The sequence below is a fragment of the Aulonocara sp. 'chitande type north' Nkhata Bay genome, linkage group LG8 (assembly GCF_057382095.1).
Source record: "Aulonocara sp. 'chitande type north' Nkhata Bay isolate Kocher_YH1m ecotype deep benthic linkage group LG8, A_spYH_male_GT1.1, whole genome shotgun sequence".
Taxonomy (NCBI): domain Eukaryota; kingdom Metazoa; phylum Chordata; class Actinopteri; order Cichliformes; family Cichlidae; genus Aulonocara; species Aulonocara sp. 'chitande type north' Nkhata Bay.
Window position 1 is genome coordinate 11,605,278 of NC_141351.1, and position 136,937 is coordinate 11,742,214.

Here is a 136,937-nt window from a genome sequence, read left to right on the forward strand (position 1 = left end):
ATAGAAAAAGCTGTGAGTAACTTCTTTACAACAGTTAACATTTATTTACACATTAAAATTATTTACAGTTAAAAACAAGTTGGGGAAAAAGCGACACAAACCCTCTAAATTAACTAAATTGGAAGTATTTGTAAGGATGGACGAGATGACCGTCACAGAGTAGAGCATGCGCACAACGGTGATACGTTAATAGTAATCCACATGCAGATTACATTTGGTCTGGGAGCTCTTTGATTTGGCAAAGAAATGATTAAGGAGGGTTTACTGCTTCACTATGTTTACTTATGTTTAAAAATGCTGAAATTTCTACCCTAAAAGATGTTCATATAGATATGAAGATATAGATACTTTTAAGTATACGCAACTAACTTTAAATAATGTAATAGTGCCTCTCACACAAACATATCTATGCTACATACTCACTTCCCTTTAAGTAATGGTATCACTTAAACTACTCAGCTGGAATATAATATTTGTGGTATGGGAAATCAGGCAAAAAGCATTCAAATAATGGACTACCTCAGCAGACTTCAAGCAGACATGTTTATGACAAGAAACCCATTTAACTGGTGTGAAAATCACAACACTGAAGTCACCTCGGGTTTCCCATGTATCTTTGTCAACTATAACTCCAGGAAAACAAGAACTGCTGTCCTCGTTCATAATACAATTACAGTCACTCACAACAGTACAATCGCAGACACAGATGGATGTTTTGTAATGTCAATACTTATTCCCCCCTGACAATAGTGAATTTCACATAAATTCTTCTCTATACTTAATAACCTACCTGGCTCAGAACACATAATAGGAGGTGACTTTAATGCTGTGCTCATAAATATGGACATTAAGATTATAAGCAAAACTCTAAACAAGAAATAAGTGACTGTACCTGGCAAATGTACAACATAAGAAAAAAAAAGTATTGTACAGTTGATAAAAATAGCCTAACCAGATTCAAAGAAATGTGCAACTGAGTAGGTTGATTTTTTTTTTTAATGTACCAAAAGTGCTGCATACTTATGCTTTAAAAACAACCACAGACTATTTACAGAAAATGAAAAAAGTGTACCAATAACAGCAGGGATTTAAATAATTTATTGTGGAGCAGTGAAGGTTAAAGTCTAAAGTGTAACAGCTGCTGGGAGGAAGGACCTGCGATAACACTCCTTTGTGCACCTAGGACGCAACAGTCTGTCATTAAAGGAGCTCTGCAGTTCTGCAACAGCTTCATGCATTTGGTGGGAGACATTGTCCAAAAATTGTGTTATTTTTGCCAAAGTTCTTCTATTTTCTACCACCTGCACTGGGTCGAGGGGGCAACCTAGAACAGAGCTGTTCTTCCTGACGACCAAACGCTTCTAAACTGCTGTAGATAAGCGTCTGTTCTAACAGACAACTTGGAAAGCAAGCTAATAAATGTGTTGGAGGAGAATGGGTAGGATACACACCTTTGGCAGGTCTTCATTATAAACCACGCTTAGTAAATTAATACAGATTAAACAGTCATTAACCAATGGCCACCTGATAAATACGCTCTCTCTTTAGGGTATGGGGGTTATTTTGTGTTGTTTGGCGATGATATGTTCTGGAGAGCTCTCTCCGATCAGGTCAGGGAGCGATTCAGAACCTGAGAAGTCAAAATAATAACCTGCTATACCAAGAATCATCCATGCTCTCATTAGATATGCTTGATTACTCTTCCCCCCTTTCATTTATCAATTTTTAGATGCGTGTGTATATATATATATATATTATATAGTCATTTTCTTCCTTTTCTTATGTGCATCTATATTTGCTATAATTGTATCACTGTAAGTGTGTTGATATAATTATTGCTGCTGTTGTCACCTATTTTATCTTTCACCCGATCCATGAGGGATTTGGTTAGAAACACTTCCCATGTGGAGGTTCCTTGCACATTATCCGCACTCCACTCGCCCCGTGTTTCGATTATTGTATCGTCTGTGTTTGTAAGTTGACCATGTCCTTGTCCTGGATCTGTCTCCAAGTTGCTGTCTTGTTTTGTTCGTAAATAAAAAAAAAAAAAAAAAAAAAAAAGATATATTCCCCTGGTGTAGATGAAGTATAATAAAGACTTAATAAAGAATCAACCTTTAGAACAGTTAAATGGAAGAAAATTTAAAGTCTAACAAATATTTTCATATCCATTAACATAAACATAGTTTATCTTGTCTTTTGTTTCTCATGCCCTTTACCCTATTACCTTGTGCCCTCTCCTATTCCCAGTTTGATAGCTATTGCTGGTAATATTTAAATACTTTCACCCTCTGCTGCCTTTACTCTTTAACAACACTTCACATATCTGTTTCAAATTAAAAGCCCTCCAGAATTTCAGTGCACAGAAACCTCTTTTAGGAAAAGACTTTTATTGTGAAACATTTACAGGAACATGTTTAAAAAACAAAACTTGCAACTTTTCTGTGATGAAATGCATTGTCTAAGATAATCTCCGGGTACAAGTATCTCCCTCTGCCAACCAGTTAGCCCATTACACCAGAGAATAAATAGAATATGACCAGAAAGAAATGAGACTGACAGATGAGTTTATAATCTGTTCATTCTTAAGAAAAGGAAAATTCTAATAAGATTTGTCTATACATGCATTTATCATGTTTGAAATTAAAAGTCACCTCCCAATTCATTTAGAGCCTTTAAAATAACCGCCCAAGCAACTAAGAGTACTATTGTATACCGAAGCAGATACAGAAAAACGACTGAGAGACAGTACAGCTCAGATTCTCGCTTTATTGGTCAACTTGATGAAAGACTACAAAACGAATTCACAAAAAATCTTTCAAGTAATCAAATCTGTACAAACCTAAACTGGACTGTTTTTTTTATTTGTAGTTTTTTTTTTGTGGGGGGTTTTTTCCTTCTTTTTTTTTTTTTTTTTTTTTTTAAAACAGTTCTGGCTCATATGAATCTGACGAGTCATATGCACGTGTGTGGGCATGTGTGCAAATGTGCGCTCGCTCTGATAAGGTGACAAACTCCTCCCTGTTCAAGCATATTGTGATCATACTCCAACAGGCAAGACACAGCATGCACACACACGCACACACCTGTGTTTTCGATTTTACAGTACAGAGGACAGGGGAAAAAATAATAATAATATATATTTAAAAAAAAAAAAAAAAAATCCCCCTTCCACAAGTATGTACGTACACACCATCTGCTAACAAGAGCTTGCTGCCAAATTCATTACATCAGCAATCTCCCACCTTCTCCCAAACCCTGTCGTTTCAGTCAAGTTACTGTACAGACAATGTGGTTTCAGCCTTTCAGTGGGAAGAGTGGTCAGAGAAAGGGGGGGGGGAGAGCAGGGATTATAAATCTCTAATATTCTCACACAGAATATACACGTGCACACATGATTTTAATGCTCACCTGCAGACGTTTGTAAGCCTGCACACGCGCACACTCACTCAGACCATCTGTAACATTAAATGTTTTAAGAAGTACAGATAAAAAAGGAAATAAAAGCCCTGGGTATAGGTTTGATTTCTGGCTGTTTGGTGAAAGAAAGGAGAAGAAGAGGTAGAGAGGGCAGGACAAGGGTCAAGGGCAAACTACTGGTGTCATTTCTTAGCTTTCCTAGGTGGAGTGACTGGGCGACCGGAGCCCATGCCCCCGCCCCCACCATAGAACAGCTTCTTATCTGCAGGTTTGAGGATCTGCACAAGGAAAATAAAGAAGAAGAAAAACCATGAGTTAAAAATGACAACAACCTTTAAGATTAGCAAGTTCAATCAGTTTCTAGTTTACCTGGAATGAACACATGAGGGTCTCATCTACACTCATCATAGCGCCGGCATTGTCGAACTCCCCGCAGTAGTTTGGGGCGGAGAACAGAGTCACAAGCTGCCTCTTTGCAAAGAATTCATATCCATCCTCAACCACCTGAAAAACAAACAGGTTAGCAAACTCTCACACAGGATCAAGCACACAGCAGAACAATAGACTCTGCTACGGATGATAACACATGACATTATAAATGCCCCGTTACTAGCACAGCTTGACAAATAAGAAAATTACGCTAACACATCTAACTGCTGAACACAAACTAAGCGATAACTGCAGCCATGTAAGGTCAGCGTCAGTACTGCTGGAAACTACTCTAAATATCAACACATTGAAGATATTCTTAAGACTAAAATCAAAATTTAGCTGCTGAAGCTGGCCTGAAATCCAATTGTGCTTAAATGGTTAAAAGGTTTTTAGCTGCTGTGTCACTGCCACTATCTAAACACTTCCCCCTGCAGCACTTCCACATGACATTTCTTAAAATACACAACAGCATCGGTAAAATTATTGTTTGATAAATGTTGCAGCCTTCTTGTAGCTTGAAGGAAGAGCCGCTTCAATGCTAATAGCTCCTTTACCCACATGACATAGAACAGCTCGCACCTCGTCAGATCAAAACAATACCTGGTACCCTGCTGCAACTTCTAATAAAGACCAGACAACCCTCCAGCATCTTTAAAGGCAACCAAGGGTGGAAAAAAAATCCCCAATCAACTCCAAGCAGTTAAACACTTAACTATGAGGCTCAACCAAATCCTGTAAGTTATCAAACCCTTTCACTTGTGTTACTCATTTTTACTACCATGAAACTGAACCATTCAATTACATTTTTTGGTACTGACCTGATGGGCTCGACAAATGAGGTCCATGTCATGTTTGTGGAGGAACTTTGTCACCACATCTGCACCAAAAGTGAAAGAGACACCGCGGTCGTTCTCACCCCAGCCCAGCACATCTTTATCGGGGTCTGCCCACAGCAGGTCGCACAGTAGGCCCTGGTCAGGAACATCAGTGGGACGCATGACCCTTCTCACCTGCTCCATGGACTGGAGGTCTGGAGACAGACCTGGAAAATATAAATGTCCAAGAATTAAACTTCAGTAGTGAAGGAAAAAAAAAAATAAAAATCAGCATCTGATTTTAGAATTTGTTTTTGTAAAAAATGTTTGCATCCTGAAAAGATTCAAAGAGCAACCATAAAAAGAAAATGAATATCACATGCCGCAAAAACCCTGTGATATTTCTGGCGATGTTTAAAGGTAAATTTAGTGCTCAACTTTTAAATCAGAAGGTACAGAAAACGGAGAGGCCGGTCATCCGATGTTAACTTCACCCATATCCCAGCTAATAAGATAGCGCCATCATGCAAGTAGACTGGATTGCTTCCTTTTAAGAAAAGCCCATCACTGGAATTACAATCCAAAGCCACGACACTCCATGGTAGTTTTGCTCACACCGACTGTTTCAACGCACAAACACCACCTGAAACATCCTCACAAGATAAAGAACTTAGGTTTCTGAAGAAGAAATTTTTAAATGAGTACTTTCTATTGAATAATGTAGGATGTTTTTAATGAATGTAACCGTGGATATCTGACAGAGTGCCAACAGGACATGACTGCCTCTGCTGCAATAATTAGCCTAATTTCTCTTGTGAATAGAGCACAGCTGGCACATCAGTGTCTCCCTACAGGCCCTTTAATACAGAAAGCAGCACACGCTCTGAAAGCCATTCTTTTCTACGGCTTTTGCGGTGGAAAAAAATTGTTTGCTGCTGTGTCGACTAAGAGCACTGACTGGGGAGAGCTTGCATGTGCCACGATGAAACGTACACTGGGGGTATAGAAATGCAGAATGACAGGGAGCGGGGAAATGCAGAACCTATGAAGACCTTGAGTGGCCACAAAAGATTACGCAGTACAAGCAGACTGCAGCGGTTTTTCGCTGGCTGCTCAACTTGGGTGTTAGCGCAGCACACGGCGCTTCGTTACCACTGACTTTGAGGACCTATTGACAGGTCCTGACAGATTAAGAATTATTTAGTGTCTAAGATGTCTGGATGTTTAAGAAAATAAACTGCAGTAATAACTAAGAACTGTATCACATCATGATAATCATCCATAAGAAAATGTTTCATACGAAGTTTTAAGAAAATGTCTAGTGTCAGAATGTGTTTAACTTTTTTTTTTTCACATTTTGAACATAAATATGACAGCAAACAGATTACAAAGAAGTGCTTGAATTAATCAATAACATTTGGTAAATGATTAAAAAAAAAACAAAAACATCTACCACAGAGAGTGGTAGAAATAAAGTTTTAAAAGACACTGCACACCATCCCAAGATGTACAAAGTTTTTTCCAAAAGCTCTTTGGGAATCATCTTTTTGGTGCAAAAATACTTTGATTAATCCCTTGAGTTAGGTTCTTATTCTTAATGCTTGAATTATAAATAGGTTTGTTAAATAAATAATAGTGTTAATAAATAATAATAATTCTGACATTGATCAGGTACAATGACTGGACTGAAAATGAGTGAAGCAGCAGCAAGTGTCCAAAGAAAAACTTTGAAAGACTGTCAAAGCCTGGAGAACTGTTTCTCAAGACCACTTTATAAAGCACAGGACATCCTGGCTCCTTTAATGCAAAATATAAAGAAATGACAGGTGGCTCAAGACCTTTGCACAGTACACGCTTATTACAAAAGGGATTGATGTATTAAATGACAGTCTGTTAAAGCTGTACCCGTTTTTAGCTATATCTGTGTACTGATCCAGAAGGAATTACAAACACCGTCACCCCAACCGGTGGCAGCAGATGGCCGCCCCTCCCTGAGCCTGGTTCTGTTGGAGGTTTCTTCCTGTTAAAAAGGAGTTTTTCCATCCCACTGTCGCCAAAGTGCTTGCTCATAGGGGGTCATATGATTGTTGGGTTTTTCTCTGTGTCTATTATTGTATGATCTACTGTGCAATATAATGCGCCTTGAGGCGACTGTTGTTGTGATTTGGTGCTATATAAATAAAATTGAATTAGTCTAACAAATTAAGATGGTCCCTGCTAGACCATGACCATTATATGTTGACAGATACAACAGAGCAGAGTCTAGTCTTTGTGTGTTCGCTCTGGATAGAAACCAAATTAACTGTTTGAAGAGGATACCTCCATGGCAACAGAAGATCTTCTCATCAACAATGGCTGCTACAGGCAAACAGTTGAAGCAGTCAGTGAAGGTCTTCCACAGTTTTATGTTGTATCGCCTTTTACCTGTGGGAGGAAATTACAATTACTCTGTCACAATCTCATCATAAGAGCTATAAAATCAGCAGCGCCACTTGTTTCAAGCTGAAAACACATTTTACATAAGCTGAGCTCTAAATAGAACAAAAAGCATGTGACTGAATCACTGTTCCCACTGCCCGATCATGCTCCTTAGCCTGAAGCCCGGAGTACTGAGTGTTGCCCATGTTTCTCCATCAATTTAAAGGAACTCACAAGGGAATAGATATCTTGTGTACACTGTTAATCTAAGAATACTTAATTAGTTAATAATCTACAGACAGATTTCAAAGTGTCAGGCATATTTTCTTAATCGCAATTAAAAAAATAATAAAAAGAAACTGTAACCACCACACCTGTTGCAAGTGCTGATAAACATTACTTCACTAATTACTTGGTGTTTCTTTTGTTTTTCCTCCTTATGTGTAAATCTGCCCTGTACAGTCTCTTCCTTCTTGTTTTTAATGTGTAAATCTGCATCTGCCTGTCACTTTGCTGCTGAAACACTTTCCTATTTTTCATTTCTATTCTATTTAGCTTTTGATGTATTAAGATATAGACACATATACATCCATTTCTCTCACCCTACATCTATTTATCTATATTTTATATATTTCTATATATGATAAGTTTGATGTTGTGTACACGTGTTTCCTCTTTTTACAGTTTCGGTATCAACAAACAAAAAAGAAAAACCAAGGTGTCCTCTTGACCACACCGAGGTCTGCTGTGTTGGCCTACACTTTTCTATTCAACTGGTAACCACAGAGAGCAGTCGCACAACTTTCCAAATTACTGTCTGTATCTGTGTGCATATATCATGACTTACACTCATCGTAGAAGCCGTATATTCTGTTAATAGAGGCGCACTCGTGGTTTCCTCTCAGCAGAAAGAAGTTTTCTGGGTATTTGATCTTGTAAGCCAGCAACAGACAGATGGTCTCCAGGGACTGCTTGCCTCTGTCTACGTAGTCGCCCAAGAACAGGTAGTTGCTCTCTGGTGGAAAGCCTCCATATTCAAACAGCCTGAGCAGATCATAGTACTGCCCGTGAACATCACCTAGAGAAACAAGCAGTGTTAGAGTGGAAACAGCAATGTTGTTCAAAGGTGTGATTATCGTGCTCAGTATATGTGCACAACAAAGGCTGAGGGAGTTGGATGGAGGTACAACATGACTAGAGACCTTGAAGATTAGCACTTTATACCATGACTGACAAAGTGTTATTTTAAATAAACACTTATTACAGAGTTACCTTATGTGTGTGTTTTGTTATGAGGTTGCATTTAGTACAAGGATGCTTATGATTTCTACTGCAGTACAGACTGTTCCAGTTCCTGAAACCTGTTCCTTAAACTAACATTCAACGGAAAACTCCAGGGAAACTTAAAGTACAAAACAGAATTGAACCAGCAAGTCAGTACCACTTTATCCCGTGAGTTGTTTATGTGGCAAGATTACAGCCATGAAGAATTAAACACTTTCTTTTTTTTTTTAGAGCCAGTCTGTTTTTAATTAACTATAATAACTTAGCATTGGTCATGTGAATACTAGAGCATAGTATGCACATAAGCTGACTCATAATGGTCCAGCACTCTAAGCTTCAACAGCTTGCTATGTTGTTTGACCACCCTCGAGAATTCCCTCGACTCCAAAGAACGCCACTTAAGCCTCACCACAAATCTTGAGGGGCGCCTCAAGTTCAAGCAGGATTGGCTGGCTGAGGAAGATCTCCCGGGATTTGAGGCAAAGACCACGGATTTCATTCTCTGTCAGCTGAACATTTTTGCCAGGTCTGGAGCCTTTCACTGTAAGGGGAAAAAATGAGTCAGAAAACAACAGCAAATTCTTACACTGTTTTTAATAAGAAAGGGGTAAATTATTACAAGTGGCTATTGGGTGATTATTCTCATTTCTCTCTGCATAAATGCAGCTTAAAGTGTAATTTGTAGGGCATACTGCCATGGACAGTTGGCTCATTTCATTTTGTGCACACTGTAGCAGTGAATCTGCTATGTTCTTGATTAGAAGCAACATAATTAGAATAAGATATCTCAAAATAAAGGAGAACAAATCTGTGGATTACACATTTTACAGTGGTAATCAGAGCACTCATTTATAATCATAATCTGCAAATGTCACACTTTTTCGTGAAGAATCTTGTATGGCTCCAAATACAGCCAAACCAAACATAAAGACAAAGACATTTTCAGAGGCATCCAGAGGTCGACCTATATATAGTGAACAGTGATAGTTAACAAATCAAGACTCAGTAGCACCCTGGATGATTTTACTGGTGTTATGGAGCATTTGCTCTCTGTCCTACAAAACAATAAAAATGTGATTACAAGTAACAAAATAAAATGACCTCACCCTGCTAGCATACAGGAGTGACCTTTTAAATTTAACCGTATAACCACTTCAGTGTGTACCCAAACGATGTCTGCACAAGTATAAAATAATGCATATTTCTGCATCATAGTATATTTCAATGCAAGTTTAACGAGACCAACTCTCACAATACAAATGGTGCGAATATATAACTGTGTTCAAAAATATATATTCAACCCGTCTCTCTTTTGTATTCAATTTCCGAAGACAACATTCAAACAAATTAAATTTACTGAGCGTTTAAGTGCTATGCTTTCTTTGCAAGAAGCGCCGGATGAACTGAACTTGTTTTTACGGCGTTGGCGGCTACCGTTCCCTAGCCGCAGTTGGCTAAAATGGCTACCTCTTTGAATAAATATCGAGCGAAATACTTGGTCTTACCTTCGAGGAGACGCTGTATAATGGAGTCGATGTTCAACTTGTCGGCTTCTGCCATGTTCTGCCCCTGTTCCGGCCGACTTCTAATAACTTCTACGAATTCAAGAGGTACTGGGTATTAACTGGTTGCCGAATTATAGTTACCTGAACTAGTTTAGTGTTAATCGGCTATCGTTAGCCCGCTAGCTAGCTAACCTTGGGGAAGAATCGGCTACCTCAATATTGGAGGCGAGATTTTGAAATGTTAACGATGTGATGGCTGATGTACTTCGGAAATCACATTAATCGACTAATTCCATTTAGGCATCCGAATTTCGTTTAGTCTATTCGTATTTTCTCGACTACGTTATTGTGCGGAAGCTACTAGCACCATGCCATCGACAAAAAAAGCTGCTGGACGAGCGTTAGCTCAAAGCGGTGTTGAACGGAAGTGGGCTGACCGCTGTCGTGCCCCCATTGGTTAGCTTTAAAAATAGGCGGCGTTTGTGACATCCTATCTACTCCTTGATTGGTTGTTTTCCGTGTCTATCAGCATTTACTTATCTCAAACTAATTTGTAAAAAAAGGGCACTGTTTCTTGATTATGTTACGCTTAGGCTACTGTAAATTAAAGACTTTATGAGTGAAGACAAGAAAAAAAGCAAATTTTTCGCATTTACTCAAACAGTGTGTTTGTATTCGTTTCGTATTTGTTGCGCAGCAAAAGCTACTCCCACGGAAGTGACCATGATTGGAAGAACAGGCGACGTATTTGGGCGCTGACGCAATGTCCCAGCGCCTGGCAACACGCAGCGAGTGATTCATTGTAAAGTTGGGAGATGGCTTGGCTAATTTGTTATTTCACTAAGAGATAAACATGTCCCTTAGCCGGACAGCTGCTAACTTATATATTTTACACTAATAATTCGGTTTGTATCATACAATCATCCAACCATGAAGTTGCTCCATAAAGATATTGAGAAAGATAATGCCGGGTGAGTGAGCGCTGATGGCTAATGCTAGTAGGCTAACCAGCTTGCTGTGTTGTAGCTGACTATACATGTGTCAGTGTAGTGAGTTGCATTCCCGTGTACACTCAGAGAACGGGAGAGGTGTGGGTTTTGTAATAATAAGCCAACCGACCATTTTGTCTTAATATGTGTTAAAACTGAACCTTTACTAACATGTTACAACTTCTGGTTTAGCTTTAGCTTTACAGACTGAATTGACAAACCACACCTTAGGGAGTAAACCAAACAAACTTGTGTAAATAAATATAGTAATACACACTGTGTACTTTGGGAATTCCTGTGCCATTTTACCACCTTCGCATCTTAAATTGGGAGCATATCTATTTTTAAAAAAAATTGTATACCAAAACCACACGAGTGCAGATCCTGGCTTATTGATCACCAACGCTTAATTCAGTCAGGTGACTCTGGTGCCCGAGGAGGCGGAGGATATGTGGCATACCTACAACCTGCTCCAAGTGGGGGACAGCTTAAGAGCCTCGACTATCAGGTAATAATCAATATATTACACAAAGACACAGGTGAAGCCCTGTAATAATGCAGATTTCTTCATTTTTTTCTTCATTTCATGGGTTTGTAAAATATGCTGGCAAAAGAAGTTAAAGATTAGACACTCACTGTAACAATTAAGTTGCAAAAGAAAGGTTGTGTGTGCAAGACTGCTTTGTAGAAATACTTTAGAAATATATGGTATTCATGTATCCTGATTATTGTATGAATTTTGATATTATCTAATTAAGGTAGATATTAATTAGACCACACGTCCTCCATTATGATAGTAAGTCACTCGGTCAGACTAAGTTAACATTGTCTCAGGATGGTGGTGCATGGGATCAGGCCTCTTGTTTGTAGTATTCCTAGAGTATCGGAATTTATTCAATAAAATATCATATTTAGTCTTCGTGTAACAATACAATATCACCACGTCAATTTTTCCCCTCCACCTATAATCTTTAATAAAAGTTCTAGTTATATCTGCAGTGCAAGTTTCCATTTTTGAGTATTTGTATCGGTATTCCATTCAGTGTTGGTGGGATCATTGTAGTTGATATACCAGAATGTTCAAGCAAACAAACAAACAAACAAAAAAACACCCACATCCCTCGGGCAGCATTGATGTAGCTGTAACTCAAGTTTATGCCTCTTTGTGACTCAGTGTGTGGAGCGATGCTCTGACACCGGCGTGAAGTTGTGTTTATTATAGTCATTCTGTGTTATTCAAGGATTGTTATAGCTTTCAGCATTACTCTTCTACCTTAGTGTTTTGTTCTGAAAAATACACAGCTCATCATCAGTGCAGCAATTAAAGCTTCGGCTTCTGTCCTTTTCCCACAGAAAGGTGCAGACCGAGTCCCCTACAGGAAGCGTGGGCAGCTCGAGAGTCCGAACTACTCTGACGTTGTGTGTGGAGACTATCGACTTCGACACCCAGGCCTGCCAGCTGAGAGTAAAGGGAACTAACATAGAGGAGAACCAATATGTCAAGGTCTGAGTTTTATAAACACTCTTGTAAATGGGCTGGGTGAAATATTTACTATTTTTATTTTCTGTTTCCTATATGAACCTGTCTTAAATTAAAAAAAAAATGCACTTGCCCTCCATCTGTGGACAATACAACGACATCATTGGCACCTTTTACATATTCTGCACGCTGTAGTGAAGAACAGTAGGATCAGCTGGCTAGCAATAGCAGGAGTCAATGCAGCCTTTGGAAAATGGTTTAGACCACACTCCATACTTATTTTCCAGCATCTGAGTGAAGACTGGTTGTTCCACTGTGTCAGTGTGGTTATGTCAGGACTGACATAAAAAGCATCGTCTGTCTTTTATTATAAGTGACACCAAAATGTCTGGAGATGTCTGGAGCCTTGAGCTCCTCCATACCTGTTTCATGCCCTGGAGGTCGGGGCTGTGGCTCCCCACACCCTCTAGCACATACAGTGGGGCAAAAAAGTATTTAGTCAGCCACCGATTGTGCAAGTTCCCCCACCTAAAATGATGACAGAGGTCAGTAATTTGCACCAGAGGTACACTTCAACTGTGAGAGACAGAATGTGGAAAAAAAAATCCATGAATCCACATGGTAGGATTTGTAAAGAATTTATTCGTAAATCAGGGTGGAAAATAAGTATTTGGTCAATAACAAAAATACAACTCAATACTTTGTAACATAACCTTTGTTGGCAATAACAGAGGTCAAACGTTTACTATAGGTCTTTACCAGGTTTGCACACACAGTAGCTGGTATTTTGGCCCATTCCTCCATGCAGATCTTCTCGAGAGCAGTGATGTTTTGGGGCTGTCGCCGAGCAACACGGACTTTCAACTCCCGCCACAGATTTTCTATGGGGTTGAGGTCTGGAGACTGGCTAGGCCACTCCAGGACTTTCAAATGCTTCTTACGGAGCCACTCCTTTGTTGCCCGGGCGGTGTGTTTTGGATCATTGTCATGTTGGAAGACCCAGCCTCGTTTCATCTTCAAAGTTCTCACTGATGGAAGGAGGTTTTGGCTCAAAATCTCACGATACATGGCCCCATTCATTCTGTCCTTAACACGGATCAGTCGTCCTGTCCCCTTGGCAGAAAAACAGCCCCATAGCATGATGTTTCCACCCCCATGCTTCACAGTAGGTATGGTGTTCTTGGGATGCAACTCAGTATTCTTCTTCCTCCAAACACAACGAGTTGAGTTTATACCAAAAAGTTCTACTTTGGTTTCATCTGACCACATGACATTCTCCCAATCCTCTGCTGTATCATCCATGTGCTCTCTGGCAAACTTCAGACGGGCCTGGACATGCACTGGCTTCAGCAGCGGAACACGTCTGGCACTGCGGGATTTGATTCCCTGCCGTTGTAGTGTGTTACTGATGGTGACCTTTGTTACTTTGGTCCCAGCTCTCTGCAGGTCATTCACCAGGTCCCCCCGTGTGGTTCTGGGATCTTTGCTCACCGTTCTCATGATCATTTTGACCCCACGGGATGAGATCTTGCGTGGAGCCCCAGATCGAGGGAGATTATCAGTGGTCTTGTATGTCTTCCATTTTCTGATGATTGCTCCCACAGTTGATTTTTTCACACCAAGCTGCTTGCCTATTGTAGATTCACTCTTCTCAGTCTGGTGCAGGTCTACAATACTTTTCCTGGTGTCCTTCGAAAGCTCTTTGGTCTTGGCCATGGCGGAGTTTGGAGTCTGACTGTTTGAGACTGTGGACAGGTGTCTTTTATACAGATGATGAGTTCAAACAGGTGCCATTCATACAGGTAACGAGTGGGGGACAGAAAAGCTTCTTACAGAAGACGTTACAGGTCTGTGAGAGCCAGAGATTTTCCATGTTTGAGGTGACCAAATACTTATTTTCCACCCTGATTTACGAATAAATTCTTTACAAATCCTACCATGTGAATTCATGGATTTTTTTTTTCACATTCTGTCTCTCACAGTTGAAGTGTACCTCTGGTGCAAATTACTGACCTCTGTCATCATTTTAAGTGGGGGAACTTGCACAATCGGTGGCTGACTAAATACTTTTTTGCCCCACTGTAGGTGTCAAACTCTGGCCCGCGGGCCAAGCCATACCAAATTACTATTAGAGCTGGCTTACTGGTATTATACAGCTAATATATATATTGTTTAGTATTAAGCTTTGCTTGTTCCATATTCAGTTTTTCAGCAAAACGTGTTTGAGTCTATAAGAAAAGATTCATTCTTATATCTGGAGGAATAAATATATTTCAATAAATATTAGCGTTAGCCCGCGACTTTGTTCCAGTTTTGAATTTTGGCCCACTGTGTATTTGAGTTTGACACCCCTGCTCTAGCAGATCATTACATGAAGGAACCTTTTAAATACAAGCGCGCTCATGCTCACAGGTGTACACACAGGTGCTCACAGACACAAAATACACCCTTTTTGGCTCCGATCTCAAAGAACACTGTGTGCTGTAAATCTTATGTGCTGCATAATAATGATATATTATTATGATATATTATTTAGATGATATATATATAGAGATATGTATTTTTTTTGCCCCCCCCCCCTTTCTTTTCTCCTTTCTTTGCCCTTCATCACTATTCCTCTTCCCCGCTGTCTTTGTTTCCCTCCCTCCCCCCGGTCATGTCTGTCCTGTCTGTAACAACTGAAAATAAAATAAAATAAATAAATAATAACAACAAAGGTCAATCAAATGGACCAATACGGCAAGGCAGGGATGGTCCACTTGGTAAAGTAATTCTGTTGGGCTTCTCTTTTTGCCTTCAGACAATAATTCTGATGGCAAAAGAGCCAAACGGGACAGGCAAAAAAATTATAAAAAATAAGTGACACCAAAACGAAGCAACTAATGTCAGCTGCTTTTCTGCTGTGGTTTTCTTCTTGACACCAGATCCATTATCTGATTTTTAGGTTGAACATTGTTTGTTTTTTTTACTTTTATAGAGCATCGTAGGTTTGTCTGTTTACTTTTCACCAAGAAAGCTCCCCCATCAACAGCTGTCTCAAGAACCAATGTTTCTGTCTTTTACGGTCTCTGATTTTATGACTTTGTCATGTTGCACAAAAGCAGAAATTAACCGATTTAATCTCACGTACCACCCAACCCTGGGATGCAGGCTAACTTGTGTTTGAAATGAAAAGTAGTTGTGATTGTGTTGTATTTTTTTGCTCTTCAGATGGGGGCTTATCACACTATTGAGCTTGAGCTCAACAGGAAGTTCACTCTGGCTAAAAAGAACTGGGACAGCGTCGTGCTGGATAGAATTGGTAAGCAGATGCTACCTCAGTACTCCGACCACCAAAACAACTATAAACTGTTTACTGCTATGTCTGACTGTCAATTATTTTAAAGCATGTACTTCCTACCACAACTAGTCACAAAGACTCTTTTTCTGATGAAGATGGCTGCCCCTCATTGAGCCTGGTTCTGCTGCAGATTTCTTCCTGTTAAAAGGGAGTTTTTCCTTCCAACTGTCACCAAGTCCTTGCTCATAGGGGGTTATCTGATTTTGGGGGGTTTTCTCTCTGATATTGAAGGGTCTTAACCTTACAACATAAAGGTGACAGTTGTTGTGATTTGACACTAAATAAATAAAATTGAACTGATTATAGCAGATAGAAATTTCTTGGCTTTGGTAACTGTTCTCAAAATTTCTGCAGCTGTTTGGCTAGTTTTCTCATTTTATTCAGATTTGTTCAAATTCAACAGGCTGTCAACAGTTCTCTTATAAGATATACTTTGAGTTAATCGTTAATAGTGTAGGGGTTTACACATTCACGCAAAAAGGGTCCACAGTTCGATCTCAGCAGGCGAATAAAAGATCAGCTCAAAGTAGCTTTTACTATTTTTATATCAACCTTTTTTATTCTTGAAATAAACAGTCATAAACAAAACAAAGACCTTTTCTTTCTAAAATTCTGGTCAAGCAGTGAAAGCTTTTTCCAGATGGCAAAAATTGTAAGTCGAGTGAATAAAATCACCGAACACTTTATTAGGAAAACCACCGTAGAAGATGTTGGAAATTTTGTCAATTACGTTTTAAATATAACTTCTTCTTTTTGTTTCCATTATATCATTGTCTACGTTTTAGATCAGGCATGTGACCCGACCCAGAGGGCAGATGTGGCTGCTGTGGTAATGCAGGAAGGCCTGGCCAACCTGGTGCTCGTGACACCTGCCATGACGCTGCTTCGTGCAAAAGTGGAAGTCACCATTCCCCGTAAGAGAAAAGGAAGCTGCACACAGCACGACAAGGTAAAAATGATTTATAGGCAACTGATCAGCTGTTAGCGAATCGGGAGCTCTAAAAGCAAGCAAACGGGAATGAAGTGACGTTTTGAAAAGGGCACAGTGTCAAATCTGAATATGAAGATACAGCTAAAATGTACACAGTGTGCCAACCCAATTATAATTTTCATATTGCGTGAGTGTTTTGGTGTAGATGTCATGGGAGTTAAGAGCTTACTGACTAAAACAAAGTAGGCAGATATACACATTCAAATATATTTAAATGTTTTTAAATGGGATTGAGTGGAGTTCAAGTGGATTACATTTCTCTTTAGCCTCAGGAAGTCAACCTCAGTTTTTTTGTTTGTTTTCTGTGATATTTCTGTGATAGTGTAACAAAAAATTTGGTTGTCCCCTTTCTTTGGGGATGTAACACTGAGAGAGTTTTTCATCCTGTGTGCTTACTGTCAAAGTGTCTGTTTGCAGGGACTGGAGAGGTTTTATGAAGCTGTGATGCAAGCCATTCTCCGTCACATCAATTTTGATGGTAAGGCTGTTGTGTGCGCGTAGACACTTCTGCCTTTTTTTTTTAACTTATTGTAACAGTTCCAGTTTAATGTTTGCTGTGAAGCTTTCATTCATGGTGATGTGCACCATTGTGTTTTGTTCCTGAAACTGTTTATTAATGTTATAACTTAAGAAGACTTTTCACTCTCACTGGATATTTTTCAGTGGGATCATACATGTTTTAGAGTAGTAACCTCTATTTTCCTGTAAACATAATACCTTTTATTAAATTGCTTCTGTGTTTTACTACATATATAAATCTAGACAGATGTGGATGTAAACTGCTGGTTCAGGTAGTTTCTCTTTACAGAAGATATCATTTAAAAAGAGTTGAGATTTAGATTTTTTTTCTTTCTTACTTTCTGCCAGTTGTGAAGTGCATCCTGGTGGCCAGCCCAGGCTATGTGAAGGACCAGTTTACGACCTACCTCTTTAATGAGGCGGTACGGCAGGACAACAAGATCCTGCAGGAGAATCGGCCCAAATTCATGCTGGTCCACTCATCGTCAGGTCATAAGTACTCACTCAAAGGTAGGAGCTGCTGCCACTTGACAGCGAAGTTAAATTGATCTCATCATAAGGTGAAAACTCACTGAGACAACTGTTGTTTTGCAGAAGTCCTTTCTGACCCCACTGTGACAAATAGGCTGTCTGATACGAAGGTGACTATGCATCCTGTGATTTAAGAGTTTGTGCATATTTGTGCATATGATTGCTAAACTGTGCACACAGCTTTTTAAACTCTGAGCAAAAAACTTTTTTTTTTTATTATAAATTGTATTAATCTGTGTGGAATTATGAATTATTTTCACTGGAGACATAAATAATTTTGACCTGTTGTTTTGTGTCTTCCTCCTCAGGCAGCCGGAGAGGTGAAAGCCCTGGAGGACTTCTATAAAATGCTGCAGCATGAGCCTGACCGAGCCTTCTACGGGTGCGTGCTTGATGATGGAATGTAACAGTTAACTTATATTGTTAACACTGATTATAAACAACCTGCATATCTTTGCATCCTCACAGCCTCGCTCATGTGGAGAAAGCTGCTGAGGCCCTCGCTGTCGACACCTTGTTGGTAAGCGACAAGTTGTTCAGGTAGGTGTGCATGAGGGATGCTTTTGACAGGCAGTGTTATTCTGCCTCGTTGCTGCTGTTGTTTATGTGTAACATGTTCACTAACATACTGATGAGTACGTTCAAAGAACTTTTCCTTTCTGTGTTTTTATTTTTGTCATATCAGTATAACGTTACTAGGGTGGATGCACATACTGAACACAGCCAAGATCAAATAATGACGTCAGCATATGTACATGTATACGCTCCGAGCAGTCAGTCTTTAGACTGCTCTTCTTTAAACACTTGATTTATGACAGCTTTCTGGGACTTCTATGTTATAAAAAAAAAGAGGATATCCTTAAAATCGTCATTACGGGCCCACAGTTCTCCCAATTTCAATGCTTAATTTGTTTTGTCAGGCATCAGGATATCCCCACCAGGAGTCGCTACGTTCGCTTGGTGGACAATGTGAGAGACAATGGTGGCACTGTCAGGTAACTTTGTAAATACTATGTTTGTAGACTTAAAAACTGAATTTTTGTTATGTACTATATGTGACAATTTTGTTAAAAGTAGAAATGCAGGCTCCTGTAGATTTACATGCTGGCTAGAACATGTTTAAAGTACTTTGGAAAACATCAGGCTAATGACTTTTTCTCGCTTTTCCATGCAGAATATTCTCAAGCCTTCACGTTTCGGGTGAACGTAAGTTATTGCTCCCTTCATGTAGTTGAAGTTAACTCTTTAGCTCTCTCAGGCTCTAAGGAGCTGTCGTTTTTCAACTTGATGTCCTGTCACGTTTGTTTTCAATGCGTAAAAAAATCCCCCATAGATTCCCATTACTATCACTACAGCCACAGTACTGATACCAACAGTGCCATCCTTACTTCCTCAGTTTGACAAGTAACTTCTCACAGTCCTGTCCCTCGCTAAAAGCTGAAGTAGTTGAAGTTCATGAACCTGAACAAGACTTTAGGAAAACTGCAACAGCACTAAAGTATTGAACTGCTGTCATTACGTTAACATTAGTCGGTTAACTGTTAGCAATTACTTGCGCCTAGGGGTGACAATCTGGTCTTCTTCTATTGCTGGTCCCAGATCTGGATATATTGGAGGGTTGGGCCACAACCTAAAAATGCTCTTGTTGTTCATATGTGAACCTTACAGTTGATGTTAATATACAGTTTTTGAACTACATCAGGCAACTTCTAAAAAAATGCCTCTTAACTTTTTTAGCATTTTCGTCTGGATTTGATTTCACATGAACATTTGCAGTGGATTGCATAGGATTTTTTTTTAATCTGATACCATCATGGTTTAAATCCATGTCTGCTAATTTGTTCTCCTCTTCTGCACTGGTTTTGTTGATGTATAGCTACATCACTTAAGCCTCAAAAAACTGTATCTGGCCTGTATGGTCATCCCTGGCGGAGCACCACTGAAACAAATGGGAGCATTTCTGTGCACCTTTTTTTCTGCAGGGTTTGTTACTTAACATGAAATCACTAATAAGAGTAAAATAATGAAAAATAAAGCGTAGGATTAATTTACCGCTGTCATTTGGACTCAGTGAATTGATGACGCCACACACATAAAGTGATAATCTCACTCTTTATTGATGTCTTACTCAAATAAGAAGTCAAGAATTTGTGCTACAACTGCACCGATTGGATTTTTATAATTAAATATAAAGCCAGTCCGCAGTACAGGATGTGTCACCTTTTGATTTATTCTGGACTGTCTCACCAGAACTGACTCAGCTGAGCGGGGTGGCTGCCATATTGCGGTTTCCCATCGCCGACCTTTCAGACGCCGAGGACAACAGTAGCTCAGATGAAGACTGATCCACACAAACACCCCAGACTTCTCCCGATACCCGCCCTCAGTTTTGCAGATAAACATGGGAATGTTCAATGTGTTATGAAACAACGAGTCGTGAGAAATTCCACCCCTGTAACAGCCACATCTTTTACAAATCAAATGAACATGCCTGATTTTCTAAAGTGGCCATAAATTCACTTAATTTTGATGCAGTTTTGATGGTTTTTAAGCTAAAGACAGAAAATCCTCAATTCACAAGAAGGGCAGTAAGATGAATCTAACATTTTTTTTTTTTTGCCAAGTCACAAAAACCCATTCATTTTAAATGATAGCAATAGCAAAATAAGTGACTTCTTGAGTCAAGTGTACATACAATATATCTTTCTTGCAATTAAACAGCAGAAGCATGCAACTACTCCTGTTATTTCTCTCGTTTATCACCATTCATGGGTTAAATACAGATTGGACCAAGATATAAAAATAGATATTTTCTTTCTCACAGTTATTTTTTTTCTTTCATTTAAAAAACTATTTAAGGGCATTACACCCCCAAACTACTGCATATCGACCTCTATAAATCAAGTATGTTCAGGATTTTCAATTAGATACAATGATGTGATTTACAGTTAGAACACTGTAGGTTCCTCTTATTCTTCTTTGGCAAAATGTCAAATTATGAACTTCCCCTGTGAAGAATTTCAGCAGCTAGGACTAAAGTGCATTTTTTAAATGTAACTTTAAGAAAAAAACACAATTTGCTTCTGTATATTAACTTCATATTTATTGACTTTCCCTTTTAATTTAGCTTTTTATGTAAACGTTACATTTAAGAATAGGGGTTTTTTGTGGGGACTTTTTTCCCCTTTGCATTTTTCAACCTTATTTTATACACATCAGTATTTAATTGTCAGATTTATTGAAGCACTTCTGCTTCATTATCTGAATAAGGGGCTGTGATTAAATAAGTGTGAATGTAACTTCTAACTAAAGCTAGCTACTTTAGATAGGCTAGCTAAGTTAGCTAACATAGTTACGTTACCTAGAGTGGGGTTATCTAAAGCTAGCTAAACTAGTTAGCTAGAAAATTAAATAAATTGATAAGTTAGGTAATTAGAGAAATTATACATTGAAAATTAAATGGGAAGGTAAATAAATGGGGGAATACAAATGTAAATATGGAAATAAATCAAAACATTTATTTTTATATCCGATTTTATAAACGTATTAATGGCTATATTAATTTACAGTAGTTATTTTTGGGCAGTTAATGGCATATTTCTTTAATATTTTAATATATATATCTATAGAGTATTGATTTTGGCAGTTTCGGCCCTCCATATACTCCTCCCTCACTGAATGCTAAATTCAAGTGTAGCCTTGACTGCAAGCATGCGTGAACTAGCTGCACTTGGCATCACTCAGCAGGACACTGGTAGCTCTTAATCCAGGCTAAATCCTCCAGTGTGCCCCAGTGTAGGTAGATAATTGAGCAGATAACCATGACATGCATTATCTGGTGGCTGTTGCCCCAGTTGTCAAACAATCCTGGTTTGAAGCGCTCAGGGATCTGGACAATGTTGACAAGCCCTCCCAATAAAGCTAGACAGTCCATGATGACAAAGAGACGCAGGGAATTTGGGCTTCCTACCCCGCTGCCATAAACCCGAAACAGGAAGAGGCTGAAACGGAACAAGGCCTGCCAGACAAACGATTGCAGGCGCCGGACGTTAGTGCGGGCAGTGGTGGCACAGTAGATCCCGTGGGCTGACAGGAGGATATAGACCAGCAAGGCAGTCTGTTGCACGATTGGGTAGCAGAGGAGGGTGATATGAATGATAGGAATTGCCCCTGGAGAGATAATGCAAGGTTGCTGTTACTGGCATTGTTGTCAGCATGGTTATTTTTAGTCAACACTAAAAATCGTTTGGTATCTTGTTATTTTTGCTGTTGTTTTTCAGAAGCAAATGTTAACCATTAGGTCGAACTAAAGAAAAAAAATCAGGAGTGATCCAGGGTTCCTCTGAAAAACACAAACTTTATGGCAATCAGTCTGATATTTATTGAGGTCTAGCCTTAAAGTTGTGGATAATCCCATGCACTGTTAAATGAGGCTTGACTTTGACTTTTGGTAGGCTTGAACTATCTTTGCAAAAGACTTTACATGAGACTTTTAGGCTTATTGACCGACTTAAGTGATTCTGGGAGGAACTGTTTAATGTTCAATATCTTTAATCTGCCTGAAGACTTAATTGGTTGTTTTTAAGACCACCACAGTATTTTGTCCATTCTTATTCACGTTCACACTCCTGTCAGAGCTTTGAGGTCTGCTAATCAGACAATCCTCAATACTCCGAGATCTAGACTAAAGGGTTAAAAACTCGGTCGTTGGTGGGACTACTGCTAGAGAGAGTTGCTACTCCACATCAAAAGAGGCCAGTTGATTTGGGTCAGGTATTTGACTAGCATGCCTCCTGGGGACCTCCTTGGTGAAGTGATTCAGGTATGTCCCACTGTGAGGAAGCTCTGAGGCTGACCAGAAAAGATTATCTCTTAGTTGGCTTAGGGAATGCCCTGGTGTCTCCCAAGAAGAACTGGAGGAGGTGGGTATCTACTAACACTGCTACCCCTGCAACCTGGACCCGGATAAGAATTAGAAGATAAGAAAGAAATGTGGATGCAGGGGCACCCCTGAATTGTATCAAAACCATAGTATTCAGCATTTCTAAAATTTTGTTGTAACTTATCAGTGCTTGTTAATGGCTTGAATTCCAAAAACTTAAAACTTGAAAACATCTTAGTTATGACCAGTAAGCCCCTCTGGTCCCGGTCTTAGCATCAGGAGCAATCTCTGCGGTTACATTTACTTTCTTTCGTCAACCTACCGAGGGTGTTAACTAGGCAGACGCCGACCATGTCCAGGGAGAGCAGCGTGTCGTACACGTGTTCTCCTCCCACGTGGTTCATGAACAAATGGTAGACCACTGATCCCATGGTGGGACAGAGGCAGGCCAGATAGTGGACAACACATATCCAGATGCTGTCCACCTCCTTCCAGGGGATACTAAAAGGTAGCAGCACCAAGAAAAGGAAGAAAGGAATTCCTGAAATGACAGGAAGATGGAAAAAGAACATCATTATTTTTCTGAAATCTGCAGAATATAAAAATAATTTGTTGAGTATTTTGAGGTATGTGCCACTGCTGTAGGTTAGTGTCAGCTTAATTTGTAGTGGCATTTTAATCACAGTACCTTAGTGCAACACATAGAAGTACCGCCTGTTGCAGAACAATATGAGGAATTCAATGGACCGAAACGGTTCCTCTGTCTAATTGTAATTTTTACTAGAAATGAGTAGTTGGTTACATACATAGAGAAGCTCGAGCAGCACTCTAATGCTAATATGCTTCACTTCCCCTTAGTAAGAGTGTTAGGTTTAATGAACTTATGGAATAGCCATGTTGAAAATGGGGCAAGAAGACGACAAGGCCTACTGAAGTTCAAGGCTATGAAGTTTCTAGTTTGTGCATGGACCAATTTCCCTTTTTTGCAGTTTTTTTCCATGAGCCAGCCTTGAAAAGTTTCACATTAAAACCAGAACTTTTAAAGATTTCTTAACACATATCTTATTCTACAGCAGCTCAGAATCTGTGCAAAGTTGTCTTTGGATGCTTCACTCAAGATCCGTATGGGCATTTACAGATCAGAGGTGTCGGTCACCTTCAACGGCCCAGTTAACCAGTGGACACTGTCAGGGCTCTGATTCCCAGGGCAGATTACAGCTAATACCCCATATCCTCATTACCCATCCTTATCAAGTGTGTTTGTATCTGGCCATAAGTGAGAGTTGACATGCGTGGCTTGTTTAGTTTGCGGGTTAATACGATTCAAGGTGAGAGAAACTTGCTTTGCGTATAAAGTGTAAAAATATATTTCAATGATGATTCAGGTATAGTAAGAACGGCTGCAATGGCATTTTCTAGTTTAGGTATGTATGCACCAGTTGAAAGAAGCATAACTGCTGGACTTACCGTGTGTGTAGATGTTCCCCAGCTCATTGTGCATGTAGAAGAGGCTCCTGACGCACTCTTCAGCTGTGGACACCGGCCGGTAACCCGTCAGGACATATTTGTTGAACTGAAGGTGAGCAGGAGCCTTTGCAAAGTCCAAGAGCCGCGGTCCTTTGTAAAGCACCATCATGACTTCCTGCAGCCAGTGCCCTCACATTTAGCTTCCTCACCATTTAGATCATAAAAGGGCGCACTCGGGACTCCCGGGCTGGTCTTGACCACGACCAGCCGGAAACTCTGGTCCTCAAAACCCATCATTGGACAGGTATAAGTCCATGCAAGCAACCTGTTGAGCTGGCTAAGTGGCATGATCTTGGACCAATCAGCGCACGGCCTTTATTCCTAAGCTGGGTAATCCCCCAGAAAAAGCCATGTGCACTTCTGCAGCTGCTCCTCCCTTGTAACTGACTCACACCTAACCAGCTTCATGGTTTACGTAACGCACTTTAACAAAACAGAAGTACTTCCCTTATGTACAGTAATGCATGTGTGCTTCTGTCACTCACGTTTGCTGCACCAGGCTCAAGGATTACAAATCCTTACTGGGCGGTTGTTTTCTTCGTGACTCTTAACCAGCACTGACGATTCCTTATTGTGTCCACTTATTATTTGAAAACAGGTTTGCAAATTACAGAGCCAGCAGTGTGTGTAAAACATGCACAGGTCAGTAAAGAAACAACTTCCACTTTGAGGTTCTTTTGGTAGTTTTAATAACTCAAATACTGTACAATAACAACACATGATTGCCACAAGTAGTAAAAAAGAATTTCTCATGTAAAATAAATTAGATGGAGTTATTGTTTTTAGAAATATTTCAACTAATTTGAGGGGTTATTAAAAATGCTAAACAAAATTACATTTCAGTTGTAAGGATAACAGTAAACATGGGACAAAAATGTGAAGGACAAAACTAAACAAGACACCAAATTATCACTATTATATTATATCACATACAACAACAATTAAGAGAGATTCAATTTGTTGTCTCAGTAGAGCTAACCTGTGGGAGGGGACAAGAATACAGGAGAAAGGTGAGCAGGCTGGTTAAGATAAATACAGCACATAGGAAAAAACAGGTCTGTTCTCACCTTGATGCCCAGTATCCCCAAAGAAGCCATTCAGTTCATATTTGTTGTCCTTTGCTCCTAAACAGACAGAAATATTCAATTTTATTATTTAATATGTAGTAATTCAACAGCCATGCAGCTGGTACACAGACTGAACTAAATCAATCGAATGCAGAAGGACTACAACTATGACGAAATGTACTTTTACAATTAGCTTCCACACTCCCTTTTTTTGATGACATGGTGACAAAATGTCAACACTTGGGAGAAAGACAAGAGCAGAAATATAGACTGGATGGTCTGTGCAGAAGTGTCTAAAGCCTTCAGGCCTTACCTTGTGGCTGAAAATGCAGTTTGAGATGCTGCTGGATGTGTATCTGACGCGGCAGGTCATCGGGTTGCTCGGACACCTGAGTCGTACCCTCTGATTCTGCAGCGGGTGCTGAGTCGAGCGTGAGGCCGGCTGTCCCTTCTAGATCGGGGAAGTGCCGAACATCACCGGGCATCGCGTCAGCTGTGAATGAAGACTCTGCAGGGAGACGCGAGTGGACAGACGAATAGGCCGGGCTTGGGGTGGGGGCTGCAGGAAACACAGCAATTATGAGACAGTGCCATAAAAGGGGGGGGGGGCAGAAAAGATGCATGAAAACAATATATAAATGTAAACCTAAATATCAGTATTATTATTTATTTTTATTACCTTGTGGTTGCACTCGGCCATTTATGTAGCCCAGGTTTTCTGAAATTGTCAGATGAACAGTGACGTGAGCAGAGTGAAGCCACAGCAGATACCAATGCAGAATAAGCTTTTATGCCCACCGTATCCATCAATGAATCTCCCCACGCCTTCAGCTGCAGGCCCTGGAGTGGGCAGCTCTCCTTTCACTGTGAGTAAAAAAGAAAAGAAAGAGAAGATGAATGAAGCAGGTGATGTTGGGGTCCATATGTTCTGTGAATCTCTCAGAGATCAAATCCTTTTTCTGACGCACCGTAGGATTTTCTAGCTGAATTGGACTCAAGCGGCTGGGGCTCATAAGTTAAACCTGCTGCACCTGTTTAAGCCAAAATGAAGATAAATTATTTGTACACTTCAAGCCTGACTGGTCGGGTAATTAATGACAAGTTATGACCAGTTTTACCTTCAGCTGCAGTTTCAAGAGGCTGTGACTGGTAAGCTCCCTGATTATCTGTTAAGAAATTATCACCAAATCATCAAGTTGATCTTATTTTAAACAGTTAAAACAGAAAGCAAAAGAAAAAAACACATAAAACAGATATTATGTACCATATTTCCCAGAAGATTTAGCTTCACCATCAAAACCAACAGCCTGTGGTAGATAGGGACCCTCAGCGCCACCTTAAACAAAGATGAAAACATGAAGGTGATAATTAAACCAGATAAAAGCTGACAGGTACATGGTGGCACCATGTTTGCTCAGTCTCACCATATTTTCCTTTCACATTATGTCCAAGCCCGAGTGGGTCAGGTTGATATTGTGACACAGCCAGACCTGAAAAGAAAAATCATAAAAAGTGAAATACAATAAAAGAACAAATGCATGGATGCTGTGTACGGTGGTTTCTCTCTGTGCACAGCCTGTCACCCTGTGGTTTTCACAGCTCTGGTTTATTTATTCTTTATTGTAGTCTGCATTTTTGTGGACTCATCATTGAGAGCTACATTTAGAAAACCACTGCTGCTTTCATGTCTAAGCTACAGTCAAACTTCAGCCCAGCTTAGCATAAAGATTTCAAACAGGGGGAACACCTACATTAAAAATACTGTATTATATATTATAATCCTTTTCATTCCTGTATTTTTCCGCTTGTGTTTTACAGGAAGGTTTCATAGGTTTGCACTTGTGTTTGAGAGAAGCCATTTACCTGCTCTCTCTTTAAGACCCCATTCCCTAAAACAACAAAAACTTTCTTCTGATTCGCTGACTTCTGCAAGCTTGCTGAGGGGCACCACCCAGTGTTTGTAAGCTGCACGAGCTCTATGATGTTGGCGTGCCGCGAGTATAGGAGATGACTGCGGTAAGAAAAGCGATGAGGTGATATGAGGTCATTTCAAAAGTAGAGGAAAATGTATCATTAGTATCATATGCAAATGAACACATTATGCCGTTTAGTTAGCTTTTAGTTAGCCATCTGTTTGGCAACTAAATTCACCTTAACGACAAGCCAATCAGCATTTTTAAAAGGCTTTTTTTAAAATTAATTTTATTTGTTTTAATCATATTTACCGGTAGATTTTGTTTCCAGGCCCAGTCCAGCTGGTTGAGCTTCATAAGGCAGCCTTCCATAACCTTCAGCAGAACACAAGAAACAGAAAAACAAAAATGGTTAGAGGATCGTGACTGAGGTTTAGATGTTTACCAGGTAATTCAAACTGAAGAGAACTTAGTGACTGTCATTACTCTCCATATTTACCAGCTGTATTTCCAGCGTTGCCAAGGCCAAGTAGTTGTCCACCATTGGGGAACCCTCCATATCCTGGCATAGATGGAAAGAAAACTTTTTAAAACGACCACAACCTTTTTACGGGAAGCCTTTTCACAGCTAAGTGTAAGTTTTGAATTTATTTTCCTCTCCCCTTGGGTTCCTGGTTCATTTCTGGATAGACTAGAGAGTGTTTCCTGTTGGATTAGAAGAATGATTAGCCAGTCTCCAGGTATAGGATCCATGTGTAAGTTGGCACTAACAGCACCAGTAAGTGTGTTGAATTTATATAATTCAGAGGATGTTCTGAATCGCAGGAATGATGAAGAGAAACTGGAGCCTGAGCTAAATTTCAAGTGTTTTTGCAGAAGGTCCAAATACTTACGAAATCAAATCCTAAAATCTGGTGAGTGTATGTTTTAAAGACTGCTTAAAAGAAATATGTTCTCACCATATTTTCCAAATGGCTTTCCGTCACCTGCAGCACCATAGGGGCTAAATCCATAACCTGGAAAAAATGGGACAAGTGTGGTTATACTTCCTCTTTGTTGAGCACAATTTCAGCCAAGCCACAGCACGGTGACAGACGTACCATATTTTCCTGCACGATTAATTCCCGTACCAACAGGCTGCCCAGAAAACTGCAGCCCACCGATGCCAATACCTGAATCAGAGCAAGCAGAACACGTGATCAGATGGGACATAAGTAATGAGAGACAAATACTGTTGAAGGTTGAAGGTTGTGCATTGCAGAAAGGCACAATGTTATTAGATGTGTGCTTTCTTTTTTCCCCCTTTCCCAGCACCCAGTTTCTGTCCACCAAGGGCAAATTCACTCATTCCTATAACAACAGGAAAAACTCTGCTGTTTATAGGTCTCTAAAATTTATTTATTTTTGTGGATTTTAAACAAAGATTAGTTGTATTTTGTTAAAATAAAATACATGTGAACATGTTAAGTTTTACTAGGCACCATATGTATTGCCTAATTTTCCATTTGGACCAAGACCTGCCGACTGATGCTCAAACTGACTCATCCCTGCACAAATGTATGAAAAATATTTCAATTTCAACCAAAGTTTTACTCCACGGGAGAAAGGAGACTTCTTCTCTGTCTGATATTCTGCTCACACGTGCTTAGATCAGTTTTTCCCATGGCGACATGGTCTTACCATCTACTCCAGCAGCAACCACTGGAGCTCCATTGTATGGAATCTGTCCTGTCCTACCTGTCCAATCAGCATCACTGGAATATATTTACCTTTTGTGTCATATTTACCTAATATACTTCACGATTATCTTATATTTAGCTATAACTATCTACCCACCCTTATCTATTACTCATTACCATACCTGATTTGCCATCAGGAACAGGCACAACTTGTCCAATGCCTGGAAACACAGGGAAATGTTGCCGTTTACACAAAAATTAACTTCTGCAAAACAACATTTCTCAACTAAATGTCATAAAATGCTCTTACTTGCATAGTCAGGCTGTAAACCTGCACCGTAGCCATTTGCATAACCTGCAGCAAAACATAAACTATGTTAGCTGTTAATATCCAACAATGGCAGTCAAAATATGGCCCAACAGTTCCAGAGAGAAACAGCAATTTCAGTAAAATTACAATGGCAGATTTTTAAAGATGCAAACTTCCTTACGCCTAACTACTCATCATCTTACACACTGATACAATGCACTAAATCTAACGCGTTTCCATTTAAAAGTTCACCTCCAAAAGTATGTCCGTTCCTATATTCACCTCCAAGGTAGCCTCCTCGTCCAAAACCTGAGTGAATACAGGAAAAATATCCTCACTTCAGCTGAGAACAAAACCCCCCCAAAACAAATACTCCAAATCCTACACAAATCAGATTGTACTTTAAAAATTACATCAAAATTTTTCTGTTTGTGATCAAGACATTTACTGCTAGCAAATATTACCTGCTCCGTATCCCTTGCCAAGTCCAGGGAACATTTGGCTTCCTGCAATAAAACCTTTTGGAAAAAGAAAATTCAAATTGTGTGTGTGTGTGTGTGTGTGTGTGTGTGTGTGTGTGTGTGTGTGTGTGTGTGTGTGTGTGTGTGTGTGTGTGTGTGTGTGTGTGTGTGTACGCCAAGGAAGAAAACACATTCATGTAAATGAGGAATTATAAAATAAACGCCTTGAAAATAAAGCTACGATTCCTGACATTGTTTTGTGAAACTAAAAACTAAGATCACTGTTAACAGATTTAACCTGTTAAAGCCTGACCCATGCAATAATTGTCAAAAAATGTTGACAGTTAAATTTCCTTTTTGAGCATCTGCTCCTGCTTCATAACCTCAAAGCAACTTCAAGAAATCAATATGAACAACAAGCAAAAATAATGCTATACCTGTGCAAAATGGTCTTATTATTATTATATATTATTAGACATACCTTTGGTGTTTGTGCCCATAGATGCTCCAGCACCTGTGTTATAATCTGAAATGACATCAGAAACCAAAGTTAAGACTTGTTTTCACTCCCTTTAATATTTTGACTTTTTTATTTATGAGTGAAGAGGTTGCTGTAACTATTTAATTTCCTTTTGCCATACGTTTCACATGGAGAAACAGTGGAAATTTTAGCAAACATTTTAGCAAACAGAGAGCTTTAGAGCTTTAAATATAGTGCATGATAATCATATTAAGACACACTGGTACTATAGTAAGAGACTCTCAGTTTACCAGGTCTAGGGATTTTCATCCATTGCCCATTTGGTACTCCTGATGGTCCACAGTCTGTAACAGCATGTAGTATCATAAGCACAACAACCACCACACATATATGAACTTTAGACTTGAGGAATCTACCAAACAGGCAGACTTTGTGTTCGTAAAAGAGGATCAGTAGTAACACCAGCAGCTTAAATGACTGCTAAATGTAATCACGTTGGTGATTATTATTATTATTGATCAGTAACTGATTATGTTATTATTATTATTATTATTACAGTTTACTGATTATTAAACACTGATGTCTTTCAGTGCCTCATTGAACCTCTAACATGAGGAATTAAGGCAGTTCTGACAGAGCTGGAAGCTTTCTTTTTGTTACTCAAAGAAAAGAGAGAAATGTTTACCATGTTTGGTTGGTTTAGCTCCTTGACCCTTGGAGACTGAAGCTCTTCCACTCTCTGAAAAAAGGAAACCAAAAGGTCAGGGTGTGATTGGCATTGCTCCATCTACAGTCGCTCTTTCAGGTGTTGCGGCATCAACAGTTAGCAGTGGAAAAAAAAAATCAGATTAGTGGGTTAAACTTGCAATTCAACTCATGCACTGAATATGCTGTAATTAAATTCGTAACAAAAGTTAAAATGTCACAAAACACCCTTTAATCTAAATGACATATTTTATATTGGTGAACTTTTCAGTCATGTACTTCCAAACAATAAAAGCATATAATTGTATATTTGTATATGTATATTTGCTCCTGTAGCTGTACAGCTAGTTAAAATTAGCTTAGCATAAAGTCCAGAAATATAGCCTAACAGCTAATCAAAGGAACTAAAACCCACTAATCCTCACCAGCATGTCACACCTCAGCAGAAAGCTTTCAGTTGTAGCAAAACAGGTTTTTATTAAAAGTTGAATTAGGCGCAAATTTCCCAAAACATTACTTTAAAACCATTAGATATCAATTTTTAGGTGAGGGGTTTGGCATTAAAAAGAGGAAAAAGTCCAAACAAAAAGGTTGGTAATTTTTTGAAGTCAGCATTGAAGAAAACATGCAACACGACAACAATCATTTTTGAAACAGAACCAGGTCCAGCAGCAACGATTCACTCTCAAACAAACGACTGGCATTTGTGTGTTTGTCACCTTGAGGGGTCTGGATGGTCTGTAAATGTTCATTGAGCCTAGTTTGAATTCAACTACTAACATGGTACAGAGTGAACAGTGCGGTCAACCCTGTGAGATCATAACAGCTATGATATCATCAGAATACTGAGAGTTAGGAAAAAACACAGCATTCATTAAACATCTACGCATGCATTCCACGTCTAGTAATCACACCCACTTAGTTTGAGACTTAGTTTACCCGTTGCCCCAGTTTCCCCTGCAGGGTGACCTTTGACCCCGGGGTTATCAATCTCTGCCTCAGCCTCATGTTTGATGTTGGCTTCTTCTGGTGCGACTTCAGGCACAACAACAGTCGCTGTTTCCCGAGCGGCGGCGGTGGTTTCTGTAATTTGAGCTGCCTCTGTTTCGGGAACAGCTTTGGTGCTTTCAGGGGCAGCGTTCCCCTCACCGGTGCTGTCTACCCCCAAAATAACCTCTGCCTCTGCAGCTTTTTGCTCAGGCACAGCACTCCCAGTCATATAACCTAGAGGTCATAAATGTCATCAGCATTTATGCAGATTAATTGACTAAACCTGCGACAATGAGCTTATCGTTTGTAGTGTAGAAAATGTCGAAAATCTATGTTTTTGTGCATCCACAGTGTGTGTAAACTAATGCAAACCAAACTAAATTATAAAAACTTTTTGTTACTCAGTTTTGTTAACCATAATGAAACTTCCAGTTCCATGAAAAAGGTCACTTGCAGTTCCAGTAATAACAGCGATAGCTTTGATAAGATTTCCCCTGAAGTTAAAGTACTACATTTAAACATCTTCTTTTCTCTCTCTCATTAGGGTCACCACAGCGATATGTAATATGACATATTGGTGCTAGCATTAACCCTGGTAATGGTACTTGCCTTCTGGATAGATAGCTGCTGGGCCTGGTGCTGGTTTACTCTGGGAAACCCCCTGTGGAGGTCTGGCTATGGGGACCTTCTCTCCCTTGATCTGTGGACCTGTGGTTGAAGACTTTGAGTGTTTGGCAGGAAGTGCTGGGGCTGGTTCTGGTGGAACCTGAAGGACCAGCGGTGTCTGCTTGTAGTTTTTTTCTTGTGGCAAAGGGGAAACAAGCTTTTGGTATTTCTCTTTTGACACCTCAGCATGGACACCACCTGTCGGGGAAAAAGGCACTGCGCCACGAGTTATTGCTTGTCGGAGGGAAAGGCCCTCCAGCGGTGCTACACTTGGCTGCTCAGGAGAAAGAACTCCACCTTTGAGGCTCTTTCCACTAAATTCACCTGCACCCTTTCCATCTTGGCCTTTTGTATTCGGCAGCATGTTGTAACCTTAAAAAAAAACAAAAAAATTTAAAACCCTAACAGTCAGATGAGCCCCAGTGATCAAACACTTGGCGACAGTGGGAAGGAAAAACTCCCTTTTAACAGGAAGAAACCTCCAAGACCATAAATTAAAATGTACAAATGTTCAAATGTACACACCCAGCATTTGTCTGCTTAAGTTTACAGAAGCATTTTTGTAGTGCTATCTAATGATATGGGATCTCAACCTTGCACCGAACACATGCATAGGAGCATTTACCTGCATTGGCTGCTTTAGGCAACTGCCCTTTAGTTACACCAGCAGGACCACCATATCCTGTTTAAACAGTGCAGACATTAGAAACACATGAGGGGCCATCAACAGATGCAAAAAGAAAAAAACAATTGATTGTCCACAACTCAGTTGTTTGGTTCCCAAATGCTGTATGTGTTCTGCAGAATTCGTACCACTGTCGAGTGTTTTCACGCCTTCACTTGGTGCTCCAAGTCCTTTAGTAGTTTTCTGAGGTTTTGACCCTCCGTACCCTGTAGACGGCATCAGAATCAGAACAGCATTGAAGCTTGGGCCTAGCTGCTGGAGTTTCAAGTATGAATTTGCCATCTCATAACTCAAACTTACCGTACGGGTTTCCTCTGTATCCACCCAATGCACCATTTCTAACTCCGTGACCTAGTGCGGAATTGAATAATAATTTCTCGAGGCGGATTTTTATGTTTAAAAATGACAATTTTGACGTGAATAGAAATTAGCAAATGATAAACAATAAAGAGTAGCTTGTCACCATTGGGTTTGGCTGTGTATCCTTTGAGTGCATTAACTCCAGGCCCTGCCGCAGCTCCATAACCTTAGTCAAACATGAGGTTATATAAATACACCAATGGCATTAAACCAGAAACATTTACTATAGAGCACCAGAACAGAAAATAGTAATTGGTTACCACTGGGTTTGGGTCCATATCCATTGGCAGCAGGTCCTTTCCCATAACCTTGAGATCAAAAAACTCCTTAAAGAAACTTCAAAACTTAATTTAACCTTGTAAAGCCTGAAACAGGAAATGACTGCCAGGCAATTAAACGTTTTTGAAACTGGGATGTTTACTGAACATTCTGACAAGTTGAAAGTAAAGAAAAGAAACTATATGAGTTTTAATCTTTATGATTTTAAGTAAATCTGACATTTTTGTGTAATTTATTCAGGTTTTTCAGGGTAAAATAATCACAGATTTTTCAGACGCAACAAAAACCCATGTGTAAGGTATGATATACTTATCCTTACAGAGTTAACCACATTTATTTTGTGATGTGCGTACAACACAAGTATTACCTGGTGGTGGTCTTACTGCACCTCCTCTGTAGCCTCCATATCCTGTCAAATGTTCATAAAAGGAATATTAGTAATGTTCAAATCGATATTCAAGATGTGCATCGACGTTTTGAATCGTAAATTGAAATCTGAAAAAGAAGGAATGGTCTCACCGTTGGGTTTGGCACCATACCCGTATGGAACATTTCCGAAGACTAAAGAAATACACAGGAGAAAAATGACAGTTGTTCTGAAACACTATCCATGTTTCACTCATAGATCCTTTCATTCAAGTTAAAGCTAAAGATTTTTTTTTTTGCACCTGGATCAAAATAGTCAGAAACCAATCCCCCTCTCAATAAAGTATTTGGGAAATATGGGGTGGGTAATTTCACATTTTTGATTTGGCAGAAAAAGAGATTAGTACTCCCTGCAAACCAGGGGCCTTCTTTTTGTTAGACGAATGTGTAAACCACTACACAATGCCAGCCTATGCACACATGAGTGTAAAAAAACATAATATTTGAGGAAGAATAGCATCGTTGGCAATTGATAGCTTGATGCTAATGGCATGGAAAAGTTTTCTACCCTGTTTGAAAATCCTGTTGTTGTTTAGCATAAGTCACCTTTAAGAATAAAGCTTGATACTTATCTTGACACTGACTTAGGTTGAAATATAACATTTTATTGTGGATGCACAGTTACCTGGCTTTGCAGACTTGGGAGCTCCACCATTCTGGGATCCATAACCTTAATAGTTTCACAAGCAGAAATTCAATATTTAACTTCCATGTGGCAATAATATTTATTTGTCCATGTTAACCTACCATTTGACATGGCTCCATTGCTGAAAGGTGCTCTGGCCCCAGCATAACCTTTACAATGATGAATAACAATGATGAATAATGAATAATGAATTTTATTTTATAGCTTTTGATTTATACACCAATTATACACCAATATTCACTCTGTGATCTTTACCGTTGGGTTTTGCTCCTTGTCCATTGGAAGCACCAGCTGCTGCACCATAGCCTACAGTTTCAACATTGCAACATGAGTTCATTTATGTTGAGTGTATAGATGAAGACATAAAGTTGAAAAGCAGAGAAGCATGTTGTTATTGTCCTACCTGGCTTCGGTCCCTTCATCCACCCATTCCCATACCGATGCCCCAGACCCAAACCAGCACTGCCATAACCAACATTGTAACCTAAAAACACAGATAACCAGTACATTAGCCAAACACACCTGTAGGACTGAGCGTGTGACATCTATATGACTCACCTGCCATGGGCTGAGCTCCATAACCTTTATAACTTCCAGCAAACTGAGGCATTCCCAGACCTTTGAAGTCTCCCTTACCCGGTCCTTTATTCATGTAGATATACCAATGTTACATCACCGTTTTCACCTTTGTGGACAACAAAGCAACTGAAGTTGCATTACCTGCCCCATAAGGTGGTCGGCCATATCCTTTCATAGGTTTACTTCCAGCTCCTCCTTGGCCTGTTAAATATTTTGAGTATTTAACATATATGTGTGCTTTTAAAAGTCAAAGAGTCCAGCTGCCTGCTCCCAAATGACCCATTTACTTTCTTACCATTTGGTCGTGTCCCATAGCCAGTCAATGGACCAGCTACAGCTCCTTGACCTAAAGAGTGATGATAATATACAAAATTGTAAAACTATTTAATTTCCTTTTTTTAATCTTCATGCATTGAACTTCATGTTTTGCAAAGAATACCTTTGGTGTTAGGCACATTTCCAGTAGAACCAGCACCATAACCTGCAACAGATGTGAGGTTCTTAATTTAATTAACACCTTAATCATGACCCCTCCCAGTTTTAAAACATTGTTATGTTTTTATAATTCGCAACCAGGTTCTTCACTAACACCAAATACACACCAAAAACACTAACCACCGATAAAAACATAAAGAAAATATAGTTATGTTAAAAAAGAAAAATTCACATGATTCTGTACAGTCCTGAAAAACTAAAAACACCCTTTCTGCAGGTTCTGCAGCAAATGTGAGCAGCACTCTAAAACATTTTGACAGTTTGTTGCTCTGGAGCATTCATGTGTGTGTAGACACAACTCAACATCTTCCTGTTCCACCAAATTCACCTCAAAATGAGATCATGCAATGCTCAGAGAATCTGCAGAAAACCCAAGAGCTGCTTGTCAGACTCTGCATCTCTCAGTTAGCATGTTCGATTTTGAAGTTCATGACGTGATGATGATTTAGATTTTGATCCCAGGGACACCAACCAATCTGCAACAGCATGGTCCATACCCCAACCCGATTGAAATGCTCTCATAAGATCTTAAGAGAGCTTTGAATAAACACAAATACCCTCAAATCTCAAAGAACAAAAGTGACATAAGGAGGACCAAAATTCCTCCACAAAGATGTGAGAGACTTCATAGAGTTTATAGCTGCTAGAGGCAGTTCTACAAACTACTGAATCATGGGGTGTTCTGAGTTTTGAGGACTGTGAAGTGAGAGTCCTTTTTCATATAACTGTCTTACCATTGCCTTTTGTTCCATGTGCAGCAGCTGCATTACCTACAAATTAGCAACACAACAGATTCAGAAACCTTTTTAGTCCCAGTATCATCATCTTGCTCGTTATTCTGCCACATAGCCACCACAAGAAGGCTTTAATAATCAAGACAATAGCATAAATGGAAACTATGCTAGTTTTATTAAAGTAGAGCAGTGCTGTTGTATTGGTTTACATGTTCGTTACCATTGCCTTTAGGTCCTTGCCATCCATATCTGCCATCCTGAGCGCCATTACCTGCAAAAAGAACAAAGTTAAAATCGAATGTGATTTAGTGTAGATGTGTGAGGCCTTAGTTATAAAACATGTGTTATAGCACCTTTAGTTTGTTGTCTATTGGTGGGACTGGCTTTAACAGGATATCCTGCAACAAAAAAATTCACACAGTGATTTTTATCGTGCCATTGATCATTAAGTGGATTTTAAAAATGGAGAAATGTCTACCATTGGAGTTATCTCCATTTTGGTGGGATAAAACTGCAGGATATCCCCCTGAATTAGAAACACAGTGCCAACAGAGATCCAATGTTAGAACAAATGACTGATTCTGAGATGTAACATAACCACTGAATGTGCTTCAGTACCGGCATCAGAGAAAAATCTGTTGTAGGAATATGAGTAACCATCAGCAGAAAGATTTGGTAAATGTACACAGTAGGTGTATGGACACAGATTTACTGTTTGTATCTGTAACCTCAGTAACAGCAATGAAACTGTGTTATCACTGACCGACTCCTTTTGTAGGATAGCCAGCATATCCAGTTCTTGGCCCCATTGCCCGGCCCACACCTTACAAAAAGAGTAAAGAGGACATAAATCTCAAAATCAGGCAAACAGTTCACTTCATGGTTTTTGAATCTGTGAAGATAATTTACGTTTTGATGGCATCAGCACTGCTCCTACACCTCCACCATTCTGCGGTGTCCTTCCTAGAAATAAAAAGTGTGAGCCGGTGAACAAAAGCTTGTGACTTACATGGACATAATGCAACAAAGGTGACACAAAATGGACAGGATGTGATGGACTCACCGTTAGGCTGTGGAAGTTGTCCATTATGTACTCCAGCCACAGCACCGTAACCTTAAACACAAGACGCTGAGTGTAAGACTACCAGTTTAATAATAGTAAGAAAAACATTTGGATTAGCAAAAATATCCTCTGAACACACCAAATTTTAACCCACTAATACAAAGCATTGGTCTCAGCCATTTATTTTGCAATGTCGGACTCTGTAGTTTTCTCTGGTCCCCTCCCCAATCAGACCAGGAGTGACATGTTTAGTCGCATGTTCTCCTTAAATTGCTGGCTGTCTGAGTGGTGTCCCAGAAACGATGTGGGCTTCATAGATAATTGGCAAACCTTCTGGAGGAAACCTGGTCTTGGATGGAGCAGCTCTCATTTCTAGAAATATGGACAAATTTATTAAACCCCCCAAAATATGACTATCCAGAGTTGGGACCAGGAAGCAGAGTTGCAGTCTTACACGCCGCTCTGCAGCTTCTCTCCTCCTGCTACCCCCCCAAAAACCCATCTCCATAGAGACTGTGTCAGCTCCCAAACAGACAAAAAACAAACTAAAAACCAGCAACAAACAACTTAAACATAAACAATTACAAAGAAAGAACAATACAGTATCCACATCTGAACCAAAGAGTAAAACAGTGAAATGTGGATTATTAAATATTAGCTCTCTCTCCTCCAAGTCTCTGTTAGTACATGACTTAATAATTGATCAACAAATCGATTTACTCTGCCTTACAGAAACCTGGTTGCAGCAGGATGATTATGTTAGTTTAAATGAATCAACACCCCCGAGTCATTCTAACTACCAGAAACCTCGAAGCCCAGGCCGAGGGGGTGGTGTGGCAGCAATTTTTCACACCAGCCTATTAATTAACGAAAGACCAAGACAGACTTTTAATTCATTTGAAAGCCTGATGCTTAGCATTGTCCACCCCAGCTGTAAAACTCAGAAATCAGTCTTACTTGTTATTATATATCGTCCACCTGGGCCTTACACAGAGTTTCTGTCTGATTTCTCAGACTTTATATCTGATTTAGTGCTCAGCTCAGATAATAAAATAATTATTGTGGGTGATTTTAACATCCATGTAGATGCTAAAATTGACAGCCTCAACATGGCATTTAATCTGTTATTAGACTCAATTGGCTTCTCTCAAAATGTAAAAGAACCCACCCACCACTTTAATCACACTCTAGATCTTGTTTTAACATACGGCATAGAAACTGAACATTTAACAGTGTTTCCTGAAAACCCTCTCCTGTCTGATCATTTCCTGATAACATTTACATTTACAATAATTGATTACTATTTGTCATCCTACAGCTCTTACCCACTATATTTTCTGCCAACATTTGAAGCTGAGTGTTTCTTCTTCACTCACTATGTGTTGATAGACCTCTCTCCGTTTAATCATTAGTTATTATTCATCTCTGGCTCCCAAACCAATCACAGCAGATGGCCCCGCCCCTCCCTGAGCCTGGTTCTGCTGGAGGTTTCTTCCTGTTAAAAGGGAGTTTTTCCTTCCCACTGTCGCCAGAGTGCTTGCTCATAGGGGGTCATATGATTGTTGGACTTTTCTCTGTATCTACTGTACAATATAAAGCGCCTTGAGGCGACTTTTGTTGTGATTTGGCGCTATATAAATAAAATTGAATTGAATTGAATATTTTGCATCCTTAAAGTGTTTCAGATAAAGTTAAGACTACAAATTCAGATGAAGGACACTCCAATTAAAACAAAATAAAACCAGTTTCCATCTTTCATCACTATCATGGTCACCGCGTTGATGATAACTTAAAGAAAGGAATCGAAAACATCACAGAAGATATCTGGCAATGGTGTTATATAAAACAAACATAACTCTGACAAGTGAAGCGGTTAGACAATACATTTTTACCCTGTTATATAATCGGTAAAATCATCTTGGAGTCTATGTAATGTAAGCAACATTAAGAAATTAGTATTTTCCATGTTTTTAAAGAGCGGGTTGTTTTTCCACGCATGACAGATTTTAATTTTTATGACCCTGATGAAGGCCACAAGCCCAAACGCATTGGTCAGTTAATAAAGTTGTTCCTCTTTATTAACTTGCCAGCGCATTTTCGGCTAAGTGTTGCTGGAGTTCCTGCGTTGTAAGTGCCAGAAATCTTTGCTGCAGATTTTAATTTTTAATCAGATCATTTTTCATTTGCTTCAGAAAAGTTCACATTATTCAGTTACATTAGATGTTTTAGTGTTTATAGTAAAAATGTGTAATTCCACTTAGATGCTGTTAGTTAAAAGTATTTTTATGCTTTTAGTTGCTTTTGTTCACATATTAAATTAGCGTCCTCCTTTAATTTGCGTATAAGGATCCAAAATAACAACAAAAATGTTTAGATGTCTTTCCTTGTTCACTTTTATTTGATTTGCAGTTTAGCCCCTCTACAAAAGAACGGAGAACCGACTGTGTCAGAGGTAAAACTATTCTCTTACTTTCTCACAGAGGGATGTTAAATTTAGACCGCTGCTGCCACAGCAGCTTTGATTTCACAAACCGAGTCTGCGAGTAAAGACAAAACTAAATACAGAGCTCCCTCACATCATCACAAGGATACTTGGTAGAGGGTCGACCAGACGAAAGAGATTTACGGCTCATCTTGCTCAGATTTTGGTTTAACACGATTGTTAGAAATTTGGCAGGCAAGCCCGACTAACATAACCGACTTTATGTTATTTCAGGACTCCTCGGAGTCCGGATAACTTGATTCCTGAGGTTTTTGGGAGTGTAGCCAGGATATTTTGAGAGTCTTGCAGAAAACATAACCACATGTACACTTTTATTTATTCTAAAAGAATTGAAAAAATGTCTTTCCTGCATTTCCTTCTCACATCGTTAAAGGAAATCTTAAATTCTCTAACTGATTTTGCATTAAATTGAAGCACATGGCATGGTTTCACTGTCATTTTGAATCCAGCCCTCAAAGGGTTGATGTTTATACAATACAATACAACTTTATTTATATAGCACATTTAAAGACCACAGGTACACCAAAGTGCTTCTCAATAATACAATAATATGAAATAAAATTAAAATGACATAAGGACGTGATAACAAAGTGCAAAATACATTACCAGATAACACAGAGCACTTTAATCTGCAACGCTAAGTTAAATAAATAAGTTAACAAACGTAATTTAAAGGATTGAATAAATTCAGACATGCGAATATCAACTGGAAGCTTATTCCGGTAATACAATAATATAGGTTAAAATTACATATAGGTTCAATTGCAAAGTACAAAGAATATGGTTTCCACTGACCATGGAAACAAACTACACAGTGTATGTAAATAAAGACTTTTAACATGGATGTTTCATTCATTAAGGTGTTCAGTCTATGTTTTACTCATGCAGAGACACGGCAGTTAAGGAACAGATACAGTTACAGGTACGGTTCATCTATAGCAACAGAGCGAGTGCATTTTCCAGTATTGTTCTAAGAGCTGCAGTTTCCTGTTGGTGAAAGGAGACTTGTCTTAAAGCTTTACTGCCATGTCATTGACTGCAATGCCAAATTCTAGATTTAGGAAGAAGTAATTTAATTAAACCAAAATTAGGAATAAATATTCTGATTGTCAGGTTTTTACTTTCAAACTAAATTTCCTTCTTTGATATCAGGAAATATGGACGTCAGGTGCAGGAAAGGAAATGATGGAATACAAACTGAGACATGTCGGATGTACAGACACAGAGCGGCTCCTCTGTGCCAGTTACATCATCCTTGGCCATATACCAGCTCATAACTCAATCCCAGTTTTCCTCACACTAAACTACACCCCTGGAAATTTTCCAGCGACTACACTTACTCTGGCTATTTCCTGCAGCCTATATTCATTTACATTTATCCTAACATGGTTTACCTGTAAAACAATTTGGTGACTGTATTTTGAATTGTTACAACTAACACATGGCAAAAACAGACACACACAAATAAATGTAAATCAAGCGTTAAACATCCAAACGAGATGTTATCAGATAATCTGCGCTTCAGCACACTCACCCCCTGTGTGTGCTGCCTGCACCAGCCAAAGGATCACTGCACTGTGAAGAAGAAGTTGTCCCATCATGCTGGACCTAAAAGACAATGTTTTTGAGACCCAGCGGGAGGATGAAGATGTTCCGAAGTGGGGAACCTAACCTGATTACGAGGGCCTAATATACACTCAGCTCTGAGGCGTCCCTCCTCTCACCAGCTCTGTTTGTGGTGGACCCTCCCCCACTTACTGGCAGATGCACCAGAGGTGTGCACACACTAACTGAATAATTGGCCTCTTAAAGTACATTAACACTTAACAGAGAGAAACAAAGAGAGGGAGATTACCAGATTGGACATTGACTGATGACCTGTGGAGGGTGCATTACACATACAGGCTGGGCCAGCTGATAGTTTGAAAACTATACGTATACACCATTTTTAAAAGTATAAAGTGAAAGAAAAGAATCAGAAATGATGTATGCAGGAAATTTGAGTAAAGAAACCCTCAGTTTCAGGACAGTGTCGTTTATTTAATACAAACTACACCAAAATGGAGAAGCAGTGTGTGAAAAACACTGAAAAAAGTACACTGGGAAACGTTTTTGCCTTCATTTGGTTCTTTTTCAGTTATTCTGATGTAGATTTGCTGCTGTAGTTTGGATTATTGTCCTGTTGCTGATCCAATATGAGCCAAGCTTTCAGGCTAATGGACACATTAAACTCTAGAGTACTTTGGTATAAAGAGGAGTTCATGGTTGACTCAGTGACGACAAGGTGCCCAAATCCTGTGGCTGCAAAACAAGCCCAAACCATCACCCCTCCATCACCGTGTCTGACAGTTAATATGTGCTGTTTGTGTTTTTTTCTTTGCCAAACATGTGCATTATGGCCTCCACTTTCCAAACAAGCCATACTTAATTATTATAATTGTACAGTCAGGAACTTTAACATTTAACATGCTTCCTGAGACATGTGAGCTGTAGCTCTTGGTTTTTTCCAGTTTCCCTGAGTATTGCAAGTCTGACCTTGAAGTTTTGTTTTTGTTTTTTTTTTTGGGGGGGGGGTCCACTCCTGTAAAGATTGGCAGCTGTCTTGAAACTACTTGTTCTAACTATAAAATGATGGACTTCACCAACAATCGCTGCTAATGTCTTTTCACATTTCCACTGTGTTAACACGCACCTGAATGCTCCAGACGAGCAAAATGTCAAAACCTCTGCTTTCACAGAGGTGCCCACACAAACTGATGATCAGTTAATCAAATGCATTTGATTATCAGCACCTGCCTGCAACATGAATTTCTTTAGAAGCAGAGAGGATGTATTTAAATAATAACACAATGTTCATCTGGAGAGTTAAGACCTGCTTAGGACAACATGATATTTAATGTCCTAATATGTGAAATATTAGAATTTACAGAGGTGCACTTTCTTTTTTCCATAATTATATGGATGGATGTTTTTATGAATTATAAATGTATTAGGATTAGAAACTTTTTTCCTACTAACATCAGTGACATTTCCAAAACTACTCTCAACCACATCTAATCCTTTAATAGTGACAAACATTCAGCTGTAGGCTTTAAGTCGCTCTATTTCCACAGTGCCTGCAGTTTTGCGATGTAAACGGGTGAACAGTCGTCAGTGCAGTTACTTATGTGTCTATAGCATGAATGATGTTTCCCTGAAGGTTTGTCAAAATAGCAGGTAGACGACGACACCGGTCACTCTTGGATTACAAAAGCACCGTCGTACAGCATAAAAACAACCATGGACAGGAACTGAGCCTCATCCGTGCAGCCAACTATGAAAGGACTGATTAATGTAAATATAATCCATCATTCAAATTGCTGCACCACAGTGACAGAACACAGCCAAACTAAAGCTATGCATGCAGTGACATGAATAGGCAGCATTATAGCTCTGTATTTAGATTAAAGAAAGAAAATACGGTTACTTCGGTAAATATTTCCACAGACCAAAACTTCTATAAGTCACAAACAGAAAGCTCAACATGCAGCCCCTCTGAATGAAGCCTTATTTTTGAATGGACAATAATGACATCACTTCCATATGCAGAGTAGGCAGCTGGCAGAGATAATGATGATGGAAACTTGAGTGAAGTGAGCTTGGTGCTTTTTTCCACATCTCTTTCAGCCTAGAACGTCTTCACAGTCCTGGCCTCCACACAGAGCGGCTTCATGTGTGTTTAAAGTGACTAAAAAGAGAAAGATCTCTCACCTTTCGCACAGATTCCTCACCTAAAGTCCAAATCCTCTTCCTGTGGGGTCAAGAAGAGGTTAATGTCTCACTTCCCAGCCCACCCAGACCTCTCACATACTTGGCTTCTGGACAAACTGAGCCAGCTTTTCACCACCTGGTAATGAATGTGTCTTTCAGTTCATCACTGATCACTCAGCTACCAAAGCTTCACCTGTAGGTTCTTGTGATAAGTATTAGTAATAACAAGGCCCTTATATGTTCTTATATGATACCTCTTTACATATTGTGTATTAAGACAATTTATAACTGTTATAGTTATCAGCTAATCCACAAGTTTATTTATTTTTTTACATTTATTTACTTTATCCACCATAAGATGTTAATAATTAATTCAATTTCATTCATATAGTGCTGATTCACAAAAAAAAAAAAAGTCACTTCAGGTTAAGTGATTCTGTATGATAAAGCCCTGGGGGACAGTGGGGAGGAAGAACTCCCTTTTAACAGGAAGAAGCATCCACTGGAATCAGGGTCAGGGACCGGCAGCCATCTGGAGTTGTCTCATTAATTATCGGTTTCCCTGATGACTCCTTGTATTCTGATTCCTGGCTCCAGTTTTTGTACTCCTTTTTTGAGTTCAGCAGTAAATCGGGTCTTCTGAATCAATCCCTGTTTCCCCAGTATTGTTGGGGAAACAGGGATTACCAGAGATCATGTTAGAGATTATGGAGACACACCATGTGAGAGTGAAGAGAAACATTAATGATATGCTGAAGAGCTAAATGAACAGCTGAGGAGTGACTAATGATGCAGAAGAAATGCTCAGTGGATGATGGGATGTCCTGCAGCAGTCTGAGCCTGTAGTGGTATAACTACGGGATAGTTCAGGGCCACCGAGCCAGCCAGAATGTTTTTAGCTGCCCGTTTCCTGAATCCCAAACTGGGAGCTGGTTCGACAGGAGACCTGAAAGCTGAAGGACCTGCCTCACATTTTACTTTTACAAACTAACATTTAAGACATTATTTTCACTGATTATTCAAGACTTTAGTTGTAAGGAGAAAGGTTTTTAAATCAGTTCTAGATTTAACTGGGACCCAGTGAAGAGAAGCCAGTATAGGGGAAATACGATCTCTCTCTCTCTTCTCTGGCAGTACCAACGCTGCATCATTTTGGATCAACTGAAGGCTTTTTAGATTATTAGACCCAACGTTTTCTAAAGCTTATTCACAGCTCAGAATCACCCTTATTTACCTTATACAGAGCCACAGTTCATCCACTGTTGGAAACTGTTTCCGCTCCTCTCCATATTAACGCCAACTTTCTTCTCATAGGCTGCCCCTCATAAAGAGAAGGTTTAAACAGAAGATGGCAAAAGCCCTTCTCTGCTCACAACCAGATCTGTGTGCTCAAAATGACCAAATTAAGGAGATCCCTGCACACTGATAACGTACAGAGCAACAAACTTGGGGGGAAAAAAAACTGTCAGAGACTCTTTTAGTAGTTTCTTCAGTCTCCTGATTGATTGCAGTTTCAGCACTTGTACCATCACAGCAAACAAATCCCTCTAAACACAGATGCCGACCCCTAGTTCATTCCTAAACTGCCTTTACTGCACTTCCTGCGGTGGACTTTGGTTTGACACGGCGGTCAGGATGTTGGCGTCTTGCTCTGTGTGCCATTAAAAAAAATAACAACTGTGATCGGGACCACATAGCAGCTTTTGTTCAGCAGGGATTCTCTGACTGCACACACCCATGTCTGCCACATGCATTCCTGTCCAGATGTTGATCCTGCAGCTGGTAGAGGCAGCCTGGCCAGCGAGGATCAACGTCAGCGTTTGGTTAACAGCCAGGGAGGAGGAATCTTTGAACACGAGCATCTGACAGGAGTTGGTGCTGGTAATCCAGCCTCACCCTACATCACTGGCAACAGCTGTGAGAGGTCTGAGCAGGAGTTTAAGGGAAAGATCAAATGTGAAATACTTGAAATACACTCAAGCACTTAAAAAAAAGAAAACAACCAGTTTTTAAAAAGTTTTAGAAGGCTTCTTCAATTAGATCGATGGATATCAAATAAAATAAAATGCGCTCTTAAAAACAAAAATATATGCAACAGTCCACTTCAGGTGTAATTTTAGGGCCAGTCTTAATAGTTTAGCTTTCTCTGTGATCTGCATACTCAAGACTGTAGAGATGGACGGGGCAGTGAGATCCCCAACGATATGCAGAGCCAGCAGAAATGTCTAAAGGCAAGATAAATTAGCTTAGCCTATAAATGCTGTAGTGTGAGTCATCGTTCATGTTTCCTGCCCCCATCCATCCTAGTTAAATTAGAGAAAACCTGTGCTCGGTCAACAGGCCTCCACCTCCAGGAAACTGTGTCTAGCACTTAGCTAGTGCAACCACTTGCAAACAGTATTACCAGGAATAACAGCAAAACGTGTAATGCACATTATAATCACTTAGTTTGCCTGATTGATGCTGACACCACATCTCAATCACTGTGCCTGGGAATCTCCTCCCACTGCTGTTAAATAATTTTTTATTAAAACTTCTTTAGGTGATATATTTGAATTCACTCCATAAATCCGCCGTTTTGCCATATCAGGCTGCTACAAAACAGATTCTTTAAAAGTGTCTTTGATAAAACATGCAGATGTTACAATTACTTTGAATGTGTTAATGTAAAAGTACAGAGGCTGTCCAGAAGACATGACAGGCTGTTAAGCGAGGAACTGTGTGGTATGAGGAAGTCAGGAGTGACAGATGAGGCTGGATTACATCAGGAATCGGCTCCGAGCCCCTTCGTGTATGCATGGTGATGGACAGGCTGACACAGGTCAGGTGGGAATGGCCCTGGGCTGATATTTGCAAACACTGATCTCCAGTGTGAGTATGTAACAGTAAAGCTGCAGGAAGCAGAAGTAGCAAATGTGGGTGACATTCAATACCTGGAACAAACCATCCAAAGCAACAGGCAGTGCACAAGAAAGGTGAAAAGGAGTGCAGGCAGGGTGGAGTGAGTGAAGAGGCGTGCCAGGGGCGATTTCTGACAATGATCGCAGCAAGAGCGAAAGAAGCTTTACAAGAGTGTAACGAAACATGCCGCAATGTATGGTTTGAATACTGTGCCACTGGGAAGAAAAGAAACAAAAAAAGTAAGGCTGAGGTGGTTTGGACATGTCCACAGGAGGGAAAGTGGACATACTGACCCACAGAGATGCCAGGCAGGAGGAAAAGAGGAAGACAGACTCATGGGTGTAGTTAAGTGACATGCAGAGAGTTTGTGTGACAGGAGGATGCTGAGGGTAGGGTGAGAGAAGCAGACAGTCCACTGTGATGAGTGGACCATAGCCAGGGAGCATTTAAGAAGTCCAAGATAACACAAAGATGAGGTCTGATGAGAGCAGCAGGAACCTTTAAGACTGCAAGGAGCACAAAAATAAAATAATTTCACTTCATTTCTACAGACTTGAGCAATTTCAAAGTTTTTTTATTTATATTGCAAGTGCTGTACAAAGGTGCAGTTTAAATTATTCCTGTTTCCAAATGAATAAATAAAATCCCTCTTCATAACATAAACCTTCAGATAGAAATTTACAAATGTATCCTATTACATTCATTACTAGTATAAACAATGCAAGCCCTTCAACAAAACCCCAAACTGCACGGCACATTGATGGGCCACGACAACGTCCTTAAATGGTTTTCAAATGGTCAACATATTGGTTCAGCTGTACAATCATACACTACTATACAATCCACACCCTGGTCACCAAGTGTGAAACAGCACATTTAGAAGTGACTGAATCTAAATGTAGAGGTTTATGGTCTAAATCGGGAAAATGGGAGGGTTGGGATTTCATTGTAACGCTGATGTAACCTACTGGAAACCAAAGTGAGGAAAGTCAGATGATCAGATAAAAGGAAAACAAAACAGGGAAACCGTTCAAGTGCAAAAAAAATGTGAGGGAACGGGTGAGGGGAGGGAATAAGAATCAAAAAGGTCAAAGGAGATTAAATATACACATATATAGCGTCCGTTTCAATGAGCACCGAGGGGGGTTTGTGCCTCGCCTCCTTTCACTCTAGTGCTCACAGCATCCTGGTCATCAATAGAACACCAGCCACCGCTGTCCACCTTAAGATGGAAGAGCCAGGCATCCAGTAACAGACCTGAATGAAGATATTTGGTGATGTTTGCATCCACGTCCACAATAGTTCTATTAAAGCTATTTAAATTGTCATCCTCTGAAGCAAAAAGAACCTACTCCATGTTGCTTTTCAGCTGATGCACCGTACGCTTGTCCAGGTAACGGCAGAAGAGAGTGAGCAGGTTTGAGGGCAGAAGGAGCGGCTCCACCAGCGAACACTGGGATAGTTGTCCTGCCACCTGGAATATGATGTCAGTCCTAAAAGAGAAAACATCAGTCTCAGGAGTAAGCTTAGACCCGTCACTTCATTTGATATTAAAACCTAAAAGACTCCCACCAGGTCTCAAAGTCCCCGATGCTGGGCTCTAGAGGAACACCCGAGGACAGCAGCTTCTCTCCTTGGGAGAGCAGAGCGTACAGCAAGGACAGGCCGAACTGAAAGGGAGAAGAGAAATCCACCAATTAGAACAAAGACCTGTACCACTATCCAGGCAACTTCAGGGTTAACCCTGGATTCACTGCCGTTAGCCTCGCTTACTCAAATATACACTAACGATATTGTGCTTGGTCAGATGCTACAACACCATGCTTCATGTAAATGTGCTCATAGCCACTGATGAACCGCGGCTTAACTTAACTATCAACTAGTCAAGTTAAGCCACCGTGTCAGGATAAGTGAAGCCAGAAAATAGAATGTCATCCTGGGTAAGTTGAACTTTCAGGGCCTTGTAGGTCAGAACACAAAAACAAAAGCACAGACCTTGTTCTGACATGCCAGCTCAAGACACTCGTATGTCGTTAGAGACTCCAAAGAGGTCAGATCTTTGAGGACGCCAATGAGCTGACTGAACGCCAGCCCACCGATCACATTTCGAAGAGGTGGGTAAAGCACAGGAAGGGTCTGAAAAGACAAGATTAAGCCCAGTCATTTTTATAAAGACACTTGATGTTCGTCATTTATGTGCATAACTCCAGCCTTGTGTGTTTATAGGTGGAGCTGTGCCAAGTAGGCCTGTAGAAGACCAATTGTTTTTTTTCCATTTGCAAATCTCTCCTGTAACTGGAATATATCAAGGCTCAATATATTCTTCAATCTCACCCCGTCCGTGTAGACTGTAAAACCAGCTGTAACTGGTAGAGGCTGAGTAACATCAGGAAACCAAACAAGAACCAAAAATAAATATATCACCAAGTGGTGTTGCTAAGCAGACCATTCAGCTTACATTTCCTTTTGCACAGCTAAAGCTGCCCTACCTCGTCTGCGTCTCTGCTCATCAGTGTTGGTAGGTTAGTGGTGACAACACGCAAGATTTTTAGTGCAGAATCGTGTTTCAAGAACGGCAGCAGACGGGCGACGAGCTTTTTGCCTTTGGAGACGAGCAGAAAAGGAATGAAGTCCCCTTCCGATTCCCTGCATCAAAATTTTTTAAAGTGTTTAAAACGATGAAGTCACGTGTTAGGATGCATTAAATGACAAACTGCATGACTCACAGGGGATTGTGGTGCTGCAGCTGGGAGTAGATGTGCTCCACTTTCCTCTGAATCTTCTCCACCAACCTCCTTTCTTCTGCTTCGGACAACAATGGAGTTTTCATCCTCTCAGTTTCCTCCACCTCTAACAGAACCATGAACAACTGCAGGACAGAAGCCATTTTACAAGGCGGCCAAAAAAAAACAAAAAAAAAAAACTCACTGCTGTGTCAAATCAAGTCATAATCAGGTACCTTTTCTATTTTGTTAAGGATGTCTAATCGCTGTAGTCTGGTGTCTTTCTGATACTTAAATGAGAGGAAATAAAGGTCAGTAGCAGGAAAGGCAGACCGAAAACACTCAAACACAGGGAACCTCCAAAATACACAATCACCTCAAGCAGACCCTGAGGCTGGACTGCATGAACAGCACTGATGGCTCGGCGAGGAGAGTAACACGTGGAAACTGCAACTTGACCCAAAGAGCCTTCAATGTGCACCACTGCAAGAACAAGAGACTCTTACACATAAGCAGAGCAACCCCTGTAGAAACAGATGCATTCAGAAGGATCAAAAATAAGGCATCTATGAGACAAATGTTTTAGGATGGAAGCATTTTAGGCCTCGTGCACCTCCAAAAACATTCAAAAAGGCAGGACTACCTGCATGCACTATTCACCGACTCAAATGAGTCCAACAGCAGCTGGAGGGAAAAATGTTTGTTAAATCAAAGCAGCGTGGAGATAATGTCTCTCCTACTCTCACGGGCAAATTCTGGTACAAGCATCTCAACATTCAATGAGAAACGCAGCCTGTGCCTCACTAACCCGGTGTGTAGGAGTCTGTTTTTTTGACGTAAGGCGTGGTGAGCTTAGGTGGCTCCCTCTTGCTCCTGATGCCCAACTCCTCTTCGGCCATCTTTGATTCTATTCGACGATAGTACTCCTGTAACAGTTTAAAGGTTCACCGGCAATCAAAAATGAAATGCTTCTTCGCTTCCCCTCTCCCATCAAAAAATTAAAGAGCAAAGCTTTTATTTCCTACCTGATAGTAGTAGTCTTCAAGGTAAGGATTCTCACTTTGCAGCTGGATCATCTGCAGCCGGGTGATCCACTCCTTTTCTTTGGCCGTCATAAGGTTACAGTACGGATCCCAGCCCTCTGGCTTTCTATAAGCAGGTCAGATTTGGCCGTAAGTATAGCGAATGACCCAACACGATCAAACTCTTCACTCCATGCACCAACCTTTGGAATAGCCGCTGTTTTTGACTAAGCAGTCGTTTGTGTTGGGGATGGAGCTGCGTGGCTGGACCAGGGTACCTACTGGTTAGAGAACTGTCTCATCAGTATGCATGAAATCTCAGACTGTGCTTGGTTATGAGCACATAAAGAGAAGATGCATTTATATATATGAAATCTCCATCTTTCATTTCCAGAAGGCTTATACATCCAAGAACATCTGCCTGTACCTTGCAGATAAACATTAGCACCACTCACTGATATTTATGCATGACACACAATACTCAAACTTTTATTTAAACAGATTAAAAGTCTCTTTGTTTTTTTTAAAGAGTCCTAAACTATGAGAGGCAGCTTTAAACTAACATGTTCTCTGGTGCAAACCTCACACAGAAAGGGCCCCGCCCAGGTCACACCCAACAGTGAGCCACCGTGATGCTCGTCTTGGACTTTTGCATCTCAAACTTCATGAACTCAAAATTTATAGTCAGAGTTTAACAGACTATACATTTTGTTGACCAAACCTGTTTCAGCAACATTAACGTCAAGCACCTGAAAGGCTGTACTGGATTAGAGGGGCTGTAAAAAGGGGATGGCCTTGGTGAGTTGGCTCCGAAGCGAAGTTGCATCATTTTGGGAGTCTGAGGCGTCGAGGGGCAGGGGTGGGTTGGAGGAAACATGAATGCCCTGGTCTGCTTTAGTACAAAATAAAAGTCAAGATCAAATCAGATCTGCACAAAAACACGGAAATGAAGGGGTGAGCAATACTGAAATCAACCTGATTGTAATGCTGGCGTGGGGTCAGTGGCTGACGTGGGAAGAGGGGGGATCTTGGTACTATGGGTGGGTACACCTGTATGAAAAAAAAAAAAAGTAGAACTTAAAAAAGGGAAGAAGTCCACAATTTACAGTGAGTCAGCTGATTGTTTAGAAGCAGTGACACAACAGCATCTATCCAGTTACACAAATATCCAGGTGGTAAAAAGCCAGTTGCCCACCTGAGTGGGTCCTCGATGGCCAAACTGTCTTCTGGAGTACAATCCTCTGGATTCCCCTCGCCTGACCCCATAAAGGGGCCCGGCGGAGTACGGCAAGTCAACAAAGTTGGAGTTCAGAGTCTGACCTCTACCTCTGTGCCCAATTACACACACTATAGCACTGTCCTACAGAACACAGGAAGATACAAAGATAAAAATACAATGAACTTGTCATTATATGTATAACACATTCTTAAGTGATCATAACCTCAAGTATGGATCCTGAGGTTCTTCTGGTTTTTCTGTAAGAGGGCATCATCATCTAGGATGGAAAACAAACATGGAAGAGAAGCATCAGCACCACAGAAGAAAAACAAAGTGTAGTAAAAGGATTAAAAGTTGGCACTTACATCATCCTCAAAGGGACGCTGGTACATGGTGGTCCCGCAGTCCACTATGGCACTGTCAAGACTCTTAAAAGAGCAAAAAATGGATCAAACGGAGGATTTTAACGTTTTTAGTGCAATTTTCTGACAACACACAGATTCATCTTTGTCACCTTAAGGCTCGGTCGGCCCTCGATTATTCTCATCACAGCTGGGTCTTCAAACATCTGCCCCCTGCCCAGAGCTGCTCTCTGTCCCCTACTTCTGCCGCGCTGCCTCGAGGAAGCCCACGGAAAATACTGCAGCTTCTGTCGGGGAGGCGACGGGGCTCTGCGGGGAGACCGAGGTTTGGGCTGTGGGGGAGGGGGTGTTGCAGGTGGCGGCGGCGGCGGCGAAGGCGGAGCCTCTCCAAACTGAAGGCTGCTGCTGGACTTTTCTGTGGTCCCGTTTGCATCCAAATCTAGACATGCAGGCAGGGAACAAAGAGAAACAGATGTGGAAACTCTGCTTTCTGATAGGTTAACAGGTTAGATTCCCAGTAACCCTGTAAAAACGATGCAAAAATGCAACTTCACATATTTCTTTTAAGTGGTCAGAACCAGAAAAGTCCTCTAAAGGCTGCAGAGGTTTCCTGAAATCTTTTGGCCCCAAAAGTCAAGTTTTTCCTTTTTTTCTTTTAATCAACCAAGTGTTTTTTCACATTTCGTTTTTCAGTTTAACTATAATAACCTTGCCTATTACTCTAAGGTATCGTATGAGTAAAAATGGCAGGGTTTGCGAACAGGTAAAGCTCCCCAACTTTTATTGGACCGGAGTCTATTCAGGCCCCTGGGCCGTATGTTTCACAACCCTGGGTTCGAGCACAGCAGCCAAACAAGCACACATTACCCAACAAAGCCCGATTCAACCCTAAAGGCAGCACCTTATGAGCCGTCGTGCATTTAAGAAGTGCATTTAAGCTACGTCAAAGAGGACTGTGCACAATAAAAAGATCTTCACAGCTCAGGTTGAGCGGTTTGGAGACAAAGTTGCAGAGAGGAGACGCTGAGATGGTTTGGATGTTGAAGATGGAGCAAGGAAGAAACAACAAAAGAGGTTTTTGGATGTAGTGAAGGAGGTTGGTGTGACACCTAAAGGAGCAGCTGAAAGAAGACGACTAATTTCTTTCCACTTAACCTTAATCTGACCTGTAAGATAAACATTTTTAGTGTTATTAAGCCTCAGTTTTAAGTTGGAATGCCAAATTATCATGCTGGATGCTTACATTATTTTTTGATAGTAAAAGCTCACGTTTAACACACAGACACGTGGGGGGGCAAAGAAGTTTAAAAGAAGAACACCTGTAAGCACAAGTTACACACCCATCCCAAACGTCTCCTCATTGTGGACGTTTATCTCCTCATCTTCCTCGGCCATGGCCTGCAGCCCCGAGTCCATATCCGTCCCACCTTCTCCATCACTCCAGTCCTCTCCATTCTCAGGCCACTGCGGCTCGCACACCTGCACCACATCCTGGTGCGTGGAGACAGAGTGCTTTTTAAGATTTATTAATGAAGAGAGTGTTTCTAAACAGCAAATAGGCCAACAAATAAATAAATCACGCAACAACACGTGTGGAGTTTTCAATCCAACTTTCACCATCTGTTCATTCCGGGCATGCGATGGCTGCCTGATTAAAGCACACACATTAAAGAGCAGCAGGTTGAAGCAGACTTACGTGTTGCTGCTCTGAGTCACTCATAATTCATTTCACAACTTCTTTCCTCTCCTAATGAAGTCGACGGATCGCGACCACCTTCGCAGCGTTACCCGCGTTCTCTCGTTTGACAGCGCGTGACGCTCATTAACCTTTAAGCGAGCTCACCTGTGAGGTGACGCGTAGGCGTGGACACGTCACACGCGGCTCCCAGCAGCTGTCAAGTCGCCTCCGCCCACGTGCCGCCCACATGTCGTCTGGGTGATTTTTTTTCGTCTTTTCTTCGTTTCTTTCAGCGTTTGTGTTCAAACCCTGCCTGTAACTACTTTACAATTAATTACACACGATCCTCAGTGAGCGAATAGTGACCTCTGGTGGCCAAAGTCAGTATTTCCCTCACACACGGAGCGTTTATTCGCCCTTCGCTTCTCTTAATGGTCCAGAAGAAGAGGGGGAAAAATCCTTGCACATTTTCTCACACACAGCAGACATTTTAAAGGACTGCAACGTTTATTTACTCCGTGTCCATTTTATTAGGTACAGCTGTACAGCTGCTCATTAACGTAAATATCCAGCAATCATGTGGCAACATGCTTTTGTGAATGTAGACATATTCAACCCTCAAACTGAGGATCAGAAAGACGATTTAAGTGACTTTAAACATAATGGGTTCGTCTGGGTGTTTCAGAAACTGATGATCTACTGGGTTTTCCCCACATAACTGCCTTTAGGGCTCACAGAGAACAGTTTGAAAAGGAGAAAATTTCCAGTGAGGAGCCGCTTGTTGTGTGAAAATAACTTTATGCCTATTTTGATGTCAGAGTTCAGCTGTTGCAACTAAGGTATGCAGGTGAACAGATGGGCTATAGCAGCAGAAGACCACACTGGGTCCCAGTCTGGTCAGCTAAGAACAGGAAGCTTCACTTTCAAGGTTCAAGGTTCTTTATTCGTCACATGCATAGTTATACAGGCATAACACATAGTGAAATTTCTGCTGTGACATTCAGATGGTAGGGTCAGAATTTGGTGTAACTACCATGAAGGCGTGGATCCATCCTGCCTTCCATAAGTGATGCAGGTGTTGTAACGTTGTGGTGGATATCTTGGAACATGTTAGGTCTCAGTAGAAATTGAGCATCGTTTAAACATCACAGCCCACCTGAGTATCATTCCTGACTATCTCCATCCTTTTATCACCACAGTGTACCATCTTCTGCATTCTGCTTCCAGCTGGTTATTGTGCCATCTCACAAAGCTAGGTGTACTTAGCTGGTGAGTGTATATTTCTCCTCTATTTATTGTAAAGGAGTCAAAAACTAAAGTATTTACCGTCTCACCCTGCACAGCAAATGACTTACAGTAATTCTGTATAAATCAACTGCTTATCATACACAAACTTATGACTGAAAAATAAAAATAAAATTATCAAACTGCCCTTTCAACATCCAATCGTATAACCTATCAATAATCTTTATCTTCTTATGCCTGATGCTTGTAAATTTTCTCACCAGACTTTTATCACAACCAACTGCTTCTGCTGGAGGTTTCTTCTATTAAGAGGCAGATTTTCCTTCCCACTGTCACCAGGTTCTTGCCAATAGTGGAGTAGATCAAATATTTCTTTCTGCAGAGGAGCTTTTTATTTTTAAAGCTGACTCGTGTGAATTTAAAGAAACATCAACACTCAAAAACAAGTCGCGTTCGCTTTCATTTTATTCTTTGGAATCATTTTTGGCATTTTGCACAGCGCAATAGTGAATGAATAATGAAAAAACAAACAAATGTAGCAGTCAGCATACGGTATAAAAATGCAGTTGCAGTGACGTGGATAATTTCTGCAATACAAAGCAAATATATTAAAAGGGGATTTCCTTGCACAACAGGAAAAATTCTCAAATGATGTATAAATGTATGCTTCTTTTTACACCTGGTAGCAAAACGTAATTTTCATTTCATTTAAACACACTGTGTTTTTGTTTCTGAGCCGTGATAAAGTTTGTAACCTTGCACTGAAAGTCCATGGTTAAAATAAAATAGGGCTGGTTTGGGTTGGATGATTCTGTCTTCCTCCTCATCTCTCTGCTGACTCAGATATTCTTCAAAATTTACAAAGAGTCCAGCTCCGCCCTAACTCCCACAGTAACAAAAAAATGAAAAAAAAAGAGAGAACTGAGAGTCACATTAGGGCTTCTTCTCAGGGCAGGCTGGCGAAGACCTGCTGGGCCCTCAACCAAAGAGCTTGATGAAGCAGGGGTGGCAGTAGGGTTTGTTCTCCTGCTCCTTGAAGCAGCCTTTGCTCAGCGGCTTCAGGCAGAAGTGACACACGAGGTGATGCGGGTGGAATTTGGCCCCCATTGCGGTGACGCAGCGCCCCAGGATGGGCTGCTGGCAGGCCTGACACATGCTGCCGCGGGACTGGTGGTAGTGGGCCTCGCACAGCGGCTTGCCCTCGTGCTCGAAAAAGCTGCCGTTGACGAAGGGGCTGTAGCACTCCTGGAAACGAGAGGAAGCGACACAGCGAGACCTAGTCACAACGCTGACTCATGCAACTCTAATTACAGCGTTTTCATGTGAAATGACAACTTTCCCATGACATAATTCCAGCTTATTTGTGTTTTGTTTTTTGCATGAACTTCCTCATTGAGGTTTCATTGCACAGCCATCGTGATCTATTTGCCACGGAGCAGATTCAGTGTGTCAGCTGTGGGTTAGGAGACTCCTCAAAGGATAAATATGAGCTCACTGGTCTCATAGATGTTCAATCTGGGAAATTTAGAATCGGCCTTACAAAGAAAAAAATCAATCACTGAATCAACTCACTTCTATTTGAGGTGCTCCTAGGACAGGAAATATATCATTAAATGCATTTATTTTCACAGCAAGGTTGTGTTTAAGCTAAAAAACAAAACAAAACCCTGTTTCGACACACGACCACGAACACACTGAATCTTTTCTAGTGATGCTCCACCAACAGGAGCAGTCTCCAAGCATTCATCCAAATTCAGCTGAAATCAGGCAAGAAGGAGAACAGAGAGCAGCAGCAAACATAGACGACATAAATGCATTTATAAAGGCAAATAAAGGTTAGGAGAAATAAGTAAAACTGAGGTACCGTTTAAGCCATGACATTTAGCAAGCTGTTATTTATAAATCCAGAAAAGCTTCCCTTTAATTAAGACGCCTTCGTCTGCCACATCTTTGCAGTAAAAGACAGATGTGGCCAGTGTTAATATAAAAGTCCTGGTAATGTCTTACCTGTGCATGTGGCATATTTGTGTTCTGCTATTCTATCACCAATAGTCTTTTTATTGTCTAGGTTAGACGTAACCTGGCTGTGAAAATAAAGGTATTTTAACTTTATTTTGAAAAGGGACTTCCTTGGTATTAAAGGATGTAAATTCCTCTTAATCTCCTCATAAACTCTCATGGTGTTCTCCAACCTTTCTGACCTTTTTCAGAGCAGATTAACCTGAAACGACCCGTAAGCCTAACGCATCAATTAATGCTGCAACTCTTGATCAAGTAAAATGCAACACTCACCCGACATACAAAGCACTGTGGGTGCCAGAGAGAGTTTAGAGCTGAGATGTAGTTTTCCAGGATGGGCTGGCTGCAGCCTTGACAGCGGGAAGCAAACAGAGTCAAGAAGCACTGCTGGCAGTACTGCTGGCCCTCACGGTCATGGAAACCTGCAGAGGACATCGCCACAGTTTGACTCAGCTCAAGAGCTCTTTTGATAAATGTCAGATTTACTGTATAATATCACAGATTTAAAAAGGAAAATCAGTCCAAACCTTCTCTTTGTGACTGCGGTTTGTGCAACATTACATTTTATTGATCTGAACTAACAACGGCCGGCTGTATTTTTCCATCTCAGAGCTCGTGCTGCTTTAAATTTGGCCATTTTCTTGCCAAGGAAATACAGAGACTCAGTGTTTTGCCTCGAAATTCACGGCAGAGTGAAACTGCCGATATAACCCCGATCCCAAAAAGAGTTAGGAAACCGTGTAAACTGGAAATAAAAGCGGAATGCAGAGATTTGCTAATGTTTTCGACCTCATATTTGAAAACAGCACAAAGACAAATTGTCAGATGTTGAAAGTGGTCATTTAAACCAATTTTCAAGCTCTTAACACTATCATGAACCAAATCACTGAGAACCTGCACAGACAATTTAGGAATAATGTATCCAAAGTTTTTACAAATTAAAAGGAATGTAAGGTGTGGTATATCAGTTAACTTGCACAATGTCAATAAAAAAAACTCACAGAAGAAATCTCTGTGGGCAACCTCAAAAACAAAGTGCTGTTATCTTCTGACCCTTAAGTAGTTCTGCCTTACAAAAATGACAAGATTGCTGCTTGGCTTCAGGAATACTTCTGAAAACTACTGTCAGTCCATCCCTGTCTCTGCAAATATATTTTAAAACTCTACCATGCCATGAAGCTCCCAGCACACAGTGTCAGTGCTGATGTTAATTCCACTCTGCAGTTACTGAGACAGCAGAGCGTCGCCGATCTTGTTGCTCCTCAGCAACTTTGCCTGATCTGTCAGTTCATGGCTGAGCTGCTGTGGTTCCTAAATACTTTCACTTTTAAATAAGCACCACGTAAACTCGATGGTGGAATATCTGAGGAGGGAGGAAATTTCACAATCTGACCTCTTGAATTCACATAGACATAGGCTGCCGGGGGATTCCCATGATGCATTGAGTTTTTCCTTTCCAGTCACCTTTCTCACTCACTATGTATTAATAGACCTCTCTGCATTGAATTATATCTGTTATTAACCTCTGTCTCTCTTCCACAGCATGTCTTTATCCCGTCTTCCTTCTCTCACCCTAACCAGTCACCCCCCTCCCTGAGCCTGGTTCTGCTGGAGGTTTCTTCCTGTTAAAAGGGAGTTTTTCCTTCCCACTGTTGCCAAAGTGTTTGCTCATAGGGGGTCATATGATTGTTGGGTTTTTCTCTGTATCTATGAAGCGCCTTGAGGCGACTTATGTTGTGATTTGGCGCTATATAAATAAAATTGAATTGAATTGAATTGAATTCGACGAGTTCTTTAGAACGACGCATTCCTTTACAAATGTTGCAACGACAGACTGCATGGTTATACACCAGCATTCAAAGATTAAGAGGTGTGGCCTTAAACCCTTCAGTTATATAACGTGATATGAACGTAGATACAAAAACATGGCCGCCTACAGTCATGGACACTGCAACTTTGTTATCTTTTCAAAAAATTAGTAAATTTGTGCAAATGTCTGAATATCTGTCACGACCCCACTAGTCATGAAACATTCAGACAGGATGTAGCCTTTTTTAATGTAAGGTTAAAATCAAATGTTCTAGGGTCTCGAAGTGCAAACTGTAAGTTATTATAAACTCTGAAACTGATTGTAATGTTTAAAATAATCTAATAATTTAATAAATGAGATAAGATGTGCTTTATTTACCGCAAAAGGTAGGAATTTCCTGAAATATATATAGTATAAAACTTTCAATAACATTATAAAATGCTGTCTGAATGCTAATGGATGTATGGTATAAAGGGCTTCATGTAAGTGTGGCCTGACTGCAATGTATTGTTACCCCTGACAGGAATTAACAGCACCACCCATTACCTTCCTCTCCAAAGGCGCGGCTGCACTTCACACAGCAGAAACACTCTGGGTGCCAGTTCTTGTCCAGAGCCGTGACCATTTTCTACACAACGATTAAAGTGAAAAAAAGAGAAAGTTACAGAGCTTTAGGTGGGCTGTGATATCGATCTGAGCTCTTTAAATAAGCTCAGAGTTGAGTAACAGAAACATGTTCCCATCTCAGCGGCTCACGTTCAGTATGGGTTTGTTGCAGTGCGCGCAGTGAGGGGAGAACAGCGTGAAGTAGTCCGGCTCGCAGTACGGCCGCCCGTCCTTCTCGAAGAAGTTTCGACTGCCCAGCTCCGTCTCACACTCGGTGCACACGAAGTGCTCGGGGTGCCACACCTTCCCCAGAGCTGTCACCACCTGCACAAACAGCCAGGTCAACTCAAGTGAGGGTCTTCCTCATTACATGTCTGACAGATATATTCTGACTGCTCACCTGTCCGACAACCGGCTTTTGGCAGGCTGAGCAGTTCCCCTTAGAGGACGTTTGCACTCCTTGTCGGGTCAGGTCTGATTGGAGGAGCCCCAGCATGCTGTCCAGTGAGCCTCCTGATGAAGGAGGCTGAGGAGGGGCAGCGGCCGGCTGCTGCGGTGATGCTGTAACGGGCGCTGGAGTGACAGGCGCAGCTGGCTGAGAGAAGACAAAGCACAGAGTCCTTATGATGTTAATTCTTTGGGAGTTTATCATCACTCCACAGATGGTGGAAATTAATTTGTTTGGAAGAAACCAATGTGAGGAAAAGTCAAATCATAACAATACTGCACATAGTTTGAGCCAAGGCTCTACACATGTCTCTCTGCTCTGCCTGGAGACTTTAGCCTGGTTAGTCATGGATATGCAGTGGAGACGTTTCCTTTTTAAGACTCTGTTCCCACAGCAGTCTTGTTTATCACTCACAGCTGGACTGCATACTGAAACTAAACAGCCTTATAATGACAGAACTGCCTGCTCTGCTCGCAAGCCGACTCACCAAAAAGGAGAGAACTAGATTATACGCTGTTCCAAAAGCTGATCTTTAAGCTGACTACTGACAATCTGAAGCTATTTTAGACTCTGGAAAAATTAAGACCAGGACTAATTTTCATCCACAAGCCATATCTGGTGACTGATCTGTACCAGCAGGCATGTGCTGTGGCCAGCAGGCTGCACAGTAACAGTGTAGCCCTTATGAAGTCAACTCAACCTCTACAGGGATCCAACACTAATATTAGCATTCTGTAAAAGTCATATAGTGAGCGCCGCTGTGAATTTACAAGTAAAAAGTTGACAGGTTAGCATTTTCATGCAGCTGTGGGTGACTCTTACGGTGCTCTGGACTCTGAAGTCAGACAGCGAAGCCATCAGCTTGTCCAGTTCCAATGTGGCCGATGTTGCAGAAGGCTTCGCAGAGCTAAAACACCGAAATCAAACCCACAGATTACACACATGATCAGAAACATGCTAAAATGCTGCACACTCGCACATGTGCAAATATGGATTTTTACTTGCAATAAAAAAATAATACTGCAGGTTTTTAAATGTAAGCAGATTTTAAAGGGGTGCGTTTGCATAAAACAGACCTACTTCCTCAGTCGTATACAGTGATACTCAGACAGATTATACTCTCTTATTTCCCTGTGGATTTGGTACCTGGAGGAGGAGGTTGGTGCTTTATCCTTGATATTATCCCTCTCATCTTTCTTAGAAGAAGGGAACTGAGCCAGGATCTCATCTAACAACAAAACAGGATCATAGATAAGAAATCTGATTTAAACACGAGGATTTAAAACACACGCACACATGCTAACCTGTGATGTTAAACTGGGTGGCGTTGAGTTCCTGTAGCAGATGGTCCAGTTCACTCAGACCTCCCCCCAGCAGCGAGGAGGAAGAGAAGGCCAGAGGAGGATCTGCGCTTCGGGGAGAGCGCGGTTTACACACTGTGCTGCAGGGAGACAGATAATATTAACAATAAAAGGCATTAAAAAAAACAAAGTATAAACAATGTTGTTGGACTCGTTATGCGAGGAGGAGAATTCTCTCGCTTGCTTAAAAACCACACATTGCTTTGCAAAGAGTGATGTAAAGAAAATGAATGAGATTCCTAACAGGGTTTGGGTTCATACATCAACATGCTGACACACTATCTCTCCGTGTAAAACACTCTATCCCAGTCCATCAAAACTTCACATGCCAGCTGTGCTCAAAATGTGCAACTCTGCAGCACATGCTGAGCTGCTTCCCTGAGACAGAGGGACACTTTAGGCACCCTGATTAAGTCCTGAGGGTCACCCAATGGAAAAGAAGCCATTATCATCAGCTAGCACATCTGGGACCGGCAGCTGCTGGTGGATTAGAACAAACACATTTTCATCAGATCATCACACCCAACTGGCGGAAACCAGTTGCTGTTGTGTTAGAGTCCTTGGGGTGTTTCATTATGCTAGAGGCTAACACCTGCCCAGGATTATTGCTTTGGTGGGTCTTTAAGAAGAAGCTCCCTAAGTACGAGCAGATAGCTGAAAGCAGGGAAGCTGCTGTCCTTGGATTTCATTACACTGGGCATCGAGGGAAAACTGAGGAATCTGCAACACCCCACATGTGGTAGAGAGAGCCTCGAGATGGCTGTGGCAAGAGAGGAAAACCATGGAACAAACAGGTAGCAAGCCATCTGGACACAAGCTGAGGTCTGATCACCTTCAGCTGGGCAATTTAGAGGAAAGAGCCAAAACAATAATGATGATGTGTTGGCTTGTGGTATTTTGAACAAGGCTAAAAGCAGCAGGAAATTTAGATGCCTTAAACCTGGCTCAGAATTACATGTCATACAGTTAATTCTTCTTTTATTAGGTACTCCACGCTAGTTCAGGTCCTTCAGAACTGCTTTAATTCTGTGAGGCGTAGATTTAACAAAGTGCTGGAAACATGTCTACATGCCAAAATACACTGAGTTGCTGCCGTGTGATTGGCTGTTTAGATATTTGTGTTTACAAACAGCAGAACAAGTAATGAATTTGCCGGTGATCCTGTGAGCAATGGAAAAAGACATCTATGAAGGAGTTACCTGTATAATTTGTCAGGGGTGGAGTTCTGTGTAGTCTTCATTGCTGAAGAAACGGTCTAAGAGACAAAACAGACGAGTGATCAAACAAACTTTATCAAAGCCTCGGCATAATCAGGAAGAAAGAAAACTGGTATGAACGTGGCCCGGATTGACCACCTGCTGCGGGGTGTATGCAGGAGGCGGCGGCCGGCTCTGGGCCGGGTCCTGGGTGGTGGGATCGGCATTTTGAGGCGGGTCAGAGGTGAGCAGGACGGGACACCGAGGTAAAGGGGAGCCTGTGTTCTCCAGATCAGCAAGGAGGGCATCTGGAAGGGAGAGAGAAGTTTCTGTAGCACCACAGAAGCCACATTTCATGTCACAAACATTCATGGTTGTCACTAATGGTGCCAAGTTTATTTACCAAGTATTAAAAGTCAATCAAGAGATTCAAGTTAAGAAAGTAATTTAAAAAGCATGCAAAGTATTACGCTGCATGACAAGAAGGTATTAAGTTGAGTTAAACGACAGACGAGACGAAACACATACAAACGCATGCACAGGCAGCTACGTACCAAACACAACAATACGAGGACTGAGAGGGTAGTTAAGCGGCTCAGGCACTCCTGAGGAGACACAGACAGCCTTTTGTGACCAATACAGCAGCAGCAACTCAGCCCACACACCGAGACACAACACAGAGGACAGCGAGCGCTGGCGGACGCTCGTCACTCAGAGGACAGGACAGTCAGAACCGGCGCAGCTCAGAGATAGTCCACTGACGGTGAGGTCGCTCAGACGCTCAAGCGTTCCTGCATTCATATTCTAAACATGCCAGTGTGGAAAGGAAGCAGAGGAGGAAGAGTGTTTGGCAGCTGATATCTGAGTCCACTCCTCCGCCCACACACACTCACACGCTCACTCTGAAGTAGAAGCTGCACAGAAACTAAACTCACTCAAGTGTTAGCATCTACAGCTGTGTGACATCACTTATCCTGACAAGCAACCGAAGCAGACTGAAGATGAAAGAGGACTTCATATGAGTAACAGTGGTTTACCATGTATGTGTAATGACATAGCAACCATTTATTGTGAGTCCTGAAAGGGTACCAGTCCCTTTTTTTTTTACTTTTATATTATCAAAATGAAAATTTTGGCCTTCCCTTCCAAGAAGTTAAAATAAATAAGAAAGGTCAGTCCAGTTGTAAGCTGGTTCCAGACTGACACAGAAGACTTGTGTTACCTCAGGGTTACTGAAGTCAAGCACACAGGAGTGACACTTTTTACCAGACAGAGGCTTTTTGTACTGTATTTTAACACTTTAACATGATAGGAATGGAAAACAGGCTTATCGATAGAATTCCTTAGCCAAAGCCAGACAACAAAATATCCCGACTTTTGATCCCGTGTACAAACAAATCCAATCATGTGGCTGACAAACATCCTGTCTCGAGTGCTTGAAGAAAGGCATCTGGACTTAGTTTGTGAAGATGTTTTGCCTCTCATCCAAGAGCTGACGGAGAGTCCCAGGTATTTAACAGCTACAGGGGAGGCAAAACATTCACCCTGTGGCAGCTGGGAGAGGCTAAAGGGCCCCGAGACTCTGAACTGGATAATCGGAAAAGAATGGATGGATGGTAAAAAGTCCACTTGCTTTAATTTCTGGACCTGGATGCCTGAGAACTCAAACTTAACGTCCTCAATTTGTAAAGCCCAAGCTAACGTAACCATAACAACATCATTGTGACATCATCAGCAGATGTTAGAAATGTGCAGGTGTACGACGTGAGAGCGTGCAAAGTGTTCGAAAGCACTTTATCTAAAAAAACTTTGGAAGCTTGTAAATTAGGTCTGAGGATCCTGATAACAGATGGTGGATATTTAAAATTCCAAATTTCTTCAAAAGACCTTCAAATGTTTTCAGTAAACAGTTTACAGTGATGCAATATCTATTACATTTTGGTTAAAAGAAAAAAAAAAGTACTTTCTTGGGGGGGTTCTGGTACTTCTGTATTATTACGAGTCATGCAAGTCAGAGCTTTGTAGAAAACAATAAGGTTTTCCAGTCTTGATTACTACTTGGAAGCAGGTGAATGGTCTTTCCATGAAACCTCCTCCCAAAGCCACGGATGACACATCTCAGGCACTCCTCAGATGTGGAGTAACTGCTTCATCTAGTATTATCACACTCTTTCTTGTATTGCAGCTGTGACTCAGTGTGACAGACGAGCATTGCACAACTGGTTTTCTTAGTTATTGATGTAGAAAAAGAACAGCATTTAGTCACACTGCCAGATAATTCCGGCCTATTTAATGGATGAAATTTGACGTGTCCATTTTCTGCATGCTGATTTACGAGCTGCAGGTCAGAGTTCATTCGTGGCTTTGGAGAAACCGTCACAGGGTGACTTCCCATCTCAAGCAGCTACGCAAGGCTCGTCACATTATGAATCATGAATTTCTAATTCAGAATCTGGTGAAGTGCTATGTTCTAAACCTACGCTGCTCGGCCATGTGTCACAAAACTTGAGTTTGCCCGGCCCGAGCGCACCGCTGTGGTCATTTCTACCCCGGATGATTCACACTTCTGGTACGACCATGCGGTGAGAACCGTGTGCATATACTACTGGCCCTCCACCTCCCTGCTGTGCTGTGTGTCTCTCACACACACACAGACACACACACACACACATACTCGAAGAGGCTGAGCAGCACATATAAGGAGCTGAACTTCTCTCAATGGGAATTATGACCATATTTAGAGCGGCCTGCAGACTTGTTTGTCTTGGCCGTAGGCCTCTCTAACAAGTGGTCTCTCTCTCGCCGAAAGCCTCGCCAAATCCGATGCATAAACTTACAACACTGTTGGACGACAGCGCAAGCCAAGACTCTCAAACATGGCGCTCAAGCCCAGCACCTCCGTGTCACCGTGTGCAATCCGATCCAGATGTGCCCAGATGTGTACACCATGCCATTTTTTCCCCCTCCTCGTGTTGCTTGAGAAGCACAAATGCTCCACTCTTGAAGCGTACTTGGTGAAAAAACAGAAGAAACTCCCAGAGAGAATGGGCAGCTGAGGCAAAAGCCATGTCTATTTTCCTTGAACTCTGTGGCTTTTACAAATAGCAGCATTGCCCCGGGCTATTTCAGGGCCTTTCCAACACACAGCTATTTTCTGACACAGAGTCAGCTTCCCATCATGTTGTTTTAGAGAAAAGAAGACATTTGCTTCCAGTATCATTCAGAAATGGGGGGGATGCTCTCTGATGCTGTCTTCTCTCATGTCTTCAATTCCTTCAAAATGGAAAACACTCTCTTCAACATTATGTGGCACTCCATCCATCCATAACTTGTTAATGTTAATGGACGGACATGCCTGCTCTGGACCCCTTTAAATCGAATTTTCAGAGCTTTTTATTGTATTTGCAGGCCGTGCAGGAAGACCCGAGTGAAGGTCGGGCAGATGTAGAGCAGTGCACGGGTTCATGTGTTACCTGCATGTATTTGTGGGTATGTGCCCCTGCACAATGAAGGTAAAACACAGCTCTACAAACATCTAAAATATTGGCATGTATGAGTTATTATAAGAAATTTCCTCACTGTTGCTGACTGGGAACTTGTACCACTCATTTTTTTTAAAAAGTATTTCCTACTGCTTTCCATTGCTCCTTATGTTACAGCCCCTCTTTTCTACATGTCCTTGTAAGCCAGGGATCTGTACTCTATGACTGCCAGAATCAACATAGACCTTATTTCCTCCGTTTGGGCACACCACCCCTTCCCCACAGATCCCTTCAAGATATCTCAACATGTAGTTACAAGGCATGAAACGAAGAGCAGCTGTAATACTCACCCAAATCCTCCATGATAGGATCTCAGCCGACTGTTTCCCTCTTTGTGACACAGCGCAGACACCATTAATCAGTAGTGATGACCGTGGATCACAGCTGGATAGAAGGTCTCGGCGCTATTGTCTGCGTCGGTCCTGAATAACTTCTTGGGCACCGTTATCCGCCAACAGAAGGAGGAGGAGGAAGAGGAGGAGGGCGTCCCGTCTCTTTTTTTTCCAACACGGCTCTCTTCCTGTGTAATGCCTACCAGGACCTCAGAGCGAGGAAGGCGTAGTTAAATAAATGCGGTTACAAACTCGCATTCCCCGGACACGAGACGTCACCCTGGACATTCCTAGTCCATATTTGGGATCGAAAATTAAGGATTTAGTGGCTCTAAGAGAGGACGCGCCGCTGCTTCTGCTGCAAGCGTGTAGTTCTGAAAACAGAAAATATTGGAAATGACGCTCATTTTCCCGGTTTTGTTTTCGTTTTCAGGGTTTTAATACCAGGACCTTCCCATTTTTGGTTTCTTTACGTACTTGTTTCATTTCCGTGTGCGTGCATAGGACTAAAAATCCAACACAATATTAGTGAGATATTAGTGATTCACACTTTGAAAGCGTTTTTTTCTTTTCCTTTTGGGTGTGTGGGGTATTTTTTATAAGGCTATAGAAAAAGAACAGAAACTATACGCGTATCCCAAAGCCAGTTTTCAAAGTTTTCTCCGCTCAGTGTCAGGATTAGGATATATCCAATTTTTTATATTGAATTTTATTTCAATTCTTAAGTCAGACTTATTCGAATTAATACACACTAAAATTTTAAATTAGGAGAAACGGAAAAGTCACCTGAAATAAAAGAACTTAAGCGATAGTGTACAAAGCAATAAAATAAAATAAGAATGTGCAGGAAATGACTTTCGTTGTATCGTTTGTCAGCACAACCAGCCTGGTGAGGCTTTTTATTTATTGGAGATGTTAGGATGTCTCTGTCGTCTTACTCTGAAAGTAAAACTATTACTAAAACGTTTTCAAACAATAAAAACTTTATTTATTAACTATTCTATTTTATATTTTGGCAACTGGATGCAGGGTTAGTCAAAGCGTTACAAAGCGTAAGTTGTAGAATTGACAGCAACCTGTTTACAGTGAAACTAACTTGGAAATAATTAAGTTGTTGTTGTTTTTTTTAACTAAAACTCCCATCTTACTGGTTATATGGTTTTCACACTGAAACTGCACAGCTTATGATCATCTTGTTGCTGTACTCCCACTTTGACATGTATCACTCACCTTAATATCGCTGCAGACCAAATCCATTCCCAGCGCTCCCTGACAGCACTGGTCTCACCTAGCAGGACAGAAAAGGTGGCAGAACGGGACCAAGGTACAGAGGCCCAAACCAACAGCCCTTCCTAAAATCACCACAGATCAAAACCTGGACTCTGTATGAGAGTGCTCCCTGACACCATTTTTGTGATTGTTTTATGACAAAAGCTTTATTTAGAAAAATAAAGGCTAAGAATGAATGTGTCAGACTTTTGAAGGAGCACGACACTGGTAAATTATGTTAAGGTTAGTGATGTAATGTTAACTATACTCAGATGGTGGTGGTGATGCAGAAACTTCTTTCACGGTTAATGTTTAGACGTGCCACTGCAGGGCGTAGTAACCTATGGTCGTATTACAGGTGGAGGTCTGGCAGCTGTGCATCAGCTGTGTTTCACTCTCATGGACCCTAAATAGAACTAAAATCATCTTTAATGCCATAATTTCTACTTGTGGCGTTTTCTGCTACGAAATGTCCAAAGCCCTAATCCCTGCTGCATTCCTCTGGTTCCAGGTAAGCTTTTCACTCTTGCAGCTTCAGGTTGTTTTAACATGACAGTGATATGGTGAAAAACAACTCATTAAGTGACTCATTCCAGTCACTTAACTGGACCTCTACACTACATTTTTGCTGGCAATGCCTTTTGGAGAATTTTAATTAGTGTAGAAGTTAGGACCAAATATCAACAGCTTAAAATAAACCTGGTGCTTTTTGGATACCTCCTGGAGGTTTGAAGGGGGCGTTTTTGTTGATTTGAGCTTTAATTTTACAGTGAATCTATATTATAAAAGAAAAACTGTCCATCCTGTTCTACAAATCCCAGAAAGAAAATAGCAGTTTCACAGTTTTTAACATATCACAGAATAAAAAGCACAAGTGTAAATAATACAATTTAAATATGACAATTTGTTATACCTGCTTACTGTGCATGCCGGCTCACATATGGGCTGGACAGAGGCATTGTTAACGTCACTATCACACCTGTATATGAGTTTTGTGACTTCTACATCATCAGTGATTTCGATTTTACCCCCAAAACAGAAACACATTTTTTGAGCGATACATAAATCAAATGAAAAAGCAAATATGATGCAAATTAGAACTCACATATGCAATTTAATATTTAAGTTCTCTTTTTTTTTTTTAATTTGTCAAGGATCAATAAACACTCCTTTGTCAAAAAGTTAAAATTTTCTGGAAATTATTTCATGGTTCAGGCTTTACATGGTTGTAAGAATCACTGCTACAGCCCTGCCCAGTGCCTCCAACACAGATCAATACACTGAATTACTGATTTATTCATTAAATACTGACACAAACTTAAAAAACATAAAAAAACAAACAAATCAAAAAGCAGTCAGAGTAAAAAACCAAACAGGAAAAACTTTTAATTAAGCAAGATCACAGTTACAGGCTATGCATGTGTAATAAGGGGAAGATGCCACGTAAGTGTTGGTGACTTGTGATGTGTGCATTTACAAAATGAAAAGTTTAACACAAGAAACGCTCCTCCTGTGTATATACTGTATGTCACAGACAGAATATCCTTTGACCAAACAACTAAAGAAGAAGAAAAATAATCCCTCTGCTGTCCAAGAGGTACCTGCCTTTGGTCTCAGTGCGTGAAACACAACAAGGGACTAACGCGTGAAACAAACCGAAGAAACAAAATGATGATGAAAACAAAAATGAACGCAACTATCTTACAGACATTCTTCCTGGTTTACGATCGAATCAGAAATGTACAACGAAAAGTGGGAATCAGACCAGAGAAACGAATCAGTGGTAGGTCTATCTGCTTCTGTGAATGTAAAGCCTTTGTTTTGAGTTTGTTCATGCATTTGCTGATTCACACACTGGACTCTTACCCATGCATGTTAATTCTAGAGCACTGTGACACACAACTACGCCTCCACCCTTTCCAAAATATTAATGATAATAATTAGAATAACTCAACACATACACACACACACACACACGCACGCATACACACAATCACACTTTCCAAACCAACTTCTTCACTCGGTGCTTAGGAGCAAATTCAAGGAGCTGAACTGCATGTGATGTGGAAATCAATAGAGTTAAAAAACAAACAAACAAAAAAAACAACAAAAACGTGTGGGGGGGATGTTGAGATGACAACATGAAGGTAACATGGATCGGCTTGGTTACCTAAAACGTCCCCATCCAATCAAATGAAACTATTTTACACATCCTCCACCCCGCTACTTCTTCACCGCAGTTAATCTGCACACTGCCACTTCCATCCTTCCCGCCGATGCTCGCTTCCTGCCTCTGCCATCACTGCACTGCCTGTTCATTAGCAGTGCTACCAGAGTCCTGAGGCTTCATCACATCAGGGAGTTCCGGGGGGCTGGAAAAGGCCTCGATGTGCAGCTGCTCAAACATCTCATCTGCAGGGCACAGAGACAAGGAAGCATGAGCTCCATCGTGACAGCAGAGTTTAATGTGGCTGCACATAATAAAAGGTTGCTGAAATGAATCATTACTGTAGAGCAAGTGTATCCAGGGGAAAATCCTTCAAAACAGATTCATGCTCGTGTAACTAAGGACAAGCTTTGCTCAATGCACTTAAAGGTAGAAGTGCATAATTTGAGCCACAGCTTTAAGGCACGGGGACTCGGGTTACACGCAACACATTTTAATGCCGCTGAGGGCCCTTTGTGCATGCTCTTAAATATAACTGCTGGTAAATCCACGCTGAAAATCTACAATGAGTCTTCTTGAGTTAGTTACAGAATAAAATCACACCTTAATTTTTAAGGAATGAGTTTTGAAGGAGAAGTTACCTTGAAGCTTTCTTTTGAGTGACACACAATACACTCATTCAGTGATGCGATTTACAGTACTGTGCAAAAGTCTCGAGCCACCTCTCATTTCCTAAATAAATACAGTATGAGAGGCAAAAAGACTAAAAAATAAATAAATATATATTTAAAAAAAAAATGGAAAAGTAGACATGTTGTTGTGCTGAAGACCACAGATTACAGTGCAAAAGAATGGATTAGTCAGTCATTCATCATGGTTGTCTACTGAAAAACACTGTTGCTAAATGAGATCAGTGATGGTTTATTAAAAGAGAATAGCACAAACGTTTTCCACCAGTCGTGCTACTAACATAAAAAAAAAAAAAAAAGAGTCATACTTCTTGGTAAAACGGAAAACTACTCTTTATGACAGAGGAAAATTTAGTACACATCAGAACTGAGAACATCACTTGATTCTCAAATTTTATTCCTTCTCAATAATTACACTGTTTCCAAGATTACATGTAGCATATAACCTTTTATGAATCTTCAACTCAAATACTTTAGAACAGGGGTGGGGAACTCTGGGCCTCAAGGGCCAGTGTCCTGCAGGTTTTAGGTATCACCCTGGGTCAACACACCTGAATCAAATGATCAGTTCATTATCAGGGCTCTGGAGAACTTGAAGACATGTTGAGGAAGTAATTTAGCCAACAGAACAAGCAACAGTGCTTGAGTGTCTGTCTTCCCAGAATGATGCTACGGCCAGTGCACTACTTATATAATGTAACTGTGCAAAAGAAAAGGAAAAATGCCTTTAATTTGGCACAGGACTTATCAGAGGAAAGCAGAGTTTCTGTGACAGTTTGAAGGAGATTGCACAATGTCAATTTCCAAGCATCACAACCTGGGGAATAAATAAAAACCCTTACTTGAGCTTCAGAACAAAAACTTCAGATTCACCCTTCCTAAAGAAATAAAAAGATAGCTTGCTTGCGAATACTTTGAGTCCTTTCTTTGCTCAAATGGAAATAAATCAGTTAGGTTCACATAAAAACACCAGCGCATCTGACATGAACAAAGCAGACTGCCAACATGACACATTAGTTCCTTAAGGAGAAAACAGTGAAACTATAAGCTGGCCAAGTATGTTGCCTGACTCAAATCCAAGAAAACACTACTGGGGTATTTTTAAGACAAAAAGAGAACAACACAGGCTCTCCATGTTAAAGAAACTGTCTCTAAAGAAAGGAAGAACATCTCTATATAAAAACAAGGAACAATGGTATCATCCACCAAATGTAAAGGTGGACATCTCAAATTATCTCAGTAATAAAACGTGTGTTTCCTATAGGTGAGTTCCTATAGTGAAGCCCGTATTTTAATAAAGTAAACTGAGGTATTTTTAGCTGCTCCCTTATTTCCCAAGAAGCCGCCTTAATAGAGGGAGCCACATGTTTGATTTAGAACAGATTTTACACCAAATACCCTCCCTGACGTTACCCTCCCATTTATCTGGGCTCGCACTGGCAGTACACAAGCTTGCAACCCCCTGAGGCAGGATTTGTGTCTCCTCAGAAGGTCATTCACATGTCTTAACCACTACACCGCTACTTTAACACTGTAACGCTAAACTGTTCTGATTTTAAATAAAGAGTAAATACATGACAGTTCAACTCTGAGAACGATTTTTATACTAAGATATTTAAGCAATGGTTCATAGGAATGTACTCATTTTTGCTGTGTAGTGTACCCCTGATCTTTAAAACCAAACAAACAGCATAACCACAACATACCATTAATACGAAAGGCCAGACCGACTGTAGCTGGGGCTTGAGGTCTGGCAGTCTGGTTGGTGAATCCAGAGTCACCCAGAGTTTTGCTATCCTCTAGCAGCTGATCATCCTGTAATACAAAAATATCATGACCTCAGAATTTAAGAAGATAGTCCAACTAATATGCAGAGCGTGTTTCTGATAGAAAATATTTAAGTAAGCAATGTTTATTTACAGAGTTACAAATTACTGCACAGGAAAACAAGTGAAAACTGGGAATAATCACAATAAAATATATTAGATACTTAAAACATAGTTCAATAGCAATACAAAACCAAAAATATTACAACACAATCTAAATACTTAAACCAAAAAGGTTTCAACGACTTTTCCATGAAGTCTAAAGAGCGAGCTAAATATAGCTGGAGTGGCAGACTGATCCATAGTCTTGGCTGCCACAGACTGAAAGGCTCTATACCCCAGTCTACAATCTTATATGAGGAACAACTAATGTATTTTGAGCAAGTGCGAAGCAGTGTGTTCAATGAGAAACTGAGATTAGTAGTCTGAGCTTGATTTAGTGCTCTGTATGTAAATATGAGAATTTTAAAACGAATTCTAAAATCAACTGTGAGCCGACGTAAAGAGCATAAAACAAAGAGAATGTGAGCACGTCTGTATTAGGGTCTGGATGCAACATTTTGTATCATTTGGAGGTATGAAAGAGATGATTAATCTAAGCGGGTAAATAGGGTGTTCCAGTAATATAAGCACGAAGACACAAATATATGAACAATTTTCTCCAGTCCAGCATGGAAGACCATAGCTTACAATTTGGAAATCTTCCTTTAATGAAAGAAACCAGAAAATGACATAAAATATTACAGAGCGATTACAAACACTAGACTTCAAAGATGAACAAAAGGAGGCAATCGCTTGACAGGTTCTTGAATATATTTTAGGAGGAGTTATAATCCTGGTCTCAGTCTCACTGAAGATTAAAACAAGGTAACTGCTGGAAAGCCAAACATTAAATCATTATAAACAATTAGCTAGGGTGGACAGTCTATCCAGCTGGTGAGGCTTAAAAGACATTTCAGCATGGACATGACAAGTAATGCCCCCGAAAGATTTGAACGATCCCAGCTAAAGGAAGGATGTAATAGGCCCAGGTTTGAGCCTTGTGAAACTCCACAGGTTAGAAAAGCTATTTGAGATCAAGCAATATGAGCACAGAACAATGTCCCACATCAGATGCCAGCTTTTAAAAACCTGCCTGAAAGGGATCAGAAATCTGTCATAGGTAAAAGAATCTAAATAGATTTTCCACAACTGCAAATTTTTCTGATAATTTCCTATTCAATGGTAATTTTGAAATAGGTCAATAATTACCAATATTTACCATGAGGTTGAAGTTTGTTGGGGTAATATTCAACTACTGTGAATGTTAACATTAACACTGGCTACATTCTGGCAAAATTAAAGTGCACATTTAGTCTTTCTGATGCTGTAAGCTCACTTTGTAGAGTCGCTGGTCCTCGGGTGGTCTTTTAAGTATTCCCTCGACAATACGCTTCAGCTCATAGACAGTGGTGGACTCCTTGGCATCTGTGAAGATTGTGGTCTTGTGACGCCGGATCATTAAGAACACGTCCTGAAAGGAAAAAAGGGGGGCACACAATGTAAAAACCAGCTACAGTTGCTCATTTACCAAGAAGTTGAGGATTGGGTTCTATGAAACGTTACTCCACATTAAGAACGTCTATCCACAAAAATATAGTTCTTGAGTAAATATATATTATGACCAACAATAACCCCGTTTTACTAGACAAAACATCTCATTAGGCCACGAAACTCGTTAATATTGCATGCCTATCCGAAACTGCTTAAACACCTAACCTGACTGTACAGTAAACGCGAAGATTTTTAAAAGGTTATATTACATGAAAATTTGATAGCGGATTCTGTAATAGATATTCTGATAAGTGTCACTTCATTTATTCATACGCTAGCAAATAACAGTGAACAGTGTGAAGCAGACGTAGCTCTGGGCTAGCGCGATATTAGCCGACACGTCAACTGTTTTGATAGTTCGGTGGAAAACAGCCCTAGATAACACACGGAATAGGTCTGACAAATACAGTACACACTCAGCTAACCACATGATATTGCCTGGATTAATTAGCTAGCTAGCGTTACAGCATTTCCAAGGTTAGCTGAGCTAAGTTCCCTCGCTAGCTACACCCCCTCGGTTATGGATGGAAAGGCTAAGCTAGCAAAGCAAAAGTGAAATTAACATTTCTATAGCCAACAGTATCCGCTGTTATTATCACGTTAATACGTTTGAACACATCGCCGAACATTAACAGAGTGTCGAAATCTACGTACGACTCTCCCGAACTAATCGGCAATAATATTAAAGTTACCATTTCAAGTGGTCAGCTAGCTAGCCAGTTACGCCAGCTCTGTGTTTTGCAGCAAAAGCCCAGACTGCACTGCTCTCGGATATTGCGCAATGTACATGCGCAACTCGTACATTCCGTATTCACGGAGACCAGCTACGCAGCGCTACGTGAGAGTTTCAGAATTTGGCGCGAGGTAGGTTGACGCTTGAAGGGTGTACGCGCAGGGTTTGGATAGAAGACCGCTGTTTTGAAACCTGTCGTCAAAAGTGGACTATGGTCTGCGAGGTAACGTTTTTTAATTCCGCTTTAATTAAATAGTTAAATATAAAATGTCAGTTAGAGTAAGTTATCTTCTCGCGGGCTAGCCAGCTAATCAGGCTGTGTTGTCATGTTTGTTTTGTTCCGCCCGGGGTTAACGTTAGCCACAGGTGTTTAGCTGCGGTGACAGTTGTCATTGCTATAAACTAATGGACAGTATTTGTGCTTCGAGTAATGTTACGTTAACAAAGCGAAAAGTTATGTTGGAAAAATTAATCAGTTGTGTTTTATCAGCGGGTCTTTACTTTCCCCCTGACGCCAGGGGCTGGGCTGGGAAAAGGAATACCTGTCTTCCTACAAATGGGTTTAGTATCAATGGATCGAGAGGACTGTGCCGATACCGATATCAGACAAAAGCTCTACAACCTGTCAAACCAGATGTACCAGGAGTAGTGCTAAATGGGTGGGGATCAGTCTAGAAAGACCCATTTTTTTGTTTGTTTGTTTTTTTTAGTCTTCATAAATAATACCTTTTTGCCTTTGCTCTGTGGAGAACTAGATGAAAAGAAACCATTAAAACTGAGCACTAGTTGTGAAAAAAATCAACTTCCAGTTCTGGTGAGGAAATTTATAAATACCCAATGTGGGAATGAATACCATGTTGAATTGGAGCTTTTAATGATTTATTTGAACTGTTGTTTTTCCAGGGTGGAAGGATTGTGCAGCAAACATCTTTAATTACCAAAAACAAAAAACTGGGTGCACAAGTTTGAATTTATTTGGGATTTTCTGTAATCCTGTGTGTTCACTTGTGTTGTCAATGATCCCAATTACATATCAAAACTGGTTTAGGAATGGATAAAGCAGGCTAACCTGGAATGGCCTTCCCAAAGCTCTGACATCAACCCTGTAGAAAATGTACTGATTAGGCTTAAAAGCAGAGTCTGTGCCAGGAAACCAACTAATTTAAATGAATTCTGTCAAGACGAGTGGTCAGATATCCAACCACAATTATGCCAGATGCTTGTTGATGGGTACCAAAGGGGTCTAATCGAGGTGCAACTTGCTCAGGGACATTTAACCAAATATAAGTGGCGGAATATACTCTTGACCTTGTGTGTATTAGAGAAAATCTAAAATAAATCCAAACTCGTTTACCCAATTCTTCTTTTTTACAGCCACTTAAGATGTATGCTGTTAAATCATTCAACTATGAAAAGAGAGTGTATGTAAAATTCTCACCACATCTACATATATGTAGCTGTATGTATTGCTTATGTTTACAATTTTTACTTTTGACTGTTACAGCTTCCTGTCTTTATAGTAAAGAACAGAAAAGGTCGACACAATGTCTGTGGCGGTGGAAACTACAATGCCGAGGGTGGCTCTCCCTCTTCCAACCCACTTCTCCCACGCGGAGCAGTCCTTCTCTCTCAAAAAGCGCCGGCTGCCTTTTTCCTCGTCGTCTACGTCAAACTCATCCTACTATTCCCCTGCTCGTCTCTCAAATTCTTTGCCTCCGCTGCCACCGTCTAAAGGATGCCCCCCGCTGAGCAGAATGTTTCCTCAGCATCAATCCCCCTGGACACCCCTGTCTAATTCCCTCAGTAAATCTCCAAATTCTGCGTATGATCCCAGCAAACAGCAGTCCTACTTCAATCAGTGCTTTACTAACTTGGGCCTGCTGGGGAGGGGATCATTTGGAGAAGTTTACAAGGTGAGCAAAACACAGATTTAAATAAAGAGGGCTATATAATAACATAATATATTTGGTGTTGCTGTTTCTTCACATCAAGGAAACTGGAAAATTCAGGATTTTAAGTATTTGTTTGTTTATTTTTCCAAAAGTTGTAATTTCTGGATATTTTCTTTTCTCTCTCCAGGTGCAAAGCAACAGAGATGGTCATCAGTACGCAGTCAAACGCTCTGCTCAGCGCTTCAGGGGTAACAGTGAGAGGAATCGGAGCGTCAGGGAAGCCAGGAATCACGAGCACCTGTGTCCTCACCCTCATATTTTGAACTTCGTGGCTGCCTGGGAGGAGTGCGGCCGACTCTACATCCAGACAGAGCTGTGCAGCACCAGCTTGCTGCATCACGCTGAGAACCAGCCTCCTGGCCCAGGTCTGCCCAAAAACAGTTTGTATCAGCTGTGATTTTGTATAAAACTTCTACATCCTCGTTCATGCTGACTTGTGTTTTTTGCTTGTAAACAGACGAGCCTGCTGCTTGGGCCTACCTGTGCGATCTCCTCTCAGCACTGCAGCACTTACACTCTCATGGCTTCGTGCATCTGGACCTCAAGCCCGCCAACGTCCTCATCACCGCCTCTGGTCGTCTGAAGCTGGGCGATTTCGGGCTGCTGCTTGAGCTCAAACAGATGGGAGCTGCAGGGGAGAAATCAAAGGACGATGTTCAGGAGGGTGATCCCAGATACATGGCCCCCGAGCTGCTGCGTGGGGAGTATGGACCTGCTGCAGATGTTTTCAGGTACATATGTGATTCATTATGTACAGATGTGACTGATCTGATTTGAAATAAGTGTCTAAATATTATCGCATCCTTTTTTATTTAGTTTGGGGGTTTCCATACTGGAGCTTGCTTGTAATATCGAGGTTCCAAATGGTGGCGAGGGGTGGCAGCAGCTCAGGCGAGGCTGTCTCCCCACAGAGTTTACCAACGGTGAGATCTGCTCTAGGAGGCCTCATCAATTTCCTCATCTGATATAATGATTTTTCTTTTAAACTTCCATGTGTGATTGCAGGCCTGTCAGAGGAGCTTCAGACAGTCCTACAGATGATGCTGGCCCCAGAGCCGTCTGAGAGACCCACAGTCTCTGAGCTTCTTGCCCTCCCCTCTGTTAGGAAACGCAGGTGGAGGAGACGCATGTATCTTATGGCTGCTGAGACGATGCTGACACTGGCCTCCCTGTGTCAGGTAACAGAATCACTAAATCCTTTAAATATTAATCTTTTAGGATTGATTATTTTGATTAACAGTTTAGTAAAATGTCCTTGTAAGGATGCCACAGCATTAAAAATAGAATAACTTTATTGTCCACATAATGGGCAGCTGTTTTCGGTTCACCAAGCCACAAATCAACCAATCAGTTCATGAATCCTGGGAGATATCGGCCCACATTCATAGATATGCATATCTATAAATTCAATACAACTATAGAAATACACCACAGCATCTTATTATTTAGCATGCTGATTGCATTTGGTACAAATGATCCCTTATACCCCTTTAGCTAGAGGGATCCTATAAAGTTGTCCTGAGAACATTAATTCAAAGTCAGAATAATGGGGGTGTTCACGGTCAGCAACAATAGACCGAGCTTTCCTGAAGATGGTCTGATGACACAGCTTAGCCAATAAAGTTTGTTGTCAACCAATCATTTTTCCAGAAATTCTGACAATCCTGTTTATTTTGCTATTGTGTTCCTGTTTGCCACAGTCAGGCTACCAAACCAGGCTGAGATACTGAACGTAAAATCAAGCTGACAAACTCTTTCCAAAACGTTGTGCCTAACTCCGAAACCTCTTGACGTCCTGATAACAATGAATCTCTGATTAGCTTCCTTGTAAATGGATAAAGCATTAATCATAAAGTTGATCTTGCCATCAATATATATAAAGTGGAAAACCTGTCCATCGGGTCTGTGTTATTCAAGTGAAACACGTGTTGTGGACATTAATCAACAAATAACAAGATTTAAACCTCTCTTTCAACCTATGAACCTGAACAAAATAGTTAGAGTTCCTATAAAAACAAAAGACAATCATCAGCATATTTTAACATTTTCACATTCCCTGCATGTCATTTAAACAGAAAATAACAATAGTGATCGAACACACCCTTGAGGATCCCCCGTACTAACAATGGTTTCACCAAATAAAACATGATTAATACAAAGCTTTTCAGGTGATCAGTTAGAAAATCTCTAATCCAGTGAATCAGTCCTGAAGTTAATTTAGCCTGGCCAATTCCAAACTTCAGCCTTTAAAGTTTACTTTCCTCAACCTTGACAAATAAATTTTTCTATATTTTCTTTTCTTCATAGATCGTAGTCTCCTTTGGGTGTAGATTCCTCTCCTTCTTTCGCTTGCCCTTCCTCCCTCATTGGAACAATCCAGATCCCTGCACTCCTCCTAAAGACAGTTGGGACAGGGATTTAACCCTGCCTCTCAGTGCCATGCATACTGACTCCGGGACCCCAGAAGAGGATGCAGTGTTTTTTCATCCCACAGACCCAGAACTGTCCCCCACCTTCTCACAAAGGTAGAGAATTATCGCATCAATAGGATGGAAGAAAATTTTTAAGTGAGTATATTTGTTCTGTTTAACTCTCCTTTTTTATCTTCCTTTGTTTTCATGTCACAGGGTAAAATCCAGATTGTCTGTAGAGAGCACATCCACGCCTCTCCCGGGCTCGCCAATGCGCTATCACCAGAGTCCTGCCCACACACCCACTCACTCAAATCTTAGTGGCTGGTTCTCATGTAAACTTGCTCAGACCCCTTCCAGCATCCACACTAATGGCTCCTGCCGCACACTGACACCTAAAGTGAGTCCCATACATGCCGAGCTGGACGCAGACCCCTTCCGGAGCTTACACTCTCCATCCACCAAGTCCTCACAGCGGCGTGGGCGCAACTGGGTCCAAGTGGAGGAGGTCGTACCTCCTCGACCCAGCTTGGAACCAAAGAACCTGCTCAGCTTGTTCGAAGAAACGGCTCTGGAGGGGGAACGATGAACACAACACTGCCTTTATCTCATTCATGAGTTTTTGTGCGAAAAATGTAATGTGACAAAGACCTAATGTATTAATGTAATAAGTTTACTAGCTTGTAAATATTTTTTTTGCCATTTTGTAACAGCTTCTTTTAATGTGCATTTGAAACAAAAAATGAATTTAGGGGAAAAGGGTTGGATGTGTACTCAGACCTTAGAACACTTTTCTTTTCTTTTTTTGATTTGTGCCAGTGTAATCAGTTGCTGAAACGACTTGTGACTGTGACTCTGCGTTGTTTACCTCGTGAGATACAAAACAAAGCTAGCAGAGTTTGAACTTGTGGAGCATGTTGTGACTATAAAGCACCTCAAAATACGACATGACTGGTGTTTCTTTGTTCTCTAGACTTGTGCACATTACAGTTTGATATAACAGGCTATCCTTTGAGAGTAGTCATCTGTTCTCTGATTGGATAGTTAAATTTGTGATTGACAAGACATTGACCAATCAGCTGAAAGGAAGAAAACTCGGGTCAAAACTCGTACTTGTAAGTTGAAACTTGAGTGCAGTTTCACACGTATTTTTTATATATATATTTTTTGCTTTGTATCTGTAACCAGACCTTAACAAAAACAACTTGTAACTTGTGTAAATATTTTTACACACACAAATCTTTTTCTTACGCACACACAAATTCTTATCTGCAGATGCACAAATATATATACGCATTCTGATTTACAAGTACAAAATATTTATGACCACAATTTGAGCCCATAGGACAGTCAACAGAAACACATTTTTCATAGTGCATGTTTGAGGTACAGTATATTTGAATTTTAGTAAACGCAGTACAGCTTTGTGGTGTTATGTTTTGAGCCCTTACCAGTAGGTGGCAGCAACGGGCCTCAGGAACGCTTCAAACCCATGAAGAGGACGCTGCCGCTTTATTGCTATCGCGCTGTTTATTAAACCGTTTTAACACCTGACCCGGTTTACAGCAGGAAAAGCTTCACACAAAGATGTTCGGCGGACGCACTGGCTGCCATTTTTAATCTACCTGCAGGAATCATTTTAAAGGGAAACGATTACCTGCATGAGTGTTAATATTTTAAACAATTCACGATTGCAGTTTGAGCGGCTGTTGAGACTGCGCATGCTTCATGGGATCGCATTAAACTCAAGGTATGTGAGCATTCGGCTTGTTAATAACTGGTAGTAAAAATGCACTCCCGTTTTTTCTGCTTTCCTCTTAAATAATACATTCTGCTATTTTTTTTTTGTTGCTGTTCTTTGTTGCATAAATATCCAATCGCCATTATTTCTTTCATTTATCTAAGTGGAAATGTGCAGAACACATGTTGCATCCTGCAAAAGTCTGTTAAATATGCTCCTTAATTTTTTGTCTTCTTAGTCCTTAGAGATGGCCAAAATTGAGCGCCTTAATGTTCGAGTGGAAAAGCTCCTGTCTAAAGTAGTACAGGAGATTCTGGATGTGGTGAAAGAAACTGTGTGCGAGTATCAGGAGAAAACTGCCAGAACCCAGAGAGAGAATCAGAGTCTGAAGAGGAGACTGCAGGAGCTGCAAGACAGAATTAACCTGGAGAGCAATGGTAAGAAAACAAAGGATCCAGCTGTGAGTACAAGTGGTGAAACAGCTGGATTTAAACTTTTTTAAAGTAGTTTAATGTGTGTCTTCCTGCAGGATTTGTGCCAGAAATGTTTGCATCCATCCCAGCAGACATGAAAGAGAAAGAAGAGGTGGTCATCCCTGTTGATAAAGACACTGAGTCATTAGGTGCTTCCTGCTTTTCCCCTGACCGTGCAACAGAAAGCCTGGGAAATCTGAAAACAAAGACACATGATGGACAGTCAGCCTCACTATTAAACCACGAAAGACCCTTCATTGCACCTCTGCATTCTGAAAATGACCAGAAAACGAAAGTAGAGCCTGCATCAGATAACGATGGCTTGCGTATTGTGAATTATTTTTATTGCGATCCATCAACGAGCACTGCAGGACTCGGAGGTGAGTCTGCAGTTTTCTACATTGATTCAGAACGTGACGTACAGGAGCCAGCGAGACACATCAGTGCAAACGATGCCGGAGAAGAAAACCAAACCAACACAGAAGTGGGCTGCTCGTCCTCAGCAGAGAAACTGCAGAGAAACATCCGAAAACACTACAGCTGCTCTCTCTGCGGTCGCACCTTCAGGCATGCAGGTGACTATAAGAAACACAACCGGGTGCACACAGGGGAGAGGCCGTACTGTTGCTCGGTGTGCGGCAAGCGCTTCAGCCAGTCGGGGTACCTCACAGTACACCTGCGCTACCACACAGGAGAGAAGCCGTTTGCCTGCAGCCAGTGCGGGAAAAGCTTCAGTCACTCAAGTAACTTAAAGAAGCACCAGCAGACTCATCTGTGAAGGCTGGTGGGTTTTTCGAGGTCAGCTAAAAACATATAAAGAGGTTAATGTGCCTTCTTCACAGAATAGACTGCCTCTTAGGGAGCACTTGTGTTTTCCTGAGCTGCTGTTGTTGGTCAGATTTTGTTTGTTCCATTACTAGATTTTGAAGCATGGAGTCTGTAGTGTGTTTCTGTATTGTGATCTCCAAATAAAATAATTAGCTGATCAAATTCTTTTGGTCCTTCTGTGTGGTCCATTGCAATATTTGAGACGGGTGCACAATTTCTTTTGAATCAGTCTCAAAACCAAAATTGTATTGTTCTGAATCATCAGACTTAAAGGCACCTACTGGAAGCCACAGCTCATTTCTAAAATATATCCACCAATTGGGATCTCTTCTACTTATTCAGTTCAGGGTCACTTATTTAATTTGATTACTCTGTGATGTTGTAACATATTTCTTTAGCAGGTATGGGTTATTAATGTTACCAAAGACCCAGATGGGAAACTGAGACTGTTTTGGAGGACCTCAGCAATAGGATGAACTCAGTTCTCTTCAAAAAATAATTTGATCTCTTTATAATGTGCCACTGTTAGGAGTAGATTACAATTAGGGTCCTAATTTTGGCTTCTTGTAATAATTCTTGAGGTGCAGAGACAGTATTCATGCTTTTGTTGTGACTTCAGATATAGATATGTGATATTTTATTTATTGGCTCTGTCATGTCACAAAACAATTAAGGGTTCAGGATGGCCTAATATAACAAAATAATTCACAATATCACAATTTATTGTATGATAAGAAGAAGACAGAAGCGTTTCACTCGGACTTTTATTTTGAAAACAACCCCTCTGCACACGTGATCAGAGTTCTGCTTCCGGATGTTAAAGATTGTTTTTGCTGTTCGTGGATCTGCTTTGTTACATGTTGTCAGTTTTTTTTTTTAAATAAATTATCTTTACAAGTTTGATAGGATAAATTACTTGTCATTAAAATTGATTTATTTATGTATATTTTTGCTAACACGATAGCCTTATGACCAAGTGTTTGGACCTCTGGGATGTTTAAACGGAAAACATTGACATACGAAGCTAACTTCGGGACTAGCTTACAGGTACTCCTGGAGATTTAAAAATATTCTCGTATCTAAAACTGATATTAGTAACAGTTACAAGATAACACTGCCACGTATTTCAGGTTCTAGAAGATGAGTAACCATCATTTTACCTGTTTACAATGTTTTAAATCTCGGACCAAAATAAGGTGAATGTAGCTGAATGGAAGTGTAGTAGGAAATCATTTGATTGCGTTGCATGACGGTTTAATAACAGGACAGGTAATCACTGGTTTCTGAAAGAACAGGTGGCTCTAATTCGTTGTTTGAAGTAACAGGTAACTGCACCCATCAGTGCTGTCATATACAATCACTGGACACTTTATTAGGTACACCTTGTTTGCACCGGGTTGGACCCCCTTTTGCCTTCAAAACTGCCTTAATTCTTCATAGCATAGATTTTATTACCGGGTAGGCTGTGGTGTTTAAATTATGCTTGGTTGGTATTAAGGAGGTCAAAAAAATATTCCCCACAATGAGCAGTTAAGCAGGTGTACCTAACTAGGTGGTTGATGAGTGTAATCACCTAGCGGTAGCATCAACGGTATTGCTTATCATACATTTCTCCTTAATGAATATATAAAAACAGATGTGTTCTCATAAGTGGTGTTTCATTTCAGGATGTCTAAACTTGAGCGTTTGAACGCCCGGGTGGCCAGACTCCTGACCGAAGCCGTGCAGGAGGTTCTGGAGGTGGTGAAGGAGACGGTGTCAGAGTACCAGGAGAAAACAGCCAGGACACAGAGAGAGAACGAGAGTCTGAAGAGGAGACTGCAGGAGCTCCAGGACAAGATACCAAAAGAAAGCACCCATGAGAACACATATAATTTTTGTGAGGAATTTATTATTACAGATAATGTAACATTTTTGTTCTGCTTAAGGTCTCTTATTCATGATTGCAAATTTCACAGCTGTCCTGACTACAAGTGGGCCATCAGCAGAGGAGTGCGACACAACAGCAAAGCAGGATCGGCGCATCATTCAGAAGCATGACTCGGATGTTATTGCTCTCGCAGAGCAAAACAGCAACCAGTTCAACTATGTCTTGAAGCAGGAGACTAAAGAAAAAGAGAGCCACAGCGGTATTCAGACACAAGCTGAGTCCAAGTTGGCGCAAATGTCCACAGACCACCACAAAGTACAGCTGACAGATGCAACGCACAACTTAGAGGGGCAGCGTATGCCGTCTGAAACCAGGGACGCCGGCGCAGACCCTTACTCCAGCGCACTGTTTGGGTTAAACATGGCTGCTATCAAAAGTGAATCAGAGCCCACAGACTGCATGTCATCACAACAACCATGTCTTCAATCTCAGTACACCGGCTGCATGGATTTAAGCTGCAACTCCTCTCGTCACACCTCTACCGAGACCCTCAGGCCGCAAGCTAGCGCCGAGCCTTATGGACTCGTTTTTGTTCGTTCAAATCACATGGCACACAGGAGGCATGGATTAGCAAAGAACACCAGGGCCGGTTTGGACGGCAGACAGATCAGGATGGAGCACCTCAGGAGAGACGGCTTCCACTTGTGCGTGGTCTGTGGAAAGACGTTCAGCAGGGTGGGGAACCTGAGAATCCACCAGCGCTGCCACACAGGAGAGAAGCCGTACGGCTGCGTCCAGTGTGGAAGGCGCTTCAGTCAGGCGGGAGACCTGAAAAAACACAAAAGGGTCCACACGGGTGAGAAGCCGTACTACTGCAGCCAGTGTGGAAAGAGCTTCAGTCGAGGGGAGAACCTCAAAAGACACCAGAGGATCCACATCGGAGAGACGCTGCAGTTGCAGCAAGCGTGTCAGGAGCAGCGGTAGTGATTACAGCACTGAGTCGAGTGCACATCAATAAAATCAGCAGAGTTTTTTGTTTCTTTTTTAGAGATTTTTAAAGGTTGATTTTTGACCTGTGATCCTAGTTTTAGAAACAGTTGCAGTGTATTTAAATTGTTGCTAACTGGAGCTGTTGGAAGGCTCCTTTGTTTGTCACGCTAAGCATGGAGAAGCCAGGCGTCTGTTTTTTACCCTCTTAACCAAATAGGGGAAGTCTTAAAAAAATGCATACTCTCTATATCTGATATATCTGGTATATCATATCCGTGCAGTGTTACTTTGGTGACACAACTCAACCGAGTGTTGAAATTGTAATAACAGACGGCAGCAGATGGGCTTCCATGCATTGTTGTAACTTGCAAGAATATATATGTCAGTGCTCAAGAGAAGGATCTTAAACAGGAAGCTTCTGTCACCTTTCAGCTAATTACATTCTCAAGGTGCTACACAGGACATATAAATAAACACCGGGCATCAGTGTGGTTTACACAGGGTGTATCAAAAGAGTCATCCAATTTGGAAAGGCTGTATTTTTAAAGAAACAGTGTTTCAGTCATTACAGGTGAACGACTGAACAGTTAAAGCACTTTGACAACAGATTATTCCTTTTGATACACCCTGTGTAATGAATAAAGCTAGAAATGTAAAAAGAAAGGCACAAAAGCATGCAGGTTTATATATAAATGTGAGCTTTTCATTTAGATCGAGAGATGTTAAGATTTTATTGGAGCTACATTTGAAACAGCTTGTAAAGAAACTAGAGTCTGTAAATCTTCAGCGATACATTTGTATGGCCTGTGAAATCTAATCGAACTTATGTATGCTAAAAATGTGTTTATATGTATGTCTTGTGAAGCTCCGAGGGAATGTGACTTCTAAAAGTTGGGTTGTGCCCAAATGTTTCATAAACACTGCTGCTTCATTTGAAAAAAATTCGATTATTTGCATTTTTTTACATGTTTCTATGATATTATGAAGAACAATAATAAGCATTTTATAAGATTCAAATAGATGACCCCTCCCTGAACCTGGTTCTGCCGGCAGTTTCTTCCTGCTAAAAGGAAGTCTTTCCTCTCACCAAGTGCTTGCTCATAGGGGATTGTTATTGATGGACTTTGCTCCATCATGCTGGAAAATTGCCACCAGATTGCTCTTGGATCACGGGAAGAAGTTGGGCTTGGAGGACATTTGTAGGATAGTCAAAGAAATAATAATAATAATGATAATGGATTGCATTTATATAGCGCTTTTCGAGACCCTCAAAGCGCTTTACAGTTCCTCTATTCATTCAGTCTGACATTCACACACTGGTGGAGGCAGCTACAGTTGTAGCCACAGCTGCCCTGGAGGAGACTGACAGAAGCGAGGCTGCCATATCGCACCATCGGCCCCTCTGGCCATCACCAGTAGGCGGTAGGTGAAGTGTCTTGCCCAAGGACACAACAACTGAGACTTGTCCATGAGTGGACAAGCAGAAGCCCAAAAGCTTTGATCGGCTTGAGAGCTCTGATCATGCAGATCTCAAAAGCTGATATCCTGCATGCCACAAAGAATTGCAGAAGTTATGAAGAAGATGATGAAATGCTTGTGATTGTGCTTCTGTGCCATGGAAACATGCAGGGGTTAAAGTTTCATTCCCACGTCTTCGGTTAATGAGTAATGAATGTGCTGCAGTCTGGCGTCCTTCCAGCTGATGCCATGGAGATACTTACTTAGGAAGAGTACTGTAGCATAAATGGAGTAACTGTGTTTAAAGTGGCAGGTAATTTCAAAGAACTCAGCAATAAACACACAAACTGTCTGTGCAGCTTGGCTATGCAAGCTAAAGATACAGCTGCTATTTTTCAGAGAGAGAAAAGTGAATCTGTAATAAGATCACTCAGAGATGGAGAAAAATAATAAGAGGATGACGAGGTTATTTTCAAAAGCTATAAACTCAGAGAGCGACAGTTGACAAGCTAGAAATGTAAAGTTTTACATGTATTGTTACGTTAATGGTTCTTGTTCTGTTTTTGGTTTTTTTATCAGAAGCTAGATCTGTGCAGGATGTTTTGCTGTAGCTGAACGGTTATTTCAAGTTGTGAAACTTGAATTGGAATCATTTTGTGTTATGTAAATGGTATGAAAATACTACACAGTTCAGTGCAGGCTAAACTGCTATGTTAGCAGTGTTTACATCCAGTGTACAGTACTGTGCTGTGTTGTGCTGCTGTAGAGCAGGCTGTGGTATTCGTGGCCACTTAAATTAGGTGAAGCAGTGGTGGAGATGGGTAACCAGGTGAAATATATGATATAAAACTCAGGTAAATTTACTTTGCTGATGCTTTTGCACTGATGAAATTCACCTTTATTTAAGTGAAATTTAACATTCAGAAGTTTAAAAACCACCAAGGTGGATCGAGGCTGATGATGCTGTTTAGCTTAAATTCTACCTTTCATATTGCCTTTATACCGGCCAGGTGTTGAAATAACCGCTTCATAGGTCATGTTAAAATCACAAAAAACAGTTACTCTATCAGCTGACAGCCTGTACCCACAAAGAGAGAGGAACTCTAATGGTACTCACAATGAAAATTAATTTGTAACTTATTAGTAAGTGATTCATTAGCTCATGCTGCACTGCTTCAGTGGATCTTAGGGTTTTGCAGCCTGTAACCCATGGAAACGTGTAAGAAATAATCTAAATAAGAAATGAAGCAGCAAAGTGTTTAAAACACAGAGTTTTGGCTATACAAAAAGGAAATAAATATGTTCTTGCAAGTTAGATGGTGTGCAGGAGCCTCTTTGTCTCCTATGGTACCAGCATTACAAATGCTATATTGATGTGTCTTCTAGGTCTGACTCCGTTATAACAGTTTCCTGTGAAACGTTGGTTTGAAAAGGTGGTTAACTCGACGAGTTGACCTCTTTCGGTCACCTGCAGAATGTGTCGTCATTTCGGTAAATGTCAGAGAAACCTTTTAAAAATCTGAATTGCATGATTGTCATTAAAGCTACCCGACTTTCCAGACTGATTAAAGGCTTTCTGATGGTTGAACATATGTATTGCAAGTTAAACTTGGTTTGTGAAGCAAAGGCAATAAACTAATTTATTACCATTACCGATGGCTCAGTGAGTGACATTTTAAGCAAACTGTTCTTCAGCAGACTGGTCAGCAGCCACAAGTGTATTGTGTAAGTAATTATCACATTTGCACCCACTTGAGTTTTTGCACAGCATGTGTCAGCAGGGTTTTTCTGCTAAAAACAACAGTGACCACATAACCTAAAGCAATCTGCACATCAACATTGTTTTCTGAAGCGGCGGTTCACTCAGAAGCGTTTGAGAAACCACAGGTGCTGGCACAAGTGAGATTCAAATGCCACGAGAGAATATGCATTATGTTAACAGTACTGCAAAAAAGTCTTGAACCACCTCTCGTTTCTTTATGTTTTGCTTCCAAGCAGTCAGACTTTTTGTCATTTTTTAAATGGTCTTGAGTAAGAGTTCTCCAGGCTTTCTGGAGGTTTCTATTTGGACATTCGCTGCTTTTTCACTCCAGTCCAGTCTTTGTATTTGGACATTTTCACAGGAAATGTTTTCCTTTGTTTGTTAAGCCACTTAACACTGACCTATAAAGCGTAAAAATGTGCATAATTCAAGGGGTGAACCACACATAACAGACAACTTAGCAAAAAATCCGTTTTTAATTGTGTCTGTAGTTATTAGTGGCCTAAAAACGTCATATTTTAACGGCATAAAATATTACCAAAGATAAAAGTTTAACAGGCATAAAATTGCATTTTTGTACCAGCCGGCTCATTCCCAAAGAGCTATTAGCCAAAACCCTGACATAACAGTGTGGTGTGCCGTGTGTCCTTAAACTGGACAAGTGGAGGAGAAATTAGGAAGTAGCAGACTTACAAAACTATCCACAGAAGATAAACAATATCTGAAAATGCTTTCCTTACATAAGAGGATTTATGGAGTGATGAATTAAAATGCTAAAGGTCAGGAGGGAGACACAACAGTGAGTCTTTACAGTCACTGAAACACGGTGGCGGCTCTGTCATGTCTGGAGCTGCATTTCCACAAATCACAACAACAGCTACCTCAAGCTGCATTATAATGTAAGGTAAAGGCCCTACAATAATATGGAGAAACCCCCAACAATCATATGATGGAATTATGGAAGCAGAAAACTACCATCAGATTTGATCCACCATAAAATTCCACGTGGGAAATATCAGCTTGATAACAGCTTCACTTTTAAGCATGACAATGATCCAAGCACACTGCCAACGCAGTAGAAGCACCTGGATGGAAAAAACACAGTGGATTGGCCTCCCCGGAGCCTGGACCTCATTATTACTGGAGCAGTGTGGGGTCACCTTCACAGAGAATGTAACATCCAACATCCACAAAAGAGCTTTGACTGTGGATCAGGGGTGGCTCGAGACTTTTGCACAACACTATAATTTTGTTTATCGTTCATTGTGTGCATTTATGTTATCAGGTTTTCACCAATCAAGAAGACCATTTTCATTAATCAAGAAGGTCGATTTTTGATCCTCATTCGTATGAAATTTTAAAGTACTTTTAAATAAAAACAGCGTGAAGCAATGCAGGTTTTGTAAGAGGGCCCCTCTGCAAGACGAAACCGCTGAATTACACAACAGCAGTGCCAAACTTCAGCATTTGAATTGCTTTTAGCTGCATCAAAGGAGCCGATTTTACAAGTATGACACATTTACAACTGATTTGGGTAAACTGACAGGGTTTCTAGCCTAAGTGATAAAACCCGGGGACCAGCCCATTTATTTAAAGTGTTTACGTGTAGCTGCGCTCACCTTACCAGGAAGCGATTGATTGACTCAGACGCTCACAGAGGAACGGCTTCATTTTCCCATTTCACAGAGGTGAGTAAACAAGAACCATGTGGATATGAGAAACTCATCGGCCTCTCCGTTTCTCAACTTTTAGGCGTATTGCCAACGGAGACTGGTGTTGAGTAAGTTTGTGTTACTACAGGCGCGCGTAAACGCCTTACTTAAAAAAAAACTCGTCTTATTCATGGCGATCGCCGTGTTTTCGGCTGAATACGAGCGAAACACGACTGTATTTAAGTTTCTGTTGTAGAAAAGAAAGCAGTCATTCTTATTGTTGAGTATGAACGCCGAGATATGAATGCATTTCCTTGTTTAAAACGCGGAAAAAGGGCGCTTATTTGGCCGCTGGGCGACAATGGGTCATTAAAATATTGTTAACATAACTTCTCCATAATTATAAATAGTCACAGCAATAACATGAGGAAGTACATAAAGTCTTTCTTTTTCTTTCTTTCGATCTGTGGTGTGTGCGTGGCAGATTTTGCTCCGGGCACACTGAGATGTTGAAATGAAGATTGATGAAAAAGTCCTCACCTATTTTGAATCTTGCAACTCACCTGTGGATAAGGAAGGGTACCTGTACAAGAAGGTAAGACGCCCTGGCTCAGGTTTACAGGGAACCTGATTAATGTATTGTTTTGAAAAACAAACAGAAAGGGTAGTGAGGTTATCTAAAGTAAATAAACTCAGAGGGGATTTTTTTAAAACTGTTTTTAAGTTCAGCTTTCAAAATCTCTGTGACATTTCACCTCCCACTGGGTTGCCTGTTTCCTCAAATCAGTTATGTAAGAAATTGAGTACACAAGGCGTTTGTACAGCAGTCAGTAAAACACAACTGTCACACACACACACACAGGGTGAGATCAAGACTTCCTATCAGAAGCGCTGGTTCGTGCTGAAGGGGAACCTCCTCTTCTACAAAGACCGGCAGACCGACCGGGATCTGGTCGGAGTGATTGTTCTGGAGGGCTGCACCGTCCAGCTGTGCGAGTCCGAGGAGAACTTCGCCTTCTCGCTGGTGTGGAGCGAGCCGGGGCTGCGGACGTACAAGTTTGCCGCGGAGAACCAGGCCAGTCAGGAGAGCTGGATCAAAGCCCTGCTGTCAGCCAGCCACAGCTACCTGGCCCTGCTTGTAGTGGACATGGAGTCGAAGTACAGAGGTGAGGGCAGAAAGATGGAGCGGGTTTATCTTTGCTGGGGAGAGGGGGGGGGGGCTAAAGAGAGCAGCCTTTGTTCTGGAGGGCAGCTGCGAGAGGCGTTGCATCACTGTCTACATCAGACACCTGGTACACTGTGGTACATACTGTACACACGCACGCACGCGCACACACACACACGTACACGCACATATTATGATCTCGCAGCATCAGTCGCATCATTATGATCACTACTGATGTTTTATCTATTAACAGAGTAGTAATGAGAGCACAGTTCATTTCAACCAAGTTTTTATTGTTAATATTTGTTATTGATCGTTCTGCTTTTGTTCTAAAGATCGGTCATAAATTTCTCATAGCCACCACAAAATCGATCTCATGTCATATACAGACACGTCTCATTAAAACAAAGTTGAAATGCTCTCACAGATTTGGGGGCGTTTTGCTTAAAAAGTGGCTAAAATGACGGTTAGTTTCACCTGTTAAGTAGTAATTGACTTAAGTGGTAATTAAGTTAATATCAGTCATTGAATCCGTTTATGGACCTGATGTCCTGACCATGAGGTGTGAGCATAAAGCTCTCGTAAAACAGAAAGCGTACTAGATTTATGTTTGGTGCTAGAGCGGGCGTCCAACTGGGAGGTTGATGGTTCGATCTCCAGCTCCTTTAGTCTGTACACTGAAGAATCCTCGGGCAAAATACATTTATCAGTGTGTGTGTGTGTGTGTGTGTGAGAGAGAGAGAGAGGTACAGGACTAAAATAAAAACTAGATTTTTGAAAAGAAGTATAAGTAACTGAAATGATTTTGTGAATAAAAATGAAAATATAGAGGAAATATCCAGAGTTTCTGTGTGATAGAATTCTGTGACACACTTTGAGTCAACCACCACCTCTGACACGCGCCCTTCTTACAGCTATAATCAAAAAAAGACTAAAACTAAAATAGAAACTAATAAAAACTAAACTAAAATTAGACACAAAGATCAATTAAAGAGGTTTTACAAAAACAAAAAACTAAAGCTTTAGTTCAGGGGTGTTAAACAAACATAAGGCTCAGGGGCCAGAATCGGCCAGCCAAAGACTCCTACCTGGCCCACTATAGAGCTTTGGAAAATGTGAAGGACAACTTTAAATGTTAAACTTTTAACTGTATTTTTTTTTTTTTTTTAAGATTACAGCTTTTCCAAGTGATAAATACCTCCCCCACGGTCATTCCTGTAACACTACTGTCAATAAAGAAACAGATAAACAATGAAACAACATGGATTTCTTGGTTGTTGTTTTTTTGGTTTTTTTTATTGTATGCTATAGACATTAATGGTTTTTACAGCAGGTTCACAGTAAAAAGAAAAAAAAGACATTCTGTTATTTCCCCCAAATTTCCATTTTATAATTACAACACAGTCAGAGCTAATTTTACATATTTATTTCTTACAGTTTGAGCCTAAAGCAGCATTTCTTTTATCATGTAGAAAAACTGACAGAAAAAACTTGGATTAGCACCTGTTTGCTTAGCATGTACGACACAGTTCTTTATTTGTGTACATTTTCTGAGCATGTAGTGATCAGTAAGAGATTCTCAGTATTCCAGAGCCCACAGCCGGAATAGATCACCCACTGATTGTAGAGTTAAAGGTTAGATTAAAGCGTCATTGAGCAAGTGGATGGAGCTCTGCCGTACACATGCAGCATGAGCAGATTTTGTCTTTCTCTTCATGTGCATTCAGCTCCTTAATTTCTATATTTCACTGTTTTTTTTTCTTCAGATGCAGTTGGTGCACTCTCCAGTAAACCAAGCAAACCTTTTGTCATGCCAAATTTCAGCGCCATCCAGCCTGCTGCCGTCTTTGTGACCTCAAACACCTGCACCTCATCTGCGCTGGGAACAGCACCCAGCCCGAATTCCTGTCCAAACCTACAAGCTCTTACCATTTCATCCAAGACGGCCAGTAAGAAATCACCCAAACTGCGATCGAAGAAGAATGCCAACGCGGTGCCTATGTTTGATCCATTTCAGACGATTGGGGAGTACGACTTTAACCAGCTGCATGAAGATTATGGAAAGGAAGTAAAGGAACTGATTGTCATGTGGTCAAAGAAAGGACACGGCGGTGCGAATGTTCAGGAAGAAAACTTGATAGATTTTGAATGATAAAAGTTGGCTTTGTTTCTAACCCTTAACTTATAGAGAAGCTTTATCATGCATACGTGCACTGGATTAGAAATGTGTCGGTAATATATAGTTGACATAGTTATATTTGTTTTCTTCCAGAAACATGCTGTTTCTTTTTTACTTTTTCATAGATTAGTCAATAAATGATCTATGATCATCTGTTTTATTAACCTTTGTTTGTCACTGCAATGATGTTATTTCCTAAGTTGGCATTTTTATAAAGTCACACACCTGAAATATGACCTCCATCTGCTCCAGCTAGTCTACTGTCTCTATACTGGACATACTATGGCTAACCAGTTCAGGTGAAAACCTTCCTCTTAAGACATGGATGTCAAGCCTGTGTTACACTGTGGGCCACATACACCACATTTTGATTTTAAGGAGGCTGGATCAGTAAAACTGTTCTTTCTGTCCTTTAATGTTTAACTACACATTTACTAAAGAAATGCTGCTGTGGCAAATGAAAGAAATGTGTCCGCACGACTCTTTGGGATTAAACTGTAAGAAATAAATGTGTTCAATTACAGAAAGGATCATGGTAGCTCAAAACTAGACTGAAATTTTCTGTTAATTCACAGAAAATGTAAATTTCTTTTGTTGATTTTTTTTTACTGTGAACACATTGTAAAAACAGAGTTTTTCCTTCGCACAAAGCTTTCCAGTGGGCTGGATTTGAGTCTTTGGCAGGCCTTATGTTTGACACGTCTGTCTTAACATGCCCGAACAAATTTCACCGAGGACAGAGAATGAAAGAAACTGTGAAACGGTGATATAAAATTTGCTTATTAATAACAGCTTCATTACTTCAGAGCTGATAATACCTGGCGTGTTTATAAGAAATAAATCTGCCAGCCATTAAAAAGGCCTGAGTTAATCTGTAGCTGAAAGTTGGCCACATTTCCATTTTAAATCAGGAATTGTCCGATCGAGGAAACATTTCCCTTTGGGCTCTATTATTATTGATGACCTAATGAGTCCATTTTGCCTCACAGATTTAAACAATTTTACCAGTGACAGGGTAAAAAAGGACTGACAGTTGGCTGGGGGGCAACACAGGCCAAGAAGGGTGAAGTCCGCTAAATTTTAGAAGGGGGTCGAAATGGCTGAGAAACAGAATGGCAGGAGGGCAGCAGGGCTATTTCAGTCTGTACAGCTGTCTTGTCTTCGTGGTCTTTGCTCGGTCTTTCTCCTTCTGTGTCTGCATCGCTTCTTTTTTCAACCTTCGAGCCTACAGCTGAGCTGGCTGCTTATCGGCTTCACATACAACACATTTTTTGCCTCCTCCTTGCCAATCGGGCGCTTCGTTTTCCATCATTACAAAACATTGCAGATAATTTAGGTCATATTTTGCCACGTGAAACGCTACGTCCACGAGCCAGCTAAGACTCTGGATCGCTTCACGCCAGCGTGGGATACCAATACATACATACCTAAGCTGTACAGTTGTGTGATTGATGGCCAGCCAATGATACTCATATATGGGGTTTAGTGGGTGGGTCACTGTCCTCCTATCCTAAAGCAACTATACTGGGAACCTCGAGGAGGAACCCAAATTAGTTCACCCGTGGCAGTAAAGCTGGTCATTTAGTCCAATCATCATTTTGCCTGTTTCTTTTTTTTCTTTCTTACACTTGAATCAGTAAAACAGAAAATGATTCACTATCCTGGGTGTGAGCACCTGTTTTGTCTTTAGTCCCTGTAAAGGTGGCCTCTATGATCTATTTTGTTCCCCTCCCAGTCACATTTTCAATGTTATTCTTTCCACTGAGCATTTCCAGCTACTTGAGGCAGTATTAAAAGGACTGTTTGGATTTCTCACTGATGCACGGTCACTTTTTCCAGAGACCCAGTGGTCGTGTGTCATTGCTGGACCTGGACCAATGTCCGTCAGCCAACTGTTTTCAGGTTTCACAACTGTTTATACACCCTGATGGCCACTAATGATCTGGCCATGGCCACAAACCTCAGATCAAACCTATCATTTAGACAGGTGATGACTTCAGGAAATGTTAGCTGAGATATTGAGCAGCACTGGAGTTTTAATTAATAGAAGGCAGCGGGCCGTGCTGATTGCGGGGTAACTGTCCCATCTGTGTCTGTATTAAAGCAGTAAAGCAGCGACACTTTGCCATCACGCACTGGGCTTTGAAGTCTCACAATAGATATATAAAGTTGACAGAAATAGCCACGACAAAGACTCAGTAAGTAAAATGGGGACGTTTCAGTTGTCCTTTACCGTGTCCCGTCTGTCCATATTAGTCCGCACATGACACCAAAGTCACTGTTGGCATTGAATTCATCTCATTCCAAGACTTCTGCGGCCTATTTTGGATCATCAGTAAACCGATCCCCCCAGCCACCTCCTCGCTCCTCCCTCTTTTTCTTACTATACCCCAGCTCTATTTTCCTGCCAAACCTGATGGTGTGGCTAAAGTTAGCCCCCTATGGGCTAGTATATAAGACCCCAGGCATTCAATACCTACATGTCAGTCACATCGGCTTGGTGTAGGCTTCTCTTCTTGACCAACAACAACCTCACAAACTTGAGAGATGGTGAGTGTGGCCACTTCATAGGGTTTAAAAAAAGTCTTTAGGATGTTGTCTACATTAAAATGATGAGATGGGCGTATCATTAAGATATTTGCTATCTGGACTACCAACATCCCAGGAAGTGAACTTGAAGGAGTGCCAGTGTCAGTGTTATCTGCTGACTTGAGCTAAAGTTCGGGAGGACCTATTCCTTATTATTGTAGTCCTCAACACATTACATAGATTCTAAATTGGGTGATTGTTTCAAAGTTTATAATTTTTTTTAAGAGGGGGAAAAATTCAGTCATTACCCCAAAGATAGATTCAACTGGCAAAACTGCCAATCCAAGCTTAATTTATCAGGAAGAAATTTGATTGATTTATTTTTCTTCATATGATGATTTTGAGAGTTAACCAGGATCTGCTTCTTTAGTTCATGTCATGTATGTATGGCTTTTCTTACACCTCACATCATATCACAGGCACCCAAGAAAGCCAAGAGGAGGCAGCAGCAGGGTGAGGGTGGATCCTCCAACGTGTTCTCCATGTTCGAGCAGAGCCAGATCCAGGAGTACAAGGAGGTAACCTTTTCCTCATCACACCTCAAGCTTTCTATCAGTACCTTCTAAGGTGGTGATGTAACCGAGCACTCTATCATGTGACCTTGAATGTAACGTGAGAGAGCTGTCAGAAGATATAGATCTCGTCACAGCAAAAAATGCCTTCATCAGCACGGCAGGACAGTAAATTTCAGCTCTCCTGTTGACAGCAGTTACCTCTGCTCTATGCTAGCTTAGGAATTCTCCTCGGAGACACTTGCTCCGTGACTCCACTGGAATGTGGCCCAACAGCTGGTGCACAGGGGAAGGGGAGCTCAGGGTTGAAACTGAAGGAATTTGGGGGGTTTTAGCACTGTGATCAACAAGGTAAATAGTGTCGTTATCAGTAGATTATAGAAATCAGGATTCATTTGTAGGGGTTTTCTTCAGTAACAGATCTAAATGAAAGACAATACAATGTCAACAGTAGCTTGGCAGGACCTTAAGAGGCCTCAGAAGCAGAGAGAACATTGGTAACATGGTCATAAGATTTAGTCACAAGGCAAAAGGATGACAGCTGCAATCAATACCTTCTCCTTAAATGTCGCAAAGGGCTTGTCTCACATTCCCAAGCCATTTTAACACCTTAGAAAGACAAGTGGCTGACCAGCTGCCAAGTCCCAAAAGGTTTGCAATGCCATCTTTGGTTTCATTGGGTGATACGCCCTCCTATGTGGAAGGAGAAGGAGCTAACTGCTCCACAGTTACACATTTACATTGGCAGAGTGCCTCGCACAAATAATCATGAAAAACAAGCTGGATAACAAGGACTTGTGAGAAATGTGAGAATCTCAGTTTTCACTGGTTTTAATTAAGTGTTATTTTAGCTGAAGTTTGGCTGAACTCTGATCTAATCTCTGACTAATCTCCCGGTCTGTGCCAGGCTTTCACAATCATCGACCAGAACAGAGATGGCATCATCAGCAAGGACGACCTCAGGGACGTGCTGGCCAGCATGGGTCAGCTGAATGTGAAGAATGAGGAGCTGGAGGCCATGGTGAAGGAGGCCAGCGGCCCCATCAACTTCACCGTGTTCCTGACAATGTTCGGCGAGAAGCTGAAGGGTGTGTTGGCACATATCAGTTGTCCTTTGTATTCTATTTCATGAAATACTTGGTGCTGTAAGGTGATGGTTGTTATTTATCTAAACACTTAATGTTATGTGATTAACATAATTCTGAATTATTATTTTTTTCTATGTCTTTGTTTTCATAGGTGCTGATCCTGAGGACGTCATCGTGAGCGCTTTCAAGGTCCTGGACCCCGAGGCCACTGGCAGCATCAAGAAGGAATTGTAAGCTTATTTGCGTTTATCTTCCATCTCTTCCTGCTGTAATCTTTCATCTTAATCTTAAATTTCCTGCGTTTTCCCTCTCCAGCCTCGAGGAGCTCTTGACCACCCAGTGCGACAGGTTCACCGCTGAGGAGGTGAGCTCATCGGACTTGCAGCGCGATTTGGCCCTTGTTTTTTGCCAGGCTGTAACGCATTTCTTCATTTCCTCTTCATCTGCAGATGAAGAACCTCTGGGCTGCCTTCCCCCCTGATGTGGCTGGCAACGTTGACTACAAGAACATCTGCTACGTCATCACACACGGAGAGGAGAAGGAGGAATAAATCCTCGACATCTCTTACCTCTGTTGAAACCCACACTTGTCCAGACCCTTAATTCTTCCTCCTCTCCACCAATCTCCTCATCCTCCTCGCACACACTCGCGCCCGGGTCGGCTCTTTCTTCTTACGAAAAGACTTGTCTCCTCTATCGAGATGTTCAGTGAGAGGACGGGAGGCTGTGGGGGTGTTTGTGTGTGAGTATCAACAGGGGAACATGGGATTATTTTCAATAAAAAATAATCTTGTGACACCGAAACGCTCTCTCTATCTCTGTCCCTGCCTCTTCTTCCTCCATCTTTTCCCTCCCCTCCTCGCCCATGACTCATTCTGTCCTCCTGCGTTGAGGCCAACAGTGCATGCATCATACCTACATATATATGCATATGCAGTTCAGTGTGGTTGGTCAAAATGTCTCTTGGGTGCTGTGGTGCATGCACAGTCACTTGCTTGAAACAGGCGAGCAGTCTGGCCCTGGCGGTCTGTTAGTCTCAACCGGGCACAGAGTGTTTAATGGATCCCTCCTTCTGTTTGTACTGGCCAGGAGTGCACAGTAAAAGAGTGGGAGTACTGCGCTATAATAGTTTGCCTACCCCTCTCTTTTATTTTGTCACTCTTTAAACACAGGTACGAAAGGAAAGGTTACAGTAATAAGAGGAAAGCACGATTTTAAAAGTCTTGTAAATAGAGAAAGAGATGGTGAAAGACGGTGGTTGGGCATAAAAAAGCTAAACAAAAGCAAAACAGCTTTGTTTTTGATTTTTCTTTCCCCCCACCTCACCCTCACTGCTGTTTCCACTCCTGCTGCTGTGACTGTGTCTGTGTCTCCACTGTAACAAATAAAGAAGTACAAATAAAATCCACTATCTTTCGTACCACACTGTGTCTCTTGGTTTAAGTGGGAGCGCGGGTGAAAGGACTGCGGGGTGACTGTGGAGCACCGACTGACTGTATTATGCATATGGTGAAGCATTATCAGTGGGAACTTTATCCATCATCCCATTTCTCAATATAAATCTATGATCCCAAATCAGGGGTGGGTGCCACACTTTCAGGGTAAAGGTACAAACCAACATAGTAAGCAGAAGAACTGTAGTCTACCTTTGAATCTACTTCAATCCTTGATTCCAATAAATGTGACACCCTGTGAGTAGTAAAACCAAAAGTTGTTGGATAAAATAGCGACAAAATCAGATTTTCAAATGATTTAAACTCACATATTAAATTTAAAATATTATACAGAAAGTTCCAGAATTTTGAATCGTTTTTCTTGAGACAGAATTGCAAAGAATTTGGGAATTTTGAACCCCCACCCCCAACCAGATCAAAAAGAACAAGATTTAGACGCCGGATCGGTTGGGATCCAGGTTATTAACAACCACCTCTGGTGCTGTTGGCCAGTGGGGTGCCAGTGGAAATGGAGCCACTGATGGCCAAAGACAAAGGAAGACAACAGAGTGAAGGTGTTAGGAGGCAGCAGGGGGAGAAGGAGAGGCAGGAGTGTGGAGATGGTGAGTAGGGACTTTAAATGTAGGAATTAGGAGAAAGGGAGAGAGCTGGCTGATATGATAGAGAGAATAAAGGCAGACATATTGTGTGTCATATATTGGATAAAGGATAGTGAATATGATGCTGCCAGCCAGGAGGAAAAAAGGGAGATCTATTGAGAAGGTTCCAATAAAAAGACATACAGAGGGTTGGGGTGTCTTAAGAGGATGCTAGCTTTAGGGTGAGATGGCGGCAGATGATCCATGGAGAAATCTAAAGGGAAAAATGATGGTAGAAGAAGACTATCTACAGTTCCCAAAAGGTTGATTCTGTTCATCTGAACGCAGCGTCGTCAGTGGGAGAAACGTTTCGTAACTCATCCAAGTGACTTCTTCCGTCAGTTGCAGTCTCAGCTGAGACTGAAGAAGTCACTTGGATGAGTTACGAAACGTTTCTCCCACTGACGACGCTACGTTCAGATGAACAGAATCAACCTTTTGGGATTCACTAATCTGGTTGATTGAGCATGCATGAAGACACCATCTACAGTTATTTATATTATCAGAAGATTCAAAATGTTTGGAGATAAGACCAAAAAACAAAACAAAATGCTGTGGCAAGCAGCAGACGTGATTTCCTAGTGAAAACCATGGCAATCGGTTGTGAAAAAGAAAATCTGCTGTCACTGTCAGTGAGCACAGTTTGACACTGCACTGCAAAATAAAACTCAATCATGAAAAAAAAGAAATGGAAGTATTTAAACATTGTTGAGAAATGGCATCATCTTCTCAGCCATGAGCTCTTTACGACAGAGTCAGTGAAAAGTGGAAAAAGTGGATCTCACCAAACTGGTTTGTTATTGGCGCACATCTGGATCAGTGCACGTGCAACAGACAAGCTATATATCTGTGAAGGGACCATTAAAGCTGAATGATACATATGTTTTGGAAAGCTATATAAAACCATTAAGATGATTTCTTTTTACTGTCAGCAAAACACTCTGCAATGATTCCAACAACACACCTCTGAAGGGAAAGAGTCTGGATGCTAAACTGGCCTGCCTGCAGTGTAATACCTCATTTAGACTGAAAAATGTAATTCCCATTTTCGTTTCCAGGAAAGGAAAAAAACTTTTGCAAAAAATAAAATCTAAATATATTAATGAATTCCTGTCATGAATGAATCCCAGACAAATCTGGTGCAGTTTCTGATATTACTATTATTGTTGTTATGATAATAATAATAATAATAATAATAATAATAATAATAATAATAATAATAATAATAATAATAATAATAAACTATTATACATAAACGTTATTTAATCCATCATTGGAGAAATTCATTTGTTACAGCAGCAGTAAGGACAGGAAGAAAAAATGAATTAGAGAAATTATAAAACTAAAAATTGAAAAACAAATGGTAACAAATGGTTAGTATTATATGCAATAAAATAAATTTTATTGAGGCATTGCATATTATTATTATCATAACAATTTTATATATTATACTTTACATTATTATTATTTTACATTATTATTATTATTTAAAAATCAAAAGATCAATGGGTCACGTGACCTGGTGACGTTGCGGACTGAATCAGGATGTAAAGGTTTTTGCGACAAAACTTACCTCCTTCAAAATAAAAGCAACCAATCTTAAGATAGTAGCCAGAATTTATCAAATAAGCCGTATTACGACGTAGAAATTATGTTTATGAAAAGAATTTTGGTAAGTTATACTAGCTGAGACCTGTATGATATAGGCTACTACAACTTGAGTAAATACGCTTCCGGGAAAGTTGTTTTAATTTTGAAATGTCGACAGGAAACGCTGTTCGAGTTTGAAACTTGGCTGAGCTCAGGGGAGCAGAGGAAGAGTGGGCATTTCCCGGTCCATCAGCGGTACTGTAACACATTTCAGGCCTGGTTTGTCCGCACAAACTGGGGATGGCCCCGTGGTGATGCGCGCTGTAGGCTTCACGCCGCTGTCGTCCGGTCGTGCCTTCGTGAATCCTGACGGGCCCAGAAGAACCGCCATGGCCTCTGTGGTTTCACTCCGCGGCACATCTGTCACACTCCCCGCTGTGGTCACCGTCCTCTTGCTCCTGATGTCGGTGACCACTGTGCAATCCTCTCAAGGCGACAAGGAGCCGGTTTACCGAGACTGTGTGAAGCAGTGTATCCGCGCAAACTGCACCGGAGCTCGGCTAAACGGCTTCCTGTCTGCCCAGCCGCAGTACATGGCGCTGACAGGTGAGTTGCTCTTGTCGGCAGGTAAGTTAAGCTAACTTACCTTGCTAGCAATAGATTTTTCCATCAGTGCTTATCAATATTGTGGCAACTTGTACATGCATATATCTGTATAGCAACATTTGCTAACTGACCCCCATTAATTTGCTGTTTACATTCATTATATTCACTCGTGCATGCAGGTGCTTTGTACTGATGCCTACATGTGTGACTTTTAGTCTTCACATGCCTTTAAAAAGAAAACTGTGACCTTGTTTCATGGCCTTCAACACTAAAAACCAGATTTTCAGGCTGGTCAAGCTCTCCCAACAGCTCTATTGTCACCCCACCCTTCTGCCATTATTATCTTTTCTGTGCTGTGTCTACACAACTAGTTAGCCAAAAGGCAACCCCTTTAAATATTTAATTAATTGTTTTCTTTTACCTCTATGCTTAAAGTTGTATAAAATATCCAGGGAATGCCTTTTGTAGTTGCTTGTGTATTTAAGTTTATTCACTGCTATACAAGAATTGAAACCGCTTCCATGCTTATTTTATTGACAAAATACACCTCAAGTATGGGCTATAAATAAACCAAACAAAAAACGTGTGAATCTTGTTGTGTTGTCTGGCACGTCTATTTGACTTATAGCCTATAGCACATTTAAACAACAGACTCTGACCCAACGTGCTGTAGAGACAGGCACATTTGCATTCCAGGTTTCCAAAACACCTGGTTTCAAATTACATGAAAATCTGAAAGATGTCTTTTGTTGTGTCTGCTGGAGGTTTCTTCCTGTTAAAAGGGAGTTTTTCCTTCCCAATGTCACCAAAGTGCTCATAAGGTTGATTGTTGGGGTTTTCTCTGTATTATTGTAGGGCGTTTACCTTGCAATATAAAGCACCTTAATTCAACTGTTGTCGTGACTGGGTGCTACAAGTAAAGTTGAGTTTATTTGAATTGTGTTAACTAATTTTTGTAGAAATTTAAAAAAAAATTACAGCGATTTAATGGTCATTAAACTATGTTCAGAGTTTGCAAATTAATAATGATTCAGATATCGTTATTGGTGTCAACAATGCTGGCCCTGTATTTAGTTGTATCCGATCAATATCAAAATTTGCAGCTCTGACGTGCTTGCACTCTGCTCCTCTCTTTGTTCAGGTTGGACATGCCGTGATGACTGCCGCTATCAGTGCATGTGGACCACAGTCGGCCTTTACCAGGCTGAGGGGTACAGGGTCCCACAGTTCCACGGCAAGGTTTGTTACTACCTACCCAAGGTTGATCAATAAAGGATATGCTGTCCACTTTTATGTATTCTGTGAGATTTCATTGATTTCAGTCAAATCTGAAATTATGGACGAATTATTTTTTTCCCCTACAGTGGCCGTTTGCACGCTTCTTGTGTTTTGAGGAGCCGGCATCCGCGTTGGCCTCTCTGCTGAATGGCCTGGCTTGCCTTCTCATGCTACTGCGCTATCGGAGCACGGTGCCACGACAGAGCCCCATGTACCACACCATCAACGCCTTCTCCCTGGTGAGTTGATTTCTGTATCCGGATGTGATGGAGAACATTAAAAAAGTGTGTGTTTGTGTTTATTGTACTTCAAAAGGGCAAAAAGTCAGTTATCTTTGTTATGCTTGATCACCTAAAGGACAAAGTTGTCTATATGCTGGCTGTGTCTGTACACTGATTGGATAGACTGATTTTATTTTGTGGCTGGAATCCCTGATCTGAGTCTCCCATCACAGTACATCACAAAGGTGCTCTACTGGATTGAAATGTAGTAACTGTGAAGGCCATTTGAGAGGATTTGAACTTTGAGATATGTTGCACTATCTTGCTGGAAGCAGCTATGAGATGATGGTACACTGTAGCCATAAAGGGATGGACATGGACATGTTTATGCCAAATTGTGACCCTACCATCTGAATGTTGAAGCAGAAGTGGAGACTCATCAGAAAGGACAAAAGTTTTCAATCTTATATTAAATCTTCTTCTATAAATCGTAGCCTCAGTTTCCTGTTTTCAGCTGACAGGAGTGGCAGCCGGTGTGGTCTTGTGCTACTGTAGCCCATCTGCTTGACCCGTTATTTATTAACTGCCCAGCGTTATACCTCAAGAAATAGTTACTAACTTAATAGAAAGCGCTTCTAGATTACCTGGCCAATAGGTTGCGTTTAATAGGCTGTGTTTTTTAAAATGATAAACAAAAAATGCATTCTATCAAAAACTTCTATGTCTGATGCAGAAATTATCCAAACAATGAGTTATTCAGACTTTAATATTTAAATCTTTGTGGGGTGTTTTCAGGTATCTCTCAATGCCTGGTTCTGGTCCACAGTGTTTCACACGCGGGACACCTATCTCACTGAGGTAAGGGCTTTTAAACCTCTAGTAACTTATTACCTTAAAAAGAAAAGAAAAAAGAGTTGATTTGTGTGTGTCCTACTGGGGATCTCCCACCTTTGAATCCCGTTTTGTTCCATTTACTTGTGTTCAGTCAGCTTGTTTTCTGCCAGAAACACTGTTTAAACAGTGTTTTACAGTTTTACATGCAGTCACATGATCTAGTTTTAATAATAATAAATAAAAGCTTTACTTTAATGTACACCGAGAGAGGAAAACTGCTAATGTACATTTCCACTTGCCAGACCACCTGTTGAGATGAGCATTCTGCTCTTTGATTGGTTAATGAGCTTAGCAAATGAGCAACATCCTAATGCCATTACTGATCAACCTTCGAGCTGTGCGTGGTGTAGTTTCTGTAAACAAGCACTGGTTGATCTTAAGTTAAGATTTTGTATGTTTTTCTTATAGAAAATGGACTATTTCTGTGCAACAGCAGTCATTCTTTACTCAATCTACCTGTGCTGCGTCAGGTAAGCAAACCTTCCACACCCAACTAGCATCCGAAACCACATTCTAGATGGTAATCATTAATCCTGGTTCAAATATCTTCTAGGATAAAGTTGGATTAAAAACGAGAGAGAATATTTGTCAAGTGTGGTCGTTATAACTCTTTGTCTTACTTCTCTGAATATGCTCACGTTACTTGCCTTCCTTCCTCTCTTTGCCAGAACGTTGGGCCTAAAGCGACCCGGTGTGTCCAGCATGGTTGGAGTCCTGCTCATTTTGGTTTTTACCTCACACGTGTCCTACTTGACCTTTGTCAGTTTTGACTACGGCTACAACATGGCTGCAAACGCCACAATCGGTAGAGTCCATTTCCACAAGTAACCTATAAGCCTGTATATGGTTGATATGTGAGGAATTCATTCCTTGCTGTCCTTCAGGCATCAGCTCTTTCAGATATGTGATTTAATGCTCTCTGCTCATCTTTTTTGGGCTTTAAAGGCATGGTAAACCTCTTGTGGTGGCTCTGTTGGTGCTGGCAGAACCGGCGGACCCTGCCGTACTGGTGGAAGTGTGGCCTGGTGGTGGTGCTGCTCCACGGTCTGGCCCTGCTGGAGCTTCTGGACTTTCCCCCACTGCTTTGGGTCTTAGACGCCCACGCTGTTTGGCACCTCAGCACCATCCCAGTGCATTTCCTTTTCTACAGGTTTGTAAAAAATATGCGAGAGATGGAATTGCAGAGAAAATAAGTGTTTTGGCACTAATACTGAGAGAAATGTTAGGGGACTGAGATGCAACTACCTTATGGTGAATAATCGATACTTTGTTCTTCCTCCAGTTTCCTCATAGACGACAGCCTCTACTTACTAAACACAGAGAAGTTGGGTGTAAAAGTCGAGTAGGAGGAGCTCTTCGCCTCTTCACCTTGCCTACACCTTCGCACCTTTCCAGTCAGGGCAGCGGGACACCCGAACACTGAAGTAGCTCAGCCTCCCAGATGACATGCATGATATCTCCACAACGTTCATCAACGCAGACTTTGTTTACATTTTTTTATTTTCTTGTATTTATTTGGGGTAAATTCTCATTTAAAAAAAAACAAAACAAAAAAAACCAACCACACAATGTGACGCTCACTCCACTTTGCCTTGTAATGATGATGCGTGCTACCTTTCTTTCACCGTCATTCGTAAGCGCACGACAGGATGAAGGAAAAAAGTATTTATTTCGACCCAGAGCAGACCCAACTCTTCACTCAAAACGCTCCTCGGGTTTTTGCGTAGTTGTGCGAGTTCCCAATCCCATAATTTTGACACTCACCAGCGTCTTTGGACATCCAAACAGCAGTTCGATGCGCTGACAATAGATGGCACCCTATCATTGGTCGGGCCTCTCGGCGTGGCGGAGCAACATGTGTTGGGTTCCGTGTGTGCCAAAAGTGGACTGGCAGACACAAGCGAGGTGCCCCCCCGGTGAAGGGGGGCCGGCAGCTGATTGTTCCAGAGTGAGAGAAGCGGGGGAGGGGGGGGGATGTTGGAGGCCATTCTAGCTGACTGTGTCTTTCTCCCTCCCCCCTCACACCTTTATTTTTGTGCCTCTCTTGTTTCCACTGTGCTTTTGTTTGTTGCCGTGTCCTTCATTGTCACTCAGACTTTTATTTTTGTTTTAATCACCTGCCTTTACGTCTTTTTTAAAAATTCTGATGTTGACCAATTTGTGCTTCAGTTTATTGGCAGTTTTGCTCACTTTGGTTGTTTGATTTTTCTTTTTTTCTTTTACATTTTGGTGATTTTTTTATTTTTTTATTTTAAGTATCGTAAGTGTTTTTAGTTTTATTCACCTGGATTGCCTTTTAGTGTGAGGAATGATTGAGTTAGGAAAAATGAGCAATGCAACAGGAAGCTGTATGTTTTTGCTTTTTCTGTTTTTTGTTCTCATTTTTTCCAGCATAAAGTGTCTTATTCAGGGCTTAGTTAATGTGCGAGTGTGTGTGAGTGAATGAGTTGTTGTACACCCATTAATTTTGACTTGGTTGCATTTCTTTCTGCAGTATTTTAAACCTCCTCCATCCACAAATCGGCCTTACACACTGCGTTATAACTTGGGTATCACTGAGCATGTTAAGCTTCGAATTCATTCCATGTACATCTTCGTCCTTCAGAGCGTCCCTTCCATGCGTGCACTTTACACGGGGGTGTGCGTGCACTTACTGTGCTTGTGTGTGAAACTGCGCCCATGCCTTTGTACTGCTGTGTGAGAATGTGAACAATGACCAGTATGTGTGTACATGTTGCCTTGACAGGACATTGTATTGTGTTTTTTTTTTTTGTTATTGTTGTTGTCGTTTTTTAGCATCATAAACTGGATCACAGAGTGTGAGCGAGCTAGATCACGCTGATGTGTGAGCGCATATATGTTGAAGGATTGCTGCATGAATGCGTGTGAGAAGACGGGTATATTTAGCTTCGCTGACAGCCTGCGATGGGGGTGGGGGAAGACAAGAGGACAAAATGCACAGAGAGGTTTGGGTGGGAAAAAGATTCCTGAAATCACGACAGAGACACTGAACAGTTATGAATAGAACAATCTATATATAATGCATAGTGTTTATCATTGCAGCAAAATGGTTTATATTCTCAGTAATGCAAGATCTGTCAGCCCCTTGAGCACTTTTAACACAAAATCTTTGCTTTTCTACCAAAGTCCCTTTGTCCACAGATGAGAAAATTGTGTTTTCACTGGAATTAAAATCTGTTTGAATAGCTTAAATATTTCCTGAAGAACTGGTAGAAAACACTCCAGTTTTTCTGTGATTTCATTCCATTGTTCTGTTTCTTTCTTGCCAGTAACCGCATCCCTTCTCTCATTCGTCTGCTGCCCCCTGCCTGCTGCCCTGTGCACGGTCACCTCTCTAACCAAGTGTACTTTCCTCCACCTCACATCTGTTTGACCAAAAAAAATTAAAAAAAATCTTCAGTAATGGAATAAATAAAATTGTTCTTTGTTGAGAAGAAATTAAGCAGGGGTTGTTTTTTATCTGCACCTAGGATTTATCCTGTCTTTATATTGCACAAATTCAACTTTACCCCATGTCAATTAAATATGAAAAAAAGAATAGTATTCAAAATGCTAACAAACAGAGTATGTGGTATGTGTGCATCGAGGAATGCAGTAAAATATGCCAATGGTATTTGCTCTCTAGCGTCTCGCTGCTCTGCGATGTGGCAAACGCCATTCAGCAGCTGTTGTCCAAGAGCTGCCGCTTCATAGCTGTCTTACAGAAACCATCTCTCCATCTGTAGACTGAAAACGTTTCAGCGGCAGAGGATTGTAAAGACACCATTTTTGGGATTTCTCTGCGTTGTGCTGGTGTAAATGTTTCTAAAGTGGATGCATGAATGGTAAAAATGCACAAGCAGAAAACATTCAAAGTACTACAAGTGCTATCAGGTAAACGCACTCTGGTGGATCACGTTACAAGCTTTGTCCTTAGTGAATACAGCTGAATGTTGCAAATGTTTATGTCCATGAAGGTAGGAAAAATAACTGAGAACTACTGTAAATGTTAATTACATAATATAGTATTTGATTCTTTGCTGAGCCCAAAGTCTCGTTGGTTAAAATCATGAAGTGTTATGATAGTGTTTGGACTTTTAGTGGATGTGTTCCTGTGAACTGTGGTGTGGTTTAGCTAGCACGGGCCCACAACCTGACCTAAGTCTTTGCACCGATAAATAACCTCTGCTCTGCACTCGCCTTCAGGGTTTTTTTTTTTTAAATGTTGAACAGAGCAGTGTTTCAGTGACTGTGAAGTGCAGGGACAGAGGGGACATTACAACAAATCTGATATCCTTTTATAGTTCAGAAAAGATGTGATGTAAAGTCTCTGGAAAGCATATGATGTTATATTTTACAGTAAAAATATGTTTAAGGGAACTCGAAAGTAAGTAGCAGTTTTAATGGCAAACAGTTGCTGCAGATTTGCCACATCAATGATGAGCATCTCACATTCATCCACATCCAAAAAGTCTATTGGATTGGAATCTGGTGATTGTAGAGGCCATTTGAGAACAGTGAACTCATTGTGATGTTCCAGAGACCAGTTTGAGATGACTGAACTTTGACACCTTAGGCATGTTGTCCTGCTGGAAGCAGCCACCAGACGATCACACACTGTGGTCATAAAGGGATGGGTATGGGTGGAAACAACAAGGAGGTAAGCTGAATTAGTAAGGAGGAGCCCAAATATATCTCTTAACACCACCAGCAACCTGAACTGTTGATACAACACATGGTGAAATCATGGTTTCATGTTGTTTGCACCACATTCTGACCCTACCATCTGATTGTCAAAATAGAAATTTAGACTCATCAGACCCAGCAGCTCTTTTTATGCCTCTGTTGTTCAGTTTTGGTTTGCTTGCCTTCAGTTTCCTGTCCTTAGCTGACAGGAATGGCACCTGGTGTGGTCTTCTGCTGCTGTAGACAATGTGCTTCCAGAGATCCTGTAACTAGAGATTATTTTAGTTACTGTTGCCTAGTTGTAATCTAGTTGTTCTCCTCTGACCTCTGACACGAGCTGTCTACATGCCTAAATGCACTGAGCTGTTTATCCACTTCACAGGCCTGTGAGTGTCTCTTACAAAGCACTGATGTATTTCCATTTCCTCCCACGTATACTTATAAAAGTTTAAGTAATCCTTATTTTTTTCTTGTATTTAGGTGGAGGTTTTGAAGGAGTGAAATGTTACGCTAAACCTGTGTTAAAATACATGAAATGTTCACAGCTAGAGGTATCAACAGAGCAGGAAAAGTGAGCAGAGAAGTGGCATGTATAGTCTGTGGTTCGTCCCTCCCCTATTACACTGCAGTCTAAAGGGCTTGCTGACCTTGTACTATTTGTGCCAGTGATATATGCACAGATACCTTCATTGTGTCTCTGATATAATCAAGACAGATTCCTTTAGACTTGTATTTGGATTTATGAGCAGCAGTGGGAAACAATATGGTTTTCTTGTCCTTGAAGAGTCCCACACTGTATTTCTTATTTCTTCTCTCATGCCAAATCTAAATACCTGGCCGGTCAGGGGAACTGAACTATGAGTGAATTTATGATGTTCTTTGGTAATGACTTCTTTTCTGTATATTTTCCCTGGGTTTTACTGCAGTTGTCCTTGGACTCTCTCACTTGAACACATTATCTCTCACCCACTTCCTGGCCTCCTCACCTTTTAACCCGTGCAGACCTCTTTTTTTAACGCATGTTTTATGTGTCCCTTAGAATTACAGCCATGTTTTCTGAAGGGATTTCCACCATCGAGTGCGATGAAAATTGCTGACCACTGCATCAGGTTTTATTGTAGCACAGCTTGCTTTCAAATGCAGCTAAAACGAGGAGTCGCATACAGAGCCAACAAACACTTAAAGTTTAAGACTTAAAGTTCACTGCTGGGAAAATCTTCCAACCAGAATACTGAACTGACTTTTTTTTTCTGTGGGAACTAAATATTTCAGCCTCACTAGCAACACTCAGCTTCGCGAACGGACCGCAACTTGTGGTCTGTGTGTCTCAGTGTGTAGCTTATTGTTGTTTTCTGATAGCTCTGTGCAGGAGGCTGGACTCTGACCCGGGCTTCTGTGGGTGGGGAGAGACGATAGATTGGGATGAATAGAGTTTATTCTTCCTCCTTCAACTCCTGATTTGTGACCGTGAATGAAGAGCATGAGAAAAGCAGAAGAAATATGAAGACACTCCAAGCTTGTATCACGCAAAGAATTCACCTTTTTTTTCCCTGATCTAAAATGTTGATTTGATTCATTCCTTAAATATTAATAAAGTTTTAATAGTCAAACATATTGATATACAAAGCAAGACTTAAATCTAAAAATTTGCCAGTTTGCAAAAATAAACACATTGATATCAGTCAGTGTGATTTATAATGAAATAATGCAGCTAAGAGTGTAATCGTTGCCTTTTCACATTTAATAAATCAGACAGGGAGTTTTTCAACATCTACAAAACTCAGTGAAATTCAAATTAAATTTGTTTGAATTTGGCAATTATGTGTTTTGACACAGTTATTGTAAAATGTGTTGTTCTTTTAAACAGGCATTTAATACTACATGTGGATTTGGTGAAATATCGTGTTAGTGGGATAATTGTTAGGTAATGTTTCTAAATAAACTCTTGATGTGGGTCTATCCATATATGGTAATGCACATTTTATGTAATTCTTTTTTTTTTTTTAAGGCAATTTAACTTTAACATTTTTCAAATATCCGGATGTCCCCTTTTAATCTGAAATGTATCACATTGTAGGGTTTCATGGATGTTTGGGGATCAGTATTACATCATAGATGTGGTGTAACAAAAGTGACTTTATTTAAGTGCTCATCATAGAAAAATAGAAAAATGGGATGTACAACAGAAAAGACTAAAATACATTTTTAAAAAGTAAGTGTCAGAACAACCAATAAGAAGACACAATAAGACACAAAAACCACATGCGTCTAAGACTCCATGACAACTGTATAATGCCCAGCATTGGAAGAGAGCATGGACCTGTAGGAATCTATACAGTACAATGTAGCATTTTAAAACGAGTTACATTACATCCACTGAATTTTACCGTTTACATTACAGAAAATTACCAGGACATTGTCTGCTTTTTAATGTTTTTTTTTTTAAACTGTGTAACTTAGTACTTTACTCAGATAAAGTTCTAATGCACTTATATGTAAATGTTAAATATTATAATATCTACACCATACCATTCATTTTAAACCTTAAGTTACTTACTTTTTTTTTTTTTTTTTTTAGATAAATTGCATTATTATAGATCTGCCATGGTCCTGGGTTTTGGACCCAGTATTTTAAGTTGTCAGTTTATGTTTTCAGTTCAGGAGTTTCTTTATTTTCTTGTAATTATAGTATAATCTGGAGTTAGTCACTGTTTCTTTGAGATCTAGTTTCTTTTATTAATTTATTTTTTTATATCTCATTCCTTGTGCCTTAGTTTATTTTCTCCGGTGTTCATTTATGTTAATTTGCTGTGTAAATGTGTGTCTAGTCTGTAATTGCTAGTTTCATAGATTCTGTTTACTTGTTCCTAGATTTCTTCCAGTAGTGTTCACTTCCCTTGATTAGCACTCAGTGTGTGAGTATTTATAGTCCTGTATTTCCTTTGTTCATTGTTAAATTGTCTGTTTGTTATCCCCTTGTGTTTCCAGCCTGTTTCCAGTCGGATTTAGTTTCTCCTGTTATTCCTCTGTTATTTATGTTCTCCTCGTGGACTTCTGGAATGTGTTTTGGACTTTTCTTTACCTTTAATAAAGGTAATTTTCTGTTTTAAATCTGCCTGCCTCAGAGTCCTGCCTCCATCCACAACCTGCTTATCATAACAAGCTTCCCAGAAATATATCCGTAATTAAAATCATCCTGAGGTGCAACAGTGATATTTACATCAATTAGTAAATAATTATGATCTAATTTTTAATTTTATAATGTGTATGAATCTGAAAATGCATTCTACATAATCTGCATGTTTACTGGAGGCGCTTTAAATGTATGATGGTTATACAGCCGTTGCATTACTAAGTTACTTAACAATTATTACTACGTTTACATAATCAAATTAATGTTTTTAACTTTCCAAAATAATTGACCAACAGAAAATTATGTTTAAACTCTTGTAAAGCACCACTTTTCACGTTATACAGTCGTAATAGGGTTCAGGGACTGAAAATCACAGCCAGACTTTTCAAAGTCAATGCTCTATTCAAAAAAGATTTACCCCCAAAATGCTAACTTTGAGTAATTTGATTACATGTAAATGTACAATGTAAAACATTTAATGCAATCTGGTGAATGAAACTTATTTGATTGGTATGTGGTCAGCTTATACCAAGCATACTTTCCTTAATGGTTAATTATTTGAATAAATAAACCTTTGAGTTTACATATTTCAAGTGCATTTTATTCAAAATTAACGCTTCATATTTGAGGGTCAAGAATACTTTTTGAGAGCCCAGATTTTGCTTCTCATAAACATAGGGTGCATCTAAAGAAATCATCCGATTCCAAAAGGCTAGGTATTTTTTTAAGCAATGGACACAGATGTTTGTGGTATTTTTTTTTTAAAATACATTACTGAAAATAAAGTTTAACATAACAAAACTTACAATGTTCACAAGTGTTTAATGCGTCCTCTTCTGGATGCACGGCACATGTTCATACGAAAGTCAAACTCGTCCCATACTTTTGCGGGCATGTCTGGAGTCACTTCTGTTGTTTTGCTACCCACCGACAACCGTGCAAAACTCACAAATCCGCTTCTTCTAACAGTACAGGTTTCGACTGTTTCCAGTGAAGGACTGTGGAATTAAAACACTTTGAAATCAGAAGATTTTTTTTTTGTTATTCTTTTTTGGATACACCCTATATGCGGACCCCCACCCCTCTGTGGCACCCTACTGTAAAAAATCCCGGAAACGCCCCTGCATATAACCAATTTGACTTTCCCCTTTACTTGCAAGCGATAGTAAGGGATACTGACATTTTAAAAAAAGGTGGTAGCATATTCACAGATTATGCATGAGCGGGGTAAATGGTTAAATTGCTTTAATTGTTCCTCCATATTTTACAGTTTGATCCACTTGAGCCCTCTGGGGAGAAATAAGCGCAATTAAAGTTTGAAGGTCATTTTTAGGCATAATTAGAATGAAACGTGTTATAGGTTAAATAAGTCAGACCGGAGTGAGGGCGGGTTGACTGAACCTGCCACTCCCCGTTCAGGCCTTTACGCCACGGGAGCGCGCCTGCGCTCCTGTTACGCGCTTACTACCAACAGGCAGGGAATTCATGGGAGGAAGTAACTGAGATTCGGACACGAACAACAACTCCACACGGTGCCAGAAACGACAGTTAGCTCTAAATGAGATGCAAAAACTTAATCTCTGTTTCCCCCAGATGGACTAGAAGCGCCGGGTCTGCGCAGATGGAGGCGGCGAGAAGTTTGCTGTTTGTCGGGGCCGTACTGCTCGGAGTGACGGGCGCTTCAGGCAGAGAAGGTGGGTAACTTTCAGCGCTTTCCCCCTGTCAATAATGCCTCCGCCGTCGGCAAAATAGACCCACGGAGCTTCGGGGAGATGGCACTGGAGTGTGCTGGCTGTAATTTTAGGAAATGCTGGAGGTTTTTTTCTGGTCCGGAGGACTACATTCCTCCGTGACTCCTCAGCCGGGTCCTCTCTGCTCTCCTGGGATTTATGAAGGGCTGCTTATGAGGAAAAATCACACCTGTCACAAAACAGCCTCGCTTTAGATTTACAGTTTGGACCAAAATAATAATAATTTAAAAAAAGATTCAAAAACTAAATAAACAAATATCTCCAATCTTGTAACACGTTGACTTGCTCAAATAAACACAGAGCAGAGACTCAGGTAAGAAATATGAGAACCTGCTTTACAGCTTTGCGACACAACTGACTTGTGCACTGCAGGCGGACGGTTCGTGGCTTTGCTGTAAACACAAACAAAAACAAGACACTAAACAGGCAGTGCATTGTGGGCCAAGGATCATGACGATGTCAATTATTCACTCCTGGCTCTAAAAGGGAGACATTGTGCGATAGAGGGGCCACTTGTCACACTTGGAGCTTGAGTACATGCCAGTAAAACAAGAGCTAACTGGAAGGTGCAAACGAGCTGCAAATCATATTTTTGCTTGTTTTTCATTTTATTATAGGTTTTGGGGGGATAATAATAATTTATAATATTAAATAATATATATATTTAATGCTTGATCTGATGGTCAGTCTGTACTTGGGCTATTTAGTTTGTTAACTGAGAAAATGATTGATAGTGCAGATTAATGGGTGCATATGACCCTTTATAGATCGATTTTAGGTGTATTTGGGGAGATCAATAACCCCCAGCCAGCTGCTTTTAAAAGCAGTTTTATTGGCACATGCTAATGGCAAAAATGAATCTGAACTCAATAACAATTTATTCTGCAGTGCTCACTTTATTGACATGCAGCTGTTGGCTTTCATTGATGTGCACAAAATAAAGAAAGAGCCCCCTTTGGGGTTTTTCATTCATGTCAGCCTCAGAACAAAAATGACTAATGTAAGTACAAACAACTGTCTGTTTTATTAGCTGCTCTCTCTCTCTCTCACACACACACACACACACACACACACACACAAACAAAGCCTTTAGTCACAGGTGAAGTGATTTTCATCTATGACTGCATTGTTGGTGGGAACTGGTTGGTGCACTTTACTCAATCTGTGAAGCATCAGTTCAGGGCGAGCGCTCCGACTGGCTCCAGAGTGAATCTCAGCTGTCTTACTTTCAGTTATGAAGTATTGTAAAAGTGTTATATCACGCACACACTCTTTCACCTCCCCGTCCCCGTGCCTGTGTGTGTGTCTGTGTTCAGTGGCCTTTCTATCCATAGAGTTCGTGCCCTTGTCACACTCCAGTGAAGCTCACTGTGTGGCGATTAAGTCTTACTGAACTGGCCTCAGTGATCAGCTAACTCAGCCTGCTGTGACTCACCAGTCTAGACCGCGTGTTAGTGATCTAACTCACCCGGAGAGGAGAGTGGGACCACCGGAGAGCCATTGTTGCCGTCCTCCGGGGAGACTTTCAGCCTCTTCTTCTGTTTATCTTCTCTTCACCCGGCTTTTAGTGGGAAAAACCTCTGAGGAAATAAAGTGTTAGATCTGTGAATCTGCACATCTTACATCAGTGTGACACTCAGAAATACTGCTGACATCTTCTAAACTCTCAGTATTTAAACGATTGCCTCAGCTACCTTGTTTGTGTTAGCAGAATGAAATCATGGGGAAATAATTAAAAAACAAACGTGTTATTTTCACTATTTATTAACTTCCCTGTAATTCATAAGAGGTCTGTAATAGTGATACTCAACTTGCGGCTCACAGGCCAAATCAGGCTCGGCATAGGGTGCTGGCCAGCTCTCTATAAAACTAAAGAGGTTGCAGTTATTTTTAATGTAGTGTAAACTTTCAAAGCATCCATAACTAAAATGCAGTGGCATCTCGCGAGCGCGGTGAAATAATTATGCATCACAAGGGCCAAAAAGCCCTTCCAACAAGGCCATTCATTTGAAAATAACTGATTTAAAAGAAAGGAGTTTGCTCTTTTTACTGCCCATTCATTCAATCTGATAAATATTATAAATATTAAAAAAATTCTGCCTATTAAACGACCTTTAGTTTGATGTGTTGTTTGTAAAAGTGCCCTCTAGGTAAAGCATGTAACGTATCCCATGTCTGCAGGACGTTGGAATTAAGGAGGTATGGGTAAAAATGCCCGATTCAAACCCTCGATTCCAAACTTAGAAACAAAGAACCGTCTTGTATTTTCAGTACAATATAAACAAAAACCATAACATGTTTTTCAGGGTAATTTCTGAGCATCATAAAATAAGGAGTTGATGAGAGAGATCATTCAAATGAAAACTAGCACAAAATTGCTAACTGTGAAGCTAGCACATTCATCCTTAATGGAGAAGTAATTATATTTTGGAGTGGTGTGTGCAGGTGGGCGACAGATCAAAGGCAAAACCCGAATGTGCATTGGGAGGAAAGACTAATTCAAATGCTGCCACAGAGGTGCACCGCATGCTTACTATTGACCATTTGCAGCACGCGCGTGCTTTAAATGTCACTTCCACACGAGCCTCTCGGGACCAGCTGAATGTTTTTGTGAAGCAACTTTAGGATGATTAATGAACCTATGCACAATGTTATCTTCAAGCTATGAAACCCGAGTTACAAGCCCTTGAAGTACATAGGGATGGGTTGAAGTTTGCCTGCATTTTCAAGCCCTCATGACTTCAGCAAGTAGACACATTCATTTAAGCTCTGCAGCCTAGTTCATTTTAGAGTGCGTCCATCTAGAGACAAATTGCATTTCTTGGTGATGGGTGGCCGGTCAAAACGAATTAAAGTACCTAAATTTTGATATTGGGTTCATCCTCTGGCTGTGAAATCATTCTGGTTCGAAATAATTTGCGATTAATTTTTTTTCTAAGTGTTTATTTGCAAATCTTTCAAATTCTCCTCTAAGGGAGTGACGTGGGAACGTGATCTAGACACTTCTGAATATCTAAATGTTTTGAAAGTAATTTAAGTATTTTTTTTTAAAATGCTGGATTTTACGGGGTTCCACTGGTGGCTCTATAGTGATGTGATTTACCTGACTAATGAACAAAATATCCCAGTTTGATCCCGGGAGGGGACACTGATCCCTTTGGGGATATGTCAGGAAGGACATTGGGCATTTAAAAAAAAGTCAGATCCGGCATGTAGAGCTACCATCTGTGGTGACTGCTTGTAAATAAAGGAGCAGCTGAAAGCAGCTCAAGCTGGATTTTGTTACACTTGAACCTGTAGAAGATTTAGGACAGACGTGTTGGACCAACATCAGGAATAATGATGCTTGAACGCTCCAGCAGATTTCCAGAGACCTGGGAGAAACTGTCAGTGACTTTTCCTTTAATTTGTCATAAAACCCTTCTGGAATTCTAACAAAGAGTAACTGATTTGTACACAGCACTGTGTACACTATGTTAATAATGAAATGTATCCCATTCAATTTATCGATCAGTTATCCTTCTGTGGAACTCCTTCATTAACAGCACTTATCTTTTAGCCTTTTATTTGAAAATAATAGCAGAAATCGACTTCTTGATATTTATTTAGGCCAGTTTTGAATGGAAGATGTCCTAATTTTCCCTCCTCCTTATTCCAGCGCTCTAATCCAGACTCCTTCCTTTATGTGGTTAATGTGTAGAAAGAGGTCGGGACACTCTGAGATGTGGCGGTGCGTTCGTGTTTTGGTGGTTTTAGTCTGTGGCGGCGTGAGTGTACGAGGAGTTCGTGGCTCCAGCGCAGCACAGAGCCTGTTCTGCTTGTCTGTTGAGCAATACCTGTTTTTTTTCTTTCTCGACCGCAGAGTGAAGCGGTAGAAAGAATGCGCTGTGGGGAGGCTGGGAGAAATGTGGAGTTTATGCAAGACGCGTTGCTAAGGATTAGGGCTGCGGTGCAATCAGGGCTACCGTGTGAAAAATCTGAGCGAAAGTCCCGCTGGATCAGATCGCTCTGTTTGCGGAACTTTGGAGGATCTAATCCATTAGACGAGAGGACGAGGAGCAGGCTTTTCCGCTGTGATTCAGCCCTGTTCCCGCAACAGCGGCGGCAGCATCGCGTTCCTGTTGCTACACACACACGCACACACACTGGTAAACACACACGCACCTCCACACACTCCCTGTGCTAACTGGCATGCAGCCACACACAGGTGTGGCTTCAAGCTGGCTTTCAGTTTTCAGTCTCAAGCAGCCCGTTTGTACAAACACACACCGCAGCCTCTCAGGAAGCCTGATTCAGATCAAATCAGGAGTGATTTCTTACACACCGGCAGTACTTCGTGTTCTCTCACTTTCCTTAGAGCTGAAACAACAAGTGCTGACATTTTAAATATCTTGCACTTCAAGTTATAAAACCTCCTCTGACTATATAAAAAGTGTTTGGATTGCTTGGCCACATGCACTTAAAAGTCCTGCAGTACTAACTGCATTCACAGGAATGCCACAGTACGTGGCATTCCTGTGAATGCGTGTGTTGTTACAGGGACTGGACGATCAACTTTCTGTTCAATCAATCTTCACCAGCTGATTCACCAGCTCAGCAGTGTTATCTTTTTATGTGCTAACGACAGCCTTGGCCGGGGTTCGCTGTGTTTTCTAACTGCCCATCCGTACGCACGTCACTCTCCGGCATTCCCAAGAAGCCGATAACCGTTTGAGGAAGTTTCTATAAACTGGGCGCAAAGTTCACTTGGACTCAAGGATGCACTGATTAGAATATGGCAGTCAAAGGTCACTGCGATCCAACAAAACATCTTTTTTTCTTTCTTTTGTTTTGGTTGTAACTCCAAAACTACTGTGCACAGTGACATCATACTGTCCAGACTTGCCCATCTGCTGGCTTCCTTCCTTTCATCACTACATTTGTGTTAAGTCTCGATGGAGGTGGACTTAACTAATGTTTGGCATACCACAGAGCTCAAGGTGGTAATACTAGTTTTCTAAAGTCAGAACTGGTAAACAAGCTGCTGTGCTGAAACTGCTAGTGGCGGTTAACCATGAAGTAAACAACGTGTAAAAGACAAAGTTGTTATTTCCACCACGTTTCACATGTTAACCTGACAGCAACTCTATCTTTAACAGGTTGTCCCCTAAGTGCGAGGCTTGTTTGACGTATACAGACACCTTAAGCATGCTTTGAGATTAATCTGCTATGCTAAACTGCTGTTACACAAATTAGGACATGTTAACAAACCTAAAAGTAGTTGGATGGATTTAAACAAGCAAAGGTAGAGTCACTGGCATGTAGAGCGTTGTTTTCCATTTTCCTGTCAGTATTCATGTTTACCTGTGCGCAATTTCAGTCCGATCATGTTGTGTATTTACATGCATCGACGGTTTGAACAGAGGAAGTCATCAGTTTCTCTCCTGTCTCGTGTGTTTGCCTTTTGCGTCATTTATCTTTTTCAAATGGACCCACGCTGTGTTGTCGTTGTGTTGACATATAGCAGGCATTCGCAGTAAGGATAAGGTACCTGTCCATACACACTGATTCGATTGAGGTCGGTATAACCCACCTGTGTCAATTGAAAGGAAATTTTGGTCCAAAGGAGCGTTATCAGGTCATTGTGTTCACATGAAGCATTTTTATATCATTCAGACTTTTATTCCAGTTATTAGTGTCCTTGTAATCATGGCTAATGACTGAGCTGTGAGCAGATATGGAGCTAATGTGATTTATCTTACCCTTTTGAGAATAGTTGCTGAGCTCCTCTCCTATTATAAATGTATAAACACTGGACACTTCATTACATCTTGCTATTACCAGCTGGACTTCCTTTTGCTTTCAGCACTGCTGTAATTCTTTGTGGCATAGATTCAACAAGGTGCCGGAAATGTTCCTCAGAGATTTTGTTCCATATCGACATGATAGCATCACGCAGCTGCTGTAGATATTTTGGCTACACGGCTATCTAATGATGTGAACCTCTTTCACCATCATGTCCTGAATGTTTTGGGATCTAGTGGCTCTGGAGGCCATTTAAGTACAGCGATCTAATTGGTCATGGTCAAGAAACCAGTTTGAGATGATTTGAGCTTTGTGACATGGTGTTTTATCCTGCTGCAAGCAGCCGTCAGAAGATGTGGTCATAAAGGGATGGCATCAACACTCAGACAGGCTATGGAGTGTAAGCGATGCTCACATGGTGACCCAAAGAAAATGTCCCCTAGAGCAGGGCGACATGACCAAAAATATTTATCACAATATACATTTGAAAATTTGCGATAACGATATAACTGACGATATAATTGACACGAGACAAAATACTTTACAACTCCTCAACTGTCAAAAAAAAAACCCCGTCAATGTATTTTCACTTACACAAGCAGCTTTTTTAAGTGCATTAAAGTTATATAAAAAATTTGCAGTGCAAATGCAAATTCCTTGCTGACAGTTTAACCAAAAGGCATTTCCAGTGGAAACTGGCCGACATATCCTCAGCATAACCATGTATAATATCCACAAAACTTAAAAAGAGGTTACACACACACAATACTGTAATATTATGTTGAAACACAGTACATATCACTCCGCGAGGCTCCTGACTACGATGGCTGTAATGCTCCGACAATCCATCAAGCGGTGCGGGTCCGTAGCTTAGCAAAGTCGTACTGAAACATTTGACAGATTTGCGAGCGCCGTGTACATAAAACTGTTTCGAGGTCAGTAAACACAACCAGAGTTCATACATAAGGCACACGGGATTATAAGGGGCACTGTCGATTTTCAGAAAAATCAAAGGATTTATTTTCCAAAAAACACGGTAATAACGACGGCCCGCTAGCATGCTCTACCAAAAATAGTGCTTTGTTGTGTATCTGACGGACGAAAGCTAAACCAGTCCCACACCACTGAAGTTGCAGCATTTTTACAAACCAATTCTGGTTCATCCGTTTCATTCAACGATCCACTTTCGCTCTTCTCATTCTGCGTCGCTGCCATGTGCGTATGTAAACAAAGGCACTGCGCATGTGCTTTTTACCCATATTCCATCGCGATATTTCATTTTCTTATCGTTGCCCAACATACACCGGTATTACCGTGAACGGTATGATATGGCCCAGCCCTAATATCCCCACACCGCCTGAACTGGTGGTACAAGCCTGTCTCCACTCTTGTCAAGTTCTGGTGTGGCTGTGAGAGCTGTAGCCTCAGTTGCCAGTTCTTAGCTGACAAAAAGGGCACGCAGTGCGGTCTTCTGCTTCAGGTTGGATGTTTTATGCATTCAGAGACGCTCTTCTGCGTACCTTGGTTGTAACGAGTGGTTATTTCAGTTACTGTTGCTTTCCTATAAAAAAACAAAACAGTTTGACTTCTGGCTCTGATAAAACACTTCCTCCACTAGATATAGTCTCGATTTTGAACCACTCTGTGTAAATCCTACTGATAGTAGATCAGCAGTTTCTGAAGTACTCAAACCAACAACCAGGCTCATTTAAATCATCTTTCTTTCCCATTGTGATGCTCAGTTTGAACTACATGCCTAAATGCATTGAATTGCTCCTGCTGTGTATGTGTATATATCTGTGTATCCATGCTGATTGTAACTTTGAGGGGTGGCATTATTCAGGTGAATGTATTGAAGATTATAACATAATAGCACAGTTGAATCTATGGTTTCCATCATGCTTACGTAACAGGGTGTAGTTCAGACAAACTGGGTTTCAAATAAATCTGTGTGCACAGATTTGACTTAAATGTTACAGAGGGATATGTCAGTTACACTGTGTACTTATCCAGATATAGCACTGCTGAGGTTTCCATGGCTTCAACTGTAGTGCAGCTGCAGCTGTTTTAACAACAGAACTAATTAGAAATATCCGGCGGGTAATTACATCGCAGGGCTTCATTTAAATGATGTCCAAAATGCATCAACAGCTGTCTGCAGCGCTTCACTACTGAGTGAGCGCGTGAACAAGTGGGCAGTGGGAGAACAGGCATGGTCTCAGATAATCGGGATCCTTTTAGCCTCTGTAATTTGTGACCGTAATTAATTTAGACTGGAGAGAGCGTGAGTAGGGTCAGAACTCAGAGAAACAGACGGGAATGTAGGAAAAATACCTCCCTCGCTGTTGTTGCTCTCTAGCAAAACACCTGAGCAGTGGAAGTTTCCAGTGGCAAATTGGCATTACATGCTGTGCAGCAGGCAGCATTAATGCGTGTACACGTGACACGGCGCGCAATCACCTTGTGAACTGGAAGGTCACAGGTCACCGATGTAGCTTTGATCAAAACTCGGTGCCAGTCACCACAACATCCCCCTTTTACTGGGAAAATCCAAAACTGTGTGTGTCATCTTCTAGCTATGCAACCACACACCTTTCTATTAAATTGCACTTCCCCAGAGGATGATTGCAGTTGAGCAACAGCTCAGACTCTGAGAGAATTTAAAAGACACGAGTGATCAGAGAGGATGTGAGGACAATTTCTTTGATAACTGCTTAGATAAACCTTTGAAGAGGCAGGAAGTGAACTTCGAATGGGGAAAGTAAAGTTAGCGTCTTGACCGCGGGCAGGCTGAGTAACGTGAGCGATAAAAGGGAAAGTATTTTAGGCCGGGAGCTCCTCACAAGTCCACGCACACACAGGCGTTGCTGAGAGACTTTTGGAGAGCAAACAATGAGGGAATAAAGGGAGAGGAAACTGAGGACGGGCTTTACGCACACTTTTCAGAAACGGATAATGTGCTCTGTTGAGCTCTCTGTTACAGCACATTTCCCTAATCCCCAAAGCCGGAGACATCCAGCTTTTTGTTTTTTGTCACACTCTGGGAAAGCTGTTTGTGTTTTAGAAGTTCTGTCTTATTGAAAATGATTAAAATGCCAGAGGATGAGAGTACATCTCCACTCTTGGCTTGACTTCCAAAACTATTTTCCATGATGACATAATTGAAGGAGTCGGCGATTAGTCATTTGATTTGTTATTTGACACAAGTGGCAGAGGCTGGGTGTGTATTTTTGGCAGCCGCACGGTTAATCATAGACACATTTACTGCAGTAGCTCGCTGTCTTTATTAATGCTTCAGTACTTCTTTAGCTGAGTTGCAGGAGGGGTAATATGGGTCTGTGCGCTCCGCCATCTCCAGGAAACTTTACACGTGGCAGACGCACACACATGATAAGACGTATCTCCCGAAGTCTGCTGGTAACCTCACTGTGTCATGAAAATCGGCCTTGTCCCGGCTGCCAGGACTTCCCGTTCTTCCTGTGGTGTGCCTGCTTCTGTGCTTTCCAAAATGGCAGGGAGAGAGATGGCTCAGTAGTGAGGTTGGGGGGCTTCAATGAAGAAAAGTGGGTTGACTGTTGAGGGGCTGCTGGAAAGGAGCCAAGGGAAGTCATTTATAACTTCGAGAGAGGAGGGACTGTTCACCGTGTGACTGCTTGTTAAGGCACGAGAGCTATGTGTCTGCAAATGCCCCTGTGAATTATAATGCTGTATGACCCCCGAATTCAATTCTGTGTGTGACCCACTGAAGGGAATCTGCTGCCAGGGGAAAATATATCATATATGTATACTAAGACGCAGACGGAGGCTGTGCGTGCGGCTCGTATTTCTATTTAGGCTGCTTGTGAATAGATGGAGTCAAGTTATGTGGAGTCCAAGCCTTACATTCATTACCACGTAGGTGTCTGTACACATGAAAAAAGGAACCAAAAAAGAAAGGACTGTTGTAAACGTTTACATTGAGATGTCCAAAAAAACCTCAACATTATTAAAGCAGTGTGTGATCGTCTTGAGAGAGAACAGAACAAAAGAAGCCAACATCCATAAAAGAGCTTTGCATGTCCCTCAAGAAGCCAGGAGAACTATTCCTGTAGACTACTTAAAGAAATGACAAGAAAGCTTGACCTAGAGAGTTCAGGCTGTATTGACTTGCATTGACTTTCGAGCTTGTTAGAATTGTACAACCTCTGTTTTTCCTTATTATACTGCACTGCATGTGTTTGCCCATCTTCCAATTTTCCAAGTGAAATAAAAATAAATGAAGGTTGGCTCACAGCTTTTGCAGACTACTGTATGTCATTTAGTTTTTTGTAGGGATGATATTTTAACCCATAAAATGCAAGAATTCTGCCGAATGAAAAGTTGAATGGCTTCATTCATTAAAGAAACTAAATGTTGCATTGAAGAAAAGTGGTTTTTTGTTTCTATATACTGTAGGTTGTAGTTCTTGACAGGTCATATAAATTGCCACTTTGTTTCTTTGCCTTGCAGTCTGTCGGGGTACAGACATGAAGCTGGCCCTGCCCTCCAGCCTGGAAAACCACTATGAGACTCTGAGGCTGCTTTACACCGGTTGCCAGGTTGTTCATGGAAACTTGGAGATTACACACCTCCATGGAAACCCTGACCTCTCCTTCCTGCAGGTATAGTTTGAATGGAAACGCAAAGAAAATGTTAATACAGTTAATAAGCTTGGTTAGCTCCAGTGTTCCTCACCTTTGTCTCTCTTCATCTCTTCTTCACCAGGGGATTGTGGAGGTACAGGGTTATGTACTTGTTGCTCATGTTTCTGTGAGCCTGTTGCCCTTAGACAGCCTTCGGATCATAAGAGGCAGCCAGTTGTACAACTCCAGCTACGCGCTGGCTGTGCTGGATAACACTCACACCGGTCAGGGGCTGAGGACGCTCCGGCTACGTAGCCTCACAGGTCAGACATTTTCCTCAAATCCGGCGTAATTTGATGTGACAAGTTTGGAGCTCAGACTCATTTTCTTATCCTCAGCCGCCAGCTTTAAAACACTGAAGTGTTTCACTGGAAGATTGGTCAGAACAGAGGCCCGTTTCTCTCAGCATCTGTTGTCTTCTATAAGTTGTGGAGTCACTTTTATGTATTATCTGTCCTGCAGAGATCCTGCTGGGTGCAGTGTATATTTGGGGGAACCCCCAGCTGTGCTTCCCAGACCCCCAGAACATCAATTTGACGGACATCTTGGATGAGCAGAATGGCCGTGCCAAGGAACACCGACTGCAGCCTCGGCCTCCTAACTGTGAGCAGCTGACTGACTCTAATAGTGAACAAAGAGAAACATCATGCAGCGATTTGTCGATGTCATAAAGTCATTTTACATGTCAGATGTTTCCTGGTTGGGAGCATATGTTGATCTAAAACCCGTGTATAGCTTTCAGCACTGATGGTGCCTTTCCAGATGTGTAAAGGCGCCATCATTACGTTGAGGAGCATTATTCCAAAATCTTTCCACATTTTGAAGACACAGTTTTTTGCAGATTAGTGAACCTTGGCCGGTCTTTATTCCTGAGAAACTCCTCTCCTCTCTTTTTATACCCAGTCATGTTAGTGATCTGTTGCCAGTTAACCTCATTAGTTGCAAAATGTTCCTCCAGCTGTTTTTTTTTTTTTTTTTTTGCTTGCTTTTCCAGCTTTTTGTTGCTCTGTCCCAATTTTTCAAGACATGTTGTTGCCACCAGCTTCAAAATATTTTTTCATCAAATAGTAAAATGCCTCAGTTTAAACATTTGATGTGTTTTCTTTGTCCCACTGGGGATAAAATGTGGGTTTGTGAGATCATTGCATTCTGATTTTATTTTACATTCTAGCGCTGTGTCCCAGCAATTTTGGAAGTGGGTTTATAAATCCTAATGTGGGCAAAAATCGTTTATGTTGGTTTTGGATACTTTACATAGATTTCTTTTATAGAGTTTGACCTTCCAGCAAATGGCTCTCATGAACCGTACTGGTGCCTTACATAACCACGGATCAGCCAGCATGTCTGCATGCTCTTGAATCTTTGTCTTTCTTGTAAAATTGTGGCTCAGCTTTCCCTGGTTTTTATTCCTGGCTTTCTTCTGGTGCAGGTCCAAGTTGTTCGCCTGCATGTGGGAAAAGATGCTGGGGAGAGACTCCTCAGGATTGCCAAACTCGTGAGTTAAAATCACACACACAGTCATGTCATGTAGTTTTATGTAGACAAAAGCAGAACAGATGAAGTTTTGCTGAAAGGTTGACTGTGTGTGTGTGTGTGTGTGTGTGTGTGTGTGTGTGTGTGTGTGTGTGTGTGTGTGTGTGTGTGTGTGTGTGTGTGTGTGTTTAAAGTGACCCGAGCTAAATGTGCGTCTGGCTGCCAGCGGTGTAAAAGTCCTCTACCCAACGACTGCTGTCACCTGCAGTGTGCAGCTGGATGCACTGGACCCAAAGACTCAGACTGTCTGGTAAACAGTCCTGTTGTTTTTGTTTTCTTATCTACAGTGTAATCTCCTTTTTTCCTTTTCCTTACTGGAGAAACATGTTTCCTCCTTCCTCTCTGCAGGCTTGTCGTCACTTCAACGACAGCGGTGTATGTAAAGAGAACTGTCCACTGCCCACCACCTATAACCCCGTCACGTTTCAGTCCCAATCCAACCCACATGGGAAGTTTAACTTTGGAGCGACCTGTGTCAAGACGTGTCCTTGTAAGAGTTTGCCTTAAAAAAAAAAATCTGCTTAACCAAGAAAGCTGTCACACGCTCGCTGATTTATTTATTTATTTTAAATCCCTGCCTCCCATCTTGGACACTTTGTCTCCTGCCCTGTAGATAACTATCTGGCGTTGGAAGTGGCCTGTACTTTATCTTGCCCCCCAAACAACCAGAAAGTTGTCGTCACCCAACCTGACGGGACGGAGACGCAGAAATGTGATAAGTGTGAAGGAGACTGTCCCAAAGGTGAGGTAGTCATTCTGTTTTCTCCTGGGAAATATCATTCTGTTTACAAACACACGCACACAGTGGCAGCTTTATTAGATTTACCTGCTAATTAGTGTGAATAAAAACATCCACTTGGAAGCGGAAGATGGTTCTAGATTTGAGTTAACTCGACAAATCGGAATGAGGTTCAGTAATCTGGTCCGCCTGTCTGTTCATGTCGTTAGTTTAGCTTGTTAGTTTCTCTGTCACCTTTATAACCTTGCTAGCATAATTCTCCTGTCTCTGCTCCTCATACCAAGCCTCCAGGATCTATGGTGCTCATTTTCATCTTCATATTTTTATTCTTGGATTCTCCTGGAGCAGCTTTGCATGATTCAATGCTCGCAATAATTTTTAGTTATTTTATAATGGACCTTGGTGCAACCGTTCAGCTCACCCACTGTCTGAAAACAAGTTGTTATGGCTCCTGTTTTTCTGATTCACTGCCCATCGTAAACAGATTTAAAGATTTGAACAGCAGGTCGGTCCGGTCTGTGTGCAGGTGACGACAGTATCCACTCTCACTGACATCATACCAAGCCAAGAGCAGAAAAACTAAGTGTTCAGAGCTGGTTGAATGTTATTGTATACAGTACTGCTCAAAAAACTTCACATTGTCAATAAATCACCGCTGCTATTTCCAGTTTTCATAGCAAAACATAAGTAAATGAGGGGTGGTTTAAGGCTTTGTTCCTTTAATGCAGTGCAAATCTGTTTCATTCAGCAATGATCACGTCCTAGTTCATGTTGCTGGGTGATTATTAGTCATTGTTGTTGTTAAACTTTAGTCTAATTAGAAATACTGCTTCCAGAAAAGCTCTGGTTTGGTTTAACGTCTGTTGTTGTTTTGTTTTTTTTCCCCTTCCTGGTTGGTATCATAGTGTGTTTCGGCCCGAGTACAGACAACAATGGTGTCACCGACAGCAGCAGCAGCATCGCCGTAGTAACGCCTTCCAATGTGGAGGAGTTCAACAAGTGCACGAAGATTTTCGGTAGCCTGGCCTTCCGCTCTGAGAGCTTCTCATGGTGAGAGACTTTTACATTTTTAGAAACGTGTAAAATTCAGTAAAGACAACAAGCAGCTTGACACCAGAGACTTTATTCCGCCACAGCGCCACATCCCTCCCATTCAGCACTTCAAATATTTAATTTTGCAGCAACAACTTGTACACAATCCTTTTGCCGCCCGAGCCTATCCCTGCACAGGTAACCAGACCGGCTTTAAACTCAAGTGTTTTTGACGTTGTGTCAACAGAGGACAAAACTGCTCCAATTTGTTTCTACACCAGTGTCATTCAAGAGCATTTCAAATAATGTAGCGAAATACCAACAGTTAATACAAAGCTTGTAGGTTTGCTTACATGACTTGTAACTTGCTGAGGTTGAGATACTACATGTTGATAAAATTCCCCGACAGCTGATTTAAGTGAACGCGTGTGTGGTTTCTGATGTATTGTTGAGGGTTGTCAATAATGGGTTAGTGTGTTAGTGTGATCTGAACCTGCACAAACAGGCTTGCATTCAGCATATTCCTCCTATTTCCTCCTATTTCCTCCTGTGGATTGAATCTGTATCTCTGACTCAAGATCACCCAGACACATCGTCTCCATGACTTGTGTGGACTGGCGAAGGCATTTCTCACAAAATCCAAGCTTAACCTGGAGGAGATATTAATATTGAGGACAAGCCAAGAGAAAATGAAATTGTTCCCAATAATCAAAGTGGCTTTTAAGTCTTACTTAAATCTTACGCTGTCCAGGGATCCTGCGAAGAACACCTCAGGCCTGACTTTGGAGCAGCTGAGTGCCTTCAGGACTCTGGAGGAGATCACAGGTACCACAGTGTTTGTTAAACCCTATGTGAGCTTTTTATTAAGTAACATTTTATCTGTTTCTCACACCGAAGTCTCCTCAGTTGGAATGTTTTCATCACCTCTGTGTGATCTTTAAACTTGCAGGTTATCTCTACATTGATGCCTGGCCAGAACAGTGGACCAACCTCAGTGTGTTTGAGAACCTGAAGGTGATCAGAGGCACGATGCTCTACAAGTAAGACTTCTTAAAACTGCTTGTCTGTTGCTCTGCATGCTCTCCACTATTTCCCTTGTCATCCTGTTTGCACAATATGCCTGTTGTGTAACCATACTCAATCCACTTTACTGCAGTGTTTTGTTTTGTTTTCCCTTCTGTGGTGATTTTATTATCAGCTTTATTATCAATAAACTTACCAACGAGCTGGAAACAAACATTAGGTGTGCCTGCTAAGCGTATTTTTCTTCTCATGCAAGTGAGCACAATGGAAACGTGGATAAAAAAGTCAACTAAATGAAGAATAATAGTAAGTTTAAGTAATTTAAAGAATCAATAAACTCCACTTCACCATCCGGATCGTCTATATGTGCCTTGAACAGCTCTCCTGTAGTATTAAGATCGTTATATAGATGCAGCACGTTTAATTTTCTTTCCATGCGGTGCGTCACTACATGCCAATGTGTCCACCCAACACTGTGTCTTTGTTTGTGTTCAGTTTTTTTCGACTGTTTCTGCTTCAGTTGAGGCAGTCTGTTCATTTTCAGGGTAATAAATGCTAATTATTAGCTAGCACTGCTGCCCTGCTGGCCAGTGTCTTAAACTAGGTCACAGTTAGCACCATCTGATCACCGTGCTGGTGACGTGTACAACGTTACGATCAATGTTCTCCAGGTGGAAGCGACCAATCACATTTTTGTGGAGGGAGTATGAGCAAGACAGGCTGTATAACACATGGTTGATGCTGAGAAAGAGTCTGTTTTAATGCAGCTTTTAGCTAAAGCTAAAAAAATTCCAACCGACAACTGTTTTATTATTTTCGATTGAAACGAATGTCTGAAAATGTTAGCTCCGCATTCACTTTTGGTTTCACACTGACCTCGGTCTCCATGGCCTCCGTTTGATCCCTTCATCCACGACAAGTGCGACTTCATGTGGACTTTGTCACTCAGCAGTTTGGCGACAGGACAGGACAAGTCATGCTTGAGTACTTTTTTCCTCCCACTTGGAAGTCTTTTTTTTCCATTTTACACAGTTTTACAAACATGGAACATGATGTCAGGGACTTAAACAGATTAAGATAAGATAAGATAAGATAAGATAACCTTTATTAGTCCCACACGTGGGAAATTTGTTTTGTCACAGCAGGAAGTGGACAGTGCAAAAGTTATGAGGCAAAAATTAGAATACAATAAGAATAAATACAGTACACAACTGTACAGAATAGAATAAAATAATATACTATATACAGTAGAATAAAATAGAATAAAAATATACAATAAGATAAAAATAGAATACGAATGCTATATACAACTGAGTAAAAATACAACGATGCCAGAAAAGATTATTGCACTTAGTGTTATTGCACATGTGTGGATGTGTGTGTTTGTTCAGTTAAAGTCTTTGTTGTGGAGTCTGACAGCAGTGGGGAGGAAAGACCTGCGAAATCTCTCCGTCCCACACCGTGGGTGCCGCAGTCTCCCACTGAAGGAGCTGCTCAGTGCTGTCACAGTCTGCTGCATGGGGTGGGAGACGTTGTCCAACAGGGATGACAGCTTAGCCGCCGTTCTCCTGTCACTCACCACCTCCACTGGGTCCAGAGGGCATCCTAGAACAGAGCTGGCCCTTCGGATCACCCTGTTCAGTCTCTTCCTGTCCCCAGCAGAGATGCTGCCGCCCCAGCAGACCACACCATAAAAGATAGCAGAAACCACCACAGAGTCATAGAAGGTCTTCAGGAGTGGGCCCTCCACCCCAAACGACCTGAGTCTCCGCAGCAGGTACAGCCTGCTCTGCCCTTTCCTGTAGAGGGCGTCTGAGTTATGAGTCCAGTCCAGTCTGTTGTTCAGATGAACACCAAGGTACCTGTAGCTGTCCACAGCCTCAATGTCCATACCCTGGATGTTCAGTGGTTGCAGTGGAGAATGCTTGTGCCTGCGGAAGTCTACCACCAGCTCCTTGGTTTTACTGGCGTTGATCTGGAGGTAGTTCAGCTGGCACCAGTCCACAAAGTCTTGAGTCAGTCCTCTGTACTCCTTGTCGTCCCCATCAGTGATGAGGCCGACTATTGCAGAGTCATCAGAGAACTTCTGCAGGAAGCACTGGGTGGAATTGTGGGAGAAGTCTGCAGTGTAGATGGTGAAGAGGAACGGAGCCAGAACCGTTCCCTGTGGGGCCCCCGTACTGCAGACGACCCTGTCCGACACACAGCCCTGAGTCCTCACATACTGTGGTCGGTCGGTGAGGTAGTCCAAAATCCAGGTAGTAAATAATAACATCATCCAAAGCCATCGAATACACTGCAGGAAAATATTTCTATCAGAGCTTTTACACTTGGATTATAAGCTGTTCTGAATCTTGTTATAACAAACCCATTTTCCCCCCACTGTTAATCTCCTTGACTCTTAGTTTGAAGAGTCAAAGCCATCTTATCCATTGATTGTTCTAGGAAAAGGTCGATGTTTGGTGGTGTCTTCTGAAGCCAGCATTTTTTTTCCCTTTTTTACCAGCAGTCTAGAAGTCTACAGATGTTTTAAGGAATGTTTTGTGGATCCCGGGACAGAAATGTAGCATCCACTTTTATACCCAAAACCTCTGAATGGAAGGGCAGGATCAGAATATGTGGGCACGGTGTGGCATCATAAATTTCTCAATAAACTTTGTATTTTTTCCAGACTTGTACTCATCAGTGAACAACTGAATAATTCCTTATACATTCTCCATGTGGGAGAATTTTGCACTTGGATTTCTCAGGTTTTACACTGTAGGGCAGTTGTAGTGACAGTGCTGGAGCCACATTGATATGATGCTCTGCTTTGAGTCCCTCCAAAATGACCAAGATCCTTACTCTGCTCCGAAGAGCCCAAACGCTATTTGTAAGAAGCTTGTTTTCACAGAAAGATACCGGGTTACAGCTGTGTCTCTTTTGCTGTTTGCTTCTTACACTCTTCTTTATTTAAAGCTTTGTTTACCACTCTTCATCTTCTCCCTCTCCATCCATTCAGGGGTGTGTTTTCACTGGCCATCCAGAATCTGCAAATCGAGTCTCTCGGGTTGCGGTCGCTGCGCAGCGTCAGTGGAGGTTTGGTCTTGATTTACAACAACACACAGCTGTGCTACACCAACTCACTGCCATGGCAGAATCTCCTCCATCCCACCCAGGGTCCGCACCGCATCGTCAGCCACAACCAGGACCCTGCAGTCTGTGGTAAGTAAAGCCACAGACCTTTTAGTCGTGCAGCTGTCTTAAGCTTTTTTTTTTTTTTTTTTTTTTTGTGGTCTAATGCAGTAAAAAAACTACAGGGTGAATCATGCTGCATTGTCTCTATGTTTTCAGAGAAAGAGGGGAATGTTTGTCACCCCCTTTGTAAGGCGGGCTGTTGGGGTCCGGGGCCCAGCCAGTGCGTGTCCTGCCAAACTTTCCAACGTGGCACCGAGTGTGTAGAGCAGTGTGATCTCTATCAGGGGTAAGAAGGTTTGCGTGCGTTTGTAGAGGTGTGGCAAAACTAAATCAATGCGAAAACAACTGATAATGTTCTGTAATTGTTCAGTGTACTATTTGTTTTATTTGTAATAATTCCCAGAACTAGTTCCCCAGTAAATATATCAGAAAAACTAATGATGTTTAGTTTTCAGATTAAAAACGTTTAATTTAACGTGTGCCTTGAAGCAATTTAGGATCTATTATCTGCGATAACGGTGTGTTTGAGTTTGATATGACGTGCATACATGCACATACAAAAGCAAATGCAAGATGGCAGAGCAAATGAGAAAACACACTGGGCTGTATACATGCGCACAAAATGAACCCAGTACAACCATTAGATGGTACATTTGCTTAGTTAGGAATTTACATCTGCTAAGTGCCTGGAAAAAGCAGGCTTAAAGTAAAATGCTCAAACATCTAATTACAGTCTCTTTTAGTAAGACTCAAACAACAGAGGTTATTATTATTATTATACACTCCAAATTAAGCTAGTGATTTTGTTATTTACAACGCAACCAAATGCAAAATCATACCCTGCTCTCTTGCCTATTTTGCCTTGAATTGGATCGGATTTAAAAAGTTATCACCACACTATGGCTTTAGTCATCGCGACCATAACCTAACAAGGAAAGTAGAAATGTTATGTGTTTAGTTTCATAGAGTTTCTAAATAAAAAGATTAACAAATCTAACTGATTAAAGACATCATAGCCGTAAATACCTCTGAGGTCACCGTAGTATGGAGTGAGTGGCGTGCCCTATATATTGCTCTATAACATATAAATGCTTTTATAAAATAAAAGCAGTAATACATGGAATATTCGGGAATTCATACATACAATTTCTATCTAGGTGTTAAATGAACATGTTTAATGTTGTTTCTTCAATGTAAAGCAGAACAAAAGTGTAAAAATTTAATTATTTTGAATCTGTGATGGAAATTGTATCCTGGACTGGAAATTTACAGTCCAGCATGATGTGATGTTTGCAGAAAGTTGGCAAAAATTCATACGATACTTCACGATTGTCTATAGAAGAAGAAGAAATGTCGTTGAGCTCATCGGGTTACTTGCAGCTGGCGTCTGTTTCTGAAGTTGTGTCTTCTCAGGATGGTGTCAGATGCTTCAGATAAATGCATTTAATTTAATCCTGGGATGTTACCTTACGTGCATCTTGTGCTTGCTTTGCAGGCCCGTACGTGAATACATAGATGGATCTAAGTGTGTTGCCTGTGATCCACAGTGTCGACCCCTCAATGGCTCAGAGTCCTGCCACGGGCCGGTAAGAAACATAGACCAAAGTGTAATACGGCTAGATAGGATTTCTAACTCCTTAAACCTCCATTTGGAGCTCAAAAGTACTTGTATATGACAGTTTATTTAACCTGGAGATGTATCGTTTGTATGAATAAATACAAGTTTATGAGGTTCTGTTTTCCTTTTTCACTTTTCTCAAGATGCATGTGGCATCACTGCAGGATGCATATTCTCATTGCATAGCTTGTTTTTGATGGTGCATTGTAGAGCTGAGATTACTGAAGCCTTTTTACACAGGGATAATGTTGCTTGCACCTTGCTTGCTTTAAAATAAATTATACTATAAGCTATTTCTAATTACAAAAGTTCTTAAGTGGTCTAATTTTAGCTTAAATTGAATCCTTTTAGCTGCTGTGGTGCTGTAAGTAGGATGTCGACGTCACACTGGGCTGTAGAAACTCTGTTATTTTTTTATGTTAAATAAAAAAAATAAACATTGTTAAATATCGCTCTGTTTGCGTCTCAGGGTGCTCAACATTGCACGGAGTGTCGGAATTTCCAGGACGGCGAGTATTGCGTGGATCGGTGTCCCAGTGGCGTCAAGGGCGATCTGCATACTGTGTGGAAATACAGCAATGCCACGGGACACTGTCTGCCATGCAAGACCAACTGCACGCCACCGTGAGTGACGCCACATTTAAGCCCCAACTCACACACACATACACAAGCACGCAGTGAGACTGACTTCACAGACGGTGCTTTTCTCTTCCAGCTGCACTGTGAAGGATGAACGAGGCTGCCCCATTGATACCAGGACAGGGTGAGCGCACTAAACAACTTATTTCCGTTAGCTTTTCTGGGAGCTGTTACAAATTGAACTTCGATTTTTATGGATGGGCGCAGCGTTAAACTTTCTGTGTCTGTGTAGACCTGGCACGTCCATCGCGGCTGCAGTAGGTGGGGTGGTGCTCTTCATTATCCTGCTGGCTCTGCTGGTCTTTTACTTGAGGAGACAGAAGAAGCTAAAGAGGAAGGAGACAATGAGGAGGATCCTGCAGGAGCACGAGGTGAGGGACGACGTGCCAAATTAAAATGTGTGTTTTGCTCTAGCGTGGAGTCTTTATCTGCTATTTTCCTCCTTCACATGCAGCTGGTGGAGCCTTTGACGCCGAGTGGTGCTTCACCCAATCAAGCTCAGATGCGTATATTGAAAGAGACCGAGCTGAAAAAACTCAGGGTGCTGGGTTCGGGGGCCTTTGGCACTGTTTACAAGGTATGGTCATCACGCACATCCATAACCACGTTATGTGCTGTTTGTTCAGAGGGTGGTGAGCTTTGTTCGAGATGATTTTGATTACTGTTTCAGGGAATTTGGGCTCCTGATGGGGAAAATGTGAAAATCCCAGTGGCGATTAAGGTTTTGCGTGAGAACACCTCACCAAAAGCCAACAAAGAAATCCTCGATGTGAGTATAAGCCAGGCAGAAAACCTTGAGGAGTTACAGTGGACGGAAATGAAGTTCACACGCTCATTACATCTGCTCTCTCTGCTTCCAGGAGGCATATGTGATGGCGGGCGTTGCCAGCCCGTACGTGTGTCGTCTCCTGGGGATTTGTCTCACCTCTACTGTGCAGCTGGTCACTCAGCTGATGCCGTACGGCTGCCTCCTCGACTACGTCAGAGAGAACAAGGACCGCATTGGTTCGCAGTTCCTACTCAACTGGTGTGTCCAGATTGCCAAGGTACAAAAACAGGAAACAAGGTGTTGCATTTCTGTTTTCATGCTTGTACTTGTGTGACCGCTTGCAGTGATATAAGCGGAAGTATATTTTGTTCATTTCTCTCTTATCTTACTTGTCTTTTCATATTTGATGTGGTTCCAGTTTGTTTATTTGTGGACACATGTAGGGTGATGGATCTGTGTGTTGGTGTATGTGTGTGTTGGTGTAGGGGATGAGTTACCTGGAGGAGGTTCGTTTGGTCCACAGAGATTTGGCAGCCCGCAATGTCCTGGTGAAGAACCCGAATCACGTGAAGATCACCGACTTTGGTCTGGCCCGTCTGCTCGATATAGACGAGACGGAGTATCACGCCGATGGAGGGAAGGTGAGATGGAAGCTGTGACTTGCAGAGCATGTTCTCTGCGGGCGTTAAGGATTTTGTTTGTTTAAAAATGCTCTGGAAATCTGTGTTTCCAGGTGCCAATCAAATGGATGGCCTTGGAGTCTATCCTGCACAGGAAGTTTACTCACCAGAGTGATGTATGGAGCTACGGTAGGCATCAACCAGGGCTAGGAATTTTAAATTGATCCTTTTCTTATGAATAAATCATCAGAAAAATCTTATCAAATACATTGAAGTTTAAATGTGAACCAAAATAGATTTGCAAGCAAGTAAAGTAGGATTTTGATTAAAATGTGAATCCAGAAATGATGTTTGCTGTTTGAGCCGAATCATATGGGTGGGACTTGCGTATGCTGAGAGTTGTAAGAAGCATCTCCATTGGCCAGTCTTAGCACTGGTTCATGTAGATGGCTTTTGTTTAACAATCTGTGGTTTTGTAATGGCTTAAAAGGATCCAAATTAGCTGATAGAGGGACATAAAAAATGCAATTGGCATGAATGCCTGTTCAGACATAAAGTTTTTGCCGTTACTAAGCTAGGTCTTCTCCAAAGATTCTATTCCTTGTTGGCCAGCTAAGGATTTTGCCCACAGACAGTATAAAGCGAAAAAGGCTAGACAATTAATTTTGTCAAGGGGCCACGTGGGTCTGTTGTGTAGCACCCAGTTGGCCCGGCCCTCCACAACAGTACTATTTCTCATGGACCCAGATTCTGGGTTGGAAAAATTAATCCAGTACAAAGTCCCTTAAACCTGCAGTCTGTCTGAAGGCTATCAGATGGCAATAGCTGGTCACAAAAAGACTTCTGGTCGTGTAGAAGTCTATAGGAAAATGTAAACCGTTTCCTTCTGTTTTATGTTCTTTGTTATCCATTTCAGGTTGCATTCGATAGTCTAGGCTGTGCTAACAAGTTAGTGCTAACTAGTTGGATGAAAGATGAAATGTTTCTCCCACAGAATCATCTTTTTGGGATAGCCTAACTATTGTTTTACATCAAGCTAGTCATCTTAGCATAAGTGTGTAAAGTAGCATCTCTGCCATAAAATCTTCCGCCATGATCAGTGTTGCCAACTTAGCGACTTTGTCGCTATATTTAGCGAGTTTTCAGACCCCATAGACGTGAAAGCGCGTATCGCTTTTACTCTCAACAAGCAGCGGGTGCTGTAACGCAGTCAGTTCTTCTTTTACTCTTTTACTCTTATGCTGTTTTGTGGATCACAAGGTTTAAAACTACTTATAAACACACACACAAAGTAAATCCACCAGAGTGCCTATTTCGGGTCACTTTTGCCGATCCAAGCCCGGGTAAAGGAGCAGGGTTGGAATTGTGACATTAAAAAAAAACAATAATTGCTAAAAGAAATGTAATTTGTAGTTGTAAATAAACTCTAAATGCATTTAGGACGTTTTTTACTCACTTTATGTCTCTTCCACGATGTTATTTCTCTCTCCAACAACATAGGTTACAATTAGATTAGCATGACCAATTATGCAAATTAGGCGATGACGTCATTTAGCGACTTCTAGCGACTTTTAGGACAGCCAATAGCGATTTTCCTTACTGAGGAGTTGGCAACACTGGCCATGATCCAGATACCTCAGTACTCGAATGCAGGAACTTTGAGAATGACATCACTCTTGAGTTGGCGCATTCCAGGAAAAGAGAGGAAAAACAGGACTTTTTTGGTTCTTAGCAAAGATAGAGCTGTTCAGGTAT

At 41.1% G+C, this 136,937-nt stretch overlaps 14 protein-coding genes and 1 long non-coding RNA gene across 28 annotated transcripts in view; 8 read left to right on the top strand and 7 right to left on the bottom strand.

Moving 5' to 3' along the window:
* Nucleotides 1-2,755: 2,755 nt before the first annotated feature.
* Nucleotides 2,756-10,299, bottom strand: ppp1cab (protein phosphatase 1, catalytic subunit, alpha isozyme b). The gene is made up of 7 exons (XM_086303570.1): nt 9,875-10,299; nt 8,779-8,910; nt 7,933-8,163; nt 6,987-7,091; nt 4,671-4,894; nt 3,790-3,924; nt 2,756-3,698 (listed from the first exon to the last, which is right to left on the bottom strand). Exons 1-7 carry the CDS (start codon nt 9,927-9,929, stop codon nt 3,603-3,605), a joined length of 978 nt encoding a protein of 325 aa, XP_086159696.1. The 5' UTR covers nt 9,930-10,299; the 3' UTR covers nt 2,756-3,602.
* A 209-nt stretch (nt 10,300-10,508) lies between these two features.
* Nucleotides 10,509-20,461, top strand: pelo (pelota mRNA surveillance and ribosome rescue factor). 2 transcript variants are annotated; one of them, XM_086303569.1, is made up of 13 exons: nt 10,509-10,845; nt 11,279-11,371; nt 12,217-12,367; nt 15,554-15,644; nt 16,469-16,632; nt 17,092-17,152; nt 17,542-17,703; nt 17,788-17,834; nt 18,033-18,106; nt 18,193-18,244; nt 18,645-18,719; nt 18,899-18,930; nt 19,975-20,461. In XM_086303569.1, the coding sequence occupies exons 1-12, from the start codon at nt 10,805-10,807 to the stop codon at nt 18,926-18,928; spliced, it is 1,041 nt and encodes a 346-aa protein (XP_086159695.1). In that variant the 5' UTR covers nt 10,509-10,804; the 3' UTR covers nt 18,929-18,930; nt 19,975-20,461. The 2 variants fall into 2 exon arrangements, with proteins under 2 accessions (XP_086159695.1, XP_086159694.1); XM_086303568.1 differs by having other exon boundaries at nt 10,517-10,845; nt 18,193-18,264.
* Nucleotides 19,823-24,385, bottom strand: paqr4b (progestin and adipoQ receptor family member IVb). The gene is made up of 3 exons (XM_086303571.1): nt 24,074-24,385; nt 22,929-23,147; nt 19,823-21,894 (listed from the first exon to the last, which is right to left on the bottom strand). Exons 1-3 carry the CDS (start codon nt 24,240-24,242, stop codon nt 21,461-21,463), a joined length of 822 nt encoding a protein of 273 aa, XP_086159697.1. The 5' UTR covers nt 24,243-24,385; the 3' UTR covers nt 19,823-21,460.
* Nucleotides 24,386-25,927: 1,542 nt separating this feature from the next.
* cmn (calymmin) lies at nt 25,928-41,776 on the bottom strand. Its single transcript, XM_086304767.1, has 39 exons — nt 41,710-41,776; nt 37,673-37,723; nt 37,519-37,572; nt 37,373-37,432; nt 37,088-37,135; nt 36,963-37,007; nt 36,830-36,880; nt 36,610-36,645; nt 35,820-35,861; nt 35,676-35,726; nt 35,522-35,581; nt 35,360-35,443; nt 35,205-35,285; nt 35,057-35,107; nt 34,903-34,950; nt 34,249-34,290; nt 34,097-34,138; nt 33,711-33,758; nt 33,554-33,616; nt 33,391-33,441; nt 33,219-33,296; nt 33,031-33,087; nt 32,345-32,777; nt 30,730-30,779; nt 30,335-30,388; nt 30,045-30,089; nt 29,567-29,620; nt 29,355-29,411; nt 29,103-29,147; nt 28,975-29,013; nt 28,214-28,285; nt 28,073-28,129; nt 27,613-27,675; nt 27,426-27,488; nt 26,625-26,690; nt 26,465-26,536; nt 26,319-26,366; nt 26,169-26,225; nt 25,928-26,064 (listed from the first exon to the last, which is right to left on the bottom strand). Exons 1-39 carry the CDS (start codon nt 41,774-41,776, stop codon nt 25,928-25,930), a joined length of 2,622 nt encoding a protein of 873 aa, XP_086160893.1.
* A 5,610-nt stretch (nt 41,777-47,386) lies between these two features.
* On the bottom strand, nt 47,387-54,023 carry patl2 (PAT1 homolog 2). Of its 3 annotated transcripts, none has more exons than XM_086303574.1 (19): nt 53,849-54,023; nt 53,493-53,643; nt 52,305-52,591; nt 52,156-52,218; nt 52,014-52,067; nt 51,767-51,931; nt 51,547-51,621; nt 51,321-51,463; nt 50,775-50,849; nt 50,575-50,698; nt 50,358-50,475; nt 49,926-50,032; nt 49,786-49,839; nt 49,553-49,695; nt 49,316-49,472; nt 48,822-48,962; nt 48,399-48,496; nt 48,179-48,319; nt 47,387-48,083 (listed from the first exon to the last, which is right to left on the bottom strand). In XM_086303574.1, the coding sequence occupies exons 1-19, from the start codon at nt 53,870-53,872 to the stop codon at nt 48,050-48,052; spliced, it is 2,154 nt and encodes a 717-aa protein (XP_086159700.1). In that variant the 5' UTR covers nt 53,873-54,023; the 3' UTR covers nt 47,387-48,049. The 3 variants fall into 3 exon arrangements, with proteins under 3 accessions (XP_086159700.1, XP_086159699.1, XP_086159698.1); XM_086303573.1 differs by having other exon boundaries at nt 50,775-50,852; nt 51,321-51,460; nt 53,849-54,020; XM_086303572.1 differs by having other exon boundaries at nt 50,775-50,852; nt 53,849-54,020.
* Nucleotides 54,024-55,522: 1,499 nt separating this feature from the next.
* On the bottom strand, nt 55,523-66,736 carry LOC147323290 (transforming growth factor beta-1-induced transcript 1 protein-like). 2 transcript variants are annotated; one of them, XM_086303575.1, is made up of 12 exons: nt 66,348-66,736; nt 63,070-63,120; nt 62,675-62,823; nt 62,519-62,574; nt 61,263-61,399; nt 61,105-61,186; nt 60,781-60,865; nt 59,911-60,105; nt 59,661-59,834; nt 59,451-59,532; nt 57,368-57,516; nt 55,523-56,320 (listed from the first exon to the last, which is right to left on the bottom strand). In XM_086303575.1, exons 1-12 carry the CDS (start codon nt 66,358-66,360, stop codon nt 56,054-56,056), a joined length of 1,440 nt encoding a protein of 479 aa, XP_086159701.1. In that variant the 5' UTR covers nt 66,361-66,736; the 3' UTR covers nt 55,523-56,053. The 2 variants fall into 2 exon arrangements, with proteins under 2 accessions (XP_086159701.1, XP_086159702.1); XM_086303576.1 differs by lacking the exon at nt 63,070-63,120 and having other exon boundaries at nt 66,348-66,733.
* Nucleotides 66,737-69,013: 2,277 nt separating this feature from the next.
* LOC147323291 (elongin-B-like) lies at nt 69,014-74,838 on the bottom strand. Its single transcript, XM_086303590.1, has 4 exons — nt 74,626-74,838; nt 73,719-73,853; nt 72,221-72,329; nt 69,014-70,070 (listed from the first exon to the last, which is right to left on the bottom strand). Exons 1-4 carry the CDS (start codon nt 74,626-74,628, stop codon nt 69,958-69,960), a joined length of 360 nt encoding a protein of 119 aa, XP_086159716.1. The 5' UTR covers nt 74,629-74,838; the 3' UTR covers nt 69,014-69,957.
* On the top strand, nt 74,732-79,973 carry pkmyt1 (protein kinase, membrane associated tyrosine/threonine 1). Of its 7 annotated transcripts, none has more exons than XM_086303578.1 (9): nt 74,732-74,889; nt 76,041-76,087; nt 76,171-76,579; nt 76,746-76,983; nt 77,076-77,349; nt 77,435-77,541; nt 77,624-77,796; nt 78,926-79,143; nt 79,246-79,973. In XM_086303578.1, exons 3-9 carry the CDS (start codon nt 76,211-76,213, stop codon nt 79,616-79,618), a joined length of 1,752 nt encoding a protein of 583 aa, XP_086159704.1. In that variant the 5' UTR covers nt 74,732-74,889; nt 76,041-76,087; nt 76,171-76,210; the 3' UTR covers nt 79,619-79,973. The 7 variants fall into 7 exon arrangements, with proteins under 7 accessions (XP_086159704.1, XP_086159709.1, XP_086159703.1 ...); XM_086303580.1 differs by having other exon boundaries at nt 74,780-74,797; XM_086303579.1 differs by lacking the exon at nt 74,732-74,889 and adding an exon at nt 74,956-75,480.
* A 513-nt stretch (nt 79,974-80,486) lies between these two features.
* On the top strand, nt 80,487-82,227 carry LOC147323293 (uncharacterized). Its single transcript, XM_086303587.1, has 3 exons — nt 80,487-80,779; nt 81,009-81,207; nt 81,300-82,227. Exons 2-3 carry the CDS (start codon nt 81,018-81,020, stop codon nt 82,019-82,021), a joined length of 912 nt encoding a protein of 303 aa, XP_086159713.1. The 5' UTR covers nt 80,487-80,779; nt 81,009-81,017; the 3' UTR covers nt 82,022-82,227.
* Nucleotides 82,228-82,887: 660 nt separating this feature from the next.
* On the top strand, nt 82,888-88,032 carry LOC147323294 (uncharacterized). 2 transcript variants are annotated; one of them, XM_086303586.1, is made up of 3 exons: nt 82,888-83,118; nt 83,739-83,950; nt 84,030-88,032. In XM_086303586.1, exons 2-3 carry the CDS (start codon nt 83,740-83,742, stop codon nt 84,923-84,925), a joined length of 1,107 nt encoding a protein of 368 aa, XP_086159712.1. In that variant the 5' UTR covers nt 82,888-83,118; nt 83,739; the 3' UTR covers nt 84,926-88,032. The 2 variants fall into 2 exon arrangements, with proteins under 2 accessions (XP_086159712.1, XP_086159711.1); XM_086303585.1 differs by lacking the exon at nt 82,888-83,118 and adding an exon at nt 83,177-83,267.
* Nucleotides 88,033-89,734: 1,702 nt separating this feature from the next.
* Nucleotides 89,735-93,984, top strand: LOC147323295 (sesquipedalian-1-like). 2 transcript variants are annotated; one of them, XM_086303589.1, is made up of 4 exons: nt 89,735-89,839; nt 90,288-90,398; nt 90,666-90,969; nt 92,735-93,984. In XM_086303589.1, the coding sequence occupies exons 2-4, from the start codon at nt 90,318-90,320 to the stop codon at nt 93,118-93,120; spliced, it is 771 nt and encodes a 256-aa protein (XP_086159715.1). In that variant the 5' UTR covers nt 89,735-89,839; nt 90,288-90,317; the 3' UTR covers nt 93,121-93,984. The 2 variants fall into 2 exon arrangements, with proteins under 2 accessions (XP_086159715.1, XP_086159714.1); XM_086303588.1 differs by having other exon boundaries at nt 89,818-89,931; nt 92,735-93,983.
* Nucleotides 93,985-95,564: 1,580 nt separating this feature from the next.
* On the top strand, nt 95,565-98,756 carry mylpfb (myosin light chain, phosphorylatable, fast skeletal muscle b). The gene is made up of 6 exons (XM_086303591.1): nt 95,565-95,697; nt 96,156-96,254; nt 97,156-97,336; nt 97,488-97,566; nt 97,652-97,700; nt 97,786-98,756. The coding sequence occupies exons 1-6, from the start codon at nt 95,695-95,697 to the stop codon at nt 97,885-97,887; spliced, it is 513 nt and encodes a 170-aa protein (XP_086159717.1). The 5' UTR covers nt 95,565-95,694; the 3' UTR covers nt 97,888-98,756.
* A 2,321-nt stretch (nt 98,757-101,077) lies between these two features.
* On the top strand, nt 101,078-107,707 carry pgap3 (post-GPI attachment to proteins phospholipase 3). Its single transcript, XM_086303592.1, has 8 exons — nt 101,078-101,624; nt 102,766-102,863; nt 102,989-103,141; nt 103,919-103,981; nt 104,426-104,487; nt 104,686-104,822; nt 104,963-105,167; nt 105,300-107,707. The coding sequence occupies exons 1-8, from the start codon at nt 101,333-101,335 to the stop codon at nt 105,361-105,363; spliced, it is 1,074 nt and encodes a 357-aa protein (XP_086159718.1). The 5' UTR covers nt 101,078-101,332; the 3' UTR covers nt 105,364-107,707.
* Nucleotides 107,708-113,307: 5,600 nt separating this feature from the next.
* erbb2 (erb-b2 receptor tyrosine kinase 2) overlaps nt 113,308-136,937 on the top strand; it is a 27,597-nt gene continuing 3,967 nt past the window's right edge. For both annotated transcript variants that reach the window (XM_086303594.1, XM_086303595.1), the window contains exons 1-22: nt 113,308-113,530; nt 123,860-124,011; nt 124,115-124,295; nt 124,495-124,635; nt 125,462-125,527; nt 125,700-125,815; nt 125,914-126,055; nt 126,179-126,307; nt 127,210-127,354; nt 128,088-128,161; nt 128,286-128,376; nt 131,361-131,563; nt 131,693-131,822; nt 133,032-133,122; nt 133,624-133,778; nt 133,870-133,917; nt 134,026-134,164; nt 134,248-134,370; nt 134,464-134,562; nt 134,654-134,839; nt 135,048-135,203; nt 135,296-135,371. In XM_086303594.1, coding sequence (XP_086159720.1) covers nt 113,395-113,530; nt 123,860-124,011; nt 124,115-124,295; nt 124,495-124,635; nt 125,462-125,527; nt 125,700-125,815; nt 125,914-126,055; nt 126,179-126,307; nt 127,210-127,354; nt 128,088-128,161; nt 128,286-128,376; nt 131,361-131,563; nt 131,693-131,822; nt 133,032-133,122; nt 133,624-133,778; nt 133,870-133,917; nt 134,026-134,164; nt 134,248-134,370; nt 134,464-134,562; nt 134,654-134,839; nt 135,048-135,203; nt 135,296-135,371 — 2,779 coding nt within the window. In that variant the 5' untranslated portion in view covers nt 113,308-113,394. The remainder of the gene's footprint in view (nt 113,531-123,859; nt 124,012-124,114; nt 124,296-124,494; nt 124,636-125,461; nt 125,528-125,699; nt 125,816-125,913; nt 126,056-126,178; nt 126,308-127,209; nt 127,355-128,087; nt 128,162-128,285; nt 128,377-131,360; nt 131,564-131,692; nt 131,823-133,031; nt 133,123-133,623; nt 133,779-133,869; nt 133,918-134,025; nt 134,165-134,247; nt 134,371-134,463; nt 134,563-134,653; nt 134,840-135,047; nt 135,204-135,295; nt 135,372-136,937) is intronic.
* On the bottom strand, nt 127,456-129,363 carry LOC147323299 (uncharacterized). The gene is made up of 3 exons (XR_015130734.1): nt 129,236-129,363; nt 128,068-128,145; nt 127,456-127,986 (listed from the first exon to the last, which is right to left on the bottom strand). It is a non-coding gene; the product is annotated as an uncharacterized LOC147323299 (long non-coding RNA).

Excerpts from the sequence above, each read along its gene's own strand:
- LOC147323293 (XM_086303587.1), top strand. The coding sequence starts at position 81,018 with ATGGCCAAAATTGAGCGCCTTAATGTTCGAGTGGAAAAGCTCCTGTCT. Across the intron at positions 81,208-81,299 it reads AATTAACCTGGAGAGCAATG|GATTTGTGCCAGAAATGTTT; the intron begins GTAAGAAAACAA and ends GTCTTCCTGCAG.
- paqr4b (XM_086303571.1), bottom strand. The coding sequence starts at position 24,242 with ATGATGGTGCTTTACAAAGGACCGCGGCTCTTGGACTTTGCAAAGGCT. Across the intron at positions 23,148-24,073 it reads GGGGAACATCTACACACACG|GAATTCCTTTCTTCCTTTTC; the intron begins GTAAGTCCAGCA and ends CTGTCATTTCAG. Across the intron at positions 21,895-22,928 it reads CTGCCTAGTTAACACCCTCG|GGGCAATTCCTATCATTCAT; the intron begins GTAGGTTGACGA and ends TTATCTCTCCAG.
- pkmyt1 (XM_086303578.1), top strand. The coding sequence starts at position 76,211 with ATGTCTGTGGCGGTGGAAACTACAATGCCGAGGGTGGCTCTCCCTCTT. Across the intron at positions 77,350-77,434 it reads CCTGCTGCAGATGTTTTCAG|TTTGGGGGTTTCCATACTGG; the intron begins GTACATATGTGA and ends TTTTTTATTTAG. Across the intron at positions 77,542-77,623 it reads CCCCACAGAGTTTACCAACG|GCCTGTCAGAGGAGCTTCAG; the intron begins GTGAGATCTGCT and ends GTGTGATTGCAG.
- LOC147323294 (XM_086303585.1), top strand. The coding sequence starts at position 83,212 with ATGAGTAACCATCATTTTACCTGTTTACAATGTTTTAAATCTCGGACC. Across the intron at positions 83,268-83,738 it reads AAATCTCGGACCAAAATAAG|GATGTCTAAACTTGAGCGTT; the intron begins GTGAATGTAGCT and ends GTTTCATTTCAG. Across the intron at positions 83,951-84,029 it reads TGAGAACACATATAATTTTT|CTGTCCTGACTACAAGTGGG; the intron begins GTGAGGAATTTA and ends CAAATTTCACAG.
- LOC147323291 (XM_086303590.1), bottom strand. Across the intron at positions 72,330-73,718 it reads AGGACCAGCGACTCTACAAA|GATGATCAGCTGCTAGAGGA; the intron begins GTGAGCTTACAG and ends TTTGTATTACAG. Across the intron at positions 70,071-72,220 it reads TCTGGCCTTTCGTATTAATG|ATGAGATGTTTGAGCAGCTG; the intron begins GTATGTTGTGGT and ends TGTGCCCTGCAG.
- ppp1cab (XM_086303570.1), bottom strand. The coding sequence starts at position 9,929 with ATGGCAGAAGCCGACAAGTTGAACATCGACTCCATTATACAGCGTCTC. Across the intron at positions 8,164-8,778 it reads GGCGCCCCTCAAGATTTGTG|GTGATGTTCACGGGCAGTAC; the intron begins GTGAGGCTTAAG and ends TTGTTTCTCTAG. Across the intron at positions 4,895-6,986 it reads GATCTTCTGTTGCCATGGAG|GTCTGTCTCCAGACCTCCAG; the intron begins GTATCCTCTTCA and ends TATATTTTCCAG.
- LOC147323290 (XM_086303575.1), bottom strand. Across the intron at positions 62,575-62,674 it reads CTGCATACACCCCGCAGCAG|ACCGTTTCTTCAGCAATGAA; the intron begins GTGGTCAATCCG and ends TTTGTCTCTTAG. Across the intron at positions 57,517-59,450 it reads CCGCGCCTTTGGAGAGGAAG|GTTTCCATGACCGTGAGGGC; the intron begins GTAATGGGTGGT and ends TGTCCTCTGCAG.
- pgap3 (XM_086303592.1), top strand. The coding sequence starts at position 101,333 with ATGCGCGCTGTAGGCTTCACGCCGCTGTCGTCCGGTCGTGCCTTCGTG. Across the intron at positions 102,864-102,988 it reads TCCCACAGTTCCACGGCAAG|TGGCCGTTTGCACGCTTCTT; the intron begins GTTTGTTACTAC and ends TTTCCCCTACAG. Across the intron at positions 104,488-104,685 it reads ATCTACCTGTGCTGCGTCAG|AACGTTGGGCCTAAAGCGAC; the intron begins GTAAGCAAACCT and ends TCTCTTTGCCAG.
- LOC147323295 (XM_086303589.1), top strand. The coding sequence starts at position 90,318 with ATGAAGATTGATGAAAAAGTCCTCACCTATTTTGAATCTTGCAACTCA. Across the intron at positions 90,399-90,665 it reads AAGGGTACCTGTACAAGAAG|GGTGAGATCAAGACTTCCTA; the intron begins GTAAGACGCCCT and ends ACACACACACAG. Across the intron at positions 90,970-92,734 it reads CATGGAGTCGAAGTACAGAG|ATGCAGTTGGTGCACTCTCC; the intron begins GTGAGGGCAGAA and ends TTTTTTCTTCAG.
- pelo (XM_086303568.1), top strand. The coding sequence starts at position 10,805 with ATGAAGTTGCTCCATAAAGATATTGAGAAAGATAATGCCGG. Across the intron at positions 17,153-17,541 it reads CCGTCACATCAATTTTGATG|TTGTGAAGTGCATCCTGGTG; the intron begins GTAAGGCTGTTG and ends ACTTTCTGCCAG. Across the intron at positions 17,704-17,787 it reads TCATAAGTACTCACTCAAAG|AAGTCCTTTCTGACCCCACT; the intron begins GTAGGAGCTGCT and ends GTTGTTTTGCAG.
- mylpfb (XM_086303591.1), top strand. Across the intron at positions 96,255-97,155 it reads AGATCCAGGAGTACAAGGAG|GCTTTCACAATCATCGACCA; the intron begins GTAACCTTTTCC and ends GGTCTGTGCCAG. Across the intron at positions 97,337-97,487 it reads GTTCGGCGAGAAGCTGAAGG|GTGCTGATCCTGAGGACGTC; the intron begins GTGTGTTGGCAC and ends TTGTTTTCATAG.
- patl2 (XM_086303572.1), bottom strand. The coding sequence starts at position 53,872 with ATGAGTGACTCAGAGCAGCAACAC. Across the intron at positions 50,033-50,357 it reads AACAGACTCCTACACACCGG|TGGTGCACATTGAAGGCTCT; the intron begins GTTAGTGAGGCA and ends TTGTTCTTGCAG. Across the intron at positions 49,473-49,552 it reads CTGCAGCACCACAATCCCCT|GGAATCGGAAGGGGACTTCA; the intron begins GTGAGTCATGCA and ends ATTTTGATGCAG.
- cmn (XM_086304767.1), bottom strand. The coding sequence starts at position 41,776 with ATGATGGGACAACTTCTTCTTCACAGTGCAGTGATCCTTTGGCTGGTG. Across the intron at positions 35,286-35,359 it reads TGGAGCTCAGCCCATGGCAG|GTTACAATGTTGGTTATGGC; the intron begins GTGAGTCATATA and ends CTGTGTTTTTAG. Across the intron at positions 30,389-30,729 it reads AGCTAAACCAACCAAACATG|ACTGTGGACCATCAGGAGTA; the intron begins GTAAACATTTCT and ends ATGCTGTTACAG.